This window comes from Lutra lutra, chromosome 4, assembly GCF_902655055.1.
Source record: "Lutra lutra chromosome 4, mLutLut1.2, whole genome shotgun sequence".
NCBI lineage: Eukaryota > Metazoa > Chordata > Mammalia > Carnivora > Mustelidae > Lutra > Lutra lutra.
The window spans coordinates 121,281,268-121,425,446 of record NC_062281.1 but is presented as its reverse complement, the minus strand read 5'-3'; the positions used below and the strand labels follow the sequence as shown (position 1 = coordinate 121,425,446).

The window sequence follows — 144,179 nt, the reverse complement described above, 5'->3', positions numbered from 1 at the left end:
AAAAAAAGAACAAGAGTAAGTACCAAAGGCTAGGGACCTAATCAATACAGACATTGGTAATATGTCAGATCTAGAGTTCAGAATGACAATTCTCAAGATTCTAGCTGGGCTCGAAAAAGGCATGGAAGATATTAGAAAAACCCTCTCAGGAGATACAAAAGCCCTTTCTGGAGAAATAAAAGAACTAAAATCTAACCAAGTTGAAATCAAAAAAGCTATTAATGAGGTGCAATAAAAAATGGAGGCTCTCACTGCTAGGATAAATGAGGCAGAAGAGAGAATTAACGATATAGAAGACCAAATGACAGAGAATAAAGAAGCTGAGCAAAAGAGGGACAAAGAGCTACTGGACCAGGAGGAGAGAATTCGAGAGATAAGTGACACTATAAAACGAAACAACATTAGAATAATTGGGATCCCAGAAGAAGAAGAAAGAGAGAGGGGAGCAGAAGGTAAATTTGAGAGAATTATTGGAGAGAAGTTCCCTAATATGGCAAAAGAAACAAGCATCAAAATCCAGGAGGTGCAGAGAACCCCCGTCAAAATCAATAAGAATAGGTCCACACCCCATCAACTAATAGTAAAATTACAAGTCTTAGTGACAAAGAGAAGATCCTGAAAGCAGCCCGGGAAAAGAAGTCTGTAACATACAATGGTAAAAATATTAGATTGGCAGCAGACTTATCCACAGAGACCTGGCAGGCCAGAAAGAACTGGCATGATATATTCAGAGCACTAAACGAGAAAAACATGCAGCCAAGAATACTATATCCAGCTAGGCTATCATTGAAAATAGAAGGAGAGATAAAAAGCTTCCAGGACAAACAAAAACTGAAAGAATTTGCAAACACCAAACCAGCTCTACAGGAAATATTGAAAAGGGTCCTCGAAGCAAAGAGAGAGCCTAAAAGTAGCAGATCAGAAAGGAACAGAGACAATATACAGTAACAGTCAACTTACAGGCAATACAATGGCACTAAATTCATATCTCTCAATAGTTACCCTGAATGTTAATGGGCTAAATGCCCTAATCAAAAGACACAGGGTATCAGAATGGATTAAGAAAACAAAACCCATCAATATGCTGCCTACAAGAAACTCATTTTAGACCCAAAGACACCTCCAGATTTATAGTGAGGGGGTGGAAAACAATTTACCATGCTAATGGACATCAGGAGAAAGCAGGGGTGGCAATCCTTATATCAGATCAATTAGTTTTTAAGCCAAAGACTATAATAAGAGATGAGGAAGGACACTATATCATACTCAAAGGATCTGTCCAACAAGAAGATCGAACAATTTTAAATATCTATGCCCCTAATGTGGGAGCAGCCAACTATATAAACCAATTAATAACAAAATCAAAGAAACACATCAACAATACTACAATAATAGTAGAGGACTTTAACAGTCCCCTCACTGAAATGGACAGATCATCCAAGCAAAAGATCAACAAGGAAATAAAGGCCTTAAATGACATGCTGGACCAGATGGACATCACAGATATATTCAGAACATTTCATCCCAAAGCAACAGAATACACATTCTTCTGTAGTGCACACGACACATTCTCCAGAATAGATCATATCCTCGGTCCTCAATCAGGTCTCAACCAGTATCAAAAGATTGGGATCATTCCCTGCATATTTTCAGACCACAATGCTCTGAAGCTAGAACTCAATCACAAGAGGAAATTGGGAAAGAACCCAAATACATGGAGACTAAACAGCATCCTTCTGAAGAATGAATGGGTCAACCAGGAAATTAAAGAAGAATTGAAAAAATTCATGGAAACAAATGATAATGAAAACACAACGGTTCAAAATCTGTGGGACACAGCAAAGGCAGTCCTGAGAGGAACATATATAGCAGTCCAAGCCTTTCTCAAGAAACAAGAAAGGTCTCAAGTACACAACCTAACCCTATAACTAAAGGAGCTGGAGAAAGAACAAGAAAGAAACCCTAAACCCAGCAGGAGAAGAGAAATCATAAAGATCAGAGCAGAAATCAATGAAATAGAAACCAAAAAAACAATAGAACAAATCAACGAAACTAGGAGCTGGTTCTTCGAAAGAATTAATAAGATTGATAAACCCCTGGCCAGACTTATCAAAAGGAAAAGAGAAAGACCCAAATAAATAAAATCATGAATGAAAGAGGAGAGATCACAACGAACACCAAAGAAATACAGACAATTATAAGAACATACTATGAGCAACTCTACACCAACAAATTTGACAATCTGGAAGAAATTGATGCATTCCTAGAGACATATAAACTACCACAACTAAACCAGGAAGAAATAGAAAACCTGAACGGACTCATAACCAGTAAGGAGATTGAAACAGTCATCAAAAATCTCCAAACAAACAGAAGTCCAGGGCCAGACAGTTTCCCAGGGGAATTCTACCAAACATTTAAAGAAGAACTAATTCCTATTCTCCTGAAACTATTCCAAAAAATAGAAATGGAAGGAAAATTTCCAAACTCATTTTATGAGGGCAGCATCACTTTGATCCCAAAACCAGACAAGGATCCCATCAAAAAAGAGAACTACAGACCAATATCCTTGATGAACACAGATGCTAAAATTCTCACCAAAATACTAGCCAATAGGATTCAACAGTACATTAAAAGGATTATTCACCACGACCAAGTGGGATTTATCCCAGGGCTGCAAGGTTGGTTCAACATCTGCAAATCAATCAATATGATAGAACACATCAATAAAAGAAAGAACAAGAACCATAGGATACTCTCAATAGATGCTGAAAAAGCATTTGACAAAGTACAGCATCCCTTCCTGATCAAAACTCTTCAAAGTATAGGGATAGAAAAAAAAAAATGGGGCGCCTGGGTAGCTCAGTGGGTTAAAGCCTCTGCCTTCGGCTCAGGTCATGATCTCAGGTCCTGGGATCGAGCCCCGCATCGGGCTCTCTGCTCAGCAGGGAGCCTGCTTCCCCCTCTCTCTCTGCCTGCCTCTCTGCCTACTTGTGATCTCTCTCTGTCAAATAAATAAATAAATAATCTTTAAAAAAAAAAAGTATAGGGATAGAGGGCACATACCTCAATATTATCAAAGCCATCTATGAAAAACCCACCGCAAATATCATTCTTTTTTTTTTAATTTTTATTTATTTATTGACACAGAGAGATCACAAGTAGGCAGAGAGGCAGGCATAGATAGAGGGGGAAGCGGCTCCCCACAGAGCAGAGAGCCTGATGTGGGGCTCGATTCCAGGACCCTGAGATCATGACCTGAGCCAAAGGCAGAGGCTTTAACCCACTGAGCCACCGAGGCACCCCCGCAAATATCATTCTTAATGGAACAACTGAAAGGTTTTCCGCTAAGGTCAGGAAAATGGTGAGGATGTCCATTATCACCACTGCTATTCAACATAGTACTAAAAGTCCTAGTCTCAGCAATCATACAACAAAAGGAAATTCAAGGCATCCAAATCAGCAAAGAAGAAGTCAAACTATCACTCTTTGCAGATGATATGATACTATATGTGGAAAACCCAAAAGACTCCACTCCAAAACTGCCAGAACTTGTACAGGAATTCAGTCAAGTGTCAGGATAGAAAATCAATGCACAGAAATCAGTTGCATTTCTCTACACCAACAACAAGACAGAAGAAAGAGAAATTAAGGAGTCAATCCCATTTACAATTGCACCCACAACTATAAGATACCTAGGAATAAACCTAACCAAAGAGGCTAAAAATCTATACTCAGAAAACTATAAAGTACTGATGAAAGAAATTGAGGAAGACACAAACAAATGGAAAAATGTTCCATGCTCCTGGATTGGAAGAACAAATATTGTGAAAATGTCTATGCTACCTAAAGCAATCTACACATTTAATGCAATTCCCATCCAAATGCCATCCATTTTTTTCAAAGAAATGGAACAAATAATCCTAAAATTTATATGGAACCAGAAAAGACCTCGAATAGCCAAAGGAATATTGAAAAAGAAAGCCAAAGTTGGTAGCATCACAATTCCGGACTTCAAGCTCTATTACAAAGCTGTCATCATCAAGACAGCATGGTACTGGCACAAAAACAGACACATAGATCAATGGAACAGAATAGAGAGCCCAGAAATAGACCCTCAACTCTATTGTCAACTAATCTTTGACAAAGCAGGAAAGAATGCCCAATGGAAAAGAGACAGCCTCTTCAACAAATGGTGTTGGGAAAATTGGACAGCCACATGCAGAAAAATGAAATTGGACTATTTCCTTATACCACACATGTAAATAGACTCAAAATGGATGAAGGACCTCAATGTGAGAAAGGAATCCATCAAAATTCTTGAGGAGAACACAGGCAGCAACCTCTTTGACCTCAGCCGCAGCAACATCTTCCTAGGAACATCGCCAAAGGCAAGGGAAGCAAGGGCAAAAATGAAGTATTGGGATTTCATCCAGATCAAAAGCTTTTGCACAGCAAAGGAAACCGTTAACAAAACCAAAAGACAACTGACAGAATGGGTGAAGATATTTGCAAACGACATATCAGATAAAGGGCTAGTCTCCAAAAGCTATAAAGAACTTAGCAAACTCAACACCCAAAGAACAAATAATCCAATCAAGAAATAGGCAGAAGACATGAACAGACATTTATGCAAAGAAGACATCCAGATGGCCAACAGACACATGAAAAAGTGCTCCACATCACTCGGCATCAGGGAAATACAAATCAAAAACCACAATGAGATATCACCTCACACCTGTCAGAATGGCTAAAATTAACAAGTCAGGAAATGACAGATGCTGGCGAGGATGTGGAGAAAGGGGAACCCTCCTACACTGTTGGTGGGAATGCAAGCTGGTGCAACCACTCTGGAAAACAGCATGGAGGTTCCTCAAAATGTTGAAAATAGAGCTACCCTATGACCTAGCAATTGCACTACTGGTATTTACCCTAAAGATACAAATGTAGTGATCCGAAGGGGCACGTGCACCCAAATGTTTATAGCAGCAATGTCTACAATTGCCAAACTATGGAAAGAACCTAGATGTCCATCAACAGACGAATGGATAAAGAAGATGTGGTATATATACACAATGGAATACTATGCAGCCATCAAAAGAAATGAAATCTTGCCCTTTTCGTCGATGTGGATGGAACTAGAGGGTATCATGCTTAGCGAAATAAGTCAATCGGAGAAAGACAACTATCATATGATCTCCCTGATATGAGGAAGTGGAGATGCAACATGGGGGGTTAATGGGGTAGGAGAAGAGTAAATGAAACAAGATGGGATTGGGAGGGAGACAAACCATAAGTGACTCTTAATCTCACAAAACAAACTGAGGGTTGATGGGGGGAGGGGGGTTGGGAGAGGGGGGTGGGGTTGTGGACATTGAGGAGGTTATGTGCTATGGTGAGTGCTGTGAAGTGTGTAAACCTGGTGATTCACAGACCTGTACTCCTGGGGATAAAAATATATTATATGTTTATAAAAAATAAAAAATATAAAAAACAAAGTGTCTAGTAGGAGACCTTTAGATGTTAAGACTAACTCAGTAAAGATTAACATTTGCTACACGTGAATATTAATTGGAATGCTCTTAAAAGATACTTATTTATAAGACTGGACTTGGAGCTGATCATGAGTGGTTGTTTTTTTGAATTTTTGTTTTTTAAGATTTATTTATTTTATTTGAGAGAGAGCATGCACATGAGAGAAAGCAAGTGGTGGGGGAGGGGCAGAGTGAGATAAACTCAAGCTGACTTCTGCTGAGCACAGAACCCCACCTGGGGCCCCATCTCTCCACCCTGAGATCACGACCTGAGCCAAAATCAAGAGTTGATACTCAACCAACTGAGCCACCCAGGTGCCTCAGCATCAATGTTTTTTAAAGATGCCTTCCCATGTGATTCTAATTGCAGTCAAGAATGAAAGCAACTGGAGAAGAATTTCAAAGAAAGTGTGAACTAGAAGTAGATCTGCTATCCCACATTCATAATGGATTATGCACAAATTTGACTTGGTGCCATATGAAAAAGAGAAAAATAAAAGGGAAAACACAGTCCCTGGGGAACTATAATGACAAACTAGTTATCACATATATTTGCAGCTTGGGGTTTGTTTTAAATACAGGTTTATTATTATTATTATTATTATTATTATTATTCAAATATGATGAAGCAAGATGATTGCCATTGAAAAGATAGTTGTTATTCACAGTTCCCAAGCAGACAAGCCATGCCACACATGCAAAGCCATACAGGGAAGCAGGAGGGCCAATCAGGAGGCAAAAGAAGCAAGGTAAAACATGGGGGAGAGCCTTTATTGTGAGTTTTTGCAAGAAGGAACAGGTGAGGCATGGTAAGCAGTCTTAGGATGGGCTAACTTGAATAATTTCAGTGGGTTCTGGTGTATATGAAATGTCTGTAATTGTTTGATATCTGACCTCCAGGTGATTAGGGCATGTAGATAGTGGCCCAGAGTGTAAGAGCTGATAGAGGGGACTGTTGGGTATGGACTATAGATTGGTTGGTTTGTATTTGAAAAACACACTTACAGGGGAGTTCCTTCCTATCTCTAAGAATTGGCTAGCCCTGGGATGGTTAGGCTCTCCAGTGTCAGAAAAGCTCCACGATGCCAAAGCACTAAGCACATAAGTTGGGAAAGGTAGTTCTTACAGGAGTATATATCTTGGATGGTCCAGCAACTCAAGCCAAGATCTTGGTTTAAGGTTTTTCTGGACTAATATCCAAGCAGCTGGAAGAATTAAATGCAAATTCTCCACAATGGGAGATAGGAAAATTTTTTAAGAAATTAAGTAGAAATAAAGAGAAAAGTAACCAAGCTTAAAGGAACCAATGAGCAACACACACACACACACACACACGAGACTAACAAAGTTGAAATATGGGAAATTATAATACAGATTACAATAGTTACCATGGGCTTTCCCTGCTTAAACAAACAAACAAACAAAAAACCCAAACTTTAAAATATTTGTAATAGCAAACTATATAAAGTGACATAGCATTCCAAAAGGAATGAAAATTTCTTTAAATGAAAGTGGAATAACCAAAATATATTTTTATAAGCAGATTAGAGACATCTGAGGAAAAAAATTGATGTACTGGAAGACAGTTCAGAGTAAAATATCCTGAGTGTAGCAGCAACAGCAGGAGAAGAAGGCAGGGTGGTTGGGGGAGGGGGATGCGAGGGGGAGAGGAAGAAGAGAAAGAGAAAGAAGGAAGAGAAGTGAGGAGTCAGGAAGGATAAGGCAAGAAGACATGAACTATGTTGAAGGAGGTTTCCAGAACAAAAGAGAGGCTAATACGATCTGAAATAAATATTGGCTGATATTTTCCAGAAACGTTGAAAGCTTCAAGACCAATTAATCAAACAGAATATTTTCCAAAAATCCCCACATAGACACACCACGGTGGAGTGGCATAACCACAAAGACAAAGGGAAATCTCAACATTAGTTGGTAAAATAAGATAGAACAATTAACATAAATCAAAGGATACAGAGAACTTAACATCACTATCAACCCACTAGACCTAACAGACGTCTGGAGATCACTCTTCCCAACAGCAATGGAGTGAATATACTCTCTTCTGAAATGCACATGTAACATTCTCCAAGGTAGACTGTATGCTGGGCCATAAAACAGTCCTCAGTAAAAAGGACTTAAATCATGTGATTTATATTCCCCAACCACAGTGGAATTAAACTCAAAATCAACAATAGAAATTTAGGGATCTACAAATATGTAGAAATTAAACAACATGCTCCTAAATAATGAATGTCAAGGAAGAAGTCACAAGAGAAAATAGAACATACTCTGAGATGAATTAAAGCAAAAACACATGACATACAAAATACCAAAATGGATGGATTCAGCAAAGGCAGAATTTAGAGTGAAATTTAAATCACATATTAGGCCGTAAAACAACTCTTAACAAATTGAGGAAGACTGATATCATACCAAGTATCTTCTTCAACCACAATGGTACAAAACCCCTAAAATCAGAAATGAAACAAGGATGCTCACTTTTACTGCTTCTATTTAACATAGTACTGGAAGTCCTAGCCAGAGCAATAAGGGCAGAAAAAAAGAAATAAAAGGCTTCCAAATAAGAAAGGAAGATGTGAAATTATCTCAATTTGTAGAAAACTTATATTATTTGTAAAAAAAAAAAAAGAACTAAATATTCCACAAAAATTATTAGAACAAATTCATAAATTCACTAAAGTTGTATACAACATATGAAAGTCAACATACAAAAATCAGTTGCATTTCTATACATTAACAATGAGCTATACAGAAAGGAAATTAAGAAAATAACCCTATTTTCATTAACATCAAAAAGAGTGAAACACTTAGAATTATACTTTACTAAGGAGGTGAAAGACTATATAATGAAACATACAAAATATTGATGAAAGAAATTTTAAAAGACACAAATAAATGGAAAGACATTCTGTGTCCATGGAGTGAAAGACATATTATTTGTAACATGTCCATACTACCCAAATCAATCTACAGATTAAATGCTATTCTCATCAAAATCCCCAATGCATTATTTACAGAAACAGAAAAAATAATCCTAAAATTCACATACGACCACAAAAAACCCAGAATAGACAAAGCAATCTTGAGAAGACAGAACAAAGCTGGACATATCACACTTCCTAATTTCAAAATATATTACAAAACCACAGTAATTAAAACAGTATGGTACTGGCATAAAGACAAATATAAACCAATGAAACAGAATAGACAGTTCAGAAATCAAACTAAACATACATTGTCTAATGATCTTCAGCAAGAAGAATACACAATGGAAAAGATGATCTTTTCAACAAATGGTGTTGGGAAAACTGGATATTCACATACAAAAGAATGAAACTGGATCTCTTTCTGACACCTTACTAAAAAATCAATTCAAAATGGAATAAAGACTTAAATGTAAAACCTGAAATGTAAAACCAAATAAAACTCCTTGAAGGAAACACAGGGGATATCTTCTTGACATTGGTTTTAGCAATGATTTCATTTCTCAGATAGGACACCAAAAGCACAGGCAACAAAAGCAAAAATAAACATGAAACTACATCAAACTAGAAATCTTCTACACAGAAAAAAAAAAACCCACAGGATGAAGAGGCAACCTACAGAATGGGAGAAATATTTGCAAACCACATATCTGATAAGGAGTTAATCTCCAAAATATATAAGGAAATCCAACAACTCAATAGTAAAAATGCTAATAAACCAGTTTTTTAAAATGGGCTTAAGACTCAAATGAACATTTCTCCAATGAAGACATACAAATGGCAACAAGTCTATGGAAAAAATGTTTAACATCACTAATCAGAGAAACACAAATCAGAATCACACTGAGATATCACCTCACACCTATCAGATGGCTATTACCAAAAAAAAGATAAGTCTTGACAAGGATGTAGAAAAATTAGAATTTTAGAATTTGCTGATAGTGGGAAAGCAAAATAGAGTGACTGCTCTGAAAAGCAGTGGAGAATTTTCTCAAAAAATTAAAAATAGATTATTAATTAAAAATTAATTAAAATAATTATAAAATAATTGTGAATTTATAAATTTATATAAATATGTGTATATTTATACAACTATTATATATAATATATTAAATTATAAATTTATATAAATATAAAATTAATCAAAAATACCTTATGATCCACCAATCCCATGTTTTGTTCTTATACCCAAAAGAACTGAAATCAAGATCTCAAAGACTTATCTGCACTCCCATGTTATTTTCAATAGCCAAGCTATGGAATAATAGCTTTATTGGAATGATAGCATTATTCCCAATAGCCAAGCTATGGAAGCAACCACACGGCCATCAACAGATAAATAAAGAAAATGTGATGTATTCATACAATGGAATATCATTCAGCCTTTTAAAAAAAAGAAGGATATCCTGTCATTTGCATCAACATGGATAAATCTGGAAGATGTTAGGTAAATGAAATAAGGCAGTCACAAAAGAACAAATACTTCATGGTTCCACTTGTATGAGGTATCCAAAATTGTCAGACTCACAGCAGTGAATAAAACAGTGGTTGCCGGGGGCTAGGAAAAGGGGGGAAATGAAGAGTTGTGTTCAGTGACTTTAAAGATTAAGCTTTGAAAGAGGAGTAAGTTCTAGAAAACAGCTGTACAACATAGATCCTATAGTTAATAGTAGTGTATTATGCACTTAGAATTTTGTTAAAAGAAGTGGATCTCTTGTTAAATGTTCCTGAAGAAGAAAACCACAAAATGAAAAAAGAATTTTAAAGCACAAGGAAACTTTCACAGGTGGTGGATATTTATAACCTTGATTGTGGTGACAGTTTCAAAGGGTGTATGCATGTGTCCAGACTCATCAATTGTATACATTAAATAGATACGGTTTTTGGTATATCAATTATACCTCAGTAAAGCTATTTTTATTTTTTATTTTTTTTACTTTTTTTAAGTAGGCCCCACATGGAGCTCAATGGGGACTTGAACCCACAACCCTGAGATCAAGACCTGAGCTGATATCAAGAGTTGGTCACCTAACCAAGTGATCCATCCAGGTGCCTCTCAATAAAGCTGTTAAAAAAAAAAATCATAATAGGGGGTGCATGGGTGGCTCAGTGGGTTAAAGCCTCTGCCTTCAGCCTCCATCATGATCCCAGGGTCCTGGGATCGAGCCCCACATCAGGCTCTCTGCTCAGTGGGGATCCTGCTTCCCCCTCTCTCTCTGCCTGCCTCTCTGCCTACTTGTGATCTCTGTCTGTCAAATAAATAAATAAAATCTTTAAAAAAATCATAATAATCCTGATGACAGCTACGTCAAGAGGGGAGAATTGATCATTGAAGTAATTGATCACTGAAACAGAAACTACAACTTACATAACTGTACTATGATTTACCAAATAGATAAATTATCTAAGCAAGACAAATAATCTAAGCTCAAACTCTTTTCACACTGGCTCATTCAGGCCATAGTTTTTGGAAGAGACCATAATCCTTCTGATCTAACAACTTATCAGGAGTCCCTGTGTTCTGAAGATAAAACTACAACTATATTAGCAACACACTCACTTCATGAATTCTAAGTAATCCCTACTGAGTCTATCTTGTGTTTACTTCCAAATGCCTCCCACCCTCCCTAATGCCCCACTTTGGAGATGTCCCTAATATGTTCTATGGTGTGCATTTTCCTTTGCTATAATAAGCTAGATAAATCTAACATTTCCCTTGGTGTATTTTGGTTGGTGAGTGCTTAAAATAAAAATATAAAATCAGTTAAGAAAAAATTTTGTAATATAAATTGGATTTGAAAAAACTTATTTATTTTAAAGAGAGAGGCAGAGGGAGAGGCAGAGGGAGAATCCCAAGCAGGCTCCATGCCGCCAGCAAGGAGCACAACATGCGGCTCAATCCCACAACCTCAAAATTATGACAGAGTCAGACACTTAATGACTGAGCCACCCAGGTGCCCCTGGAATTGAAAAAAATTTAAATATATATATATATATATATATATATATATATATATATATATATATATAATTTAGCCCACTAAGATCTCCTTGTTCCAATAGCATTCATAATAATGAACAAATCCAGCTCCCAGATTTTTGTTTTCAAATAATTTTTTTCATTAAAAAAAAAAAGACAAAACAACAACAACAACAACAAAACAAGCAAACAGTACTCCTTTGGTGAAATCACATATTCTCAGTGTAGGGGAAAAATACAAGTGGTGGCTAGGACATATTTCTGTGCCAGAGAGCAAAAGCACACTTAAAGATTAACAGGATCATATCAAAAAGGATAGAGAAGCTAATGTAACGAGCATCCTATTGACAAATTTGGGACAATTATAACATCAAAAAGAAATGTGACTATCAGTGATTATAATCATATTGTTTAAGCAAGTATCTAGATCTAACTTCTGGTGAAAGGAATGACGGGGAAAGAAAAACAAGGTAAACAACACCATGAGGGAATGAGCAGCCAGATTCTATGGGCTATTCAACAAGAAAACTTAACCTAGTTTCCTCCAAAAGTCAATGGTGTTAAAAAAAAAGGAATAATAAAAACATAGAATGACTCTTCTAGATAAACCATAAACATATATAAATATAAAGTTTGTTTGATCCTGCTTTAAAAATATAAATAAATAAAAGAGCTATAAATGTGTTTTGAAAAGCAGTTGGGGAAATTTAACATAGGCTATCAGGTTGTATTGGAGAACTACTAATTATTTTTAATTTTACTAAGTGTGCTAATAGTGATGGGTTTACTTTGGAGAATGTACTTATTCTCAGGAGATGCATGCTGAAACGTTCAGGGGTAAAGTACATTGATGTATGCAACTTAGTTTTATGTGGTTCATCCAAAAAAAGTGCAAAGAGAGCAAGTGGAAAAATATTAACAAAAATGTAATCTTGATGAAAAGTATATGGGTGTTCATTACACTATTCTTTCTGCTTTTCTATATGTTGAAAGTGTTTTGATTTAATGTCAGAAGGGAGAAAAGAACTGCCCAAATGAACAATGATGTTCTTATAATGCTGTTAAAAATATTTAAACACTGGGTAGTCTAAATGTTCTACAATAAGAAATTGCTTAAGTGCATTTGGTACCTAGAGTCTGTCCAGCCATAGAATGAGCTCAGTCAGTCAATAAATATTATCTCAACAAATTCTTTGCATCCTCTACTACCCAAAGCCCCAAGGACAGAGTGATAAAGTAGAAAGAGAAAGTCTCAGCTCCCAGTGAGCCTACATTCTACTAGGGGAACCCTTGAAACAAACCAACAAGTGAGCAAGATCATTTCAGATAGAAAGGACGCATGGCATGAAGGAAATGCCAGATGTCAAAGGAGGCTCCCCAGATTGAGGGGTTCAGGAAGGCCCCATGGCTGGGGCCCTATTGGAGCTGAGGCTTGAATGACAACAAGGAACTGACCGGGGGACACCTTCTTCATCTTCCTGTCCTCACAAAGGAAAGCCAAGTGCAAAGACACTAATGTGAACACAGCAGTCTCCACAACTTGGAAAGGATGGTGGAAATTATGTATCATAGTATAGAAAGGGGTCTGCAAAATGTTGTGTGAATAGAGTGATACAAAACCACTTCCGTAATAGGATACAATTTGGGGGAGATATGTATGTGTATAGGATAATGCAGCGCAAACTTTTAACAACAGACAGTCTTCAGAGGTGATTTGTATTGTCTTTCTTTCACTGTCTGCTTTTCCTAAAGCATATACAAATAAGCGTGTTATTTTATGATAATTCAAAGGAGGATGTATGCCCTACCCTAGGGGTATAGACAAAAAGCAGCAGCGGAAGTAGCCCACAGGAGCTCCGGGGTGCTCAGAACAAAGGTCAGTCTGGACACCAGGGAATGACCATTCTGACCCACCTGGTGACCGTCCACCAAGGGGCAGCCTGCCCTGTTGGAAAGGGAGGCAGCTACTGTCCACCAGTGACTTCAGACATTTTTTTTTTAAGATTTTATTTATTTATTTGACAGACAGAGATCACAAGTAGGCAGAGAGGCAGGCAGAGAGAGAGAGAGGAGGAAGCAAGCTCCCTGCAGAGCAGAGAGCCCCATGCGGGGCTCAATCCCAGGACACTGGAATCATGACCTGAGCCAAAGGCAGAGGCTTTAACCCACTGAGCCACCCAGGTGCCCCGACTTCAGACATTTTTAATGAAGAAAATGGAAACTACCAATATGCTACCTGCAACAGGAAACTGGCTGAGTCTATCAAACTAAAAGAAAGAACTAGTGTAGTTGTGATTGCCCATCAGTGTCCTGACTGCCGCCAGAGAGGGAAACAATCCCATCGGTGGGAACCAAGTGATCATCACATGGATTTCCCGAACCATTTTGCAAACCAGTTTCATTGGTTTTGAGGAGCATGCCTGCTTATCAGCAGATATCCACAAGAGGGCAGCAGAGGGTGATTTGGTTTCCGTTTTTTTTGTTTGTTTGTTTTTTGTTTTGGTTTGGTTTTGTCTTTTAAGAGCTGGAGTCCTCTATAGAGCTTGAGAGAGGAAGACAGAGGGGAGAGGGAGAGATTTTAAATAAATTTTATAAACAAGCAAATGTGTAAGAAATTTACAAACTTCGTAAGGTTTGTAAAAGTTTGTAAGAAGAGATTCAGGGCAAACAAGCCAAAGATGGTAGAAGAAAGAGGTAAAGAAATCTGATTCACCAGAACCTGCTATTATTAAAACATAAAAGGGATGGAAGGAAATCAAGAATAAAGAAAGATTAACTTTTCGGAGATGGCAGGGAATATTCGTCAGCAAACCAAATATTCCAGGTCATTGTACACAGCTAGTTTTATCTTCACACATAGTAGCATCTGAGGGGTCCAACAGGCCTATTTATCCATAAATACCTTCCCTTCAAGTACGTAAAGCTTTATGCCTTTATGTTTTTATGGTTATTTGGGATTAGAGCACCGACAAATACATACATACTTGAAAAAATATATTTTAAGCCTTTAATTTATGAAGTTTTTTTTTTTCTCTCCCTGTATCTTTTCCTTTCCTCTCTGTCTTTCAGACAAGTAGCTGGCTCTGTTTCATTGTTTTCAGAGAAGTCTGTAGCAGAGCCCAAAAAAACAATCTCCAGGTTCTATTTCACAAAACCGAAACCCATGGGAAAATTTAGACATGTGGAGGAGAGAAAATAGGAAAGAGAATTTATAGGCAGAGTATCTTGGATGAAGTAGGCAGGATAGAGGGGCTTTTCCCAGCCCAGAAAAGGATTTTCCTGGGAGCAGCAGAGGAAGCACAAGAAAAAATAGGGGGCCCTAGGGACCAGGGGAGAGCTAAGACCCTAGAAAACAATGACTGTGCCATTTTATTTATTTTCTTTAAAGATTTTATCTATTTATTTGAGAGAGTGCACAAGAGTGTGAGTGGGGGAGAGGGGCAGAGGGAGAAGTAGGCTCCCACTGAGTAGGGATGCCAGGAGCCTGAGATCATGACCTGAGCTGAAGGCAGATGCTTAACCCACTGAGCCACCCAGGCACCCCTGACTGTGCCATTTTAGACAAAGAAGATCAAGCACAGAGATGCAAAGATTCTTACGGTGGGTACAGCCTGGAAAGATCCACGTAGGTCCGTGTGAGGCCCAGGACCGCCATTCCTGGTGGAGATATGCAAGGCCAAGTTGAGTCCTTATGGTGCTGGGGGTGGGGGGTTCTCATCCACAACACAATTCCCCCAACTGGTCATGACCAGCCCTTGTCACATAACCACAGGGTGTGGTCTTACAGACCCTCACCAACTGGAGATGGGAAGAACAAATGGGGAAGGGGATAGAGAATCCCATCTTTCCCCAATCATGTGTGATTTCTGATTTTTTTTTCCCCCAGAAGTTTATTATTTAGGTATAAGCCTCCTAGACCCTTGGATTTCCACTTAAAACCCCTTTCATCCATTTCCCTGGTCACAGAAACAGAGGTGGTAGAAAAGTAGGGCAGGAACACTCAAGACAAAAACTTCCTTACGAACATCTAGTGAGAAAAAGGGTGAAGTATTATGATGCTGAAAGTAAATTTGATGTGTTTTCTGTGGGTTTCATTTTTTTTCTTTCCATACCATTCTTCTTGCTTAATGCCAATAAAGTACTGAAAATCTGTCTGGTTTGTATTAAATGTTTGAATACAAACAAGACCATTTGCTTACTACTTTCTGGACTGTTATAAGTCTTCAAAACCTGTTGTCATAGTCTAGCAGGTCCAGAAGTCTGAATATCCACTGGGGTAGAACCATCTCTTCAGACCTCTTACACATTCTAATCCCTTCTTCCTTTGAAGTGCTGTCTTCTCTTTTCTCTGCCTTTAGGACCCAGACACTTTCCCTTGGCTGATCTCTGCTCTCCATGCTGTCCTAAATAATGGCATTCTTTTGGATACAATGCTAGGTGATAGCTATCTTGTCTGATAAACTAATATGTAGCTCTTTGTAGTTTGCATTCTGGCTTCTAAGCACAGATGGGATTGACTCTAAGTTATCACACTTTTTCTTCCAGTGGACTTTCATCTGCATATCTTCTATATTGAGGAGCCTCCTAGCATAGCCAGATTATGAACTGGCTCCCCTGCATTGGTCTGTTGACACTATTCCATCATCTGACAACTATTAATTAAGCATTTACTATATGCTGGGTATTGTGTGCATATTGCGCTGCATTAGGGAATGCAAACAAATAAGCCATTGTCTTTATTTTTAAGGGTTTATAGGTAACTAGAAAGAGACAGAGTCGAGTTATTTAGCTCCACAATTAATTTTCTGGGACTTTCACCAAAAGCAAGCAGGGCGTGTCCAAAATCTGCTACGATTTTGGATCCTCTGGATCCATGGTTGAGAAATGCATTCTTGTCGGTCAGGGCATTTTTGAAATGGTTGACTGTGTCTCCAATGCACACATACACCAACACTTTTGTTAATCAATTTGCCCTGCTTAATCTGTGGGCAGCATGGAATGGCAGAGTTTTGGAAAGCATGCCCCAAATCCTGAGCTGAACTCAGAGTGACCCCTTGCTTCCTTTCTCCCATTGGCTCTTTCCAACCCCAGCTTGGCTTTGAAAAGTTCAATCCACACTTGGCAGAAACCATGGTGCTGACTAATTGTTGACCTAAGCTTTTTCTCAAGGCTTAAGTTGAATCATGTTGAGTGAAATTCAACCAAAACAGTCATCATATTCCTTACAGTTGAACTGCTATAGTAGTAAAATTATATTTCTTCCAAATTAACTAATTTCACTGGAAGGAGACTCTCCTGTGATTGGTTCCTTTTTAGAAAGGCTGACTAAAACCAAATTTTCCTTTGGGAATGCCAGATACCTTCCAGATGAAGTATTTTTTTTTTTTAAGATTTTATTCATCTATTTGACAGAGAGAGATCACAAGCAGGCAGAGAGGCAGGCAGAGAGAGAGGAGGAAGCAGGCTCCCCGCTGAGCAGAGAGCCCGATGCGGGGCTCGATCCCAGGACCCTGAGATCATGACCCAAGCCGAAGGCAGCGGCTTAACCCACTGAGCCACCCAGGCGCCCCAAGATGAAGTATTTTTATAGATAGTTGTAATTACCTAGGACAGATCCAATGGTGCCTGGAGTTCCCATGTGTTAAATGGTCTCTGAGCCAGGAAGGCCAGGATGTGCTCGGGTGGGTCACACAGCCTTCCTTGAACTCTGTGCTCAGACCGGTCCTCACTCTCCTACAGGAGGCGCCAGAAAAGGGAGAAGGGGGGAGGAGTGACAGCTTCCACACCATTCACTGACAGACTCATAATCTCATCACAAAGCTCGCCTGTTGGGGCTGGCAGAAAGGCAGAGCGATTACACTGAGTTTATAGTCACTATGGGCAACCTGGTAACAGTACGCTATTTAAATTAATGGCAAATCTAGCCAGCTGAGCGTTTGTTTTTGCTGGCATCCTTTCCTTAATTCTGAAACTGAGACTGCATAGACGAAATGTGAATTACAATTTTAGGGCTTTCAGAAGAGATCACCGCCTGCCCACCTTGCAGAGCCATCTTTAGCCAGAGACTGGGATTTCTGTTTCAGCGTAAATATCGCTGGGAGAGGCAGCCATTACACCTTATGGATCCTTTACACCTTGATCTCGATGAATTTTGGATTACTTCCTGAGACACAAATGACCAGGGCAGGGGAGATCAAGAACATGAGGGGTGTGAGAGTGAGCACCTGAACAGGAAATGGACACAGATCTATACAGAAGTCCCCAGGGCATATGTGGTTGCTACAAAACTTTCTGCCAGGCCAACTCGAGTCAGAGCATAGTATCTCCTGGCTGATACCTCTCCATGGGCACGTTTTTCAGAATATTTATTCCTAGAGATAGAAATCTGCCTTTGTGAGACAGAGAGCTTGTAGACCTGGTCATCTTTAACTTCGCCTCCAGAGTAAAATAAATGTTTAGATAACTGTAGAAAAACAACCCAAAAAAGTGTATATTTAATCTCTTGCTTCAGAATTAAGGCTTTGGACATACCAGAAAGAACTTGATAGCCCATAGGGCTCCCAGTATATAGAAACGATTGGTGGCCACAGAGTCTCCAAAATTGAGAGATCCTGTTTGCAATCATGTCTGTACGTGAAAGGATTTCATAAAGTATTCTAATGCTTTAATTTTATGATGATAACAATACACCTTTGCTGTAATTGTAGGCCAGGCAAAAACCTGTTTATATTCCAAAGATAATTCCCAGTCTCTATGCACAAAAGCACTATTTATCCCTCAATAATTTGTAGTAAATGCTAGAAATAGTTCTCTAGAACCTACAAACATTAGTGTTCATGCCTTATCCAGTGCCAAGAATCAAAGATTTCACCTGCCATTTTCATTAAATTCCAATAAAAATTATAACAGAAAGTTTAGGGGACCTCAGCAAATTTAGCATATGGAAGAATAAAAGTTTGCGAGTGCCAAAAATGTTCTTTCTGTATAGAAGAGAGGATTCTGCCTGTTAGAAATTAAGATGTACTATATATTTTTAAAACACATGGTACTCATATCAAAAACTAATGATGTACTGTATGGTGACTAACATAACATAATAATTTTTTTTTTAAAGCACATGGTACTCCTATAGGAACAAATAGACTAATGGACCTGAATATCAAGTTCAGAAATAGGTTCCTGTGCATATGGAAACTTGCCTTGTGATGGATATGTCCACATATAAGTAAAGAAAAGATGTGTGGCTTGTGAGATGGTATTAAGAAAACTAGTCATTGGATGGGAAATAACTAAGTTGGATCTCTACCTCATACCATACACAAAGTTAACCTTGAAAGGTTTAAGGAACTAAGAGTAGAAAAGAATGTGTAAAGATAATAGAAGAAAATATAGGAGAGCATCTTTGTTATCTTGGGGTGGGGAGGAAATTTTTAATAAGACCCCAAAGTCATATGCCATAAGGAGGAAAATTATTGAGTTTCTTGTCATCAAAAGAACTTATTAAAATACAAGTGATTGGGCAGAGGTAGTTATAGCATCAGTAACCAACCTATCTATATCTGAGTATTTCTAGCACATAAGTCAAAGTTAAGAAAAGGATGCGGATTTGGACAAGAAATTTGAAATATCTAACCCCAACAAAGAAATAACATTTAGAACATTCAAGGGATAGCAGTATATTAACAAATAACAACAAAAATCTAGTTAAGCCAAAAATAAAAAAGAAAGAAATGAGCAAAGATATTATGTCCATATGAATATGTATGTATGTATATGTATATAATTTATAATTATCATCTATAGATAGGAGAAACCTGAAAACCAGCAAGTGTATAAACTTATACTCAACTCCACTAGTGCTCAACGAAATTCAGAAATAAATGGTAGTGGGGCACCTGGGTGGCTCAGTCAGTTAAGTGTCTCCCTTTGGCTCAGGTTATGATCCCAGGGTCAAGGGAAACTATCAAGGAAATGGATTCTCCTGTGACCCTCCAGAGGGAACTGACACCTACATTTTAGCCCCAAAGGACCCATTTCAGACTTCTGACTTGCAGAATTATAAGAAAATAAATTCGTGTAAAATAAATTTAAAGCCACCAACTTCATGGTGATTTGTTATAGCAGCAAAAGTCAACTAATTCAGTTAGAAATATTTCAGACTCACTTTAAGATCTTTAGAGTTGTCAGCCAAGTAGTAGGTATGTTTCCAACAAGGTGTGGCAACTAGTTAATACTGGATGTGGAACCAGTAGCTTGATCTCCTGGTGCTTCAGTGCTAGGCTATTTCCACTACATCTTTCAGTTGACATGCCTAAGTGTCTGGAGTAATAGCAACATGGAACATGGAGTCAAATTAAATGCAGACCTTAAAAGTGTGTGACTTGTTTCCAAGAGAACACAAGTTTAAACATCAGGCTCAGAGACAAAATAATCTCCATGGTTTTGTTACGAAGACTAGCCCAAGATACAAAAAGAAATGTTTCTGTGCTTAAAGTCTAAACTTGGTTATACGTGAAGTCAAGCAGTTCAGGTTGGATTCAAGTGCTCCAGCAATGCTATCTGCACATATATGTAGATTCTTAATAAAAATCACTTCCACAATATAGACCAGTGGAACAGAGTAGAGAGCCCAGATATGGCCCCTCAACTCTATGGTCAAATAATCTTCGACAAAACAGGAAAAAATATACAGTGGAAAAAAGACAGTCTCTTCAAAAAATGGTGCTGGGAAAACTGGACAACTCTATGTAGAAGAATGAAACTCGACCATTCTCTTACACCGTACACAAAGATAAACTCAAAATGGATAAAAGACCTCAACGTGAGACAGGAATCCATCAGAATCCTAGAAAAGAACATAGGCAGTAACCTCTTCGATATCAGTCACAGCAACTTCTTTCAAGATATGTCTCCAAAGGCAAAGGAAACAAAAGCGAAAATGAACTTTTGGGACTTCATCAAAATCAAAAGCTTCTGCACAGCAAAGGAAGCAGTCAACAAAACAAAGAGGCAACCCACGGAATGGGAGAAGATATTTGCAAGTGACAGTACAGACAAAAGGTTGATATCCAGGATCTATAAAGAACTCCTCAAACTCAACACACACAAAACCAGACAATCATATCAAAAAATGGGCAGAAGATATGAACAGACACTTCTCCAATGAAGACATACAAATGGCTATCAGACACATGAAAAAATGTTCATCATCACTAGCCATCAGGGAGATTCGAATTAAAACCACATTGAGATACCACCTTACACCAGTTAGAATGGCCAAAATTAGCAAGACAGAAAACAACATGTGTTGGAGGGGATGTGGAGAAAGGGGAACCCTCTTACACTGTTGGTGGGAATGCAAGTTGGTGCAGCCACTTTGGAGAACAGTGTGGAGATTCCTCAAGAAATTAAAAATAGAGCTTCCCTATGGCCCTGCAATTGCACTACTGGGTATTTACCCCAAAGATACAGATGTAGTGAAAAGAAGGGCCATCTGTACCCCAATGTTTATAGCAGCAATGGCCACAGTCGCCAAACTGTGGAAAGAGCCAAGATGCCCTTCTACAGACGAATGGATAAGGAAGATGTGGTCCATATACACTATGGAGTATGATGCCTCCATCAGAAGGGATGAATACCCAACTTTTGTAGCAACATGGACAGGACTGAAAGAGATTATGCTGAGTGAAATAAGTCAAGCAGAGAGAGTCAATTATCATATGGTTTCACTTATTTGTGGAGCATAACAAATAGCATGGAGGACAAAGGGAGTTAGAGAGGAGAAGGGAGTTGAGGGAAATTAGAAGGGGAGGTGAACCTTGAGAGACTATGGACTCTGAAAAACAATCTGAGGGTTTTGAAGAGGTGGGGGGTGGGAGGTTGGGGGAACCAGGTGGTGGGTATTGGAGAGGGCACAGATTGCATGGAGCACTGGGTGTGGTGCAAAAACAATGAATACTGTTACACTGAAAATAAATTTAAAAATTTTTAAAAAATCACTTCCACAAGGTGAGAACAGGTACAAATAATACTATTATGGAGATTACTGTAATATTTTAAAAAGAAAAGAAAAAGGTGGTTGGAGTTGAAATCAGAATTAGGTTCAACTTCCAACTCTGCCATTAGCTCTGTGACTTGGGTAAATCAGTTCACCTCTCTGGGTCTCAGATTCCTTCTCCATGCAAGGACCCACACAGTCCGTTACAGCTCTTCCATGCTAGAATATTCAGTGCTTTCTCAGGAAACTGAGCCAGGCTGGGGCCAGAGAGAGGAGCCCTCATGTTCAGCCGGTTCCTCCTAAGAGCCTGGTGCTGTGCTCTGCACTTCACCTTGGGCCTGTTGGTCCATATTTACAGCTCCACACCGTCATAGTATGATACGCATTTCACAACAGAGGAAACAGAGACCCAGAGGGTTCAAGTAACATACTTAAATTCATGCAGCAATGTTAGTTAGAACCAATTGTGTCTGACCTGCAGTGTGGTAGTCCACCACACCATGCTATCTCCCATCTCCTCCCCAAAGGTATATAATGAAACTAACACTCACACATTTTTCAGGATGTAGATAGACATTTCCACACCCATCTGTTCATTCACTCCTAGCTGCAATCCTGTGACAGAACCAGGGAAGATGAGGAAACCAGCTCAGATTTGGGTTTTTTTTTTTAAGATTTTATTTATTTATTTGATAGAGAGAGATCACAAGTAGGCAGAGAGGCAGGCAGAGGAGAGGAGAAAGCAAGCTCCCTGCTGAGTAGAGAGCCAGATGCGGGGCTCGATCCCAGGACCCCAAGATCATGACCTGAGCTAAAAGCAGAGAATTAACCCACTGAGCCACCCAGGTGCCCCAGCTCAGATGTTTTGTTTGTTTGTTTGTTTTGTTTTTTTGTTTTTATTTGACACAGAGAGAGATCACAAGTAGGCAGAGAGGCAGGCAGAGAGAGAAAGGGGGAAGCAGGCTAAGCAGGCTCCCCAGTGAGCAGAGAGCCCGATGCGGGGCTCGATCCCAGGAACCTGGGATCATGACCTGAGCTGAAGGCAGAGGCTTAACCCACTGAGCCACCCAGGCACCCCAGCTCAGATGGTTTTAAGAAACCTGTCCGATGTCACAGAGCTAGGAAATGGCAGACATGGCAGGCCTTGGATTTGAGTTTCTCTTACATTTTGCTCCTTTCATGATGCCCCACTAAAGGGACTTTCAGTAAGTCACTTAATATCTCTGAACTTCAGTTCCTACTACTGTAAGATCTCAATTATAATACCTGTCCCCAAAACCATCCTGAGTATTACAGAAGTCTGAGAAAGTATTTTGCAAGCTCTTAAGAACATACAAACAACAGGAGTGTTTCAGCTTCCCCTGAGTAGTATTCATTTCTGTCATCTGGTTTAGCCCTTCTTTCTTGAAAGATTAGACAGAACAATCATGACACATCAGGAACTAAATAACTCTATAAAATATCATTCTGTAATGCCTAGCACAGGCTGCAGGCTCACTAAATATGTGTTTGCTAAGAGAAGAGCCATTAATCAGTAGCTGTCCAGAAAGACAATCCTAGCCAATGCTCAGATCATCAATAACAGCATCTAGGGTCATGGTCCATTAACTGGTATTGAAAACACAATTTCAGGGGCGCCTGGGTGGCTCAGTGGGTTAAGCCGCTGCCTTCGGCTCAGGTCATGATCTCAGGGTCCTGGGATCGAGGCCCGCATCGGGCTCTCTGCTCAGCAGGGAGCCTGCTTCCCTCTCTCTCTCTCTCTCTCTGCCGCCTCTCTGTCTACTTGTGATCTCTCTCTGTCAAATAAATAAATAAAATCTTTAAAAAAAAATTAAAAAAAAAAAAAGAAAACACAATTTCATGTCACTGCATTTCAGTGCCAAGGAAGAATCCATTCACCAAGAATGAAGTCCAGTATAACACTGAACCTGCGTGAGATGGCAAAACAAAAACCAAAGTAACAGAAAATTGTTTTCTAAGGCAGATCACACAAAGTAGTTTTTCCTACCATCTTGGTAAATGAAGATACTGTGTGGTTAGCAGACACATCATCAACCACAAAAAGCCATGTTGTCATGGCAAACCAATCCTATCTGCAAGTTCCTACAACATGATTGTACTCATCATATGGACTCACTTGAGACATATCTAGGTTTTTTGATGAGATTGACTTGGTTCTTGTAAACCATTACATTTTCTTTCAGAATAATTGTGTTAATTTTTTTGTAAGTAAATAGGCACCTTCCTTTGCTTTGTCTTATGCAATGGATGCATAGTCTATGAAAGGAGAAGAAGGTGGGCCAGAGAAAAGAAAGGATATAAAGAGGATTCTTCACAATGATAAATGTTTATTTCATGGCAAAGTTATAATATTTCCTTGATTTTATGAATAATAGAGCATCAAAATCAATCCTCAAACAAATATCAAGTTATTGAAATCACAGACTATATATTTGGCCACAAGAAATTAAGCTAGTAATAAAAAAATAAAAGGTAACTAGAAAAATATTCATGTACCTTAAGTAACCTGTAGGTCAAAAAGAAGTAACTGAGAATGAGAAATTGTTTTGGACACTTCTTTGTAATGACAAATGGTGTATACATTCTTAATCTGAGTGACAGTCTCTGGGGTTATTTTTTGCTATCTAAAATGCAGGGCATATTTCTGCTCATTTGGGAAAATACAGCATGGTATTTTCAGATTGAGTATAATTCCCTACTTTAGTGAAATAATCCTGAGAATCAGGATTGAACCTTCATTTGCTTAATGTTAATAACATCCCATAATGTCTCAAGTTATTTCTTGTTGGCTAGAAGCTAGGTGTTTATATATACACATATACATATACATATACATATATAAATATATTTTGTTTGAGGGAGGGGGCGAGAGCACGCACGTGCAGGGGGAGGAGCGAGGGGCAAAAAATCTCAAGCAGGCTTCTTGCTGGGATATGGCGGCATGGGTGCTTTGATCTCACAACTCTGAGATCATGACCTGAGCCAAAGTCGAGTCAGTCACCTGACTGAGCCACCCAGGTGACACTAGGTTTATATTTTTAAATAACAATGGAAAAAAAATAGATCAAATCATTTTATTCTAGTTTTGTATCATGTGTGTCAATCCCCGAAGTGGAGAAAGGTCTCTAATGTGATTTTCTGTATGCCTAATTACATGAGTTTATTCTCTTGGAAGGTAGTAGCCATATAAAAAAGTTCAACCACCATATTAGAGAGCCACTGGGTGGGTAGGTGGGTGCATGGAAGAATGGGCTGATGAATAGGTAAAAAGAGAGATGATAGATAGACCAATAAATAGATACATAGACCCATATATAGAGAGAGAAACCCTGGGTAATAGATTTTGAAGGAAAAATAGAAACCCAGCCAATCTCCAGCTGATCCAGCCTCCCCAGGTGAGGCACCAGACTTGCATGTAAAGCTTGTAAATGTTCCATTTTCAATTGAACCACCTCAGCCAACCCCATGTGAACAAAGAGAAGCCATCCCCACTGAGCCCTGCCCCAAATGCAGAATCATGAGAAAATGAATAGTTGCTACTGCCTGTTGTTTTAGTTACTTCTTGCTGTGTAACAAACTACCTCAAATTATAAGCAATATGTAACTGAAATACCTAGAAAATTGATTCATATTATATTTTACATTGAGCAACAGAACCAAAAGTTATGAATGTGAATGACTTGCTCCGTTTTTTAATCAAAATGAAGCTAAAAAACAAATTCTTCTTCCTTGCAGCTTAGTGGAGACTGTGAATCTTTTGTTAATATAATGCCTCTAGTGACTTATTTTTGATGTTCAAATTTGGAAATAACAGGGCCCCAGGCAAATATCCCATTTATTTCTTAAGGGAAATATAACAGATTTTGAAAGGTTAAGACAAAAATCCAGAGTATTTTGAGAGATATCATTAAGAAACTGGGATGTCCAAACAAATTATAAATAGAAAGTATTCTTTCCAAAGACTTTTTCAGTTTACTTAGTTTAAAACAGAATAAATTAAATTTAATGAAGCTGCAGAGTTTGAAAAGGGGAATAAAAGAAGTTTAAAAGATGTCAGAAATCATTTTACAATAGCTGGAGACAAAGTCAATTTTTTTTTTAATTCCTGCCAAGCTAGGAAGGATATAGATGAATGAGCTCCAGAGCTCATCCTCAAAGTAGGCACTAGTTTCAGTCCCTCCTCCACTGAAGTTCAACAAGAACTCTGTAACAAGAGCAGTATTTTCTTGGATGGGATTTCAGATCCCGGTCTGTCTTCACTGGTCATCTCATGACATTGGAGATGGCCAGAACCCAGACAAAACCAAAGGCTAGGCAAGGTTTCTGGGTATTAGGAAATACTGTGAATGACTGAAAAGCGGACTCAGAACAGCTCTCTGGAAATTCTGGAGGGAAAGGCCCTCTGTCTGGCACTTGTGTCACTACGTTTATCACCAAATTTGATGGTTGATGAAGGGGACTGAGGGCCCCATCCTATCTTAGTAAGTCACATGCATCCCTATCAATGCTGCGAGGCCAACCCAGGAGGACAGAATCGCTCACCAAGGACAGCTGAGTAGTTGCCCTTCCCTGCTGGATGCCCCAAAAGAGATGTCTCCATTGGTAGAAGGGTATTCAGGAAACCTTTCTAAATTATATTAAGTGACAAGGAAGTTTACATGCCAGAAAATCTAGTTACAGAGTAATCTAACAAACCTAAACTATATCATGAATTTAAGAAATAATCAGTGGATGGTTCAGGCTCTGAGCTAGAGTACACATATTAAGAGTAAGAACTCTCTAATAAACGAGTAAATCAAAGTAACTAATTCACAAATTGTTTAAACTTCTAGCTATAAAACTAGTTTTTCGTTAATATTCTCAATCACTGTAATCAACACAAGAAGTGTTGTTGCTGACCAAATACTCTGACACAAAACAGAGTTACAGTACATTATATTTTTCCTAAATCCTATTTATTTTATTTCTAATAGTTAAAATATCCATAGGATTCAAAATTCAAATGGGTGTAGTGTTCAAAGTCAAATTCCAGTCCTGTCTCCCCACCACCCTGTTCCCTTGCCTTGAGTGTCTTATATGTCTTCCAAAGACATTTAATGCCTTTATAGGCATATGTTTTCCCCTTCCCACATGTTTTACAACTATAAATGGCCACTTTATATTTGTATATTGTTTCGCACTGCACATCAAGATAAATTACATTTCTAAGCCTCAAAACTCCCTGAGATAGACATTCATTCTACACAAGTATAGATCCTGAGAAAACATTTAAAACACCCACTTAAAACACTTATGTGCAGAGATGGCACATAAACATAGCTCTTCCTATTCCAATCGACGTTCTCTTCATGGCACTCTCACATCCTTATTAATTCATTCATTGCTCCATTTACTTATTAATTAATTAATTAGTTAAGTAGACTCCCTGCCCAACATAGGGCTTGAACTCATGACCCTGAGATCAAGAGTCCCAAGCTCTACCAACGGAGCCAGGCCACAAATAATATATATTTGCCATTCAGCAAATATATATTAAGTTCCCATTATATGTAAAATATTATCTTTGATGTATATATTTGGGTAAGACTATTTCTTCTTCCTAAGAGCTTAAATTGTACAATGACAATAAAAGATAGAGTGTTACAGTGTAGTTTTACAGCTATACAAACTAATATGAAAGTCCTAAAGAGGAAGCAACTACTTTGCCTTGAGATATCAAAAAAGGTTTCATGGTAGAAATGGCATTTGTGTCAAGCTTTGAACTACAAGTAGAACAGAAACAACATAAACATACCCGTACAAATAAAATGAATGTTTATACAAAGTGTTCTAAGCATGACAGAGGCCTTTAGCTACATAAATAAAGAATTTTCTATAGAAGCAAAATGTGAAACCTCATTAATTTGTTCACATCATCTTCTTTTATTCAAGATCAGAATTGCATGTTTAGTTATAAAGATGTGTTACTTTAGAGGTACCTGGGTGGCTCAGTGGTTTGGGCCTCTGCCTTCAGCTCGGGTTGTGGTCTCGGGGTCCTGGGATCAAGCCCCGCATCAGGCTCTCTGCTTGCAGGGAGCCCACTTCCCCTTCTCTCTCTGCCTGCCTCTCTGCTTTCTTTGGTCTCTGTCAAATAAATAAATAAAATCTAAAATCTAAAAAAAAAAAAAAAAAAAGATGTGTTACTTTATGCAGAGTATAGCATATTGTGGACATTGAGTGAAAGAGTAAAACACACCAGACTTATCTTCCACTTCTTACAATGACAAAGGAATCAGATACACCCTTCGCCATAGAACAGCTAAAAGAAGTGGGAAAAAAAATATCCAAACGTGTGTCTCAGGGCATCAAAGCATAAAAAAGTAAAGAAAACCTAGGTGGCCAAATTCTGGAAGAAAAAACCAGGATGGTTGAACCAAGCAATTGGAGCTGCTTTTCTCCTAGGGATACCTGCCAACTCCAGCTGTGACAAGTGAGAGGCCAAGAAACTGAGCCAGGATGTAAACAAATTCACATGGTTAGCAGGAATTAGGGTTCGGGACCTGCCAAGGATTGAAGATCCTGATAACCCATTAGCTTTTTACTGGAATCTCAAAAGAACTTGTAGTACAAATGAGGTATTATCTGGAAGGCACATGCCCTTCCAGGATGGATGTTCAACTCCAAATACATGAATTGTGATTACATATCTGGGTTTTCAAACATTAGTCCTCTCTAGAAGACTGTAATAACATCATCCTAAACATCTAACAATCTCAATAATCTTATAACACAATTTTCAATGACCAATACTCAATCAAAAGTTACAAGCCATATGACGAGGCAAGTCAAAGAAACACAAAACAAGAAAAATAAGTCCACAGGTGATACAAATAACGAATTACCAGATATGTACTTTTTATGAGTTATGGTTAATATGGTTAAAAAAATTTCTTAAACTGGGGCGCCTGGGTGGCTCAGTGGGTTAAGCCGCTGCCTTCGGCTCGGGTCGTGATCTCAGAGTCCTGGGATTGAGCCCCACATCGGGCTCTCTGCTCAGCGGGGAGCTGCTTCCTCCTCTCTCTCTGCCTGCCTCTGATCTCTGTCAAATAAATAAAATCTTTAAAAAATTTTTCTTAAAATATTGAGTTTTCCAAAAACTAGAAAGTTTTTTTTTTTATGACTCTTGAAAGAGGGAGGGAATTTTGCCAGATGATACAACATGGGTGAACCCTGAAGACATCTTGCTGAATGAAATAAATGAGTCACAAAAGGACAAATATTATGAGATTTCACCTATATGAGCTAACTATAGTAGTCAAAACCAGAGACAGGAAGTGGAATGGTGGTTATCCGGGGCCACAGAAAGGCAGAATAAGAAGTCATTGTTTAGTGGGTGTGAGTTTCAGTTTGGGAACTTGTCAAAGTCCTAGAAATGGATAGTGGTGATCACAGCACAACAGTGTGAATGTACTTCATGCCAATGAACTGTATGCATGAATAATGATTAAAATGGTAAATTGTATGTTGTGTATATTTTGCCACAATAAAAAACTATTATAAGGGGGAAAAAGAATCACATGGAAATTATAGAATTAAAAAAAAATAAAATCACTGAAATTAAGAACTCAGTGGATGAATTGGGGAAAGATTAGAATGCCCTATATTACTGCTGAAGACAGATTTGTGGTAATGACAATAGATCATAAAAAAAAAAAAAGCCAGAATAGGAAGGAGGAAGCAAGATGGCAGAGGAGTAGCAGACTGAAACAGCATTAGGTCCCAGAAGTTCAGCTAAATAGTTATCAAATCATTCCAAACACCTATAATCTCAACAGGAGAGAGAAGAGAAGAAGAGCAGCAATTTTAGGAACAGAAAATCGACCACTTTCTGGAAGGTAGGACATGCAGAGAAGTGAATCCGAAATGATGGGAAGATAGACTGTGAGGGGAGGGGCCAGATCCTGGCAAGTGGTGGAGCAGCAGAGCAAAAAATCAGAACTTTTAGAAGTCCACTCCACTGAGGGACTTTGCTCCAGAGGCTAAGTGGAGGTGGAACCCTCACAGGAACAGTGTGGTCTCAGGACCTGCAGGGTCACAGAAAGACCAGGGGTGTCTGAGTATGGCAGAGCTCCCAGGTATCAAAGTGTGGAAGCTGGCTACAGAGATGGAGCTGGAGCTGAGGAGGGGCTCTCAGCTCCGGGTTACCTTAGGCTGTGATCCAAGGCAAAATTGGGCCACTGTTCTTCATGTAGGGACCAAACAAGTGGCAGATCCAGAGAGACCCCCTCCTTCCTCCTCCAGGAGGAGCAGCATGGGAGTGCACATCAGGAATCAGCTGGGTTTGGAGACTCCAGATGGCGCCATGCACCAGAGATAGAAACGCTTGGTCACAGGCCAGGTGAACACAGAGCACATCCAGAGACCAGGGAGACAGGAGAGATTGACTGCTTTTCTCTGAGGGTGCACTGAGGAGGGGGGCCTGAGCACTTGGCTCCTCTGGGCCAGAGTTTGGGAGGCTGCCATTCCTATTCCCATCCTCCAAACCTGTATGGAAAGTGTTCAGGGAACAAAAGTTCCCGGGAGTGAACCTGAGCAGATTACTTAGCCTGGCCCCTGGCAAGGGGGTGCAATTCTGCCTCAGGCAAAAACACTTGAAAATCACTGCAATAGGCCCCTCCCCCAGAAGATCAGCAAGAACATCCAGCCAAGACTAAGTACACTGATCAACGAGAACTGCAAACTCCAGAGCTAGGGGAAAGCAACACATAGAATTCATGGCATTTTCCCCCATGATCCTTTAGTCTTGCAAAGTGAAATTATTTTTATTTTATTTTTTCTTATTCTATTTTTAACTTTTCCTCTTCCTCTTTTAACATTTTTCTAATTATTTTATCCCAACAATACCTTTTAAAAAAAATCTTTTTAAAATATGACTAATATTTTATCCCTTCATTGTATTTAACTTTATTTTTTGTGTACATGTAGGGTTTTTTTTCTTTAAAATTTTGGGATACAATTCTTCTAATAGATCAAAATATACCCTAAATCTAGCATATGGTTTGTTCTAGTTTCCAGTCTGGTCACATTCTCTAGTCTTTCATGTTTGTTTGTTTTTCTTTTTTCAACCAATTTATCTTATCAATTCCTTTTTTAGAAACATTTAAAAATTTTCATCTTTACAGTCATATTCCATCCCTTCATCATGTTTACCCTTGTTTTTGTATATATGTAACTTTCTCTTTCTTTAAAATTTTGGGAGATAGGGGCACCTAGATGGCTAAGTGGTTTGAGCCTCTGACTTCAGCTCGGGTCGTGATCTCAGGGTCCTGGGATTGAGTCCCGCATCGGGCTCTCTGCTTGGCAGGGAGACTGCTTTCTCCTCTCTCTCTCTCTCTCTGCCTGCCTATCTACCTACTTGTGATCTCTCTCTGTCAAATAAATAAATAAAATCTTTAAAAAAAAATTGGGGGGAGATAGTTTCTTCTAAGAGGCCAGAATACACCCAAAATGAAGGGGTGGCTCTGTTCTATTCACCAGTCTAATATACATATAGTTTTTTTTATTTTTTATTTTTTTTATTTTTATTTTTCCCCTCTTTCTTCTCCCCGTGGTTTTGGGCCCCTTCTGATTTGGTTAGCATATATTTTTCTGGGGTCTTTGCCAACCATTTAGTATTTTATTCTCTCATTCCTATATTCATATCCAGAGAAAATGACAAGGTGGAAAAACTCACCACCAAAAAAAGAACAAGAGGCAGTACCAACAGCTAGGGATCTAATCAATACAGACATTGGCAATATGTCAGAACTGGAGTTCAGAATGATGATTATCAAGGTGCTAACTGGGCTCGAAAAATGCATGGAAGATATTAGAGAATCCCTTTCTGGAGAAATAAAATCCCTTTCTGAAGAAATAAAAGAATTAAAATCTAAACAACTTGAAATCAGAAAAGCTATTAATGAGGTGCAAAAGAAAAACATGCAGCCAAAAATACTATATCCAGCTAGGCTATCATTGAAAATAGAAGGAGAGATAAAAAGCTTCCAGGACAAACAAAAACTAAAAGAATTTGCAAACACCAAACCAGCCCTACAGGAAATATTGAAAGGGGTCTTCTAAGCAAATAGAGAGCCTAAAAGTAGTAGACCAGAAAGGAACCAGAAAGAGAAAATATACAGTAACAGTCACCTTACAGGTAATACAATGGCACTAACTTCATACCTTTCAATAGTTACCCTGAATGTAAATAGGCTAAATGCCTCAATAAAAAGACACAGGATATCAGAATGGATTTAAAAAAAAAAAAAAAAAAAAAAAACGTCAATATGCTCTCTGCAAGAAACTCGTCTTAGACCCAAAGACACCTCCAGATTTTAAGTGAGGGGGTGAAAAAATATACCATGTGAATGGACATCAAAAGAAAGCTGGAGTGGCAATCCTTATGACAGATAAATTAGATTTTAAGCCAAAGACTATAATAAGAGATGAGGAAGGACACTATATCATACTCAAAGAGTCTGTCCAACAAGAAAGATCTAACAATTTTAAATATCTATGCCCCTAACTTGGGAGCAGCCAATTATATAAGTCAATTAATAACAAAATCAAGGAAACACATCAACAATAATACAATAATAGTGGGGGAGACTTTAACACCCCACTTACTGAAATGGACAGATCATCCAAGTAAAAGATCAACAGGGAAATAAAGGCCTTAAATGACACACTGGACCAGATGGACATCACAGATATATTCAGAACATTCCATCCCAAAGCAACATAATACACATTCTTCTCAAATGCACATGGAACATTCTCCAGAATAGATCACATTCTGGGTCACAAATCAGGTCACAACTGGTGCCAAAATTGGGATCATTCCCTGCATATTTTCAGACCACAATGCTCTGAAGCTAGAACTCAATCACAAGAGGAAAGTTGGAAAGAACTCAAACATGGAGGCTAAAGAACATCCTTCTAAAGAATGAATGGGTCAACCAGGAAATCAAAGAAGAATTGAAAAAAATCATGGAAACAAATGAAAATGAAAACACACTGTTCAAAATCTTTGGGACAGGGACGCCTGGGTGGCTCAGTTGGTTAAGCAGCTGCCTTCGGCTCAGGTCATGATCCCAGCGTCCTGGGATCGAGTCCCACATTGGGCTCCTTGCTCATCAGGGAGCCTGCTTCTCCCTCTGCCTCTGCCTGCCATTCTGTCTGCCTGTGCTTGCTCTCTCTCCCTCTCTCTCTCTCTGACAAATAAATAAAATCTTTAAAAAAAAAAATCTTTGGGACATAGCAAAGGTAGTTCTGAGAGGAAAGTATATAGCCATACAAGCCTTTCTCAAGAAACAAGAAAGGTCTCAAGTACACACCCTAACCCTATACCTAAAGGAGCTGGAGAAAGAACAGCAAAAGAAGCCTAAACCCAAAAGAGCACAGAAATCATAAAGATCAGAGCAGAAATGAATGAAATAGAAACCAAAGAACAGTAGAACATATCAAGGAAACTAGGAGCTGGTTCTTTGAAAGAATTAAGATTGATATCTCCTGGCCAGACTTATCAAAAAGAAAAGAGAAAGGACTCAAAAAATAAAATCATGAATGATAGAGGAGAGATCACAGCCAACACCAAAGAAATACAAACAATTATAAGACATTTATTATGAGCAACTATATGCCAACAAATTTGAAAATCTGGAAGAAATGGATGCATTCTTAGAGACATGTAAACTATCACAAATGAACCAGGAAGAAATAGAAAACCTAAACAGACCCATAACCAGTAAGGAGATTGAAGCAGTCATCAAAAATCTCCAAACAAACAAGAGCCGAAGACCAGACAGCTTCCCAGGGGAATTCTACCAAACATTTAAAGAATAATTAATACCTAGTTTCCGGAAACTGTTCCAAAAAATAGAAATGGAAGGAAAACTGCCAAACTCATTTTATGAGGCCAGCATGACCCTGATTCCAAAACCAGACAAAGATGCCATCAAAAGAGAGAATTGCAGACCAATATCCTTGATGAACACAGATGTGAAAATTCTCACCAAAATACTAGCCAATAGGATCCAACAGTACATTAAAAGGATTATTCACCATGACCAAGTGGGATTTATTCCTGGGCTGCAAGGTTGGTTCAACAACCACAAATCAATCAGTGTGATACAATACATTAATTAAGGAAAAGAACAAGAACCATATGATACTCTCAATAGATGCTGACAAAGCATTTGACAAAGTACAGCTTCCTTTCCTGATCAAAGCTCCTCAAAATGTAGGGATAGAGGATACATTCTTCAATATCATCAAAGCCATCTATGAAAAACCCGCAGCCAATATCATTCTCAATGGAGAAAAACTGAGAGCTTTTCCGCTAAGGTCAGGAACACAGCAGGGATGTCCACTGTCACCACTGCTATTCAACATAGTACTAGAAATCCTAGCCTTGGCAATCAGACAACAAAAAGAAATAAAAGGCATCCAAATCAGCAAAGAAGTCAAACTATCGCTCTTTGCAGATGATATGATACTTTATGTGGAAAACCCAAAAGACTCCACTCCAAACCTGCTAGAACTTGTACAGGAATTCAGTAAAGTGTCAGGATATAAGGAGTTGATCCCATTTACAGTTGCACTCAAAACAATAAGATAACTAGGAATAAACGTAACCAAATAATCTGTACTCAGAAAACTATAAAGTACTCATGAAAGAAATTGAGGAAGATACAAAGAAATGAGAAACTGAGCCTTCGGCTCAGGTCATGATCCCAGGGTCCTGGGATCGAGCCCTGCATCGGGCTCTCTGCTTGGCAGGGAGCCTGCTTCCCCCCTCTCTCTCTGCTTGCCTCTCTGTCTACTTGTGATTTCTGTCTGTCAAATAAATAAAATCTTTTAAAAAAAAATGAGAAACCGTTCCATGCTCATAGATTGGAAGAAAAAATATTGTGAAAATGTCTATGCAATCCACACATTCGATGCAATCCCTATCAAAATACCATCTAGTTTTTTCAAAGAAATGCAACAAATAATCCTAAAATTTATATGGAACCAGAAAAGACCCCAAATAGCCAGAGGAATGTTGAAAAAGAAAGCCAAAGTTGGTGGCATCACAATTCCAGACTTCAAGCTCTATTACAAAACTGTCATCATCAAGATAGTATGGTACTGGCACATAAACAGACACATACATCAATGGAACAGAACAGAAAGCCCAGAAATAGACCTTCAACTCTATGGTCAAATAATCTTTGACAAAGCAGGAAAAACGTCCAATGGAAAAAAGTCTCTTCAACAAATGGTGGTGGGAAAATTGGACAGCCACATGCAGAAGAATGAAACTGGGCCATTTCCTTACACCACACCTAAAAATAGACTTAAAATGAATAAAAGACCTCAATGTGAGATAGGAATCCATCAAAATCCTTGAGGAGAACATAGGCGCACCAACTTCTTCCTAGACACATCGCCAAAGGCAAGGGAAGCAAGGGCAAAAATGAACTAGTGGAACATCATCAAGATCAAAAGCTTTTGCACAGCAAAGGAAACAGTTAACAAAACCAAAAGACAATTGACAAAATGGGAGAAGATATTTGCAAACGACATATCAGATAAAGGGCTAGTATCCAAAATCTATAAAGAACTTATCAAACTCAACACCCAAAGAACAAATAATCCAATCAAGAAATGGGCAGAGGACATGAACAGAGATTTCTGCAAAGAAGACCTCCAGATGGCCAACAGGCACATGAAAAAGTGCTCCACATCACTCGGCATCAGGGAAATACAAATCAAAACCACAATGAGATACCACCTCACATCAGTCAGAATGGCTAAAATTAACGAGTCAGGAAACGACAGACACTGGAGAGGATGCAGAGAAAGGGGAAACCTCCTATGCTGTTGGTGGGTATGCAAGCTGGTGCAGCCAATCTGGAAAACAGCATGGAGGTTCCTCAAAAAGTTGAAAATAGAGCTACCCTATGACCCAGCAATTGCACTACTGGGTATTTACCCTAAAGATACAAACGTAGTGATCCGAAGGGGCACGTGCACCAGAATGTTTATAGCAGCAATGTCCTCAATAGCCAAACTATGGAAAGAACTTAGATGTCCATCAACAGATGAATGGATAAAGAAGAGGTGGTGTGTGTATATATATATATATATACATATACGTATATGTGTGTATATATATATATATATATATATATACACACACACATTGGAGTACTATGCATCCATCAAAAGAAATGAAATCTTGCCTTTTGCAATGACATGGATGGAACTAGAGGGGTATTTATTAGGCTGAGTGAAATAAGTCAATCAGAGAAAGAGAATTATCATATGATCTCTCTGATATGAGGAATTTGAGAGGCAGGGGGAAGTGTGGGGGGTTGGGAAGGAAAAATGAAACAAGATGGGATCAGGAGGGAGACAAATCAAAAGAGACTCTTAATCTCACAAAACAAACTGAGGGTTGGTGGGGGTGGAGAAGATGGTTGGGTTATGGACATTGGAGAGGGTATGTGCTATGGTGAGTGTTGTGAATTGTGTAAGCTTGATGATTCACAGACCTGTAACCCTGGGGCAAATAATACATTATATGTTAATAAAAATAATTTAAAAAGAAAAGAAAAAAGCCAGAATAAATCACAGAGAGACAAAAGATGAAAAATATAGTAAATCATATAAGGGATAGAGAGGATACAGTGACATTTAACATGTTCTTGATTTTCAGGGGAAAAAATAACATGAGAGAATGAGGCAGAAGTAATATTTGTAGAGATAATGAATGAAAAATTCCCACTCGATACCACGAACCTGTACGCTTAAAAGTGAGTGAGATAAGGGGCACCTGGATGACTTAGCTGGTTGAGCAACTGTGTCTTGGTGTCAGCTCAGGTCCTGATTTCACGGTGGTGAGATGGAGCCCCACCTCATCTGCTTGAGATTTTTTTTCCCCCTCACCCTCCCCCCCATACTTTCTCTCTCAAATAAATACAAAAATCTTTAAAATTAAAAAAAAAAAAAAATAGGGGACCTGGGTGGCTCAGTTGTTTAAGCATCTGCCTTCGGCTCTGGTCATGATCTCCAGGTCCTGGGATCGAGCCCCATGTCAGGCTGCCTGCTCAGTGGGGAGCCTGCTTCTCCCTCTTCCTCTGCCTTTCCCCCTGCTTGTGCTCTCTCTCCCTCTCTCTTTCAAATGAACAAATAACATCTTTAAAATAATAATAATAATAAAATAAATAAATCTTTTAAAAGTGAGATGGTAAATTTTATGTTATGTATGTTTTAGCACAATTAAAAATGTAAAATTTTGAAATATTATCTCTGAGTTTACATTATATAGAAAATTAAAATCACAACAAAATGACATTTAAATAGTGAGAGACTATAAATGGAGTTCAAATGTTCTGTTCTTCTGATACATTTAAAAATATAAGAATAAAGAGTTGAAATTAAAATGATGGAAAAATGATATGTCATAGAAACTCTATCTAAAATAAAGCCAGTATAACTGTATTAATATCAGAAATTAGGCTTCAAGAGAAAAAAAATTTCTATAGATAAAGAGAGCCATTTAATGGTAGAGAAATTACAATAATTCTAAATCTGTATGTATCTAATAATAACACAGCTTCAAACGATATAAAACAAAAAATCAAATTTCAAAGAGAAATACATAATTCTGTAAGTGTAGTGGGAAATTTTACCAAGCCTCTCTCATTATTAGAACAATCAGACAAAAATATTAATAAGTCTAGAGAAGCTTTGAACAACACAATAATAATGACTCAACTGATAAGTCATTAGTATTGTGAAACCCTGCACCAAACAACTACAGATATCCTTTTTTTGAACACTTACTGGGCCATAAAACACATCACAAATTTAAAAAGTTGCAGTCATACAGAGCATATTATCTCACCCCAGTGGAATTAAGCTGGAAATCAATACTGCAAAGATAAAGTGAAAATTTGGAAATTTAAAAGTATACTTTATAAATAACCTGTAAGCCAATAATGAAAATGAAATGAAAATTACAAAATATTTTGAACAGAATAATAATGAAAACAGTCAATATGAAAACTTTTAGGATATAACCAAAGCCAAACACCTTTGCCTTAAGATGCAAATTTTAGGGATGACTAGGGGCTCAGTCCATTGAGCATCTGTCTTCAGCTCAGGCCATGATCCCAGGGTCCTGGAACCAAATCCTGCATCGGGCTCCCTGCTCAGTGGGGAGTCTGCTTCTCCCTCTGCCTTCTGCTCCCCCTGCTTATGAGGTCCCTCTTTCTCTCTCTCTTTCTCTGTCAAATAAATAAATAAACAAATAAAATTTTTTAAAAATTCATGTTATAAAGAGAAAAAGGTAAAAAAAAAAAAATCAGTGAGTTAAGCTCAATTACAAAACTCAGAAAAAGAATAGCAAATTAAATCCAAAAAAATTACAGGGGAAAAAAATATAAGAGCAACTGACAACACAGAAAAATAAGCAATTAGCAAAGAAGATAAACAATGCCTGAAACTTATTATTTGAAATGTATGAAAGTACTGATTAATCCCTGGTAAGCCTGACTAAGAAAAAGGGAGAAAGTATAAAATAAATAATATTGGTTATTTACAAGATGAAATCAGTATGGGTCAGAAAGACATGTCCCTGTCTCTGTCAAGTAAATAAATAAATCTTTTTTAAAAAGGAAAGACATTAGAAATATTGTAAGAGAATATTATGAAAAATAATATTATTCAAATAAATTTGAAAATTTAGATGTAAATAGCTTCATTTCTTCAGAAAAATATAACTTTCTAGAACTTACAAGAAAAGAAATAGTAAAACCTAAATGGTACTGTAACAATTAAAGGAACTGAATAATTAAAATACTTACCATAAGAAAATCTCTAGGCCCAAAGGATTGCAAAAAAAAAAAAAAAAAAAAATTCTACCAAATCCACTACAGGAAAATAAAAGTGTAAATCTTTCTTATTGATGATCATTGATGCAAATGTCCCAAACAAAACAAGAGCAAAATGAATATAACAATATATAAAAGGAATAATGATTCACAACTAATTTGAAATTATTCAAAGAGAGAAAAAATCTTTATTCAATTAATTTTTAAATCAATTGATATAATATTTCACATTAACAAAATCAGAAAGTCATATGATTATCTCAAAAATGCAGAAATTTCAATACTCACTCATAACTAATATAGCAAACTATAAGGAGAAGGTCTTTTAATTTCTGAAGAGTACATATAAAACAACTTCAGAAAACATCATACCTAACGATTCAATGCCATTAGTGAATCTTTCAAGAATAGAAATAATACATTGCCAGGAGGGGATCCTCCAATATAACCATTTCTATTCCATATATTTGGAGATTCTAGGCAGTAAAATAAATGAAGAAAAAGAAGAAAAATAATTGGGAATCTGTCATTATTTGCAAATGGCATAAAAACATACATAAAATTTAAAAATTATAGGTCACATACTCAAAGTCAATATTACAAAATTAACTATATTTCTATTTATACTATTTGATAGATATATAGCTGTGAAAGCTAAAAGTTAAGAAGATGTTACTTATATTGACATTAACATCATATCTAGGAATAAACTTAATTTTTTTTTATGTTCAAGATATCTACATAGAAAATTATAAAACAGAGAGAAACCAAATAATATCATATATAGTATATTTGGGAATTGAAAGCCTCAAAATTGTAAAAACAAAGCTTCACAGTGCTCTATGTGTTAATTGCAATCTCAACAAAAATCACAGCAGATTTGTATATGTATGTTAATTTTCACACAGATTCTAAGATTTAGATCAGAACATAAAGGGCCAGGGTGCCTGGCTGTTTCACTCAGATAGGCATACAACTCTTAATCTCAGAGTCATGAGTTTGAGTCTCACATTGGATGTAGAGATTACTAAAAATAAATAAATAGGGGCACCTTGGTGGCTCAGTTGGTTAAGTGTCTGCCTTCCACTCAGGTCATGATCTCAGGGTCCCAGGATTGAAACCCACATTGGGCTCCCTGCTCAAGGGGAGTTGGCTTCTCCCTCTCCCTCTGCCTGCTGCTCCTCCTGCTTGTGCTCGCTCTGTCTCTCTCTTTTTCTCTGTCAAAGAAATAATACATAGACTTTTTTATATATAAACAAGTAAATAAATAAACTTTAAAAACAAAGAATACAAAAGGCTAAGAGTAGCTGAGACACTTTGGAAGAACAGCCAGGAGGACCTGCTTTATCAGATATAGAGATGCAGATATATAACTAAGACATCTTAGTAAGGTGTTATTGAAACAAGAAGAACAAATAGAACAATGGACCAAATCAGAGTGCACAGAAAGCAGACTCACATATACGTGGACCCTTGTTTTGTTAAATAAGTAATACCACCCTGGACAAAATAACTGAAGAGGATTAAAAGGCAAAACTTTCACTTACAAAATGAATTAAGACTTGGGGATGTTGTGTACAACATAGGGAATAGAGTTAATAATATTGTAACAACTTTCTATGGTGACAGATGGTAACTATACTCCTTGTGGACACCATTTTGTAATGTATATAAACATCAATAAACTAAGTTGTACACCTGAAACTAATACAATATTATATGTCAGTTACTCTTCAATAAAACATTTTTTTGGTTTGTTTGTTTTTTTTTAGAGATTTTATTTATATTGGACAGAGAGAGATCACAAGCAGGCAGAGAGGCAGGCAGAGAGAGAGAGGGGGAAGCAGACTCGCTGCTGAGCAGAGAGCCCAATGCTGGGCTCGATCCCAGGACCCTGAGATCATTACCTGAGCTGAAGGCAGAGGCTTAACCCACTGAGCCACCCAGGCACCCCAAAAAAACATTTTTTTAAAGGTGGCATGAGGGAAAGGCTGGTGCAGGATTAATTAGATAGTGATGTGGAAAAAAAAAATGGAACATTACCTCTGCCTCACACTATAAACAAAAACCAATCCTAGATAGGTTGTAAACTTATATGTGAAAAGAAAAATAAAGGCTTTTAGAAGAAATCCTGGGAGAATATCAGGATTTCAGGATAGGGAAAAATATCTTAAGGAGGCTCCAAAGAGCAAAAACCATAAAGGAAAAGATTAATGAATTGGACCAGATTAAAATTATGAATTTAAGTTCATAAAAAGACTCTATTAAGGTAATAAAATGTGAGAGGAGATACTTTCAACCCAGAAGCTGTAAGAGTACACATCGAGAATATATGAAGAAGCCTAAGAAAACACAAACAAATCAGTGAAAAATGGTTCTCTTAAATAGATTGTTCACAAAAGAAAATATCCATTGGTCAATGAACATATGAAAAGGTTCTCAATCTCACTGATCGCCTAGGAAATGTAAAACACCCATCAGAATATCTACATTTAAAGACTGATAATATCAAGTGCCCACAAGCTAACAATGGGAAATTTGTCCCCTTCTAGTGTGGTGTAAATTAGTATAACCACCTTGAAATACCGTTACTAAAACAGTCATGTATAGTCTATGAACTTATGTAGCAGGGCCAGCTATGTAATTTGTATGTCTAATGCAAAATAAAAATATAAGCAGTTGTTCAAATTTCAGGGAAAAAAGTGCTGTTAACGTTAATAATGGGGTGCCTGGGTGACTCAGTGGGTTAAAACCTCTGCCTTTGGTTCAGGTCATGATCCCAGGGTCCTGGAATCAAGCCCCGCGTCTGGGCTCTCTGCTGGGCGGGGAACCTGCTTCCCCCTCTCTCTGTGCCTGCCTCTCTGCCTACTTGTGATCTCTCTCTCTCTGTATGTCAAATAAATAAATAAAATCTTTTTTTAAAAAAGTTAATAAAACATAAAAATGTTTCTTCCTCATCCTCTTTGGTAACTTTGTCATGATGTTGTTTATTTTCTCTTTAATGCTCTTCTAAATGAGGAAAAATTATACTTTAAAATTATTAACATGAATGATACCATTGATCTCTGTATTGTGCAATGAGAATTTTTTTGGTTTTGTTTATTAGAGGCAGGAGGGGCGGAGGGAGAAAGAGAATCCCAAGCTGGCTCCATGCTCAGCTTGGAGCCCAAGGCTGGGCTCCCATAACCCTGATACCATGACCTGAGCCAAAATCAAGAGTCAGATGCTTCACCAACTGAGCCACCCAAGCAGCCCCTGCAATGCCAGTTTTAGGCACAAATATAAGGGCATTTAACTCATACGTAATCACCAAACTTTCACAACTTATATTTTATAGCCCATTCCAGCACATGTATTTTATTCTCCAAAACAGTGGAAACTGCACAAAACTAACTGCTGTTTCTATTCATTTCTCCATATGCTTGTTCTCTACCTTTGGCCCACTGATGACTAAGGAAAGACTAACAGGAAAAGCAACTAGAGTTTGTCCCATCTTTCCTTCCCCGCCCTGTTGGCATTTGCAGAATGAAGCAGTTGGCTAATAAAGGGAAGTTGTGTTTCTCAGAAGACCCTCCTTTAAGCATTCTGATGCAAGTTTGCATTGGAAGAGCCTCGCAAGGCTGGCAGCGCCCCACTCACTCTGTAGCTGCAACAGACTTACCTTAAACTTGTTTTGAGTCATGTTGAACCCCATGAAGAGTCACTCCCCTGAATCCTGGGTTTGTGGGATTTGGGTCATATGCAAATGAAGCCACAACAAGCTGGGAATGCGCACATTGTGCCTTTCTCCTTGGCTTATTGCAACAGACTGCAATTACAAAACCCAACTTTCGAGATCAAATGATTAAGAATTTCAGGACAGTGGGGCGCCTGGGTGGCTCAGTGGGTTAAAGCCTCTGCCTTCGGCTCAGGTCATGATCCCAGGGTCCTAGGATCCAGTCCCACATCAGGCTACCTGCTCAGTGGGGAGCCTGGTTCTCTGTCTGCCTGCTGCTCCCCCTGCTTGTGCACTCTCTCTCTCTTTCTCTCTCTCTCTCTCTGACAAACAAACAAATAAAATAAAATCAAAAAAGAGCACATGCTTTGTGATTCCTTTCATACAAAGTTGTCAAACCACCAAAATCATGCTAAAAGTATATTCCTGGAAAAGAAGGAAGGAGGCATTGATTGAGAGACAAATGAAGATAATACCTTGTCTTTTGGACTGGGTGGTAATTACACAGCTAAGTTGACTTTGTGATGGTTTATTGAGCTGAATATTTATACTTTATTCATTTTTCTGAGTTAAATCATACTTAATTCTAGTTTTTCTAATTAAAAAACTGGAAATATGGAAAAATATGGGGAAATATTGAAAAAAGTATTCCTGTATTTTTATTTATTATAGTTCTTCAGTGGAACCTGTGAGGTGATAAAGATTTTTTTATTTCACAAAATATCAATAACGATATGTAACATCTGCTATGATAATCACAGAAACATTGGTAAATGAGGGCATTACAAACTTTTAAGTTTGATGTTTAAGAGATTCCTCTTTCATTACTATTACAAATCACCATCAGAGAGCTTTACTTTTCTAATGACATTATTTACTCCTGATAGCTGTAGGTTTTCCCGTATACCCCCAAATATAATGATAATGGAATGATTCATGAAAATTATTGAGATTTTTGTTAATGTTATTATTTTCTATAAGATTATGATTTTTGTCAACATACATATATAGTGATTTCTTAAATTCCTGCTTATAATTATCATGAATTGAGGAGAAAAAAGAAAGGAGAATAAACCTTGAATTCTTTTATGGGCTCCTTGTACAAAAGAACAAAAATAACAATCCAGCCGGTCAGTACATAACAACAGTGTCTTGATTCCTGTAAGTACTGAAACACATAAAGCATGCGAATTCATAATAATTAAGTTCCCACTTCTAATGAGTTGGTTCTAGGAGTCAGTAATCAGTGGGAAATAATCTTTTACTTCTGACATAATTGGAAGAAAGATCTGTGAGGAGCTGGGGAGAAATTCTGTAAGAGAAGTTCAAAACTCTGGCCACAAGAGGGCGCTGTGAAGAGCGGACTCGCTGATTCCAAGGCATTGAGATCTATGGCCATCAAGCACTCTAAGAGAAATATTAACTTCACCTTCGTCACTAGCTGCAACCATTTCAAATCCTGCACACTTTTTGCACTGAGGTAAAAATTAAGAAAAATAGGTTATCAGTGACTACTTTTCCTGTTTGTCGACACTACTTAATAAATGGACCTCTTCCTTTTTTTAGGACCTGATGTTAACTACTCAATTTAAACAGCCCACATAGATATATTAGGGAAGACTCCCTCAAGTCTCCTAGTGAGCTCCAGTTCTTACTAGAGCAGTGGATGACAGCAGAACTGTTCTAGAACTATTCCAACCTTTTATGACCATTAAACATTACCTACTTATTGAATTAACACTGCCTTGCCTGGCACCTATGTAGAAAAATAAAAAATATGAATGAAAATTACAATTGGCAAAGTTCTATAACAATTCTGTACCTCTATAAGGAGCAAACAAATATGCCATGTTTACACCATGTCTGTAATATTTAACTGCAGCTTTCAAATGACTTTTTTATATCTTCAAATTCGTGGATTTTCTCTATTAAGTCTTATTCAAGTTTAATACATTGTTCAAAGCTAACTGGAAGTTAACAAAGAGGAAGTATTTATAATGACAAGGTAAGTGATGAAAGCCCTTTGACCACATACTATTTAACCACAAATCTGAAAGAAAGAAGCCGCAAGATAAAGCCAGAAGTAGGAATTGACCATTTTCACTTCTGATGCAAGAATATGCTCAATTCATTGAAGTCAGTGCTTTACAAATTAGCCATGCATGCAAGATTTCTTTTTCCTTTATTCTTTGTCTAAGCTAGATTGTGAAATTTAATGACCGATTCCTTTAATGCCTTCATATAACTAATATTAGTTAAGTCTTTTTTAAGGGTGGGGTTAAGATATTTTATATCTTAAACTCAAATAACTGGGAAACAGAGGTTAAATCTATCTTCCTCAGTCAGCATGTGCCTGCATGGTTTTGAATGTATACCCACAAATTCGTTGACTCTCCTCCTTTCAAGAGGTAAAGCTTAATTCCCTTCCCCTTGAGTGTAGTTTAGTTTTAATGACTAATTGCCAATGATTGGGATAGAACAGATGTGATGGTATTCAGTTCTGCGATGGTATCCAGTTCTGAGATGAGAGGGTAAAAAGTCTACAGCTTCTTCATTGCAAATGTGCTGCTTCTGTCCTGGATCACTGACTCAGGGAGAAACCATGCCAAAACAGCCCTGGGGAAAGAGGCCCGTGTGAGGAGCAACAGCCAGGTGAATGAGCTTCGAAATGGAACCCCAACCAAGCCTCGGTAGCCTATAGCCCAGCTGACAGTCCACTAGGACCATATGAGACATCTTGGAACAGAACTACCAGCTAAGCTCTAGGCTTTCTTCAGAAACTGAGAGATAATCAATATTTGCTGTTTAAAGCTGTTGTGTTTGGGGGTAATTTCCTACGAAGTAGACAACTACTGTCAATCTTGGTATCTGGAAGGGGGGTGCTGCCACAACAAAAATCTTAAAATGCGGGCGTGGCTTAGGAACTGGGCAGTGGGCACCAAGAACACAGATGAAAGCCCAAAGTACCTTGAAGTAGCTATTAATGGATGCCACAGAGTCTTTAACAAGGTAGTGGGTGAGGGTTGGCAGGAAGGTGAAGTAATTGCTACTTAAACGTCTGTTTCAAACGATATTTACCCCAAAATGAGATATCAGACCATATATACATTTACAAATAAAATTATAAGAACCAGTACTTTTAAAACCCTTCACCTGGGTAGCTGAGCCAGTTAAGCATCCAATTCTTGATTTCAGCTCAGTTCATGATCTCAGGGTCCTAGGATCAAGCCTTGTGTCCAGCTCCCCACTCAGAGGAGAGTCTGTCTAAGGATTCTCCATCTCCCTCTGCCCCTTCCCCGGCTTGCTCTCTCTCTCTCTCTCTAAAATAAATAAATACATATTTTAAATAAATAAATAAATAAATACCCCTCACCTAATTGGATGATATAAAACATTTGAGAGTAGCCTGGGAATGGGGAGTCATAAAGAAATTTCACCTACTGAAAAGAATTTTGTCCTTCAAATGAGGTGAGGAAATCTTTGTGAAGTCCCTGAGAGACCTAACCCATGTCCTCTGGGCTAGGGTGGGACCCAAGTCTGAGCACTATGGTGGGACGCCAGCGAGGAGATTTGCCGCTGTTGAGTCATTAACAGAGAAGGAGAGCTCATCTTCAAATCGTTTTTAAGGGGATCTTACCTGCTCATTGACAGCTTAGGCCAGAGAGCAAGAGGTGCACACAGAGTCTGGGCTCGAGCTGGACTGCTGGAAAACTGGAAGCTAAGGAGGAGTGCCTGTCACCAGCAGAATGAGGAGACTTGCTCCCTGTACAAGTTGAGGTCAGAGGGGCCCTTCAGGTTAGCTGTCCGAGAAATTCAGCCTGGTCTCAGAGAGAAAAAGTCAGCTTTAAACATCAGCCACCCAGAAAGGGAAAATGTAGAATGAAATGCCTTTCCCTTGTCCCTCCCTGAGCTCTGCTTTATAGTGTAATGTTCAGGGGAGATCTGAGGCTGCTCCGGTGGAAGAAGTCGCCTGCCTACTCCCTCCCTGCCGAGGCTGCTAGGAAGCAGCTCGGGGTAGGAGGGGGAAGGGGAGGGGAAGAAAGACTTACCTTTCTTTCTTTCTTTTTCTTTTTTTTTTTTTCTTACTGTGTTATGTTAGTCACATACAGGACATCATTGGTTTTTGTTTTGTTTTGTTTTGTTTTGTTTTGTTTTAAAGATTTTATTTATTTATTTATTTGACAGAGAGAGTGAGAGATCACAAGTAGGCAGAGCAGCAGGCAGAGAGAGGAGGAAGCAGGCTCCCCGCTGAACAGAGAGCCTGATGCGGGGCTCGATCCCAGGACCCCGAGATCATGACCTGAGCCGAAGGTAGAGGCTTAACCCACTGAGCCACCCAGGCGCCCCCATCATTAGTTTTTGAGGTGGTGTTCCATGACTCATTGTTTGTGTATAACACCCAGTGCTCCGTGCAATCCATGCTCTCCTTAATACCCATCACCAAGCTAACCCTCCCCCCAACCCCATCCCCTCTAAGCCCCTCAGTTTGTTTCCCAGGAGTCCACAGTCTCTCATGGTTCCTCTCCCCCTCTGATTTCTCCCCCTTCATTTTTTCCTTCCCTCTCCTAATGTTCTCTGTGCTATTGCTTATGTTCCACAAATAATGAAACTATATGATAACTGACTTTCCCTGCTTGGAAGTCTTACCTTTAAATGAAAGCTAAAATTTGGACTAGACATGCTAATTCAATATACTTGTTGTACTTACTTTAATGGAAATATTATTCACGCTAAATTCTGAGAAAAAAATGTTAATGGAAAACTGCATTGCTATCATGAAAATGTATGATTGTAAATAATGGCCACAATACCTTACATTTTAAAAGCTTTTAAAAAATGTAAAAATCACCTTCAAGTCTATATTTCATTTTCTCTACAACCCTTCATGGTGTAGCAGAATAAGGTATTAATTAAGTGCCACGTCCACAAACCTACCCAGAGCTATCTAAACTCTCAGAGTTTATAAATCTAATGAAGACTAATAAAATAAATGTATAAAGGATCTGGCTTATCTTGGTTCCTCAGCTCTATATTTCTCCCCACCCAAAATGACCAGATCTGAATCCAGGTTCTCCTGGCTTCCTGGATCCCTTGGCCTGCCCCAGGACCACTCAGACCCCACATCCCAGAGCTGCACATTGCTCCCTTTGTTCTGAATCTAACTCTGGCCCTGGGCCCCACTTCCGATATCTGGGCCTTCACCGAATTCCCAGTTTGGGTATCTACCGCTTTCACTTGCAGCTGGCTTCTGCCCGTCTTCATTCCTTGCCTAGATTCCTTTTCCTTTCCAGGACTTCTTCTGAAGGTCTTGTCTGAAGGTCCAAAGCCTGTCCTAGCAATCAGCCAAGGCAGTTGAGCCTTCATAGCCCTTGACAAATCTTCCTCAAGTCTTCATTGCTGTCCCTGGCTCCATTGCCAGAACTCCCTGCTACTTCACTGTCAATTCTGTTGCCAACTATTAGCCTAGTTGAACCTGACTGTAGCCTTTGAAAAGCGTACTTAACCTGATAACCTAAACCTCTAGCTGAACATAAGCGTCAAAGCCCAGCTCGCCTGTGGGTGGGTCCATTCCACATCCTATCCCCTCATATGAACCTATTCCAGTGGAAGTAATTGACATGCTCTACCAAATCTCAATACTGATGAGTTAACATCTGTTAATATCTTAAGTTCTAGTCACCGTACAAAGTATTGTATTTTTTATTTGGTCTTACAACAATCCTATGAGGTAGGCACTATTGCCTTTTACAAATGAGGAAATTGAGGCCCATACTCAGTTAGGTAACTTGCCCAATATTAATTGCTCTTAAGTGAAAAGGCCAGACTTGACTCAACCATGTGGAAATTTCTAGGAAAAATGATAATTAAATGCATGCACATTGAACAGGGGAAAAAGGCATTCCATGGATCTAGGCCATGACACAGAAAAACTTAAACCTCATATTAAAGAAGGCTAAGTGCATTTTAGGGAAAGGAAAGACAAGTGAGAACAAATTTTCTCACACAGGTAAAAAAAAAAACTACAAAGAGAAAAAAAAAAGTTGAATCTGCTTCTAGACAACTGGACAGCATTTGTCAAGAGACATAAGAGAAAAAGAACCTCTGTCGCCAAAACCCTGGAGAGGGAAGGAAGCCCGACCTTAGCCCTGCTTGGACAACAGCTGGAAGTACTCCAAAGCGCTGTGGGAAGCCGTTGGCCTGGCATGTCGGGCACTTTAATTCTCTCTTCAGGAGGGTTTTCCACCACCTAAGGAGAAATAACGTGTAACATAGCTGAATTTGGTGCCCAACAGAACTGGGGGCCACAGCATCCAGGCTCCATCTTGGACTTTGAAAGGTCAACTGGTTTTTTTCTGAGTCTCAGTTTCCTCAGTTAGAAAATGGGAATATTAGCATCTACCATTCAAGAGTAAGATGTTGATAAGAGACACTTATGTCAATAACCACCACAGTGCTGAGCACAACACAAATGCTTGGCAAACATTTAATGATACCATGCTGACAGGTGGAGAGAGAAGGGGAAAGACCACAATGATGCCAAGAAAAAGAGTCTAAGCTGTATGCCTAGCTCCGGGCCCACAGCGGGCAAGTAATAAGTATTTGTTGAATGAACAAAGGAGTCACACAAGGAATAGATACGTCCTAGTGACTGCACCTCACCACCCAGAATACAGTTGCTTACATGAGAAAGGGCAGCATATGTGCTGGGATCTGAGGTGTCCCCCAAAGTTCTGTCATCCTCTGTGTCTCCCAGGGCTTCCAGATTCCACAGGCTCTGAGGCAGAACTCTGTCCTGCTGCCACACCAGGATGGGCCTGGATGTTCTGCTACTTTTCTTTAACGTGTAGGATTCATTCACAGTAATTCATGTCATGCCTGTTCCATTTCAGAACTTTCATACATCTCATGAGAATTTTCCCAGGCTTTTCCCTGGAGGTAGAGCAGGTAGAGCGGAAAAGGATAAACTGGTCATTTCAGAGGCTAGTTTCCTTAGTTGCCTGACTAACCCTGTGGTCCATATTCACATTGTGGTAAAAGGGGAGCAAGGAGCATTACTTGAATATGGACGTATGAAAACTCTGAAGTGGCACTGATGTGATATCCATTACTTTGAAAAAGAATCACGGGGCACCTGGGTGGTTCAGTGGGTTAAGCCTCTGCTTTTGGCTCAGGTCATGATCTCAGGGTCCTGGAATTGAGCCCTGCATGGGCTCTCTGCTCAGCAGGGAGCCTGCTTCCCCCACCCCCTGCCTGCCTTTCTGCCTACTTATGATCTCTGTCTGTCAAATAAATAAATAAAATCTTAAAAAAAAAAAAAAAAGAATTGCAAGTTAGAGAGAAGCAATAGAGGGAGTTCCAGAAATGCAGGGTGGATTAAAGGAAAGACACCATAGAATAAAATCATACAAGAGAAATACTTCATCACACAGCAGTTTTTATCACATTCCGAGAGATTAGCAGGGCTTACTCCATACCAAGAATGAGACAAACTACAACATCATAATGACCTAAAGATTTTTAATCCTGGGATCTCTTGATAAAGAAAGAACAAAGAGTTATGGACACTGATCGCATTGAAGAGTAGTTAAAACTTGTAAATGATGCCAGCTTGCCAGCTTGCACTGCAATTAATAAAATACCCAAAGCTGGCGACATGGAAAGGAGAAAACCAGATGCTGTCAGAGACCCACCCTTTGTGTGAGGGCTGAATCCCCAGAGCAAAAATAAATGCTAATGGAGAGAACTGACTGTTGTAAGAGATGACTGGAGTCATCATATGCTGGTTGGTTCAGTTCCAACTCAAACAGCAGACCAATCTGTGGTACTCTGAGATCTTTCTACAGACTGGCACCAGGCAGCAAATAGCCCATCTGTATTGCTGGGGATGGCACCAATGAGAGCAGATATCTATTTACATAAAGACAGATTTCAACAGCTAAAATGATCCTATATTTGGCATGGCCTACTCATAAAAACTGAGCATTTAATATGCCAGTAGGCTATAATTGGTCCAATGTATTGTTTTCTTCATGCATGGTAAATTTTCAGTATTTTTCAAGAGGCTAAACCCACAATTTGCAAGGGCTTAAAGCTAGCTAACTAGAAAAGTTATTTTACGTGTAGTTGGAGTGTAACAGTCTGGGTCTTTGTACTCAAAAAATACTTACTACATCCTTTCAAAATCAAGGGGGTTTTTGGTTTGTTTGGTTTTTTTTTATGGTTTATAAAATGGTTTAAAAAAAAAAAAAAGGAAGCTTGCCCTTTGGAGTCCAGTGGAACTGGATTGTAAACTTCTTTCCAGTTGTTGTTAGCTGCAATCACAGTAATATATGGGACTCTGTTCCTGATCCACAAAATAAGGATAAGAACACTCACTTCAAAAACTGTTCTCATACTGAATGGGATAAAGAGAGAACATTTAGCAAAAAACCTGAAAAAATTGAATAGTAAATAAATATTAGTTACCTCTGCTTTCTTCTTCTCTACACCCGATGTTCCAAGAAAATCAAATACAGTGCTTCTAAATTTAAAATCTATGTAGCTGTAACGGTAACAGGTATACCCCTAAGGCTAGTGTACAAACTGGATTTTTAAAAATCTTATTAAAAATAATGCTTAAATCAGAGTTTCCACCTTAAAAGAATCCTGTAAAGTATCCCTGCTTAGAATGAATACCCACCCATAATCAATCTGTTTTCTAATCCTGGGTTTTTGTCCCCTCTGTGAATACTTTGCCTAAAATGGGATCTATCCCTTTTCAGTTCTCTGTAAGGCAATAATTGCATATTTATTCATTCATCAGTGTCAGTTGACTTTGAAAAAAAAGTATTATATAATGTCTATTATGTTTCCTATCCAAAAACATACTGTCATCAGAATGATAATAATATTTTATTTATTCAAAATCGCAGGGTCTTTGTTACATCTCAGTCTTCCATGGAAAGGGACTGCCTGGGGTGTGTGTGTGTGTGTGTGTGTGTGTGTGTGTGTGTGAGATAACATAAAACATAAGCATATACTCCATCCAGGACATAGTAGATGTTTAATGACTTTGTTGATTTTAGCAAATATTAAGCTATTATCAACCACTGACACTTTTAGAATTAACTTAAAGGGACAGAATTTCAAGGGTTAGCAAGAGGAGAGATAAGACTGAGAGCATGGAGACAGTCTTATCCCCTCCATTTGCAGTTGATTTTGAAGTTATGGGCACTGAGGGGAATAGAGGGTCATCGAAGATAAAAATCCAGTGCAAATGGAATACATCTCAGAGAAAACATAGAAATACTAAAAACTGATGTGTACATTATTGTTTTAATACATTGTCATTGTCTTAAAGTGCTGTTCCATTGTTGCATCATAAAATCAAAATGATAACAAAAATAATAGTGAATTACAGATCAGTCTGATTTTGTAAGGAATTAAACATCAGTATTGGTCATCTAGCAGCAGATACCAATCATTAGTTCCATTGCTTCACATGTTCTGCTTAATCCAGCTGTGAGTTCTGAATTTTTTTCCAATGAGAAGAGATAAAGAATCATTTCCTAAGAACAATTTCATTTTAAATTCTCCTAGAAACTGCTGTAAGAAACGTTAAAAAAAAAAATTGAAATGCCATCTGCTAAGCAAATATTCTGGCGTGACAAATTTAAACAATGTGAAACCCAAGAGATTAAAAATCTGATTCAATTATACTACCAATCTTGGCTGGCATTGAAAAAGCAGACGTTAGAGGAAACTTCAGAAAGAAGTCCATTTAAATATATAACTAAATTTCTCCCAAATGTCTTTGTTATAACTTCCCCCAAAATTCATATGTCACTGAAGTCTTCATGATTTTGTTGTTGAAGTTATTAACTTGTCAGATTGCACTGGTTTCTCTGGGTCTGAAATTATAACTTCTGTTTTAGGAGAATAGGAGAGGTACGGTTTGGGGATAAAATCGCCACTTTTAAATATGTCTGTGGTGTTGGAATGGCACACCATTTGGAGTCATGAGTGCTGTTGAGAGGTTTATTTATCTGTTAATGTATTTTAAATTAACGAGACAAAAAAAAGTGATTTCTAGTTCCCCATTCCATGTTCCCTGGAATATATGGAGTTTAGTTAGGTACCTAACTTAACATTTCAGTGGAATTTCTTACTGGGTGGCAATTTCTCTTTAACCTAACCTTAAAAGTGAAGGTTTTGAAATAGTGTCTATAATCTACTTCATTAAGCATCTTCAGTGAAAAAAAGAAAGCTTTTATCACACTCTAACAATGAGTAGGTTCAGTATGCAAATCCTCCTCCACTTTGTTCTTAAGAATATCACACTGTCACTTATCAAAGAGAGACCAGGGGCATGCATACTCTATTTACAAAAATATAGCTCCTTCTGAAGAGGTTACCGCCATGTGCTATTTGAGTTGATGTTCATATAGTACCTAACTATGTAGCACTTGAACCATAATGGGGCTTAGAGGGCAGGTAGTACCATTTGAAGTCTCTCTGTTGCCAATTAACCTCAAGGAAAATATTTGCTGTGAGGGACTCTTGCTTTAGGGAAATAGCTCTACTCCTTGCTAAACCAAATAATTTAAGCATATTGAGTAGGAAACAGGTCCCTGGGCAATGCTCCCCAAATTCTCACCCCTTGGATGACATTAACTAAGAGATGGCAACATTGCTGGGCTCTGACAAGGCTGACCTCAGAAGGCTTAAGCCAAAGCCAAGGGCCTTTGTATTCCTGAATGACCACTGGGAACATTGTTAGTCCTGCCCTGGCAGTCCCATACCCTCCTCTGCTTTTTGCTTTTTTTTAATTCTTTTCTCTATTTTCTTTCTTTTATTCTCCTTTCATTTGTCTCTTCTTTACTTCTTGAACTCTTGACCTCTGTTGAACTCCACTTCTGATCTCTTTATGAGGACAGAGTATCCATCCCTAGATGCAATGGGTGTTGGTTGCTATAGGCTTGTGCCACCTCCCCCAAGAGATGCTTGGGTACTTATGTATTCCTGTGTCACAACTTCTCTAAATGCTTTGTTCTAAGAGGACTCCCTCAACAAACCACCTACAGAAATTTCCATGTTGGTCTTGCTTCTGGAATACTAGCCTAAGAAATCATTATTATTATTATTATTATTATTATTATTACAAATAGATCTTGGGCCTTCCACTAGCAACCATAGACACCTAAAGCACTCTGCTAAAGACAATGCTGATTATATTGGATCAAAGTTTCCCTTTCCTGTTTCCACTTCTGGCATGACAGTGTGCAACTCAGAGCCACTCCTCAGCAAAACTAATGAAATTATTTCTAAAGTAACTTTATGCTTAAAGTTTAAGTATGCTTAACCTCACTAGAGACTATGGACTCAAAGAAACAGATTGAGGGTTTTGGAGGGGAGGAAGGTGGGGGGTTAGGTGAACCTGGTGGTGGGTATTAAGGAGGACATATATTGCATGGAACACTGGGTGTGATGCATAAACAATGAATCTTGGAACACTGAAAAAATAAAATTTAAAAATAAACAAGTTAATAAATGAAATGCTTAACCCTAGGGGCATACCAAAAAATGGAAATGGCCCTATGGGCAAACAGCAAATGAGGAAACATTTACTCAAGAATATTTACTAAAACTCCATAAAACTGCAAGAGCCTGTGGTATTTGAACCAACATCCATAGCCTCCCTCCTTAGTTCCAGCACAGTGAGAAGGAAACTCTGCTCCAGAATAGTACAGTCAAGAATACAATGTTCTGAAGTCCCTTGGCTTACCACTGAAGGCCATTTTCCTGGGAGGGACAAGACATTAGCATTTCTCACGCCACCCCTAACTTTGCTGAGGCAAACTTCTGGGAAAGTGCAGACAAGAGGAGTGGACTCCATTCTTCCACTCACTCCCACTTAGGGGACAAAGTCTTTACCTTTGACACAGTAGAACACTGAGGTCCCAACTGCCTTTGCCTCAGCTCATAGGACAGGGAAACCAAGCCAAGGGAGACAAGCCAAGGACACCTGGGCTAGTGCCCCCACATCCACTGAGTTCAAGTTCTTTAAGCAGGGGTTTCACTTAGGGAGAAATGAGGTATTGCTCATTCCCTCAGCACCAGAGCTGTGGCTCAGAAATTTTGGCAGGGAGGAAAAACAGGCCATTGAACAGAAAGTTCAAGATCTTTCCCCAAAGGGGCCAACTTCATTTGCAACAGAATATGAAGTTCAAGCCTAAGCGTGCTTTCAAAAAAAAAAAAAAAAAACAGTAGAAGTTTTGGTGAAAGACAATTGGGAGGAGATTGATAATTCCATGAAAGATATAGACAAAACAGTGAACCAAAGAGCTGTTGGAGAAAAATAAGCAAAGAGACAGGTGGAAATGCTTTCCTGGAGTCTGAATAAACCTCAAAAACTGATGTCAGGAACTGTCCCTCCAAAGAGCCTGGATTTGATTGGATTAGTGTGAAGCAATTTACTCCCCAGAGCATCATTACAAACAATAGAGCAAGCAACCAGCAGTTAGTGGAGCTACACAGATGGATGTGGGCACATAACCAGACAGAGAACCACACCAAAACCACTGTCCTCCCATAGTGACTGTGAACATATCCAAGGATGGACCCCTGAGGAACAACATCAGAGGCTTCACTGTGTGTGTTTAGCAGGGTTGAGGGGAGAGGTGGAAAACAGACTTCACTAAAGTAATCTAACCAGTCCCTAAACAAGGAAACAAGCTAATAACAACAAGCCCCAGAGGAGGGGAGAGATGAAACCAGTACCCAAATTTGCTATAATATGTGATCTAAAATATTCTGTTTCAAAAAAAAAAAAAAAGAGAGAGAGAGACATACAAAATAAACAGGAAAGTGTGACCATCATACCAGAAGAAAGACAACAGAACTGCCTGGAAGAGTGACCACATATCAGACTTGTCAGACAGACTTCAACAAAGCCATCATAAATATGTTTAAAGAACTAAAGGAAACCAGGATTTCAGTAGTAGAGTATGATGACAATGTTACATCAATTACTGTAATTGATAAAAAGTTGATGAAGAGATAGCAGTTATGAAAAGAACCAAATGGAAATTCTGGAGTTGAAAAATGAATTAACTGAAATGTTAAGATTCACTAGACAGGCTAAATAGGAAATTTGAACTGGCAGAAGAAAGAATTGGAGAACTCAAAAATCATCAATAGAAATTACATAATCCATAGGACAGACAGAAAAAAGAATGAAGAAAAATGAACAGAGCATCAGAGAAATTTGAGACACTATTAAGTAAACCAAAACACATATAATCAGTACCAGAAGAACAGAGAGAGAATGAAAGAGAAAAAATATTTGAAAAATTAATGTCTGAAAACTTCCCACATGATGAAAATCATAAATCCACACATCCAGGGAGTTCAACAAACCATAAGAAGGATAAACTCTAAGATGACAGAGGAGTAGTGAACTGAAATGACATCAGGTCACAGGAGTTCAGCTAGATAGTTATCAAACCATTCCAAATACCTAAAAACCCAATAGGAGATCGAAGAGAAGAAGAACAGCAATTCTAAGAACAGAAAATTGACCACTTTCTGAAAGGTAGGATGTGAGGAGAAGTGAATCCAAAGCGATAGGAAGATAGACCACGGGGGGAGGGGCCAGCTCCCGGTAAGCAGTGGAGCAGCAGAGCATAAAATCCAAACTTTTAGAAGTCTGCTACACTAAGAGACATCACTCCAGAGGCTAAGCAGGGGTGGAGCCCTCGCGAGGACATCACGTTCTCAGGTCCCACGGGGTTACAGAAGAATTTGGGGTGTCTGAGTGTAGCAGAGCTCCCAGGTATCAGAGCGGGGAAGAAGACCACAGAGACAGAGCCAAGAGGTGAGCTCTCAGCTCGGGGTTACTTTAAACTGTGATCTGCAGCACAGTCAAACCACTGCTCTTCGAGCAGAGACCCCACAAGTGGCAGATCCAGGGAAACTCACCTTCCTCCTCTGGAGACAGGAATCTGCTGGGTTTGGAGACTCCAAATGGGAGCATGCGTCAGAAACAGAAACACTTAGTCATGGGCCGGGTGAGCCCAGAGTGTAGCTGGAGACCACAGAGATGGGAGTGATTGACCCCTTTTCTCTGAGTCTCACTGAGGAGCAGGGCCCTGAGCTCTCAACTCCTAAGGAGCCAGAGATTGGGAGGCCACCATTTTCATTCCCATCCTCCAAAGCTCTATGGAAAGTATTCAGGGAACAAAAACTCCTGAGAGCAAACTTGAGCAGATTTCCTAGCCTGGCCCCTGGCAAGGGTGGTGCAATTCTGCCTAGGGCAAAGACATTTGAGAGTCACTACAACTGGTCCCAGGAGATCAGCAAGAACATCCAGCCAAGACCAAGCTCACTGATCAAGGAGTACAGAAATCCAAAAGAGGGGAAAGCAAAACATGGAATTAATGGCTTTCTCCCCATGATTCTTTTGTCTTGCAAAGTTAAATAATTTTTTTTAATTTTATTTTTTTCTTCCTTTAATTTTTTTAACTTTTCCTCTCTCCTCATTTAATGGTTTTTAACTAGTTTATCCTAACAATACCTTTCTTTAAAAAAATCTTTTTAAGCCTTCATTATCATAGTCATATTTTATCCATCATTGTATTTAACCTTATTTTTTGTATACATACAGGGTTCTTTTTTTTCCTAAAAAATTTTGGGATATAATTTCTTCTAATAGATGAAAATATACCCTAAATCTGCCACATGGCTTTGTTCTACTTTCCAGCCTGAGCACATTCTCTCCCTTTTTTTGTTTGTTTGTTTGTTTGTTTGTTTTTGCTTTCTTTTTCCAATCAACTTATCGATTCCTTTTTTAGAACTTTTTTTTAATCTTTACACTCATATTCCATCCCTTCCTCATGTTTACCCTTATTTTTGTATATATATAAGTTTTTCTTGCTTTAAAATTTGGGAAGGTAGTTTCTTCTAAGAGACCAAAATACACCCAAAATCAAGTGGGTGGCTCTGTTTTATACATCAGTTATATATATATATATATATATATATATATATATATATATAATGTTTTTATTTCTTTTTACCCATTTTTATTTCTTTTTACCCATTTTTTTCTCCTGTTTGGGGTCTCTTCTGATTTGGTTAGCATACATTTTTTCTGGGGTTTTTGCCACCCTTTTAGCATTTTATTCTCTCATTCATATATTCTTATCTGGATAACATGACAAGGTGGAAAAACTCACCACACACACACAAAAGAACAACAGGCAGTACTGACAGCTAGGGAACTAATCAATAAGGACATTGATAATATGTCAGATCTAGACTTCAGAATGACGATTCTCAAGGTGCTAGATGGGCTTGAAAAAGGCATGGAGGATCATAGAGAAACCCTGTCTGGAGAAATAAAAGCCCTTTCTGGAGAGATAAAAGAACTAAAATCTAACCAAGTTGAAATCAAAAAAGCTATTAATGAGGTGCAATCAAAAATGGAGGCTCTTACTGCCCGGATAAATGAGGCAGAAGAGAGAATTAGTGATATAGAAGACCAAATGACAGAGAAAAAGAAGTTGAGCAAAATAGAGACAAACAACTACTGGACCATGAGGGGAGAATTTGAGAGATAAGTGATACCATAAGACAAAGCAATATTAGAATAATTGGGATCTCAGAAGAAGAAAATTATAGCAGGGAATTTCCCTAATATGGCAAAGAGAATAAGCGTCAAAATCCAGAAGGTGCAGAGAACCCCCATCAAAATCAATAAAAATAGGTCCACACCCCGTTATCTAGTAGTAAAACTTAGTAGTCTAAGGGACGAAGGGAAAATCCCAAAAGCAGCTCGGGTCAAGAACTCTGTAATATATAATGGTAGAAATATTAGACTGGCAGCAGATTTATCCACAGAGACCTAGCAAGCCAGAAAGAACTGGCATGATATATTCTGAGCACTAAACGAGAAAAATAGGCAGCCAAGAATATTATATCCAGCTAAGCTATCATTGAAAATAGAAGGAGAGATAAAAATCTTCCAGGAAAAACAAGAATTAAAAGAATTTTCAAACACCAAGCCAGACCGACAGGAAATATTGAAAGGGGTCCTCTAAGCAAAGAGAAAGCCTGAAAGTAGTAGACCAGAAAAGAACCAGAAAAAGACAATATACGTAATAATCACCTTACAGGCAATACAATGGCACTAACTTCATACCTTTCAATAGCTACCCTGAAGTAAATGGGCTAAATGTCCCAATCAAAAGACACAGGATATCAGAATGGATTAAAAAAAAAAAAACACATTGAGGGAGGAGTCGAGATGGTGGAGAAGTAGCAGGCTGAGATGATATCAGGTAGCAGGAGATCAGCTAGATAGTTTATCAAACCATCCTGAACACCTACAAACCTGACAGGAGATCGAAGAGAAGAAGAGCAGCAATTCTAGAAACAGAAAATTGACCACTTTCTGAAAGGTAGGACCTGCGGAGAATAAATCCAAAGTGATGGGAAGATAGACCACGGTGGGGAGGGGCTCCTGGCAAGCGGTGGAGCAACAGAACACAAAATCAGAACTTTTAAAAGTCTGCTCTGTGGAGGGACATCGCTCCAGATGCTAAGCCGGGAAGAAGCCCACGTGGGGACAGCATGGTCTCAGGTCCCGTGGAGTCACAGAAGGACTGGGGGTGTCTGAGTGTCACAGAACTCACAGGTATTAGAGCAGGAAAGCCAGCTACAGAGACGGAGCCAAGGAGTGAGCTCTCAACTCAGAGTTACCTTAAACCATGACCCGTGGGACAGTCAGGCCACTGCTCTGTGAGCAGGGACCCCACAAGATCCAGGGAGACCCCCCCTGGAAGAGCGCAGGGATCTACTGGATTTGCAGACTCCAGGCAGGGCTGTGTGCCAGAGACAGAGATGCTTGGTCACAGGCTGGGTGAGCTCAAGCGCAGCTGGAGGCCAGGGAGATGGGAGTGATTGAGCACTTTTCTCCGAGGGCTCACTGAGGAGTGGGACCCCGAGCTCTCATCTCCTCCAGGTTGGAGATGGGGAGGCTGCCATTTTCATTCCATCCTCCAGAACTCTACAGAAAGCATTCAGGGAACAAAAACTACCTAAAGCGAACCCAAGCGGAATATGTAGCCCAGCCCCTGGTAAGGGCTGTGCAATTCCGCCTGGGGCAAAGACACTTGAGAATCACTACAACAGGCCCCTCCGCCAGAAGATCAGCAAGAAATCCAGCCAAGACCAAGTTCACTTACCAAGGAGAACAGCGGAATTCCAGAGGAGGAGAAAGCAAAGCATGGAATTCATGGCTTTCTCCCCATGATTCTTTAGTCTTGCAAAGTTAATTAATTTTTTTAATTTTATTTTTTTCTTAAGCTAAAATTTTTTAACTTTTACTCTTTCCACTTTTAACGTTTTTTAACTAGTTTATCTTAACAATACTTTTCATGAAAAAAATCTTTTTTGAAACTTCATTATTATAGTCATATTTTATCCTTCGTTGTATCTAACTTGATTTTTTGTATTCACATAGGGTTTTTTCTTCTAAAATAATTTGGGATACAACTTCTTGTAATAGATCAAAATATCCCATAAATGTAGCACAGGTCTTGGTTCTAGTCTCCAGCTTGAGCAAATTCTCTACCCTTTCTTTTTCTTTATTCTTCCAACCAACATCTTACCAACTCCATTTTTAGAAATTTTTTTTAAAAATTTCATCCTTATATTCATATTCCATCCCTTCTTCATGTTAACCCTTATTTTGTATATATATATTTTTTTCCTTCATTCCTGAAAATTTGGGGGAGGTAGTTTCTTCTAAGATACCAAAATACTCCCAAAATTAAATGGTGACTCAATTTAATATATATATTTTCTTTCTTATATTTTTTTAAATTTTTTTTCTGAATTTCTTTTTAAACCCTTTCTTCCCTCCACAATTTGGGGTACCTTCTGATTTGGTTAAAGCACATTTTCCTGGGGTCTTTGCTACCCTTTTAGCATTTTATTCTCTCATTTATATATTCTTATCTGGATAAAATGACAAGGTGGAAAATCTCACCACAAAAAAAGAACAACATGCAGTACTGACAGCTAGGGAACTAATCAATAAGGACATTGATAATATGTCAGATCTAGACTTCAGAATGACGATTCTCAAGGTGCTAGATGGGCTTGAAAAAGGCATGGAGGATCATAGAGAAACCCTGTCTGGAGAAATAAAAGCCCTTTCTGGAGAGATAAAAGAACTAAAATCTAACCAAGTTGAAATCAAAAAAGCTATTAATGAGGTGCAATCAAAAATGGAGGCTCTTACTGCCCGGATAAATGAGGCAGAAGAGAGAATTAGTGATATAGAAGACCAAATGACAGAGAATAAAGAAGTTGAGCAAAATAGAGACAAACAACTACTGGACCATGAGGGGAGAATTTGAGAGATAAGAGATACCATAAGATGAAACAACATGAGAATAATTGGGATTCCACAAGAAGAAGAAAGAGAAGGGGAACAGAAGGTATATTGGAGAGAATTATTGTAGAGAATTTCCCTAATATGGCAAAGGGAACAAGCATCAAAATCCAAGAGTTGCAGAGAATCCCTCTCAAAATCAATAAGAATAGGTCCACACCCCATCATCTATTAGTAAAATTTACGTCTTAGTGACAAAGAGAAAATCCTGAAAGCAGCTCAGGACAAGAAGTCTATAACATACAGTGCTAAAAATATTAGATTGGTCCCAGACTTATCCACAGAGACCTGGCAAGCCAGAAAGAACTGACATGATATATTCAGGGCACTAAACGAGAAAAACATGCAGCCAAAAATACTATATCCAGCTAGGCTATCATTGAAAATAGAAGGAGAGATAAAAACTTCCAGGACAAACAAAAACTAAAAGAATTTGTAAACACCAAACCAGCTCCACAGGAAATATTGAAAGGAGTCCTCTAAGCAAAGAGAGAACCTAAAAGTAGTAGAACAGAAAGGAACAGAGACAATATACAGTAACAGTCACCTTACAGGCAATACAATGGCACTAATTTCATATCTCTCAATAGTTACCCTGAATATAAATGGGCTATATGCCCCAATCAAAAGACACAGGATATCAGAATGGATAAAAGAAACAACATCAATATACTGTCTACAAGAAACTCATTTTAGACCCAAAGACACCTCCAGATTTAGAGTGAGGGGGTGGAAAACAATTTACCACACTAATGGACATCAAAAGAAAGTTGGGGTGGCAGTCCTTATATCAGATCAATAGATTTTAAGCCAAAGACTATAATAAGAGATGAGGAAGGACACTATATCATAATCAAAGAGTCTGTCCACAAGAAGATCTAACAATTTTAAGTATCTATGCCCCTGACTTGGGAGCAGCCAATTATATAAGCCAATTAATAACAAAATCAAAGAAATACATCGACAATAATACAATAATAGTAGGGGACTTTAACATCCCCTCACTGAAATGGACAGATCATCCAAGTAAAAGATCAACAAGGAAATAAAGGCCTTAAATGACACACTGGGCCAGATGGACATCACAGATATATTCAGAACATTCCATCCCAAAGCAACAGAATACATAGTCTTCTCTCATGTACCTGGAACATTCTCCAGAATAGATCACATCCTGGGTCACAAATCAGGTCTCAACTGGTATCAAAAGTTTGGGATCATTCCCTGCATATTTTCAATGCTCTGAAGCTAGAACTCAATCACAAGAGGAAAGCTGGAAAGAACCTAATACCTGGAGATTAAACAGCATCCTTCTAAAGAATGTGAGTATCAACCAGGAAATTAAGGATGAATTGAAAAAATTCATGGAAACAATTGATAATGAAAACACAACTGTTCAAAATCTGTGGGACACAGCAAAGGCAGTCCTGAGAGGAAAATATATAGCAATACAAGCCTTTCTTAAGAAACAAGAAAGGTCTCAAATACACAACCTAACCCTACACCTAAAGGAACTGGAGAAAGAACAACAAAGAAAGCTTAACCCAGAAGGAGAAGAGAAATCATAAAGATCAGAGCAGAAATTAATGAAATAGAAACAAACAAACAAAAAAAAACCAGAATGACGCATGAAACTAGGAGCTGGTTCTTTGAAAGAATTAATAAGATTGATAAACCCCTGGCCAGACTTATCAAAAAGATAAAAGAAAGGGCCCAAATAAATAAAATCACGAATGAAAGAGGAGAGATCACAACACCAAAGAAATACAAACAATTTTAAGAACATATTTTGAGCAACGATATGCCAGCAAATTTGAAAATCTGGAAGAAATGGATGCATTCCTAGAGACATATAAACTACCACAACTGAACCAGGATACATAGAAAACCTGAACAGACCCATAACCAGTAAGGAGATTGAAAAAGTCATCAAAAATCTCCAAACAAACAAGAGCTGAGGACCAGATGCCTTCCCAGGGGAATTCTACCAAACATTTAAAGAATAATTAATACCTAGTCTCCTGAAACTGTTCCAAAAAATAGAAATGGAAGGAAAACTGCCAAACTCATTTTATAAGGCCAGCATTACCTTGATCCCAAAACCAGACAAGGATCCCATCAAAAAAGAGAATTACAAACCAATATCCGTGATGAACACAGATGCAAAATTCTCAAAAATACTAGTCAATAGGATCCAATAGTACATTAAAAGGTTTATTCATCATGACCAAGTGTGATTTATACCAGGGCTGCAAGGTTGGTTCAACATCCACAAATCAATCAATGTGATACAATACATTAATTAAGGAAAAAACAAGAATCATATGATACTCTCAATAGATGCTGAAAAAGCATTTGACAAAGTACAGCATCCTTTTCTGATCAAAACTCTTCAAAATGTAGGGATAGAGGGTATATACCTCAATATCATCAAAGACATCTATGAAAAACACACCATGAATATCATTCTCAATGGGAAAAATCTGAGAGCTTTTCTGCTAAGGTCAGGAGCACAGTACAGATGTCCATTATCACCACTGCTATTCAACATAGTACTAGAAGTCCTAGCCTTGGCAATCAGACAACAAAAAGAAATTAAAGGCATCCAAATTGGCAAAGAAGAAGTCAAACTATCACTCTTTGCAAATGAAATGATACTTTATGTGGAAAACCCAAAAGACTCCACTCCAAAACTGCTAGAACTCATACAGGAATTCAGGAAAGTGTCAGGATATAAAATCATTGCACAGAAATCAGTTGCATTTCTATATACCAACAACAAGACAGAAGAAAAAGAAATAAAAGAGTCAATCCCATTTACAATTGCACCCAAAACCAGAAGATACCTAGGAATAAACCTGACCAAAGAGGCAAAGAATCTGTACTCAGAAAACTATAAAGTACTCATGAAAGAAATTGAGGAAGACACAAAGAAATGGAAAAATGTTCCATGCTCATGGATCGGAAGAACAAATATTGTGAAAATGTCTATGCTATCTAAAGCAATCTACACATTTGATGCAATCCCTATCAAAATACCATCCTTTTTTTTTTTCAAAGAAATGGAACAAATAATCCTAAACGCTATAATGAACCAGAAAAGACCTCGAATCGTCAGAGGAATATTGAAAAAGAAAGCCAAAGTTGGTGGCATCACAATTCCAGACTTCAAGCTCTATTACAAAGCTGTCATCATCAAGACAGTATGGTACTGGCACAAAAACAGACACATAGATTAATGGAACAGAACAGAGAGCCCAGAAATAGACCCTTAACTCTATGGTCAACTAATCTTTGACAAAGCTGGAAAGAATCTCCAATCGAAAAGACAGCCTCTTCAACAAATGGTGTTGGGAAAATTGGACAGCCACATGCAGAAGAATGAAACTGGACCATTTCCTTACACCACACACACAAAATAGACTCAAAATGGATGAAAGACCTCAACGTGAGACAGGAATCCATCAAAATCCTAGAAGAGAACACAGGCGCACCAACTTCTTCATAGACACATTGCCAAAGGCAAGGGAAGCAAGAGCAAAAATGAACTATTGGGACTTTATAAAGATCAAAAGCTTTTGCACAGCAAAGGAAACAGTCAACAGAACCAAAAGACAACTGACAGAATGGGAGAAGATATTTGCAAATAACATATCAATCAGATAAAGGGCTAGTATCCAAAATCTATAAAGAACTTAAGAAACTCAATACCCAGCCAACATCCAATAAACAATCCAATCAAGAAATGGACACGGAGCGTGGCTGGAAAGGGGGTCTCCCCCTCGCCCATCACACAATGCATGTTTGTGGGGAACCTGGTGCTAAACCATTCGTAGACAACCTGCTTCTGGCTCAGGGTTTCATACGTAGCAGAGCAACTCCCTCGCTGCAATCTATTGAAAGTCAGCCCTCGACACAAGGGTTTGTACAAGATGAAAAAAGAAAAAATTAAGATATTTTAAAAAAAGAAAGAAATAGGCAGAAGATATGAACAGACATTTATGCAAAGAAGACATCCAGAAGGCCAACAGACACGTGAAAAAGTGCTCAACATCACTCAGCATCAGGGAAATACAAATCAAAACCACAATGAGATATCACCTCACACCAGTCAGAATGACTAAATTAAACAAGTCAGGAAACGACAGATGTTGGCGAGGATGCAGAGAAAGGGGAATGCTCCTACACTGTTGGTGGGAATACAAGCTGGTGCAGCCACTTTGAAAACCAGCATGGAGGTTCCTCAAAAACTTGAAAATAGAGCTATCTTACTAGCCAGCAATTGCACTACTGAGTATTTACCCTAAAGATACAAATGTAGGGATCCGAAGGGCACGTGCACCCGAATGTTTATAGCAGCAATGTCTGCAATAGCCAAACTATGGAAAGAACCTAGATGTCCATCAACAGATGAATGGATAAAGAAAATGGTATATATATACAATGGATTACTGTGCAACCATCAAAAGAAACAAAATCTTGCCTTTTGCAATGACATGGTTGGAACTAGAGGGTATTATGGTGAGCAAAATAAGCCAATCAGAGAAAGACAATGATCTCCCTGATATGAGGAATTTGAGAGACAACATGGGGGGTTTGGGAGGCTGGGAAGGAAAAAATGAAACAAGATGGGATAGGGAGGGAGACAAACCATAAGAGACTCTTAATCTCACAAAACAAACTGAGGGTTGGTGGGGGTTGGGGGGGTATGGAGAGGGTGGTTGGGTTATGGACATTGGGGAGGGTATGTGCTATGGTGAATGCTGTGAAGTATGTAAGCCTGACGATTCACAGAGCTGTACCCCTGGGACAAATAATACATTATATGTTAATAAAAATAATTAATAAAAAAGAAGGATAAACTCAAAGAGATCCATAAATAGAAGCATCATGGTAAAAATGCCAAAGAAACTCTTGAAAGCAGTAAGAGAAAAATGATTCCTCACTTACAAGGAAAATCAATTACTACTAACAGTCAACTTCTCATCAGAAATATTGGATGTCGGAAGGCAATGGGATAACATATTCAAAGCCTTCAAACTTAGAAAACTGTCAACCAAGAATCTTACACTAGTAAAACTATCATTCAAAAATGAAGGTGAAATAAATAAATAAAAACTGAAAGAATCTGTTGCTAGCAGATCTGCCTTAGAAGAAATACTTAAGCAAATTCAACAGACTGAAAGCAAGTAACCCCAGAAAGTAATTTAAATACACACACACACACACACACACACACACACACACACACACAATCAAGAGCACTGGTAAAGGTAATTATGTAATTATAAGAATATAAATATGTATCTCTTATCCATTCTTCTCTTAACTGATTTAAAGAGCATAAGGCAATGTGTATGTAATGGTATTGTAACATACAGAAATGTGATGTAGTGGCTCATAACAGCACAAGGAAGTGTGTGGGGACAATGCTATATTGGGCCAAGAATTGATTCTAGATGTTAACTTGAATCCACAGGAAAAAATGCGGAAAATCTAAAATGATAAATAAGATGGTTAATACAACAGAAGCTACAAGTTATGTACCTGTTCTTTCCTCTTCTCTCAGCTTCTTTAAAAGACATACAAGTAATAATAATTACAACAATGTATTATTGGGTTTATAAGATGTATAGAGGTAATACATAATAATACCACAATACCAGAGAAAAGAGATTAGAGCTATATGGGAATGATGTCTCTCCAACATCATTGGAACTGTTAATATCATTCTGAGCTGTTTTGGACAAGTTAAGATGTATGTACTAAGTCCTAAAGCAATCACTAAGGAAATAACTAAAAATATGTAGCAATAAGATCATTAAAGAAGTTAAAATGCAACACTAGGCAATATTCATGTAATGAAAAAGTAAGTAGTAAAGGAGAAATAGATGAACAAAAAAGACTTGAAGCATACAGAAAACAATACAGCAAGTGGAAGTCCAACTGTACTCATAACAAATGTAAATGGGCTAAATAATTCAATCAAAGGGCAGAATTTGTTAAACTAGGTTTAAAAATAAAACAGGATCCGACTATATAGTGTCTACAGGAGTAGTTACACATAGATTGAAAGTAAAAGGATAGAAAAAGATACACTATGTAAACAACAAGAAGAGAGCTGGAGGGACATTTTATAATGATGAAACTATCAATCCATCAGGAAGATATAACAATCATAAACATATGCATGTAACAACAAAACACCAAAGATAGGAAACCAAAGTTGAAAAAAAATGAAAAGAGAAATATAGATATAGATATAGATATAGATATAGATATAGATATAGATATAGATATATAACATTCCATATCATTTTAAGTCCTGGCCAACATTTGATATAACATGCACAATTTGGGAGTACTTGCTACAGAATTCATTCTTTAATACTTTTTATTAAAAACAATTAACATACCTGAGGGTTTGCCTAATAGAAAGTAAAAAGTTTAAATTCAAAAAAACTGAAACAACCAAATTGCCTCACTTCTTAATCAGTTATTTTGGCATCATACAAACACAACTTCAGATGATTTCTCTAGTTGAAAACAAAACAAAACAGAAATCACTAGACTGGCTTAGCTCTCCAGGAGATCTTTATATGGCAAAGTACAGGTTTTAAAAATCCACCAAAGCCTGACGCTTTGTCCTATAGTTATTGAAACTGGGTGTATTTAGAAGACGTTGATTTTGTTTAATAGCAGTTAGGTTGAGATGTAATTGACAAAAAAATTCACCTTTTTTTTTTAAGATTTTATTTATTCATTTTACAGACAGAGATCACAAGTAGGCAGAGAGGTAGGCAGAGAGAGAGAGGAGGAAGCAGGCTCCCTGGTGAGCAGAAAGCCCGACGTGGGGCTCGATCCCAGGACCCTGGGACCATGACCTGAGCCGAAGGCAGCGGCTTTAACCCACTGAGCCACCCAGGCGCCCCAAAAAATTCACCTTTTTTTTTTTTAAAGATTTTATTTATTTATTTGACAGAGAGAGAGAGATCACAAGCAGGCGGAGAGGCAGGCAGAGAGAGGGGAGGAAGCAGGCTCCCCGCAGAGCAGAGAGCCCGACGCGGGGCTCGATCCCAGGACCCTGAGATCATGACCTGAGCCCAAGGCAGAGGCTTAACCACTGAGCCACCCAGGCGCCCCAAAAATTCACCTTTTTAAGGTACACAATTCACTGTCTTTTAGGATTATGCAGACAGTTGTATAATCATCATCACTGTCTAATGTTAGAACGTTTTGTCACCCCAAATATAAACACTGTACCCATTAGTAGTCACTCTCTGCCCCTTCTCCCCCAACCCTTAACACACTATTTGTGTGTGTGTGGATTTGCCTCTTCTGGATATTTCATATAAATGGAATCATATGATATGTGGTCTTTGTGACTGGCTTCTTCCCTTAGCATCTTTCCAAGGTTCATCTACATTGTAGCATTTATCTCCACTTCATTACTTTTTATGGCCAAAAAATGTTCCATTATATTGCTATACCGCAATTTCTTAATCCATTCATCAGTTGATGGATATTTTAGCTGTTTCTACCTTTTGGTTAGTATGAATATGTTGCTGTGAACATTCACATATAGGCTTTTGTGTGGTGATATTTCATTTCTCTTGAGTATATTCCTAGGAGTAGGAATTTCTGGGTCATAGAGTTATTCCATGTTTAACATCTTTTTTTTTTAAATATTTTATTTATTTATTTGACAGAGAGAAATCACAAGTAAGCAGAGAGGCAGGCAGAGAGAGAGGAGGAAGCAGGCTCCCTGCTGAGCAGAAAGCCCGATGCGGGGCTCGAACCCAGGACCTGGGATCATGACCTGAGCCGAAGGCAGCGGCTTAACCCACTGAGCCACCCAGGCACCCCCATGTTTAACATCTTAAGAAGCTGCCAGGCTACCTTTCAAGGTGGAGACTCCATTTTACAATCTTATCAGCAATGTTGTGAGGATTCCAGTATCTCCACATCCTCGCTGAGAATTGTCTTTTTTATTTCAATCATCCTACTGAGTTCTAAGTAGTATCTCCTTGTGGTTTTGATGTGCATCTTTCTAATGACTAATGATGTAGGATATCTCTTCATATGTTTATTGTCCATTCATATCTTTTTTCTTGAGAAATGTCAACAAATATTTTGCCCATTTTAAAATTGTGTTTTTGTCTTTTTTTTATTATGGAGTTGTATTCTTATACGTTCTGGATACCAGTCCCTTATCTGATAGATGATGTATAAATATTTTCTACCATTTGTGGGTTGTCTTTTTGCTTTCTCAACATTGATATTTTAATTAATGCTGTCCTTCTCTTTTTATTTACAATGAGTGAGAAAGAATACAAAATTTGTATGAATATATAGATACAAATGCTCTGAAGGAAGGTCAGAAATAGAAGGCAAAGAAATTTTAGTGCAAATCATGTCATCTTTGATACCGTAACACTAAATATGTACTTGAAACAGTAAAATATGTCTATCTGCCATATCCTATTTCTAAAATCCAGGACTTCTGAACTCAAATCTGCCATGAAAAACCAATTAACTGAATTCCTGCACTATGAATATCTCCAGTAGAGAGCACTGATGTTTTTTGAATATTTTGTGTAAGTAGTGTTAAAACAAGAAAAGGCTTAGGAAGTAGTTAGTACCCTTTCTGATTCCCACACATCTGGGAACCTAAGACACAAGGGCATTTATTCCACATTTATTACCAGTTTATTGCGACCCACCATCTCTTGGTACCATGTTAGGCCTTGGGACACGGAGAAGAACCATATGTTTTTTACTCTCTAGGAATTTAGAGTCTAGTAAAGAAGCTTGACCTAATCTCCCAATAATCCCTTCTTCCATCAGTCAAGGAAAGCATTTACTAACTAATCACCCACTTTCTTGTCTCTAACCACACACATATATGTAGAAAAATGCATAGACTAACTGTCCTTGTTTGAAAACAATAGATTGGGAAGGGCCTTAGAGATAATCTACTCAAAACCTCTTATTTTGTGCATGGAAACTCTTAGTTCAGAGTGGTTTCCTTACCAAAGATCATGATAGGAGCTAAATTAATATGTTTCTGGAACTATTCTAACCATATTATTCATTTAATCCTTACCAAAACCCATTTTTCAAGTAGAAAACTAAGGCTAAGAGAAATTAAATAATGAAACTCCAACGGTTCATAAGGGCAAAGCCAACATTTGAACCCAAGTAGTCTTGCTCCAGAATCCGTGCTTTTGCCACTACGCTATATTTAGGTAGCTATTTCTAAAGGTAGTCATAATTTGCTGACTCATGTTTTTGCACTGTCTTGTATGTTGTCTTATATGCTAATCATCACAGTTTCTGACATCTCTAAAGCCAATCCTCTGGTCAAATATTACCAAAGAAACCTCAAGATATAATGACACTTCAAAGCTACAAGACACTCAAATTGGAAAAAAAAAATGGCCCAATGCCAATGTGGATGTAAATGTTACCAAGAAAGTAGAGATGAAGGCATTCACAGCCATGAGAAATATAATAAGTGATCTTTCAATATGTAAAAAAAAAATTTTTAGCTAACTTTGAAAAATGTTGCCATTTGTGTGCCATCCCCTTGTTTTCTCAAATTATCCTTATGTACTCCTTTGCACTTCCAAATCCCAGTCTTATAAATTTGTTGATTCTTCAGTCAAGTGACGACATGTTAAACTGTTGGAGTTGAAGTAGACAGAGCTAGGAGTTAAATCCTGAGATGACCCTGGAATATACAGAATAGAGAATATGTGCATTTCAGAAATTACAGACTTCATTTTCCTTCATTTACTCATTCATCGTTCGGCAATTATGTTTATTCCATGGTCAGTATGTACAAATCACTGTATCAGTTTCTGGGGATTCATACTCTACGTGATGGATGTAGCCTTTATCCTCCAGAGGATGTTAGGGATCTGCAATTAAGCGACTGTCATCTTTCAACCCACTGGACCTCTAAGTGATGGCTGGGCTGCAGGAGGTTTCACAGAGTGACTCAGCAAGGCTGGGGACTGCTAATAGCACTCTTAGTATAGAAGTAAGAGAATATTGTTCAGAAATGACTATAATACATTGAGTAATTTGTGTGAACTTTAGTTTACAGATAGAAATTATTTGTGTTTTGATTGTTACTTACTCAGAAGGCACAGATCCTTTTTTGTTGTGGACCCTGAAGAGCAAAATATTATATCTTCTTATTGAATTGATAAGTAGCTTAAGTAAATACAGGAATTTTGTTTGACATTCAAATTCACTCAAAGATAGAAGTGTAAAGTTTCCACCCACCTCTATACCTGTGTTCAGCCTCAGAATGCTTCCCCCTCATCTTTACTTGTAATCAAGCTGTCCATAACTCTCCCACCTACACAAGGCTTTTGTCAGCTACAAGAAGCTAGCTGTTCTACTCACTAAAACAATAGGTTCCTTTGAAACCCTGAGTTCTTTAATTCACTCATCAGGTCTCAATTTCTCTGAGTTTTTCCTACTTTAACCCACCCTCTCCTCTACCAGTGTAAGCCTTACTACTTTAGCCCCCCAGTTTTGTAATGAAAAAGAACATCTGCTTTATTATCTTACTGCCCTTTTTCATAAGGTAACTAGATTATATTAAGCTATTATAAAGCATACTTGAGTGACAGGCTCTGAGCCATGTCCGTATCCTGTGGTAGGAGATTTTTATCTGGCTACATATTTGCCTCTATTTTTTCAAGTTTTAAAACCTTTACACTTCTTGAGGGAAAGTGTCCTTTTGCTTTTATATGCTCCAAAAAGAATAGTTTGGTGGAGGCAGTAAATTGGATGCAAACAGGTCTGCAGAGATAACTCAGCAGAAGAAGAGGTAGGTGATTGCAAAGTGTGCCTGCATTTAGATATGGAGGATTCAGGAGACCAAGCCCAAAAGGATGGAGTTGTGGGAACAGACTGGAGTTTGGTTAGTCCTCATTGATGTATCACATCCAGCCTAACATTCTGTGGAGGATGAGAGACTGTGGACCTGAGGAAGTCACAGGCCACATCCATCATATGGACCGGTGTGTCCCCAGAAACCAGTACAGTATTTTGCACAACATAAATCTTGTTGGATGGTAAATGAGTGAAAAGAAGTCTGACACTTCTAAAACATGAATGAACTATAACCATCTTCTTTTCTTATAGAGTTCACGACAGATATATTACACACCTTGTAAAACAGAAACTCCTCCCTAGACTGTTAATGGCTTGACCTAGGTCTCACTGCCTAAGAGCCATCAATAGAACCCAAGACTCCAATTTCAGTGCTCTTTCTTGCATATATCTCTTCTCCAGCTCTAAAATGTTCTGAATCCGGTTCTTTTGCAGTTATTTTTCTATTCTTAATAAACCACAGAGCTATATTAGTTCCTACCCTTAAATGGTCAATTTAGGGGCAACTGGTTGGCTCAGTTAAGTGTCTGCCTCGATTTTTGGCTCATGTCATGCTTTCAGTGTTGTGAGATCAAGCCCCACTTTGGTCTACATGCTGGGTGTGGAGCCTGCTTAAGATTCTCTCCTTCCCTCTGCCCCTCCCCTCAACCTCTCTCTCTCTCTCTCTCTCAAAAAAAAAGAAAAAAAAATCAGTTTAGATGAGAATTGAAGTCCAGTATTCAACATATATTATAATTAACAGATGACCTAATATCAGGCCAAGAAATGTGCAGGCATGTATGCGTACACACACACACACACACACACACACACACACACAGCTGTTGAAGGGTAAAAAAGGGGAGAAATCAAGGCCTGTCTGGTGTTAGACTTGTGTTACCCTCAGCCAAATAAATGGAAGTGTTTACTACGTGGAACATCAGAAACCAGTCAGTGTAACACTCTTGCCCAGATTGCAGCATGGTTCATGGAACCCAGAGTGAATCCTTCAGGGGTCCCAGCAAGCACAGTCAGTCCAGTCACGAGCAGAGCTTATCCGGGTTTTTTTCAAGCACTTTTCAGACACTGCAACTCTGCTGTATTGCGAAGCTTTCAGCCTGGCTTCACTTGCAAATATTTTCTTAGAAGTCACCTCCTTTTTATGGATAGGAAAGGGACAAAAGTCAGTAACTGGCTGGCTGCTGTATGGTGGATTCCAATATGTGACCCAGATGACAGTATGTATTCTTTAAATGGGATGCATGGGAAACTTTCAAAGAAATATTTGGACAACTTCCCAGAAGACAGATCAGCTGGAGACGTCGGGCATCCTGCTGCAGGAGTTGGTGGTTTTCCTTCAGAGAAGAGGCTGGGAGGTCACCTCTACAGCACTTTTCCCATAAGTAAGGGGCAGCATACAATTCAGGTAGAGGGGACAATCAGCAAGGTGGGTGGTGAGAACACGGAGTAACCAGTCATGAATATTTCAGACTGGAACCACAATAAGGGATCAACTCACACTGAAGTGCACAGCAGCCTTGCACAATTGCGGTCTGGATTTCTAGGTCAAGCTACTTTATTCCAAACACACGTGCAATGTCTTACTCATCCCGTCCTCAGAATTCCCACCACTGAGCTCATCCTCAGGGGTTATTCTCAGAATTTTCCCCAGTCTCAGGAAAATTCATGTTAAACCTCTGAAAATAGTAGATTGAAAATGTCAGGACAACATGGTGAAGTGTTGGTGAAAAATAAATATTCTTTATCAATATCAACATGTTCAGCCACATACAGCTGAACCAGGCAAGCTTTCTGAGAATGCAAAACTGTGGATAACTTCTCATTTTTGTTCTTTTGACCCGACATCTCAGTAAAACTAAAAACTTAAACCATGATGCTGAAACAATATTTATTTATTTATTTATTTATTTATTTATTTTGCTGTGACAATATTTAAAAGTAATATCCCAGTTTGGAATCTTAAAGGTAGTCAAACTTTTTCAGACCCATGTATGATTCTCCTTCAGCCCTGCAGGGCCCACCAACACTCCTCTTTAAGGTTCTGTATGCTAACTGGATAAACCTTCCGCACCTAGAATACATATCTAAGAAAATGATTTACTATATTTATCTGGATATTTCCCACACCTCTGTCAGATCCTCAGTCTTTCTTTTATACTGTGTAGACATTCAAATGTTTAATTAATTTAAAGAAAGAGGATTTTTCATTATAACAAATAATTTTTGAATATAGAATTGGAAAAGAACTGTTAATATTGGGTAATATTCTGTCTTCCATTAATCATAAAAATTTTCTCAAGATTCAGAAAAAATGAAACTCTTATCAAGACAGCCACATGGAACATAGCTCATGCTGATGACACTCAGAGATGTGTGGTTTTTTTTTTTTTTTACTTTTTTTTTCTTCCAGATAATCAGCTCAGAGACACCCTGCCAACATTTTAGACTTCAATTAATTTGGCTGTGGAAATAATGATTAAGTTTTGTAATTTGGGGATTTTTTGTTTTGTTTTGTTTTTGTTTTTTACTAAAATGAGTTAATCAGAGAGTCCCTTAGAGAATTTCAGATATCCCTATAATCCTGTAAGGACTTACATATTCTAAGTCATATTCTAAGACTCCACAGGTCCTGTTTTCAAAGAGATTACAATGTAATGGTAAAACTGGGTACAGACATAAAAAGCTAAACAGTATTTTTCTCATTATAAGGTCTACTCTGGGATGCCAATAGTTTCCAGTTAATACTTTCTCTTTGTTATGGTCCCATACCATGTGCAAAGTATTAAAGTTCTCCAGGACTGGGATTAGAGGTTATTCATCTTTCTCACACTATAATGTAAGCAGGAGCTTATGTGAAGCATCACAGGAGGAAGAAGAAATGAGAAGCATCCATTGGATGTTTCAAAGGAGGATTCCCAGAAGCAATATCACAAATTCAAAAGCCCACATTCTCCAGAGACAATAATAAATGTTGTCATCATGGAGGGTGACTTTGTTCATGAGAACTGGAGTAAAATAAACATATTTATAAGCAACATATCTGAGATTAACTCAGAGCTAATGGAGTCTTTTTTATTTTGAATTTTTTATTTTTTATTAACATATAATGTATTATTAGCCCCAGGGGTACAGGTCTGTGAATTGTCAGGTTTACACACTTCACAGCACTCACCATAGCACATACCCTCCCCAATGTCCATAACCCAACCACCTTCACCCTCACCCCCTCCCCCCAGCAACCCTCAGTTTGTTTTGTGAGATTAAGAGTCTCTTATGGTCTGTCTCCCTCCCGATCCTATCTTGTTTTGTTTGTTCCTCCCCTACCCTCCAACACCCCCCCATGTTGCCTCTCAAATACTTCATATCAGGAAGATCATATGATAACTGTCTTTCTCTGATTAACTTATTTCGCTCAGCATAATACCCTCTAGTTCCATCCACATTGTTACAAAGGCAAGATTTCATTTCTTTTGATGGCTGCATAGTATTCCATTGTAGATACATATACCATCTCTTCTTTATCCTTTCATCTGTTGATGGACATCTAGGTTCTTTCTATAGTTTGGCTATTGTGGACATTTCTGCCAGAAACATTCAGGTGCACGTGCCCCTTTGGGTCCCTACATTTGTATCTTTAGGGTAAATACCCAGTAGTGCAATTGCTGGGTCGTAGGGTGAGCTAATGGAGTCTTAATGAACTCCATGACTTTAACTTCTTACGAATGGTACCTTGGATTACCAAGCATGGAAGTCAGTTTTTAATTCATACCATCATTGGAATTGGAATCTTAATAGTTCATGTGGTTTATACTCTTTTATTTCATAGGTGAAAGGACAGATTCCCAAGGAGGTTAAGTAACTACTCCCAGTCACACAGGTAGTGATATTGCTGTGATAAAAGATGGATTATCTGACCATGGATTTGGAAGGGAAGAGAGAATTCCTTTCCAAACATTCAAAGATACATATGGGAAATTAGGTATTTTCAATTTTTAATCTCATGACTTTATAATCAATATTGCTTATAGCACTCACTTTTTTCCTTGTTTCATATTTAATTCTCTGTATTTTTTTAAATCTTCTCCAGGTGGTAAACCATTTGAGGAGCAAACCTAGACCTAAATTGACTTATTAGATCTGTACATACACAGTGTCTTGCATATAAACTCAGTAAAAACTCTATGAATGACCAAAAGCAGAAATTATTTCAACCTTTTCTCCAAGGCTCAGGAAGAAGACCGCTGCCAACCCAGAATGGAATGGACAAAGAAAGAATAGAGCAGGGTGAGAAAGACAGCCTTCTTCTTATCCCCTTTCAAAGTAACTCAAATTGTAGTTCTAATCTGAACAGTCTTTGTAGGATACAATTTGGTCTCATATAACCCAGTCATGCCGGTTTCTTTACTCCCATTTATACAAACCCATCAGATATACCCCCCAAAGCTGTGTGTTTTACAGTATTCATTTTATTCCTTTGGGAGTTCCCTGTACAAACAATTTTTTTTAATGGGCATGTGATTGCCATAGCAACTCAGAGACATAAATGTTGCCTAATTGAATCATTGTGTTGAAGACGACAGTCTGTGCCAAAAGCCGGAGATAAATCTGGGGTGGGGAGAGAGTGGGGACTGAACTGAGGATGACAATATTAAGTGCCCGAATTCCTGGGTTTGCATTTGTGTTCACTCTGTAAGGTGCGTTGTTACTTTTCAAAGGCAGGGTCCCAACTGTAGAGTGGGTTAGTAGATGGGGCTGACCTGCAGTTTACTAGGAGTAAAACGCTGGCGAGGAGTAAATCATGGCCCCTCCACCATGTTGCCTCCCCGTCCTGAGGATAAGGACCTCTGAGACAGACGGATGATACTGGAGGCCCAGAATCCTAACTTAAGCCGCTTGGTTTGGCACCAACTATAAACTCTTCGCACAAGGACCCGGCCCTGGGGCCTTCCTAAACCCGCTGGGTAAAGAAAAGTAAGGGGACTTCTGTGTGTGAGAGGTAGGTTCCCACGTGCTGCACCTGAGCCTTCCCTCAGGGCCCAACACGCAGTATGTAAATAACAAGTTACTCAGCGGTGCCCACGTGAAGCGGGGGGGGGGGGGGGGGGGGGGGGGGGGGCAAAAATACAGTACTTCCAAAGTCTCTTGCCCCGTGCGCTGGCGGACGGCCCTAAGCCCCCGGCCCTCCCTTCTCTTGAAAACAGCCGCCGCGCTCTCCAGGCCCCCGCGAGTCGTGTAGCTGCGCCCCGCTGCCCGCCGACCCCAGGCTGTGGCGAGCGGGCCGGGGCGGCCACATGGCGCGCTCCGGGTGACGGCAGCTGCGCTTTGTTTCCAACGGCGAGGGGTGAGTCACCGGCCCCCGCGCGCCCGAAGCTGGGCACACACTCCGACCCGCGCTGCAAATTTCACAGCAGGGGCAGCTACCGAAGCAGCCGCAGCCTCTTCCTCTTCTTCCTCCTCCGCCTCGGCCACCGCCACCGCCGCCCCGCGGCCGCCGCCGCCGCCTCCGCCTCCCGCCTCCGCCCAGTCCCCTCCTCCTCCACACGCGAACTTAGTCAGCGGTTCGCGCCGCCGCGCCGCGATTGGCCGGCGGAACGCGCCGCGTCACAATGGAGCCGGTCGGAGGCGGCGAGCCCGGCAGCGCTGGGGCTTCCCGCTGAGCCCGCAGCAGCCGTCAGCCGAGAAAGTGCCGGCGCGGAGCCGCCGCCGGCGCGCCCCGAGCGGCGCGGGGCGCACGCGGCGGGGAGCGCGGGCGCCCGGGGCCGGGGTCGCGCAGGTAGGTCGGAGCGGGGCGCCCCCAGCTCCCGGAGGAGGAGCCGCGCGGACCTCGCGGGTGGAGGCGGAGGACGGGGTGAGGGGACGCAGCAGGTGGGGTTGGCCGAGCAGGTGCGGTTACCTGCCCGCGCCACACCTGCGAGCCGGGCCTGCAGGCAGGTGCCGCGGCCCCGGATGAGTGGCAGCTTCGCTGCCGCCTTGTCTCCGGGAGAGAGGGAGCGAACCCCCAGAGAGGACCTCTCCTGGGTGCTGGGGTCGTTCGGGGCAAGGAGAGTGGGCGGCAGCGACGAGGCGGTCCCCTCTCCGCCGCAGGAGGCTCCGCGCTGCACCTGAATGTGAGCCCTCGGCGCGGTGCAAGAGCAGGGTTCTGGTTTCCCAGGCTAGAGTGAGCAGACCTCTCCTGAGGGCGTCCGCCTTTGGTCGCTCTCCTTTGCCCCCTGCCCTTGCGCTGTTCTTTGACCAACTCCTTAGGTACTCATTGTTCACCTACAGTTTGATGGTGTTGGTATTCGTTTGCTTGAACGGGGGTGTGGGGCAACCCATAACCACGTAGAGAAGCCCAAGAGTTTCCTTCTAGCTTACAGAGGAGCAGGTGCTGAGAGGTCAGAAGGCAGGAGGCTCGGTTGTTGGCTCATTACTCTGTGTCCCAACTGACTTCCCAAAGTCCATAGGTTGCCTTTAGTCAGATGACATTTGTGGAAGACTTTTCTTTGTAGTCAAAAAGGCTCTCTGCAACCCCTTTTCCCTTCCTGAGAAAAGGACAAACCTAAATTTAAAAACAAAAACCTATGACTGGACTTTCTTGAATACATTTGCCTTGCCTAAAAACTGTTTTTAAAACTCCGAAAAAGATAGCAGTATGAAAATTTTAAATTGCAAATATATAGCCAATTTGAAATAGTCAATTTGTTCCCTGCTTTCTAGAAGAAAATGAAATGGCATGTGTTTTTGTCAGACTGTTCTGTCTCTTAAACCTAAGTGTAGGGTTGAAGCGCACAGAAGTCAAATGTAGTATAATTATTTAACGATTCCAGTGTCCTTAATGTGTTCAGAATGCACCTCCTGAGAACCCAAAGTACTCCTTTGAGTTGTGGGTGCCAAGGTGACTTTCTTTTGCCCCTGACTTTTCTAGTCTGAAGCTCCACTCTTGAAGAGAATATAAAATGACAGCTAATCCCCCAAGTAATTGGGCCTGTGTGCTTTAAGAATATAAGCCTTAACGTGTCTGCTATTACTTTCAGTTCAGGTAAAGAAGGAGTCAAGGTTGTCACTGGTTGTACAGTTGAATCATAGCACTTTTTCTTACACCTACTATCCCCTAAAATGTTTTTATTGTAGCAAAAAATAAAAATCTACATGTTATAAATAAATTTACTGTTCTTCAAACCTTATTCTGTTTTTCTTCAACATGTTCAGCCTGACATGTATATTTTCAGATTTGGAGTGATTTCATTTGACTGCTTGTCCAGATTTGCTTTTCTAAGACCATTCCCCATCGCTGCTTCATTCTTTGTAATCCTCAGAATGAAAGCACCAACATTGATTAAAATGAAAAGTGCCCTAATCAATACAACTTGAAGAAGATACCAGATAGACTTCATTTTTTTTTTTTAGAGCAATTTTAGGTTCATAGCAAAATTGAAAGTAAAGTGCAGAGGTTTTTCTTAAAGCTCCCTTGCCCTCCCCACCCCTGTATAGCCTGCCCCATTATCGACAACCCCTGCCAGAGTGGTACGTTCATTACAATCAGTGAGCCTACACTGACGCATTATCACCCAAAGTCCATAGTTTACATTAGGGTTCACTCTTGGTGGTGTTCAAATATACAGTAACATGTATCCACCACTGTAATAATAGACTATGATACTATATCACAGTATCACTGCTCTAAAAATCCCTGTGCCCCACCTTTTCATCCCTCCCTCTCCCACTGCCGACAACTGATCATTTTATGGTCTCCATAGTTATGACTTTTCCAGACTATCACAGTTGGAATCATATGGTCTGTAGCCTTTTCACATTGGCTTCTTTCACTTAGTATTATGCATTTGTCTCCAGGTCATTTCATGGCTTTGTAGCTCACTTCTTTTTAGCACTGAATAACATTCCATTATCACTCCCAAGTATTTTAAGACTGTGTGGGTATTTTCTTTCAGTGGCCTGAAATTTGTGATGTTTTTGTTGTTTTCTTGAGACTAAAACAGGCAAATATTTTAATATTTAAAAGATTCTTGCTTTAACCAATTTATTTGTAAACAACTGAAAAAAAATTTCAAATCCTTCTTAATGGTATCTGCGTATTTGTATGTGCTTTTCTAATTTTTTCTATTGCCCATGCAAAAAATAGCTTATTTAATCCTCGATTTACATTTGGTATCTCTCAAGTTGAATTTTCAAGTTTTATTTTTGTTTCTCCTTTCCTTCCCTCTTCTAGCATACACTGATAATATTGAATGAATGTATGCTAAAGCTGTCGTGTTACTCCAGACTTGGTGGAATGATTTGCTTTGCCTTCCACGTAGCATGTCCTTCCCTGTTCCCAGACAAGAATACTGGATGTTACACAAACAGTTCAGACCTGTGACCACTCAAAAGAAACCTGGAAGGTCCAGTTATAGCACAGAATTTTTTTTTAACCAGTTGTAAAATTCATTCTTATCTCTCTTGTGTATGTTTTCATATTCCCGTCTTTTCTTTTATTGCTATCACCTGCTTTCATTTTATTTCCCATCTGTATTTTCTACACTTCCTACATACCTTTATTGTGAGTTAGTTTTTTCCTGATGTTTAAGTAGTGTCTTTGGCAGACGTAAATTATTTTTCCTCTTCTGAATCATGAAGATTGATTTCAAAATGAGGCCTAACTCCAGTCACTGAATCTCTCTGCTAAGTTCTTATCACTGCTGTTCATTTAGAAATTGAGCAAAGGGTAATAATAAACTCCCTGTTCTGTGACTTCCTCTCATTTAGGATTCTACTCAATTGCGACAATTTAAATTCACTTCTTCAATGCTGTTGTAAACCTGTGTAAAGGAAATGAATAAAAATGAGTTGTCAGAGCTTCGTTCTTGACCTTTCCTTTTGCCTTTTTGACCTTTATGCTGTCTTTGATACGGGTCACATGATTCTGCTTGTCCCTTTGCAGACTGTGTATCTTTGAGCTTCATCTCCTGCTTCTTCAATTTCAGAGTTCCTTGTAATTCTTCTTGTCTGTCTCATCCTGTGACCATTTCCAGGGCTCCATTCTCCAGTGCTTAACTCCTCAGCCAGCAGCATCTTTCTCAGAAGCTACCAGCTGTGTTGCTTCTATTTCTCTTCTATTTCCAGCTCTGTGCAGGTGACAGAGCTCTCCTCCTGCCCAGCTCTGATGGAAACTGAATTCTTTATTGTTGAGTAGCATATTCCTTTTGATCTCTTCTCAGGTGTACAGATTTGAGAGCATATTTGAACCTTCTTTTCTTCTGTCAAATTCCTTTTCAGCCTTTTTACACTGCCCCCCCTTTCCCCCAGTCTATCACAAATTATAAACAAGGGTTCTTTAGCTTCTACCTAAGAGTGTGGACTTTGCAGAAGGGCCTGATGAACCAGTTGCTGGATTAATTAAGATTAGCTGCCAGTCACAGAGACCGCAAAAACAGTGGTTTAGACGAAGTGATGTTTATTTCTCTTTCACACTAAAAAAAAAAAAAGTTTATGAAGAGACCATCCAGGGCTGGTATAATGGTTTTACAGTCTTCTGAGACCTAGACTGGTTCCACCTTAAAGATCTACCGCACATCAGAAGAGACTCAACCTCATTGGTCCTCAATGGAGCCTCAGTCATCACGCGTGGGTTCCAAGTAGTAGAAAGGCGGAAAGAAGGAAGGTAGGGGGAAAAGGGGAAAGGCAAGAGACCATGGTCTCTTATGGAAATTTCCCAGAGGCCATCATACACTCCGTGCTCCATCTCATTGGCCAGAACTTAGCAGTGTGACCTCACCTAGCTGGAATAGACACTGGAGACTATTGTCCTTATTCCCAACAACCTTGTGCCCCACTGAAATGTGGGAGGTTCACATCCTTAGGAAGGAGGGAAGGAACATTGTGGTAGCCAAACACCACAGTTATTCTACACCCCTGTTTTCTTGACTCTTATTACCCATTTTACGAGATTCTTAGGATTGAAGGAAATATTAACATTAAAGCATCTAATACATTATCTGGCATAAAGCAAGCTTTCAGTAGATGACAGTTCATGTTTCTTCTTATTCCTTTGTCATAAATTGTCTAGTTTCCCTGCTACCATGTCATTGGCCTCCAGATCCTTTTTTTTTTAATACTTCAATATTTGCCCCAATTGGTAGTATCAGACTTACATAGTCTTGTATCTTTCCACAGGAGGATGCAATGCTTTATTTCTAAATGTCAGCATTTACTTCCTAGGTTAATGTGTGGCTTAGATTAAAAATCTAGCTCTTGTAATCGAACAGACCTGCATGTGAATCCTGGCTCTGCTGCTTATTCAGTATGCAGCCCTTGCCTCTTGTACCCTCCATTTCCTCATCTGCAAACTGGGGGCAAGAATCAGACAGGAGGATTAAAGTAGAGTGCCTACTAAACTGCCCGATGAAGTAAACGGTAACTTTGTTTAAAATTGGGAGCTAATCTGAGTGAATCTTTCCGAGAACGAACTCTTATCCCTTTAAACAAAAGGTTTTAAAATTGTTCATCTTCATACATATCCAAATAAGCATTGTTAAATTATTACACTTTTTGAGAGTCGTCTCCCAAACCAGTTTAAACCCAACTAGCAGCAGAGTCTTTCCCTGTATTTTTTGATTAAAAGCAGAACAGCTTAGCCTTAACCTCCTTCAACCTTGATTTGAATGATTTTTGTCTGATCTGCTCTCAGAAGCTGAAACATTTCCGCCAGTGAGTGTATGTCATTGTATTCTTTAAGCATCTATTTAGTAAATGGCTACTGACACTGTGCCAGGTTCTGGGGACAGAAGAAAAACAAAAATGTACATGGTCCCTGCCCCATGGAGGTTGCGGGTTACTGGGGGAGACAGGTGAATTGATTGCTGCAATTAAATGAAAAATTGCCACTAAAAAATTTGTTCAGAAGGAGAGGGGTGCCTAGGTGACTCAGTCGGTGAAGGCTCTGCTTTCAGCTCAGGTCATGATCCCAGGATCCTGGGATCACGCCCCGCATTGGGCTCCCTGATCTGAAGGGTGTCTGCTTCTCCCTCTCCCACTGCTTCCTTTCCCCCTCTACTCAAACTCTCTCTCTCAAATAAATAAAATCTTAAAAAAAAAAAAAAAGAAGTATAGGTGATATAGAAGCACAAGTAAATGTCCTATGGTCACAGGTTGAATGGTGACTTTAGGAAGAAAAAATCGGGCAGTGAGGTTAAGTAGAGATGGTATGGGAGTGTAGTTTGAAATGAGCTCAGACATGAAATGAGCCTGCCCCTCGGCATGGATTGTAATGTCACAGGTTTCCAACACCATTCCAAAGAGGGTGTTTCATAATGCTTGCAGCCGTCTTTAAAGTAAGTGCATATAATCTATAACTTCTCAGTGTGATACTCTGAAAGGAGCTACATAATTCAGAAATAATTTAATTCTTTTATAATTTATTCATGCCACATTGGCAAACTTTAAATACAGATACTTTTTTTGATACACCAAGCAGATGCATCTGAGCAAGTTCGAGCTATAGAGTAGGCTCTTTCCAGAGAGGGTCATAGGGTTGATCAGCATCACCCTTGGCAAGTGGAATTTAAAGCCATTTGGCCAAATGAGGGCCATATGAAAGACTGCTGGCAGAAGACCAGGTAGCCCATAAAGCAGCAGTGGAAAATGACTACAGGATGGAAGGCACGGGCAGTGTAGAGAGCTGGCTGGGCTGTTGTGCCTGGGTGGCCTGTGTGAGCGCCAGGAGGCAACCCCAACATCCCCTCCACGGCTCTCAGGTGTACATAGGCAAGAACCCTGCTCGGCACGTTGGCAGTGGGCTACCATTTTCCCTTGCCCGCCGGCTGAGCTACTGGGGGATCCTTTGGCGCAAATGCTGCCTTTCTGATCCCATTGAGAACCTTGGAGGGTGGGCGAGGAGGCTCTGCTTCCATGTAATGTGCCAGGGCTTGACCAAGCCTTGGGGCAGAGCCCCCTGCCATTATACTGCAGATTGTTTCTTGCTCTGAGTGGATAAATATAAAATGAATTCTGTTCATCTAAAGATTTTAAAGCTCATCCCTCTAGGCAAGACTAAATGAGTTTGTTTCTGGCCCTATTTCAGTGCCAAAATAGGCAGTCCTCACTGAGCAATGGCTTGTCTTCCAAAAGCATCTGTGAGTCATGACGCAGTTTCTCAGATGCCAGTGTTGTGCATGGAGGTTTGCAGGTTTCCCCAAGAGAGTTTATGCTATGCCACTGCTGCCCTAAGGGGCCACAAGTCTTTCACCTTCACCTTCCCAGGAATACCCTTGGAACCAGGACTGCCTCTCACTCCCCACTTGCCCCAGTATTTGGAATTCCTCCCTCAGTGGCACACCAACCTTGTTCCCACCTCAAGGACTTCTCAGTTGCTGTTCTCTGTCTGGAAATGCTCTTCCCTTATTAATTTACATAAATGCTGCTTTCTCCTCAATGAAAGATCATCTCAAATGGGACTTCAGAGATGCTTTCCCTGACCACCTCAGATGAAGTACCCATATCCCCCACACCTGCCCTATCATAGGTCTTTCAGATCTTAGTTTATTGGTTGCTTGCTGATTTGTCCTCTACTCCCCTTGCCCCCAACAGAATATAAGTTCTGTTGAACGTATGGGTCTTGTCTCCCTTGTTTACTGACTCTTGAGCTGGATATATAGTAACCTTCCCAAACTGTTGCATATGAGATTGGGCAAAAAAATTTACTCCTTTGAGCAGAGATTGCAGATAATACCTGTGCTGCCTGCCTCATAGAACAAATGAGGGACTGGAGTTAGTTTACTGAAGATATTTTGTTTCCCCAAAACTTGATAATTTGTCTTTAGAGTCCATACTTTTATAAATAACAATACTACTTACCCAATTACATAACCCATAAGAACCTAGATGCCCTTCTGGGCTTTTCCTTGCCTCATCCCCCCAACCACTCCTTGTACAGTTTGTAACCAATTTGTCCAGGGACCACGTCCTTCAGGTTTTTCCATCTGCACCCTTCCTCCACAGCCTTTTTACTCCCCAGCGTCTTTTCCAGGACAACTGCTAATGGTCTTCCAGCTCATAGTTCAGTTTGTAGTCTTCTGTACCCTCCACTGGCCCCCACCCCAAATTTGTTGTCCACACTGCAGGGAAGTAATCATTCTGAAAGGCAAATCTCTTACCATGACTGCCCAGTTCAATAATCCTTTAATGACTTGCTTTGCCACAGGATCAAATCCAAACACCTCGGTGAACCATATAATCAAATCCTCTTTTGTCTGCTTCCATAACTTTCCAGCTTCACCTCCTGCCACCCCGTCATTTCTAAATCAGTGTATGCACCATGGAAAGTGTGTATGATCACACCCCCCCTACCAGCCATCCTAGACTCTTAGCAGTAGAGGAGGAAGGCATGAGGTAGTCAGATGGCTGTACTCCTGGGTTTGTTCCTTCCCTCTCTACCTGGGATGTTGGTCTCCTCCATCAGTCACCTGCCCATCTTTCAAGGATCAGTTCAAGCATATTTACACTGAAAGACCATTGCAGACACACTCCCTCTGCCTACCACCCAGGAGAGCGCCACAGTCCCTACTCTTGCTGGCTCTGAGTTTTGCACACCTATCATAATACCTATGCCAGGGAGCACCTCTGTCACCTCCTAGATGCTCTTGTAAGGATTATTTTATTTCTCTCCTGGGTTTCCTGGGCCAGGCATCGTACTCGGAATGTACATGAATAAATGGGAAAGAATTAGGAATGAAACTATACATACTTACTATGGATTTGTTCTGTCTGGTAACATATTTTTGACTGGTATTTGACCAAAATTTGAAAGCTCTCCTTGAAGGTTAGAAATAGGAAGGGATATTGCATATATGCTATTAATAGATATCATTTAAATGGCCAAAATATTTTGTCAATAAATGGTGTTTATTGAATATTTACTGTGTTCAGAGTTATGGTTTTGCAGGGGGTGCTTCCGACAGATTCCTCACTTTTCTGAAATAGTCCTGGTTTTGTCTCTCTATTAGAAGTCAAAACTTTAGTCAACACAGGCTCTTGGCTTAGAGGTAGTTTAGAGTAGTATCTCTGATATTTTTTTTTCTAGTACCCCTTAAAGGATTTGAAAAACTGTGAGCTCTCCCCAATACACTTTAAAAGTTAATATCTAGGAGCACCTGGCTGGTTCAGTTGGTTAAGCGTCTGGCTTTGCTCAGGTCATGATCTCAGGATCCTGAGATCAGGCCCTGGGACTGGTTCCCCAGACTCAGCAGGGAGTCGGCTTCTCTCTCTCTCTCACTGCCCCTCCCCCTGCTTCTGTGCGCTCTCTCGCTCTCTCTTTCAAATAAATAAAATCTTTAAAACTAAATAAAAATGAATATCTAAAGTTTTTCTTAATCGTGATTTTAAATAGTTCTGGAAGATGACATTTCTGCTATTATAAATATTGATTTCTTTAGAAAACACTTTTTGTGATGTACCTCATGGAAACGAAATTAAACACCAAAGTAATTTCATGTCTATTATAATATCCTCTAAAAAAACATATGAACAAGCTCTTTGAGAAGTCAGGAATTTTGTATAGTACTTCCCTTATGGAACTCATTTTATCTCTCTTTTCCTATAAAACTTAAGCCCAATGTTACATTCTTATGTTTGAAAATCCTCCATTGATTACCTTTTCAAACTCTTGTGAGACACACACATTTACATATATCTTTTTTTAAAAGTTCTTGTGACAATAAGGCTCTGTTTAATAAAATCTATTTTGGATTAAATTGTGGTTTTTACTAGTACACAACTGATCAGAACAACAGGTATATTAGAATTTTGATTAATCATTTTTAGATATAGGCAAACTTTTGTGAGAAAAATCATCCCTCAAAATTCATGGGGCTTAAAAATCATTTATTTATGCATAAATAGTACTTATTGCTAGAGTAAGATAGCCTCTATTATCAAATCAAGTGTTCCTTTTTTTAATGTAGTGTTCAAGAAATCTTGCTATATAAATAAGTATATGGGGATGAAGGCAATATAACTCTACCATTTTTTTTTAGAGGGGAAGAGGGCAGAAGAGGAGGAGGAGATCTTAAGGAAGCCCCACACCCAGCACGGAGCTGGATGCAGGGCTTGATCTCACAACCCCTAAGCCAAATCAAGATCATGACCTAAGCCGAAATCAAAAATTGGATATTTGACTGACTGAGCCAGGCCCCCGACTCTATTTTTAAATTCCTGAGTTACATATCAAAAGTTAGCTAGTGTCTGATCTCAAAAATGATTTTCAGTTTTCCTATTCTATTGTATGCTATTCAGTTTTCTATTCTCTGTTGATTAGGTCTTGCTCTAGCATTTGAAGCAAAAAAATGGAAACTTTCCTCTGACTCCAAAAAGATTTGTTTCTCAGTCATGAAAATCACTTACTTTCATTGCATCTATAACCTTTATGGGTATTTCAAAATGGCCCTCTGCTTGGGGCTTGAAGATTTTTACATCCCAAGGTAGGGCACTATAAGCAGACTCCTGAAAAGTGAGGTATATGCCTTCCTTTCAGAAAGGGGGAAAAGATAAATGTGAAAGGAGAAAAGGAGATGGCTAGAAAAAATCAAGATGACATCTGGTGTTTTGAAGCAGACACTTTTAGACATGGATTAATTGATGATCTACAAATAGATTCTACCAGAGTACCCCTCTCTTAAAAAAAAATGACCCCCAAAGCTCATACACTGTTTGAAGATCATTGGTTTGGCTGCTACGGAAACTCCTCAGTCAAATTAGCTGTCAGCTCTAAGGGAAAGGGCCTCTAGTAGTCCAATTTAAAGATTTCCTTTTGAGAGGAAAGAGCATTCAATAGGGAAAGAGTGGAGATATATATAAATATATATATGTATGTGTATATATATATACACATATATGTATGTGTACATATATGTATGTATACATATATGTATGTGTATATATATATATACATATATATATGTATATATATATAATCTGATGGAAGCTAATTTGATGCCAAAATGATTTATTATACCCATTGTTAGATGAGGAAACAGAACACTGAAAGAAGAAAGTGGGTAAAGATCACCAGACACGTGACTAAAGGTGAGCTGGGTCAGTAGGTGACTAGTTTCTAAGAATAACTCTCAATCTTATGGAGGAAAAAAAAAGTGTTTTTCAGAGTTTTATCAAGAATGCTAATTTCTTCCCAGGAGGAGGTTGTGAATTAGAGCATGCAAAAGGATTGGTCCCAGGCTAGATTTGGAACATTTTTTTTTTCTTTATGGAGTAATGCATCCTGAAGAGACATGTTGAGCCTGGCTATCGTCATGCTGAGTAAGGAGGCTTTACTGGGATCCTCTGAGTTCCTGGATGCTCTGGCTCTGTAGGAAAGAACTCTGTACAGGTGTCCCCTGCTCTCTTACCTTCCCCCACATCTTAGAGCAAATATCTCCTGAAGCACTTTACAAGAACCCCTACCACATAACTTATGTTTGTACATCACTTTTAACATACTAGAGCATTTATTCTCCTGATGACTGGCAGTAGGTGGGGCAAATATTATCCACAGGATATAAACATGGAAATGGAGTTTGTGTGGGGACTTGTGGCTTCTCTAAGCAAACCCAACAAGTTAGTGGCAACTCTGATAACTGATGAAGCAGTTTTTTCTGCAGTATATTGCCTGGAACCTTTTCCCAGATGTGTTAGTTTATAAAAGGCTCTAAAAATTGGAAAACATGCCTTAAATATGAGGTAAAATACATAGGCTTGCAACATGCTTAGTAAAATGCATGGCTGTTAGCAGGCCCCCAGACTTTAAAAAAAGAAAAAGAAAAGAAAAAAGAATGTATTTGAGTTTTTGTTCTGCCGTTCTTGATTTTATGGCTTTTAAAAAGTTAATTCATTTGGGTTTTTGGTTTTTTGGGTTTTTTTTTTGAGCACTTAATATTTGCTAAGCGTCATGCCAGGCACTGGGAATAAATCCAACAGTGAAAAGAGAAAAAAAAAAAAAAAAAAAAACCTTTTTGCTTGGAACATATATCTTAGCAGGGGGAATATAGATAATAAGCAAATGCAAGATAAAATGTCATGTGCTAAATGATATGAAGAAAAATAAAGCTGTGTAAAGGGCTAGAGAGTGGTTGGTGTGAGGTTTGGATAACAAGGTCAGAGACAGCATATCCCTGGCGTGGGGACTTGAAAAGACCTGAATATTATGCTCACCTGAATCTGAGTTCAATGTATTTGCTTTATTTGATTCAAGTCCTGGTATTTTAGAGCAATGTGGAAGAGACAGAGTGTCTATTGATTTTTAACTTTATGTTATGCATATCCTTGAGGGTCTTTTCCAAAGTAATATACATCTACTCATATGCATAACATTTTAACATGCCTTGAGATCATCTTTAGATACGCTCGAGCTCATATGCCTGGTCTACTTCAGTCCTTTCTTTTTTCTAATAAGAATTAAGATTGAGGGGCGCCTGGGTGGCTCAGTGGGTTGAGCCGCTGCCTTCGGCTCGGGTCATGATCTCGGAGTCCTGGGATCGAGACTCGCGTCGGGCTCTCTGCTCGGCGGGGAGCCTGCTTCCTCTTCTCTCTCTGCCTGCCTCTCTGCCTACTTGTGATCTCTCTGTCAAATAAATAAATAAAATCTTTAAAAAAAAAAAAAAGAATTAAGATTGAGAAAGGCAAAGTAAAAATTGTCCACAGAGTCACAACTTGTTGGTGGCTGAGTCAAGATTCCGACAAAGTTTTCTGTTGCTTTTTCCACTAAAATCTGTACGTTGCTAGAGCGGTTTTTTGTTTTGTTTTGTTGTGGGGGGGGCTTGTTGTTGTTGTTGTTGTTGTTGTTGTTGTTGTTTTGAGAGGCAGAGGGGAAGCAAGAGATGCTGAGGGAGAAGAGGATCTTAAGCAGACTCCATGACCCATGAGGAGCCCGACATGGGGCTTGATCTCACAACCCTGAGATCTTGACCTGAGCCAAAATCAAGAGTCGGATGCTTAACCAACTTGAGCCATGAAGGTGCCCCAGTTGCTAGTGTTAAATTCTCTAAAACAACTGTAGTCTATAAAACATCTCCATATTTTTTTTGCAACATTTTTATTTACACAGAGTAAAACCTATGTAGTAAAAAGCCTGTGTAGTAAAACAAGTAGTTATGTGGCTAGTATGGCTCCTTTTCTTATTTCCTGACCAGTAACAATGTAAATAACAACCCAGGTATTCCAGACATCCTAGAAAGGAGGACTCAGGCTGGCAGCAGGAAAGGAAAAACAAACAAACAAAAAAAAGATCTTGGAATGGGAAGATTTCTTACAGATGAATCTTTGGCCCATTGTCACTTTAAAGAGCATAAAGGGAAAAAAAAGAAAAGACAAGAAAAAAAAAAGAGCATAAAGGCACTGATAGTGCCAGTGAAGACCTCTGCACCTACAGAGAGCAGAGGGGCTGCAAATGGAAATGGCCTTGTCCCAGTTTCAACTGGGGCAGTGACTCCCTAGGATGAAACAACAGTCACCCCCAATTACCACCTAGGGATTTCCTTTTGGGACATTTTATACAAAAACTTTGAAGATAAACTTGTCACTTTCAAAAATATAGTCATTGTATTAACTTATCTTCTCAGCCACACTTCCTTAACAGATGTCTCAACTTTTAGTACTACAAAGTAACCAAAAAAATGTTAATAGTAATCATCCATACTGTGAGATGAGTCCCTGATTTTCAAAATTACAGGCTGTTGTAGAAATTTCTATTTGCATACAAGATTTTATTTCTGGCTTTAAAACCTCAGAAACCTGGCAAGTCCACCTCCTATAAATATTGACATTTATTGAATTTTTAGGCCGCTCTCTGCTGTGGTCCACTTAAAGACAAAGCCTACTTTTTTCAGTTAGATTGCCCATTAATGTACTGACAGCTCTGATAGAAGAAACTTTAGCCTTTTCTCTCAATCAGTGAAAGGCCCTTTCCCCCATAGTCTCCATCCCCACCCCCATATTTGGGTATTTCTAGCCTACTTTTCCATCTGTGTGCCTTGTTACTATGGTGATGGGCACCATAGAAATAAAGAACAAAGCAGATATAATGAGCATCTCCTACATGGTTTACAATGCTAAAAAGGGATCTGGGGGTTTTTCAGGCATGGCTTGATCTTTATTGGTGGCAGAACTGGACCAGCCCAACTTGGGGGGAATACCTATAGTTACAAGCTGATTTAAGCTTCACTCTTCCCATTGTTCCACACTTCAGCAGACCCTCTCTACCCATGAGTCATGAACGTGAAGGAAGAGAAATGGGAGCCTGCAGAGGGAATGTAGTACAGAAGTCAACCCACTGCACAAGTATTTCTACCAAAGCATATTACATGACAGGGAATCTTGGACCAGTTTTAAGGTTTACCAGTCATTATTGCTTGATTTTGCATTGTTCGACTGAATCTTCCAATAGAGAAGATTTGCCAGTTTAGGTTTTCTTTCCTTCAAGGTACTTAGACTTTTTTCAAAATTAAATAACTATCTTGCTTACTACTAACAGCTTGTAGTGTTAGCTCCCACCCATTGAATTTGTTTAAGATAAGCGGTTAAACTACTAATGTGCGCTTATTGTATACTTGCTTTAGAATTACAATGAAATATTTTCTAGATATTGTAGAAATAAGTGTTTTCCATAAGATCTGGGAGAAGATGCCCATAGGTCTTTTTTTTTTTTTTTACATTTTTTAAAGTAATCTTTACACCTACTGTGGGGCTCAAACTTAGACCCCTGAGATTGAGGGTCACATGCTTTGCTGATTGAGCCAGCCAGGTGCCCCCCCCAAAGGTATTTTTTTATCCCTCCACATGCATGTTTATTCTTTCATATATTACATCTTCATGTATCATATTCTTGAGAGCTCCTAAAGAATCATCCAAAGAGTAAATAGAATATTCCAGTTACCCCACCTTCTGGACAATTATTTTTATTTTTTATTTATTTTTTTAGAGAGCAAGGGAGATAAAACTTTTTCTTTTTTTTTTTTTTTTTTTAGATTTTATTTGAGAGAGACAGGGAACACAGGCAAGGAAAGGAGCAGAAAGCAGAGGGAGAGGGACAAGCAGAGGGAAAGGGACAAGCAGACGCCCTGCTGAGCAGACACAGGGTTTGATATCAGGACCATGAGATGATGACCTGAGCCGAAGTCAGAGGCTTAACTGATTGAGTCACCCAGGTGCCCCAAGTGTGAGAATCTTAAGCAGGCTCCTCGTCTAGCACAGAGCCCAATATGGGGCTCAGTCTCACGATCCTGACATGACCTGAGTCAAAATCAGGAGTCGGATGCTTAACCGACTGAGCCACCCAGGCATGCCTAGAGAATTATTTTTTGGTTTATTGTACTTTTTAGGTTTTGCTTTGCTTTTATCTGTATATTTAAGGGGCATGTATAGGGTAAAATAATTTAGCACAGTGTTTTAGATATAAAGTCCCCGAGCATGACACATTTTTGGAACTAAAGGAAGCTGAAGCTTCCAGGTATCTATTGCCCTGTGTCTTGAGAGCCTAAAATACCTTCCAACTGTAACTTCTTATTTCTTTGGCCATGTGGCTCCCTTCTTTTTACCTGATGAACCTACATTTTGCCAGTTTTGTTATCTGCTGTAATGGCTTTCACACTGATGTGAAAATATACTTCGAGTCAATCCCACACTCAATGACTTCTTAAATACCTACACAGTGTACACCTTGCCACCAAAGGCAGCTTTCCCCCTTCATGGAATGAATGAAGACAAGCTGGGAGTGGGAGTTGGAACACTCAGTGCTGATTCTGGCTCAGTCTCCACCTGGGGTGGGCTTAGAGGTGCATTTTTAACCCTATAAGCAAGCATACAACCTCATCAGGAGGAGACACAAGATTTTAAGCCAAAGGTGACATCAGATTTTTGGGGAAGTAATGCCAGCAGCTAAGATAAAAGAGGTCATCTTGGGAGACCAAGTAGAGCAGTGGGGTTGGAAGAGAGGAGACTAATACAAAAGGAACTTGAGAAAGAAGTGGTAAGGTTAAATTGTCCTATGTCCTTTCATTACAAGGATCCTGTGGCAATTACTTAATACAAACTATGCTCGCCGAAGTTTTACTGGTTTGATTGTTGCTCCTAACTTTTGAATCATTTTTCATAGAAGGAATAGAATAAGTTCTCTCTTGGTTATATATTGGGTCCCCCCCCAAAGCCTCAAATTTCAGAGTACTGATGAATACACGTTGTATTAATAGAACTTTTTTTTTAAGATTCTATTTATCCTTAATAGAATTTTTAAGAAAATCATTGATTTTGCTGTAGACTGTTTCTCCCAAATTCATATGTTGAAACCTAATCCCCAAGGTGATGGTATTAAGAAGTGGGGCTTTGGGAGGTGATGAGGTCATGGGGGAGAACCCTTAGAGAATCCAGAGACTGCCTATTCCTCCTACTGTGTGAGGGGGCATGGTGGAGAAGATATTTGTCTGTGAACCAAGAAGTTCTAATCAGATACTGAATCTTCTGGCATCTTAATATTGGACTTCTCAGCCTCCAGAAGTGTGAGAACTTAGTTTCTTGATGAAGGCCACCCCCTCCCAAATCTATGGTAGTTTGTTATGGCAGCCCGAATGGATTAATACAGCTTCTAAGCATGGATATCCTGTGACTAGAAATGAGAAGAGACTTGGAGGAAGTAATATTTGTTCTGTGGCAAGAATAAGGACTCTCTGCACAGGAGAGGTCCGCTGACACCAGGTAATCACTTCACACAGGACATCTCCTCATCTTCCAGAAGGCCTGAAAACTGTGGGCACATGGGGTATATTCTGTAGCCAGAGGAGAACAGAGCCTGTCTTTGTGAGTTTACTCCTTTGTGGGCAACTGTTCTCTGAGGCGTAGGAGGGCCTACGCCGTGGGAGTTTCCATTGCTTTTGATGGTATCATCAATGTGAAGGTAGAAAGTAGGCCAGGTAGAATTATTTCTATTTCTGCAATTAAGAAGCTGGCATTCTGACAACTGTGTAGCTTGGCTAAAGTTAAGGCAGATGGTAGGCAGGATTCAAGTTCACTCTGCTCAGTCACTTTGCTCAGACTTTTGCTATGCTTATTACTGAATGAACGAGAACATGAACAACTGCACATTTCGTCTTTTGTTGGTTCCACTAGGTAAGCTACTTTTTATCCTCCTCAAAGATCTCTTGGGGGAGACAAACCATAAGTGACTCTAAATCTCACAAAACAAACTGAGGGTTGATGGGGGGAGGAGGGTTGGGAGAGGGGGGTGGCGTTATGGACATTGGGGAGGGTATGTGCTATGGTGAGTGCTGTGAAGTGTGTAAACCTGGCGATTCACAGACCTGTACCCCTGGGGATAAAAATATATGTTTAAAAAAATAATAATAGGGACACCTGGGTGGCTCAGTTGGTTAAGCCGCTGCCTTCGGCTCAGGTCATGATCTCAGCGTCCTGGGATCGAGTCCCACATCGGGCTCCTTGTTCTATGGGGAGCCTGCTTCTCCCTCTGCCTCTGCCTGCCACTCTGTCTGCCTGTGCTCGCTCTCTCTCTCTCTCTCTCTGACAAATAAATAAATAAAATCTTTAAAAAAATTAAAAAATAAAAAATAAAAAAATAAAAAAATAATAAAATTTAAATTAAAAAAAAAAAAAGATCTCTTGGAAGATTATTCCCGTTCACGCCAGTGTTACTGTTACGAGTTTGCTAGTCGTGCAGGCTTAGGTAAATCAAGTCTGCTTCCATTGCTTCATCTGCAAAGATAACCCCATGGAGTTGTTGGAAGCATTAAGTCAATTAATTGACGTAAAGCGTTGAGGAGAATATTTAACATAAGGTTACCTTGGGATGAGCACCAGCTTCCGAGATTCTTATAATAAACTGCACCTATTCAACTCCTTCAGCCTCACCTCAGCTACTTGGGGCCGAAGTATTCCCACACTGGGCTTGTTTTTGTCTTATTTACCTAGGAGGGACTTGTAGGGCAAGTTCTACCTGATTCTTTGGATAATTTATAATTTGTCATTTCAGTTTACTAGACTTAAATGGACTTTCTCCTGGTCATTTTTAAAGTACAATCAAATTGCTTAATGCTGACAAATTAGACTTGTATAATTATTGATCAAATAAGCACACTATAGACAAATTAGGAGAAATTAGACCTGCCCCAGCACCAGGTCAGAAAAGCCTCTGAGTTATTGTTTAGCCTGAAAGTTTTCCATCTTCCCATTCCCCAGAATTCAATTTTGAATTATTCAGCAGATGGACAAGTAAAAAAGAAAACCAAACCCCCCAAAACTATGGTTTCACATATTGAATGGATATTTGGAGATAGGTAGATTTTTTGACCTTGAAAAATCTTCCATGCAAATTGACCATAGTGGGTACAGTACCTAAAGTCATGCAAGTTGAGACATTATAAAATTCTTTGTGTTTGTTAGAAATCCTAGAATTCCTTTGTGGGGTTGTTGTTCATGAAGGTAACAGAAGCAACAACTGGTAGTTTCCTTATTTTAAATGGGTCTATGTGAGAGAAGGATTATTCTAATCACCTCATTTTTGGAAAACAAAGCATGGTTTGAAAAACCTCTGTGAGTGTGTGTGTTTACGGAGAGCAAGAGGTAAGGACACATAGGGGTTACCTGGTATGTGCAGAAGGAGAGGGAGGAGAGGAAGGAAATTCTTGTTCTCTAGTTTACCCTTGGATTCTTGTGTTTTTCCTCTCTAGGGAAGTCCTTAGAGAAGTTACACATGCTGAAGTCTTATAAAAAAAAACTTCTAAACAAAATGTTTCCTTTGCTAATGAGATTCTGCTTTGGTGCTTTGTTGTCAGTGTGCTGGGAATTTTGAAATATCCTCTGCGTATTTCTGTGATTTTAACCTAATAATCTCATTTGGATTTACCAGGTTTTAGCAGCTGTTATTTTCACCGACTATTGCTAAATTGTATTAATGTCCAAAGTTGAAAAATTGTTTTTTCTACCTTGGCCAAGATTATGTCGGGGTTTTGGAGTTTTTTTTTTTTTTAAGATTTTATTTATTTATTTGACAGAGAGAGAGAGCACAAGAAGGGGTAACAGGAGAGGGAGAGAGAGAAGCAAATTCCCCACTAAGCAGGGAGCCCATAGCTCTGGGCTCAATCCCAGGACCCTGGGATCATGACCTGAGTCGAAGGCAAGACACTTAACTGACTGAGCCACCCAGGTGCCCCAAGATTATTTAGAGTTTTATAAAATATCAACCTTTTCTCCAACCCTAGTAATTTTCATTTTCTTGCAAGGAAACTTATAATATATTAATATTGCAATGGATGGCAAAGCTAGGCTGAACGTCTCTCCCAGGACACTGGTGCAGCTTATAGTGTGGTACATAGAGCAGTGTTTTCTTGATAAAAACCATCTATCCTCTTTTCTACTGGGAGAAGGAGAAACCTCTATTCCATTGTAATTTAAGCAGTATTTGGTGTGATATGATAAATATTGGAAGTTTGATATTAATGATTATTTTTTTTGGCAAAGCAAACTGCAAAATTGAGAGGCCAAAGGCTTTGACAATGTCCTAGAGGAGCATAAACTTAGAATGACAACGACTTTGTTGGATAATTCTGCAGGTTTGTTTTTTTTTTTTTTTTTGAGGGAATCAGATGATGAAATTTGCCTTTCCATTTAATTATTTCATGTAACAGGATTCTTTTTAAATAGCTGACAACATATCTTGCTTCCTTTGCAATTTCTTTTTAGGGCTCCGCCAATTTGTTTTAACTGCAAGGCCATGGTTTTTCAAGTCTCAGAAGGAAAGATATGCTTTTCTATTCCTCCCAGAGTTAATTTTGTTGATTCTGAATCCCACCTGATCCCACCTGATCTCTCACATTCCCATTTTCCCTGTTAAGGACTTAATGTTCCCTCCTACATTCAAGATCTAAAGCAGTAATTTTCCTTGTTTTCAAGTCATATGACCAAACATTTCTGCATTTACAGATAATGATATGTATTAACAACATGCTCTATCAATTACAAACCGATTTTTACATGTGTAACTGCATTCAATTCTGACAGTCCTGTAAGGGAAAGAGGGAAGATGGCTGCAGTTAATTCCTATTTTATGGGTGGACTCATAAGTCACTCAGACCCAAAATAACTGACAAAACAGAAGGGTGGGGACAAGAACGCAGGCCTTTTAACTCCACCTCCAGTGTTATTTCTGCCTTGTCATACTGTGCCAACATACCCTGGTCTGTGCTATGAGACATTTCTCATAAAAGGAATTATGTCAATATACTGTATAAAACTGTGGGACCAAATTTAATGCTCTTTATTATTCTTTAGTTCTTTCCCTTCTAAGCATTTGTTATTGCTGTATATGTATGCTGAGAGAGGTTTCCTGCTTCCCAGCCTAAGAATATTGTTGTAAGCGAACAATTTAAGAGGTAAGGAACACAAAGAATAGCAACAAGAGAGATGTCCCAAGGTGATAAGTTCACTTATAAGTTCACTGAAGTGATAAGTTCAGTGGAAACAACGTAGGAGTTAGACCTGAGCTGAGCCTTGCAGGATGACATAGAATTAGGAAAGATGGGGATGGGGAGAGGAACTGTCTAAGCAGAGGTGTGGAGGAAAGAATGGCTGCAATACTGATATAATTGTGGATGAAATGATATCTCCATGGGGACTCAAAATAATCCTGGGAGTGGGTGTGACAGGAGTTGATAATTGCCGAAGCTGAGTGAAGGATACATTGGGGCTTCCTTAAACAATTTTTGATACTTTGTATGTGTTAAGAATTATGTTCCTGGGGCTGCCTGGGTGGCTCAGTGGGTTAAGCCTCTGCCTTCAGCTCAGGTCATGATCTCAGGGTCCTGGGATCGAGTCCCACATCAGGCTCTCTGCTAGGCAGGGAGCCTGCTTCCTCCTCTCTCTCTCTCTCTCTCTCTCTCTCTACTTGTGATCTCTCTCTGTCAAATAAAATCTTTAAAAAAAAAAAGAATTATATTCCTAATAAAAAGTTCAAAATACAAAAATCGTACAGAAAGTGGGTAGGCTGGCCTACCTGGAATGAAGGGTTTGTTCAAAAGCATAGTGGGGAAGGCAGTTGGGTATCAGATTTGGTAGGAGAGGGTATTTGTGATTCTACCCTGTGGAGTGTGGATGAGTACTGATCGACACTAGACTTCGTTGACTGGACTTGAATCTTAGCATGAGGTCAAGGTGGAGTTGAAGTACAGCCTGCCATCCTCATCAGGGATGGAAGGATGGCCACAACCCACTTAAATCTGGGTCTGCCCCACTACATCTCATCTGGTATATTCAGTTCTGAAAGGCACATTTAAAAGGGGCTTTTTACAAACCTGAGTTTCCATGGTGGGACCCCTCAGGGACAGAGGAGTGTCTCACATCTTGTTGAGAATCTTGCTAGCAGAACACTTCATTAACTTGAAGCTTGTCTACCTGGAAGGGACTTATTTTCCCTTCTGCCAAGTCCCTCTCCTACCCTTTTTCTCTCTCGCTCTCCCCTCCTCTCTCGTGGGCCTAATAGTGGGCAGTTAAAAGGAAATAAAACCATTACTATGATTCTCTAGTAATTGAAGGTACGTGTGTGTGGTAGTGTCTAATCTCCTGAAAACAGATTTTAACAGCAGACGGAGCTGTACACAGCGTCTCTGAACCATTTGGAAAGGCGGATGTTTTACTATAGCTTCTGAAACAAAGTTCCTTCTTCCTTCCTGTTTACAATGTTTCTCTGCCACTGAGAAGAAAAGAGGAAAGACGTCAGCCATTTGGAGAGTTGGTAATATTAAGGAATTAATCATTTGGATATGATTCAGTGGAATGCTAAGCAGACAAGAGCCCACTGCTGTATTTTCAGGAACTTTTGCAAGCCAGCTGTTAAACACAGCCATGAAACAATTGTAGAAACATAAGATATTAAAATGAACGTGACATTCAAACTCATCACTTCCTAATGATTTTACTATACTGTGCTATTATCCACGTCCCTAAGATTACTTATGTCTCCTGTATCTGCATCGCACAAGTCCCATTTCACAGTGCCTGTGCATTTCTTCTCAACCCCGCCTTTAGTGCTGTCATGTTAGTAGCTTGAAAGGGGCTGTGGTGGGAATAGTTAGGCCATTCGAAGTGGCAAAGACTGCGAATCAGGCCTCTTCTTCCCCCGTGGAGAACTGATTGTTGAATACGTAGCAGCACACTGGGTATGATTATGGTGTTCCAGTTGGATGTTTTAGAGATAACATTCTGAAAGAGGATAAACTATGATCTCTAGAATTTGTTTCAAGTAATCCAGTGAGGGTGGGTGTTTTGATTATTATATCAGAGTGGTGGGCACATTGGCCTCCTTATGCCCTTCTCTTTACATTTATGTATGTTTAACATTCTCCATAATAAAAAGTCAAAAACAACAATTAAGGAATTAAGGAATGCTACAATGAAAATAGATACGTTGCTTGTACCCAGTCAATAGTCTGGTACCCGTCGGCCCCTCAAACTTTGATGGCAACATTCCTTTGATAAAGTATTATTCTCTAATTGTAGAACCCTATTTGTAACTGATTCACATAGATCACTCAGTTTAAATGGCTGTTTCTCATGAAATAAAATCAAGAAATCATGATGTGCTATTTGCCATACCCATGAGGACAGAGGAATCCAGGAGAACCCTCCCTAGGACACTGAAAAGCTCTCTTTTCATAGTGGGGGAAAAATGCATTTGTTGGATTGCAATCCTGTTTGCAGAACCAGTGGTACAAATAGGAGAAAATGAATCAAGTTATTGCTCAGAGGGCTACTTCAGATTACATGACAGCTGTGTACCCTTCAGATTTATTTTCAGTCTAGCTGGCTTGAGTCATTGCTCAAGAAAGGAGTGCTGTCAAGTGAATTGTCTTCTGTGCAGATGACGAGAGCCTTTCTAAACATTGCCTCGCTGATACACATGATGTGTTTAGAATTGCTGGCCTATAAATTCAATTAGACCCAAGCCAGTGGCTTTAGAAGCGTAGCATAGGTTACATACTGACTGCATTTCACAAAGAGTACACAAACACAGTGTATTTCCTTGCACATACCTAGACATCCAATGGAAAATGTGTAGCAAAGCTTACATAGAATATATCTCTTTTCCCCTAAGTTTAAAGTCCTTTTCACTTCATTCTTAATAAGAACTTAGATTATGGTAATAACTTTTTCTTGTCTTTGATTGTGTAATAATTCATACTAACTCAATCCAGTTGACCAGGAAAAAAAATTACTGTGAGTGAGGGAACACAAGTGGTCACTGTGATTGTCCCATCAAATGGTGGGGAAATTACTACGTTTTATAATGGGCATAGGGAAGGACAGTAAGAACGTTGAAGAGAAACTAGTCTAGAATATCTGTGTCATTATTTTATGTGCAGTCTCTGGTCCATGTGGAAAGACAGACCTAGACTGTTCTGTAGGTTTAACCATGGCAGGGGGTGGAGGGGTGGAATCACAGTGTCAAGCAATGAAAACAACAGATGTCAAACCCAGGTAATCCGGGTCAGAATACCAAAAGGAAGCCTAGACCGAAACAGGAATCAAGATCAGGAAACCAGAAGTGAGTGCAGCATGGGTAGGACAGAAACCATGACTCATCCTCGTAAGACAGAGCTGGACAGAGGGGTCACCTGGGGTACCTGAGACATTTTCAGACCTGGCTGCAGTTTTCCCCATGTTAACTCCTTTGCATCCACAACCTGCAGTACCCCCTGTGGTCCCACCACAGCATAAGTCCTGAAAGAATTTCTTCAGAGTCTATAAATAGAAATCATGGTTCAAGATTAAGTTGAAGCTTGCAGATTGAGACATGAATGCTAAGGAAAAACACATGTTAAATTCTTCAAGTATAAGAATCACAGGACTATGATTGATTCACTCCATGATAATTTACCAAGCCCCTACTATCTGGCTAAGTGCTGACATACCTCAGTGCACCCTCCAGGTAAAAGCCCTGTGTTCTCAGAGCTTACTGCCTAGTGGGTAGATCTAGACAGTAGACTAAATGATTCTATAGTACATTAAACAGAGATAAATTAGAGAAAAGCAAAACAGGAAATATTCTCCAGAATTAGATTTCCCCAAGGATACATTTTTCAACTCTATCAAAGCTAGCAAAGATTGATAGTTACAAAGGTACAAAACACACCACATCTGGAATTCCTTCGTGTTTCTATTAACTCTGTTGATAAACTAAATACATTCACTGTTTTTACCACCAGTAAGTTTAGAGCACAAATGAAAGGTGAAGTACCATGGGAGAGGTAGCAGCTTTTTTTTTTTTTTTAAACACTGAAGTAAAATGAAATATATACACTTACATATTTTGTGAGAGAGTTGGCAGTTCATGATCAGGAAGGCAATGGAGCCCTTAACAATAAGGAGGCTTTGATTACTTGTCAGGTGTCTTTGATTACTTCCAATCTTGTTTACCTCCAGCTGGACAGACAAGTAGAAGCCATTCAAAGCAGAGGGTGGGTGCATGTGTGTGTGTATTACAAAATACAGGTGATATATGTTAGTCCAGTTGATTGCCTTCCTAGAAATTTAGTCTCATCTTTAAATGGAAATATTTAGAAAGGAATGTATAAGTGAATTTTTTATAGAAGATGGACCAGACTACCTTAAGTTTTTTATTTTAAATATTTTTTTCCAAGTTACCAAGCTTTTCAACCAGTATTAGCCAGAGTCAGCGCCAAAAATGTGCAGTGTAACAAATTCATTTATGTGTCCGCTTCTCCCTAGAGAGTACTACAAACTTAGAGTTTTAAAAACCACACTCATCAGTCTCCTCCACAAATGTTCACAATTGACCCTTGGCCAAGACTAGGGTGGTCACTTGCCCTTGAGCCCTGGGAGTCCTGAACATCTAGTCTGCCACCAAGTCCTTCTGAGCAATACCTGAGGAACCCTAGAATCCATGTCCATAAGCTGTTTAGTACCCACCTGAAGGTGCTTAAAAGTGTTTCCTTTTATCCCCTCTCCTCTTCCCATCTAGGCACATCTTAGTTCAAACCTTCTTTCTTGTTTTACCTCTTCAACTGTTGATCTGGTACTCTACCCACATTGTATATTTCCCCTTCTAATGAATCCCCCATGCTCCCACCAAAGCAGCAGATTCTAGATTTCTAAACTTAAAATTTGACACTCACCAGATCATGTCACCCCCTTGTATAAAACCCCTCATTGACTCCATGACATAGTGCCCATGTCTCTTTATGACCTGACCCTAAATGTCCTTTTGTCTCAACTTCCTCAGCTTTCCAACTGGCTTCACTCTTGAGACCAATATTCAGTCAAAACTTAGCTATGCCAGACCCGTTATAAAGATCTGAAACCTTAATTAGGTTAATAAATTATCCTTGATTTAGAACGAAAGCAAAATTCATGGGCTTGCTCATTGGTATTCCAGTGAATGTTGGAATAATAACTAGCATGTTATTATTAAAGCCTTTTATCAGCCCAGCTTGATTCCTCTTTCCTGTCCCCATCTCTCCCACCAGCCAGTATTTGTCAGGTTTTCTCTCGTAATACTACTAAATTCCTTCATCCCTGGTCATTTTCACTGACACTCCCCAGCTCAAGTATTTGCTGCTCAGTTATTGAATTTACTGCAGTAGGATCCTACCTGGTTCCTTTGCCTTCATTCTGTCTCGCTTTCTTCTCCTGCCCCTGTATCTCCTGTGCTCCCCACCCCCAGGTTAGTCTTCCTGAAACATGGCTTGCATTCTGTTTTAGAATCTCTCATGGTTCTCTTCTGTGAGTCAAGTCAAGCCATACTCTTCATTCTGGAACCTTCATCCTAAAGGTCTTCACTAAGTCACTTATTTGTGAAGTCATTTCCCTCTGACTGAACATTCTCTCCTCAGTGAGACTTGCTGTCTATTGCTCTTAACTCCAGACCTCTCTGTTCTTGTTCTTCTACAACTGAAGTTCTTTCTCATCTAGTTCCTGCCTATCCCTGCAGGTTCAGATCTAATCACTCAGGCTGCTTTCTGTAGTCCCTCAGCCATAACTTTGTTGACCTTTGTACAAGGTAGCTTTGGATGGTAGCAAGAGCACAATGGTTGGTGTCAGTTATTGGATAAAGCTCATGTTCACAAAATGTGGCTTGGGCAGCTTGTTTTTTCCTCTCTGAACTGGTATCCTTATCATAAAGTCGAGCAAACAATTTAAATGATTTATGGGGGAAAAATGCTCCATAAACTTGAAAGCATCATGCAGATGTCACCTTGTTGTTTCAACTATATACTGTTTGTAATATATTTTGATATTGTTTCATGTTGATATTGTATTTTCCTGTTGCCTAATCACTTAGTGTATATTTCCCATCTTCCTAACTTTTAAGTGTATTTTAAGGGTAGATGTAAGATGAAATACAAAAATGAAATGATTTTCATTTACCATTATTCCTTCTTGTCTTATCCATCCCACACCTTGGCAAACATTTAATAAATTTTTCCGTCAAGAGAATCCAATGAATAAAAGTGTAAAGTTTCAGGCACGATAAGAAAGAGTAGTATTTGATACAGGGAGAGACAGAAACAGGAAGAAAACAAGGTGACTGGAAAGAAAGAGCCCATCTAGGGAATTGGCCTGCCTCTTCTTTCTGACTTCTTTTGTGGGTCCATGGACAAGCTCAAGATTCAACTCCTAGGCTGTCTCTGCAAATTTTTTATACCCAAGCAGTAGATTTGCCTCACTTTCCTAAGAGTAACAGTTCTAACACAGACTAGGCTCTCAAATGTTTGTTGAGTTCACTACCCATATAATTTTCCTACTGTCACACATCCATGTGCACACACAGTATGTTTCTGTGCACATGTGTACATGCCAATGGATTTTTTTCTCCTCCCTTTTCAATTTCCTTGGCACGAGTAGTAGGAGTGTGTCTACCTCATCTGCAGGGTGCTACTGACACTCACATTTGCAATGTGTTTGTGCAGTGATGGGAGTCCCTGATCACTTGATAAAGCCATAGGTACTTCCAGAAACTATTTATTTATATTGCTAAGAAGTGTCCAAGAATACAGCATTATAAGATTAAACTTATTCAAATCATACTTAAAATTAATAAGAATAAAGAAGAATCATCACCACGTAAGAGCTCATTTTTGCAAGAGTATCTTCTAGCCCCTCTCCCACTGGTAATTTCCTGGGAACAAGAGAGAGGCTGGTAGAGTGGTGGAGTTTCTGATTCAGCTTAGTGTCCAGCTTCAAAGAAAGCTATCAACTGGCAACTCTTACTGGATTACACTCTCCTTAGACTATAAGAATAACCATTAGGTACTCATAACTCTTCCAATGCCTGTACCACCAAGTCTCAGTACTCAGTTAAAAAACCAATCAAACAGTAGAATACAGTTCCTCTTTTCAGGGAATTCCTAATTTGTGGAGGATAAGGGAATGCTAGGAGCCCCAGCAACACAATTAGGAGAAGTGGGATTTTCTCCATACCTTAGAAGCCAGGGGTGACTTGCTTTCTTCTCCTGCCCCTGTATCTCCTGTGCTCCCCACCCCAAATCATGAGGATTTGTGATTGTTTTGTTTCAGAGTAGATTTAGTGGCGTGGAAAATGCCCGCTTAAAACCGTGTTCTCTGCTCACCAGGCGGGCTGGGTGAGTGCTCACATATCAGATGACCCAGCCTGGCTGCAGGAGAAGACATCTGCATAGAATAGCGGGGAAATTGCAGAACAACAAAGACTTATGCTTTTAAATTCCTCTTATTGCTGCTTTAATTAAATTGAAGTTTCCACAGGAAGGGACTTTCAAACAAATTTTAACAGTGCCTCAGCTAATTCCAATGCATTCTTTCATTTTACTTGGCTTTCACAATGTGATCATACTTGGTTTCACTTCCTGGTGTGTCCACACAAGCCTGTTGTTGCTGGGAAATATTTAAATGAAGCATTTGTGAAAGAAGAATATGGTTTTGTCATGGATGAAAGCATTTGGGTTTGATTTTTATTTAGTTCATGTAGTAATTTTTATAGTAAGATTTCTGACGCCTGAACTGGCCAATCAGTTGCCCAAAGAAGACTTAAAAAACAACAACAACCAAAAAAACAAAGAAACCTTTGGCACTGAAGTTAATTAAGTTACCTTGTGGTAAAGTCGTCTACAAAACTGTTTGATTAGGCTGTGGTTGTGAAACAAATGAAATGTTGGCCCATAATTAGAGTAATTGTAACTTGATTTTAAGCAGAGGCTTGATTGCATAGTGAGTGACATAATGCCTAAGGACTCTTTCAGAAGGGCCCAGTATATTCTTAAGATGATGGCTTACTTATGGTGTGTTTCACATGGCTCCTAGTCTGTCTGGCACCATTTTGTGTGTGTTTTAAGATGACTTTTCTTGTGTATGACAGCATTGCATGAAGTATTCGGCTATTAATTCTAAAAGTGATGTTTTTACCCCAAAGTGTCTGATTTCACCAAAGTATTCCGGTATCATCTAATGTTAAAAACAAAACAAAAAAAAAAACAAAAGGCAACAAACAAACAAACAAACAAACAAAAAAACGACTGATCAAATCCATCTCTCTTTTGAAAACACCAGTGAAACAGGAAAAGTCTGCTCCTTCAAAATCTAATTGTGTTTTGTCCAGGTACGTCATTTGACCCACTAATCAGAAAGTTAAAATGTTTTGTTAGGTTGGCTCTATACCCAGCCTGGAGCCAGACGTGGGGCTTGAACTCCTAACTCTGAGATCAAGACCTGAACAAGATCAACTGCTCAACTGACTGAACCACCCAGGTGCCCCTGAAAGTTTAGTTGATTTAAGCATAACTGTTTTTCTACTTGAGATTTGTGTTGTGCAGTCCATTTATGTTTTATTTTATGAGGTGATCAGATATATACCCTAATATAGAACTAGGCTTCCTGTTCTTCTTGTCAAACCCCCCACAATGAATCCTTCCTGATGCTTTCAAGTTAATTTCCCCAATACACCCTAATATGCCTTTAAATGTCTTTTTCCATCATTCCCCTGCTCAGATGCCATCAAGTGTTCCCTACTGGTTATATGATCAAATCTGAATTACTTTCTGCTCTCATAAAAATATTTGGCTGTTGATTCTAAAAGTGATATTAAACTGACATAAAGTGTCTCTAAAATAGTCATTTCTCAGGTGCCTATCATGCATGAATAAGGCCTGAATTATGTCTTGAAAAGTTCTTAGCCTGACATTGGAGACTTTCTTTACTATTTAACCCTAATCTACTTATCTCCATCAGTATATGTCTCCATCAGTATATGTCTCTTCACTAACTCCTAAAATTCACCTTGGCATCCTCCTACCTTCTTTATTTGTTCCTCCATACCTCCACACCTCCACATAAAATACTTTGTGCCCTATTTTTAATTCTTGTCCCTTTGCCTCCCACCTCGATAAATCTTAGGCACCTTTCTTGGCCCACTCATAACTCCTATGCAGTAACTATTATGCCTTTGGTGTATACTGCTCTACAACGCAACTGTAATCCATTTGAGCTTTCTTGTATTCATGCTTCATTTCACTAAAGCATGAAATATCCTATCACACTTTCTGTTGGGGTCCCATCTCTGGCTATGATACAGTTGGTGGTACATAGGGTCCTCTTTATTTCTACATCCCTTCAGTTAGCAGCAGCTAAGTTGTGGCCTTCCCTGAATGGGTAAGGCTTTCCACAATAAAAACAGATGGTGTTGTCAAATATGAATGGAAAAATATTATTTCTTGTGTGTGGTAAGGGAAAGAAAAAAGGACAGGGGGAAAAAAAAAAACACACCATTAGCTTTCTTGGCACAATCTTTCTGCCTTTCAAGTTTGGTTGCTAAGAAATAACCATAGATTCATTTGCTGGGTACAAAGGAGAAACTTAGGTCACTAACCCAGAGATTATGCTTCTTAGGCAGCTGAATTTGTCACTGAGCCAGACAAAGCCCCACCCTGATTTAGAAGTCATGTGTTAAACTTCCAGATGGGGAATGTGACTTTTGTCTCCCAAGAAGCCATCAAAACTCTAAAGTTCCCAAAGGGAACATGATTTCCCTGCTTTGCTGACACCAGATGAAGCTGCAGGGCCCTGTTGAGTTCTGAAGCCCAAAGCCAAGCCAGTGTGCAGAAACAGTCCGTTACCTTTGCAGTGTAAGCATTCTACCTGATTCCTATTCATTCTTTGTAGGTTCTTGTAGAAGCCTGACCTTACTCTGTCACATCAGTATGCCCTGATGACCTGAAATTATTCTTAATACCATGGCTGAGCTGAATCTTTCTTCTTTGCTGATAGGGCTTGAATCTGCTAAATGACTCAGGGACCTTTGCATGTCAAGTGGAATTTGGAGAATTGAAGACACGATGATGTGATTGTAGGGAGTTGCTGTGATCTTTGTTCCAGGCAACAGGTCTAATTTTAATTCTCTCATTCATTCATTTAATGTTTAGTAGCAGCTTCTGACTGTAAGAACATGGCGGGGAGGGGTAGATAACAGCATGACACACGATCAGACCTCCTAGACCTTATAGTTTAGTGGGAGAGAAATAAACTTTTAATTGAACTGCATGAAGGTGTGTGATAAGCACTGTGAACATGAGAGATAGAAGACTGAAGGAGTTCATTGTGATGGGCTTGGTCAGAATGTTCAGGGAAGGCTTTCCTTAGGAAGAATGTAAGTCATTGACTCTGGAAATCTGTGGCTTAAATGACTGTCCTGGTGGGGCCTTGGAGGTGAGTTTGATCTTCTAAGTAAACTGCTTTGCACTCTTTCAAATTGCAACAATTTCGAATGACAATTAGCCCTCAGGTGTTATTGTTCTTATGCAGTGCTGTGCTACACACTGTATGTGGTACAATATTGTATCTGGTCTTTGCCCCTGGTTCCCAGCACAGTGTTAAAACCCTTGAAATTTCCCAGTAGGGCATCCTTGGTTACTCATAATGATCCCCTCTCAGCCATACCTGAGTTTTTGCTAATGAGGTGACTCTGGATGGACCCACAGAGAGCTTCAGGTTGGAGGCTAGTCACCAGAGGAACCAACATGGGATTAGAGGGTTGGAACTTTCCATCTACCACCCCCAACCCCAACCTCGGGGAAGGGGGAAGGGCTGGAGATTTTTCATTGCCATTAATCAACCATGCCTATGTAATGAAACTTCTATAAACACTCTCAATGATAGGGTTTGGGGAACTTCCCAATTGGTGCTTGGGAGGTTGACATATTCACACTGGGCATGGAATCTGAATTCCACCCTCCTTCCCCCTCTCCTACCAAGACTACCACCAAGTACCATGCCCTAGACATCTCTTCCATTTGGCTGTTCCTGAGTTGTGTCTTTTATAATAAACCTGCTGGTTTGTGTTTTCCTAAATTCTCTGAGTCATTCAAGGGAATTATCAAACATAAGGAGGGGGTTATGGGAACCCTTGGATTGCTAACCAAGTCAAACAGAAGAGCAGGTTGTCAGGGTCCTAGGACTTAGGACCAGTGTCTGAAGTGGGGTCAGTCTTGTGGGACTGAGCCCTTAAACCTGTTGGAGTCTTAGGCTGACTCGAGATAGTATCAGAACAGGACTGCGTGGGAGGGCACCCACATGGTGTCAGAAAAAAGACCTCTCACCGTGGTTACGTTAAATGTAAACCAGATATTTTTCTGCTCCAGCAGAGGAGCAAATGGAAATCAGTGATTCTGACCAGGAGCTGTGGTCGAGCTGCAAATGTGAAGCACTGCTTTAACCCCAAGATGAATGTGGACTTTTACCAGAAACACAGATGCCAGAAGAGCTTGCTCTTTCAAAACTGACCTGTTTCTCTGCTCACACTCTTGCTGGATGCTTCACTCTTCCCACACCTTCTTCAGAGGAAGAGATAAGCGATGTCAGCTGACCAGAATGTTCCAGAAGGCCTTCTCTGGGCTGGGCAGATAGACATGGCTGCACTTTGTGGGCACGGAGAGCCGGAGGTTGTGGGTGTTGTGTCATCTTTTCTTCTTTTCTTTCTTCAATGGACAGAATATAAATGGTCCATTATTAGTGCATTATTGCAAGGTTGGTTTGGAAAAGAATTTTTTACATTCGCTGTTGTCTTCTCACTGCACAGTTGTGTGTTTGGACTACATATATATGCCTGGACCCCTGGGCCTTTTGGAAAAATCCCTTTTGACTTTTGTAGTGGGTCTTAAATGTTAGGAGGTGTCAGTGACCTTGTGACTCCTGCTGCTTTGTTTCCTTGGAATCAAAGTGGTATAAATAACACTCACTTCATGGTTTGTTTTGTTTTGATTTAAGATAATATTCCAAGGCCAAAAGTATCCTCTCTTAAAATTACCAGCAAAAAAACAAAAAACAACAACAACAAAAAACTTTCTTATAAGAGATCACCCTTATATTTATATGCCATTTTAATGATTCCAAAGTACTTCTACAGTATTTATCTTACCACCAATATCAACCCTTGGGGCCTGTATGATTGTCCACATTGTAAAGGTGAAGACTCAGGCCTGGGTTGGATAAGCTGATTTGCTTAAGGGCAGATGGTGGTGGAGGCAGGCCGGGGACTCCAAGTACACGTTTCCCACACTGCAGCCACGGAAGAGCAGCCACTGCCTCTAATTCATGTCTTGTGTGCTGAATGAAGTGAGGTTTCACTTGATGAGCAACAGGACCCCAGCAGTAAGGGAATAAGAAATATAAAAATAAATAAAAATTGGGTGGTTTACACTTACCTAATGCAACTCCAGAACATTTAGAGGGTGACACATCAGCAGAACAAGAACTCTATATCCCAGAACTGACTGCCGTAGCAATGACTGCTGCTGCCCAAGGAGGAGAAAACTGTAAAAATGCCCAGTCTCTGGGAGCATAGATACCAGTAACATGTAGGTAGAAACAGAGCTAAAGGCTTTAAAAATCCCTTCTCACAGCACTAGTCCCATGACACAGGCAGTGTGAGCTGGAGTTGGGGGGAGGGAGAGCCTACCTGACTTGTTGGGTTGGATGAGTGCCCACAGTGAGCCACAGGGTGAAGTATCCTTTCTTCCTAGTCCGGCTAGTCCCAAGTGAGTGATGATCACAGAATATGTGACCCAGTCAGCCCAGCCTTTTGGAGTCAAGCCCTCACATTCTTGGGAAGGAAGTAGCAAGAACCAATAAAACGGCAGGAGAAGCTGGATAGCATTTGTTCCCATAACATTCCATTGCCAAACCTCCCCACCCCTCCCAGTGATATTATTTTTACTTTATAATAACAACAACAACAACAACAAAAAAAAAAAACCCAAATCGGGAAGGTTTGATATGTTTTAGAAAGGGCTCCCTGACTGCAGTTTGGAAAGGGGACCAAGGAGGGCAAGAGAAGAAAACGTTTCGGTTGTCTTCCGCAAAGATTCAGCAGGCTCCACCCAAGAGAGTGGTGGCAGGGCTGCAGAAGGGGCTAGTTTAAGACAAAAACAGGTAGATTTGAGAGAATAAAAGGAAAGAAGGTTTGGGGCAGGTGCCGGAGCTTTTGATGTTGCTACCAACATTCAGGGACCCAAGAAATGTGGATTGATTTGGTGTGGGTGTGGGCAGAAGTGGTAGGTTTAGTTTGGGACATGCTGAGTGTTAGGTGCTTCCACACATCTCAGTGGATAGCCAGGAAGCTGTTTGGGAGATGATTTTGAGGCTCAGAGTTAGAGAGCAGGGCTCACCATGTCTTTTTGGGGATCCCCTACGTAGAGGTGGTGGATGATCTTTTAGGGTAGGGGATTTCACTGAGGAACACCTGTGCGTGAACAGAGAAGCTACTGGCCAAGGACTGAATCCTGGTGAACCCCAGTGCCCCAGGGATGGATCTGTATTAGGCCCCTTACATGATTCCCAGTTACCTATTTACCTTCAATTAAAATCTGTGCTCTTGTTACTATGCTTGACCCAATGACCTTCTTTTCTTGCTGTGACCCACTTTTACTCTCTTTTTAGCGAGATCGATTTATTAGTTGCCAATCATAGACCATTCATTGCTCTGTCTTGGAGTTCATGTTTTCCATGGTGCTGTCAACATTTTTTAAAAATCTCTGTTCAATTCTTGCCTCTCCAGAGGAGTCTTTTCAGACTAAGTGTCCCCCAGCTCCAGCTGCAATTAATCAACTCAGAGAACAGTGGGATGTTGGAAGTGGAGGGTCTATCGATCATTTGGCTTTCCCTCCAACGTGACAAGTAAGGAAAGTCAGGTCAAATGAGGCGAGGTGACTCATTCAACGTTATACTGTCAGATTACTGGAAAGCAGGGAGTAGAAATTGAGTCTCCTGACACCTAGTCAGGGGTTCTTTCTGTTAAGCCATGCTGCCTTGTGGTTTTGATTCTTCCCTGTGCCACTGTCATGGTGACTTTCCTTCATTTGAGCATCCAGTCTCATTCCTGCATTCCCTCGTCCTCATCCAGTATAGCCCTCTAGAGAGGCAGAGCAGGGATTTCTCTTATTAAATTGGCTCTCATTTGATATGGGTCATTACTGCTACCCTCTTGTGCCTTGGATGGTCATTTCCACTCCACATATCCAGAGCCCAAGGAAGTAACAAGGCAGTCCTACAAAAATGAGTTCATAATTATGAGAGGCTCAGGAATTGATTGATTGATTGATTGATTGATTGACTGATGGGTGTTAAGTGCCCAGTAAGAATGTCTGCTATCACCAATGGAAAGGGTTATGATTGCTCTTCTTTAATTGCTTCTCAACACACACACCATCTCTCCCTCCACCCACCCCACCTACCATCTAACCCCTCTCCTCAGCCCTCCTTCACATTAGGCTATCCTTGATGCCCTCTGCTAGATTGGCCTTTTTTTTTTTTAAGATTTCATTCATTTATTCGACAGAAATCACAAGTAGGTAGAGAGCGAGAGGAGGGGAAGCAGGCTCCCTGCTGAGCAGAGAGCCAGATTCGGGTCTCGATCCCAGGACTCTGGAATCATGACCTGAGCTGAAGGCAGAGACTTTAACCCACTGAGCCACCCAGGTGCCCCTAGATTGGCCTCTTAATAAAAGATTAGTAAGAGGCTCAAATACTTTTCAAACCCATAAAAAGTTATTGGTGATTTTTGTAAACATGTGGGTGCCTCAATGGTTATTTTAGGGAGAAAAAAAAAAAAAAAGATCTCATGTGTGTGCTTACCTAGATAGTCTCTAGAAGATTTTTGAATGTGTTAGCTTCATATATGGCTATTTCTGTAGTAGAGAAGAAGATCTGTGCCTTTTCTAGACACATTAGTAGGATCATTTTCTCTCACACAGCCAAATCCTTCTAATTCAAAGTAACAAAACTGATAATCAAATAGTATTTATTATAATCTAGGAATTATGGGTAAAGTAAATTTGACACAGTAAACATATTTTTTATGTGTCAGTATGCCTTCCAGTATATCGGGGCCCACTGTACATTAAGTTTGTGTAATCCATTTATGTTCATTTTAAAGCAGTCAGAACAGCTTTTGTTTTACATGATTATAGGGTTTTTTGTGATAAAATATGCATAACATAAATTGTAGCATCTTAACCATTTTTAAGTGTACAGTTCTGTGACATCAAGTTCATGCACGCTGTTTTGCAACTGTGGATTGTAAAACATGGCCTTTGCTTGGGTGACACTGGTGATACCAGGCTTGCCTACAGTGTGAATCTTGATTGCGAAGACATGCATTGCATGAGAAGGAGGGGTATCTTATTTTTGCATCATCTTGTATTGTTTTGGCCTCACAACTCTTTATCTTCCCTCTGGGCCATATATTAAATGATTGAGGTAAGTTACATTTATATTTCACAACACTTTCTAATAACTGGAGTCCTGCGATATATTGCAAAATCTGGCATGGAAATCACTCATTTAGGTGAAGAACAGAACCCCCTGACGTCCAATCTGGTTTTTCTTTACAAGCTAATACTTTAAAGCCAGCCCTTAAAGGATTAATTTTAGATAAAGCCGTTACTCTGTTAATAAATTTTTGAGTGTTTACTTTGTATCTGCTGTTGTGCTAAGCATTTGATTTATGGTTACCTCATTTAATTCTCTCTCTCTCTCTCTTTTTTTTTTTAAGATTTTATTTATTTATTTAAGAGAGAGAGAGCAAAAGCAGGGAAGAGGGACAGAAGCAGGCTCCCCACTGAGCAAGGAACCCGATGTGGGGCTCTATCCCAGGACCCTAGGGTCATGACCTGAGCAGAAGGCAGATGCTTAACTGACTGGGCCACCCAGGTACCTCCACCTTTTTAAATTCTTAAAATAACTGCATGGTCCCTGTTTTACAGATGAAAAAAAAATGGATATTTAGCTTATCTACCATTAGGCACGTGGTAAATGACAAAGTTAGAGTTCAATCGGATCTTAGCCATTCTGCTGTGCTCCCTTCCAGGCTTCTCTAATAGTCATACAAGTTTTCTAGTAAGAACTAGGCCTAACAACATAACCAACATATTAAAAGTAACTAATATACTGAACACATGTGATACTTCTTTATTAAGTCTTTCAGAAAGAATGTCGTTTGTAGGGGCTCTGATATTAATTTGTTTTGACCACATTTTAATAGGAAAGCCAAGAAGAAAAGCCTTGTAAAATATCATTTAGACACAGATTAAGCCTCAGTTATTCCTCTTGTCATTATATTGCTGGAGGCATGTTTCTGTAAAAGGCTGTGCCTGTAGGATGCTCCCTTGCTCTGGCCATCTAGCATGTCAATCTTAATTATATAATAGAGGCAGGCAGGATGGAAGGAGCTTTTGTTGATTCTGTTTCACAAGATGGAATACTGAGTAACAAGCTGGGAAAACTATATTAATCTGATTTTCAGATTGTGTCTTTTAGTTCCCCTAAAAGATAGATTGTAGATTTTTTTAAAAGAGAGATGCACGTTCTATATAAAACTCCTTTTTATATAGTGCACTGGAGAGGCGGTGTGGCAGATGGCTCATAGAGTGGGTTGGTGTGAATTTGGGGTTCACTTTGTGAGCTTGAGCAAGTTTCTTAATTTTTCCCTCCTCAACATTCTCACCTTTAGTGCTGAGATCATAATACCTATCTCGCTAAATACACAGTAAATGTTAGCCTTCCCTTTTCCATCTCCTTCTACCTTTTTAATTCTGCACATAGTTATTACTAAGGATGCCTTGTGTGTTAGGTCCTGTCCAGTACACTATATTCTTCTAAGAGCTCTAATCGAGGAGGCAGGAAGGCATCTAACCATCTCTTTGTGATGCAGATTAATGACATTGTAACAGAACTATCAGCACTCCCTAAATGCTAAAGAAGCATGAAGTATAGAGCAACTACTTATTTGGGGGGTAGAATGGGTAGCAGCGTTCATTTTATTTTTTTAAAGATTTTATTTGACAGAGAGGAACAGCAAGAGCAGGAACACATGCAGGGGAAGTAGGGGAGGGAGAAGCAGGCTTCCCGAGGAGCAGGGAGCTTGATGCAGCGCTGGATCCCAGGACCCTGGGATCATGACCTGAGCTGAAGGCAGACGCTTAACGGCTGAGCCACCCAGGCACCCCAGCAGCATTCATTTTAAACATCTTTTGTGTTTAATGGTCATTTAATACTTGGCGAACATTAAACCTTTATATTTAGGGTCAGAAGTTAACTCAACCTAAACATTAGGCTGATTTTCAGTGCATGGCAATTTGATATTTGACACTGGGTTAAGAAAATGTTCTACTGGATATAGCATTCTTTATAATGATCGCTATCAGAAGTTATTGATTTTAGGAGACTGAGGACATCCAGGGACATGTAATATTTTCAGCTTAATCATAGCTCACAGGAACTGTGGAATTACAATACTTATAGACCCTGAGGACACAAGAAATGTCCTTTCCTTCCCCAAGCCCATGGTCTTGAGGGAAGGTAGAGAGGGAAAGGGCTCACATTGTACTATTGCATTGTACTTTTAGCTTGTACAAAAGAATTGTGAAGTCATAATTTGATAAGATATTAAGGTCATTTAGGAATGCTGTGGCATTTATCCAGTGATCCATCACTGATTCAAAATGACTCACCGCCATGAGAATGTAGCCAGTCATGCTAAATTTGACAGCAGTTCTCTGCTCAGATCTCTGCGATGTCATGTTTGGTGGCTTTGCTGAAAAGTATGAATTTTTCTCCTTCCAAAGGGTGAAAGCTTCGCCTCTGCTTCTGCATCTCTGCACTCATCATGGAGTGATGGAAATGCCCGAGGTTCTGTCCCCTCTGCTCTGCTTTCCCACCTTCCCATACCCATTGTGTGTGCCCACCAATTGTGTTATAAATCATTCAGAGTCAAGCCTTCTTCCTCTGTACCCTTGGTTCCTAACTGGGTGGTGAAACCTGATCTGGTATTATTGGTTCACTCAGTAATTACTTACCAAATATTCATGGTAGGGATAGGGGCAGGATTGAGATATGGGGGTCCAAGAGATAGGCTAATAATTTGTTACCCTGGGAAAGCTGACGATTTGATGCCACTTCAGACTGTTGTCCTTTGAATATTTTTCACAACATTTTTAAGAGGAAAAGCCAAGCTCCAGGTGAGAGGGAAGGGGGTAGCCAAAGAATCTCTCAAATCTTCCTCCTGCCAGTTCCCAGATTCTCAACAGACCAGAAGAAAAATAACAGACCCCTTCTTTTTCCTTCCAAGCAGACTCTCTACAGACCCTGAGAAAAGTTCTGGTGGATACTATTTTTATTTCATCTAGTTAAGTTTCCAGAGATGTCTTCAGCACCCCATGGATACGTCTGTATGTGGAAAATGCCCTAACATCCAGGCTTTTTTTTTTTTTTAAGATTTTATTTATTTATTTGACAGAGATCACAAGCAGGCAGAGAGAGAGGGTGGGGGGAAGCAGGGTCCCTGCTGAGCAGAGAGCCCAATGTGGGGCTCGATCCCAGGACCCTGGGATCACGACCTGAGCCTAAAGCAGAGGCTTTAACCCACTGAGCCACCCAGGTGCCCACATCCAGACTTTTAATCTAGCCCTGGGAAAAGATACTGGGATAGATCCCAGACATGTAGATAAATAAGATGCTGCCTCAGTGCTCAAGGAACTTGAGGGAATAGCTTATTCTATACTCTAACACAGTGTGAGAGAACTGTTAATGTAGTAGGAACATGGATGCAGGGCAGGAAATTCAGGCTGTGGAGGTAAAGGTGGATCTTGGAGGTGATTCATGGAGGTGATGCCAGGGCGGGACAGATGGTGAAATGAAATGTCCCTCTTTTAAGTACATCTGGTATTCCTAGTTTGAACTTTTCAAACTGATGAAAAAGGCTACTTTAATTGTATAGAAACTAAAGGCTTAAACTTATGGAATTGCTGGAGAGCAGGATGAGCAAGTGTGATACTGCAACGATTCTGGCCATATCTGACTTACAAAATGAGATCGAGTTACTAGGCAGAGATTCTTGACTTCTTGCTAAGCCTTAAAAGGGAAGATTTTGTTTAACCATCACTAAGACACAGATTCATGCCAATGGAGAACCATTCTCAGATTCCAGAGTTTTAGCTCAGTTCTTTGCTTAACTACAAAGGAGTTCGTTTTGTCAATCTCCCCTATCTCTACTGACCAGAAGGAAATGAGAGCATCCAGACTTCTCAGTTTTCAAAGCAGAAGGCATGGGGCCTCTTGTTTTTCTATCACGGTTGATTGTCCCCTATTGTTCTTTAATCCATAGTCGCTTGGAAGTAGTCCTTTGTATGTCATTTCACTGGAAACCCTTTTGAAGGGAGTTGTTCTTTGAGAAAGGGAACTTTGGGTGTTCTGTTTGTCATCTCCAGATCCTCCAGAATAGACTTTTTTTAAGATTGTCTTGGAATTGACTTTTTAAGTGAAAATCAACGTACCTTGGGTCCTGCCAATGGGGAGAGAAAAGGTTTTTGAGGGGGTAGTAGGTAATGCCAGTTTCATAACACTCATTACCATAGCAGCATAACAAACTAGAGAAGCCTGTGTCAGCAGCTGGGTCCATCAGCATTACCCTTGACAGTCGAATCCTGGGTTTTCCTGCCTCATGTGGACTATTGATTCTATTCTAACAAGCATCGTCATTTAGTATTTTCACATTTCATTTTTCCAACTTGTAGTTTCGTTTGCTGCTAGGGAGAAAGCAAGCCGATAACTTATGCTAGTTTATTTTTTTTTTCTTTTTTAAAGATTTTATTTATTTATTTGACAGACAGAGATCACAAGTTAGCAGAGAGGCAGGCAGAGAGAGAGGAGGAAGCAGGCTCCCTGCTGAGCAGAGAGCCCGATGCGGGGCTTTATCCCAGGACAGGGATCATGACCTGAGCCTAAGGCGAGGCTTAACCCACTGAGCCACCCAGGTGCCCCTATGCTATAGTTTCTAAAATTAGTTTTGAGTGATTTGGTTTTAGTCTGAATAAAGAAACTGAACTATGTTTTGTTGTTTTTTTACTTGACAACAATGGCTTCTCTGAGATGACAAGGAGGGAGCTTTCATTACAGTTATATCTTCTCAGCAAAATATTCCTCTGGTGTAGGTAAATATGAAGTAGAAAAGAAGAATGAGGGGCGCCTGGGTGGCTCAGATGGTTAAGCGTCTGCCTTCAGCTTAGGTCATGCACTCAGGGTCCTGGGATCAAGCAGGGAGCCTGCTTCTCCCTCTCCCTCTGCTGCTCCCCCTGCTCGTGCTCTCTCTCTCTCTATTTCTCTCTGCCAGATGAATAAATAAAAAATTTTTTAGAAGAAAAAAGAAGAATGACACTTGTTAGTAAAACATGCTAAAAAGCATTCAACTCAACCCAGTCAGAGAAATGCAAAATAAACAATAAGCTAATTTGGGGTGGAATTAGCCAAAGTTTTGTTTGTTTGTTTGTTTGTTTATTTAATGATGATTCTCACGTCTTGTAAGGGTACTACTCATATTGTTTATGGAAAAGAAAATTAGTATAACCTTCTTGAGAAATAATTTATTGTTATATATCAGAGACCTTAAAATATTTATTCCCTCGGACCCATCACTCCCATTTTTAGAGATCTATGCAAAGGAAATCATATGAACAGAGTACAGGGATGTTTACATTATTATTAGTAGTAAAAAGGGAAAATGTAGGACTTTATACAAAAATAATTTTGTGAACTATGACATATCTATGTGTGAACTATTATGCTTCCATCAAAACATGTTTAGAGGGGCACCTGGCTGGTTCATTCAGTGGAACGTGCGACTCTTGGTCCTGGCCTTGTGAGTTAGGTGTGGAAATGACTTAAAAATAAATCCTTTTAAAAAAGATGCTGTTTACAGAAACTGTAACAACATTGAGAAAGCCTATGATAAAAAATAAGAGGCAAAAATATTGTGCCATTGAATTTTACAATGGCTTAATTGTGTCAAATAACAGGACAGCAAGCAACAATAACAAAAAACCCCAAAGCAAAAACAGTAAACACTTGAAAAAGAAACAATCCCAAATACTCCCCCTCCCTCTTTTTATATAAGAAATGCAGATATTTTCAATGGTTTTTTATTATTTATACTTATAAATATTATATTTATTTATAAACTTTTAATATATAAAATATATAAATATATACATAATAAATATATATATTTGTATGTTCTTTATATGTTAAAAATATAAAGATATAAGCATATCTCAGGTTTAATTTATAAACTTGTAAATAATATTCATTTATATTTAATTTATAATTTATTTTGTTTAATTGTATATATTATATATATTTTATATTTTTATATTTTTATTTTTATTTTTATGTATAAATAAATTACATATAGTATATATTATAAAAATATAAATTTGTTTAATTTATAAGCTTATAAAAACATTTATAAGCTTATAAATTAAACCTGAGATATAATATTTATCTCATTCTTTTTTTTTTAGAAGAATTTTTTTTTTTATAGATTTTATTTATTTATTTGACAGACAGAGATCACAAGTAGGCAGAGAGGCAGACAGAGAGAGAGGAGGAAGCAGGCTCCCGGCTGAGCAGAGAGCCCGATGTGGGGCTCGATCCCAGGACCCTGGGATCATGACCTGAGCCGAAGGCAGAGGCTTTAACCCACTGAGCCACCCAGGCGCCCCTGTTTATCTCATTCTTAAATAAAAATTGAATGTTCATATTTTATGCCTTATAAATTGCTGTGGTGGCGACACTGAAAGTATAACATGTAACAGTGGTTTGTGTTTCTGCAGGAGGTCAGAAAGCTGACCTCTATAATAACACTCACTTTTTAAGATGTATGTCTCGTAAAGTTATTATATATCTTGGAAATCTTAGAATCACGTAAGTAGATAACTTGTCTTGCAGTGCTGCATTGAGTAAAATGTAATAATGTGTTTATGATTTCTCTTCAGGAATTTTTCAAATAGAAACTAATTGCAGAGTTTCCAGTTGACCAGCATTCATCGGGTAAGGTTAACATTTTGAATTGTGAACACATGGTAAAGATAATTATTGGTAGCTTGGGGCAAATACTGAATACTCAATATGTAAAAAGAGATTGTTATTCCTTACAGACCTTTTGATTAAAATCCTTTTGATATAGTTAAGCCAGTTAATAAACTAGAAAATTAAGTCTATATAAGTTTTGGTAAAATGTCCTCTTCCTGTCCTTTGCTGGTCTTGTACATTGCAGAGTATATGTGTATAAATGTAGGTTGATGTTATTTTTTTAAACCTTAGAGACCTGAGGAATATGTCTACGACAGACTTAGACTCCATGATTCCACGTCTGTATTTTTTTGATTTTTGCTTAAGGTAGTGCTTTTTTATGCAGGGAATTGATTTGCCATGCTTACATAAATAAACAATGGCCACCCTTTCCCATATTACAAGTCCCATATCTGTTGCTTTCTACAAACATCATTTATCTTTTATACTTGTGGAAGATTAATCTTAAATTAGCTCTGCAGCAGAACTTTTGACTTTGACATAATGAGCAATTAATTTGTATACTATATTAAGTAGCATGACTCTCTAGTATTGTGAATATGACAATTGTGAATTGTGAATATGACAAATGTCTTGAAAAGTGTGTTGCCCAGGTCTGACCATATGTAATCCAGGTGAAGCAGTGGTGAGGACATTGGGTCTGTCCTCTGAGTATTGTGAACACCCTTCTTTTATAGATGAAAGTATAGATCCTTTGACTTCTTGAGTATACTCACATATCCCTGCTGATTCATTGAGTTGACTTTGAATTTTTAAAAGCTAGTATCAAGGGTGCCTGGGTAGTGCAATCAGTGAAGTGCCCAGCTCTTGCCTTTGGCTCAGGTTGTGATCTCAGGGTTATGAGATCGAGCCCCACGTGGGCCTATACGCCCCACATTGACCTTTGTGCTCTGTGCAGAGTCTGCTTAAGTTTCTCTCTCTCTCCATCTCCCCTCCTCTCAAAAAATATCTTAAAAAAAAAAAAAAAAAAACAGCTTATATCAGGTCAGCTGCTTCTCTACTTATGGCTCTTCGGTGGCTTTTCCATTCCACCTGGACTATTTATTATCCAAACTGTATGTTGGCTGCAGACCCTCCCATTTAGTTCCTAACATCCCAGTTGAGAGGCCTCCCTTCTGATCTGCACCCATTCTAAGCTTCTTGCTCCTTCTACTTGGAATGAGCTTCCCCAATATCTGCATGGCTGGCTCTCTTCAGATCTAAAGAGGCCTTCCCTTAATGTCCAATCTAAAGGAGCCCTATATTCTTCATGGCACTTCTGAATTTATCATGTTTACATATTTGGTTGTCTCTCTTTCCTTCTTCCTCAGTAAGATCCCTGAAAGCAGGGATCTTTCTGTCTTGCACATCTATATTTCCTGAATGCTTCAACCTCCACCAGGCATGGAGTGGGTATCCTACAAACTAAAATCCTGACCTCTCTTTGAGAAGTGCTACTGTTCAGGGATGCCCCACCCATTCTCTTGGGGGTATTTTCTTTGTATAGAATCAAATGCAGTACTTACGAGGTTTACCCATCATGCCACCCATTTGGCCTGGTGACAGCTTGGCATGGTGGTGCTTCCAACTATGCATGCCTTCTCATGGGATTCTAAATCCCATGAAAGTAGAAACAAGGTCTCATATTGCCTTAGTACACCTTTGGGGTCCTAGCCTCCCTAATTGAGTGCATTTAAATATTAACTTTAGAGAAAGGGTTAAGATGAGTGGCTTAACCATATTCTTAGTATTTCTTGAGTATACTGGTTTGTCCCAGAGCTTTTAAAAAATCTCATTTTGATTTATGGTTTAAAATTGTAAAATAAAAATATTCTGGACTACATTCATAAATTCATTAAGAAGGCCTATTAGTAATTAGGCTAGGTAGCCATTATCAATTCTATCAATTCCCAGTTCTGTACAAATTAGGAAATTTGTTCAAAATTCCAGTCCCTGGAGAAGTAACTTAAACATTTCTATGCTTTAGTTTTCTTACTTGTAGAGCTACAGTCTAATCTCCATGGTTTCTTCCTGGGTTAGCTAGCCCATATGATTCTGCTCTTGTGAAAGGTAGGTCACCTATGGGAGGAGTAGGAGAAGCAAATGATGATCTCTGCTATCAGCCAGACATTCAAAAGGAAAGCATGTAGCTTCACAAGAGACTACACAAGAACTGAGTCTGTATCTACTTGATGGCTTGCTTATTGTGGGTGGTGGGAGAGGGAGTCAAGAAAACATTTTTATAAACAATGAAGATGGTACAGAAGGGTCTGAGGTTGCCTTCTGCTTACATATTCTAAGAATCATATAACCACTGGTGGCTTATGTGCCAGTGTTAATATTATAATGTGACTGCAACTTCTTTCATTTTAAATGTATTCTAGATAATTTGGTAGCTTACTGACCGCATCAAAGAACTGAGAAGTCCTTTTCCTAAAAAAGACAATTACCATCTACATTAAATAAACCATGTGTTCCCTAACTGTCAGAAACAAGGAAAAGTAAAGCAATTTTTTTAAAGTTCAGAACAACTCAGATTTAATTGGAATTTCTAGAGTTATTCCTGTGGTATTAATTGTTGTACTCAGTAACTGTCTTCTGGGGCTTCAGATGATTAATTTTCCTAATATTTAGAATATTATTTATGATTGTTTGGAAAGCCATTACCACTGTACAGCTTTGGATAAGAAACTGCTGAATGGTAGTTACACATCACTTCTCTCCTTTGGTTTCTCAGTGATATTGACCATGATGTCATACTCTTTCCTTGAAACTGATTTCCATTCCAGAAACACTGTGCTTCTTCTTTATCTCACTGAGCCTGCTTCTCGCTCCCCCTTTGCTCTTCCTGGTCTAAGAATCCTTCTTCATGTGATATATTATTCAGGGGAGAGATTCTGTTCTTCACTCAGTTCTCTCCCTCAAAGAACAAATTCATTTCTCTGGCATTATCTACTACTTAAATGTTCTTGAGTTCCTATTGTGAATTAAAGATGGTGGTAAAGACTTTGTGATTTTTCCAGCTGGAGTCTGTTTCCCTTCCCTTTAAAAATCTAGACCAACTCGGTTACCTTTTTTGAACCCTCGAACCTGGCCGAAGTGGTGCGGAGTAATTTCTAAGGCTGGACTTTAAAGAGATTTGCAGCTTCTGCTCTTGGGGGCTTGTAGCATTCCTTTGAACTTAGCCACCTTGCCATGGGAAAGCCTAACCAGCCGTGTACGTGGAGAAGTGGCAGGGCCCCTGGTCATTAGCCAAACTGAGCGGCAAGACCAGCAGACAGCCCGAATGCCAGTCCTGTGATTGGCATTTTAGACCTTCCAGCCATCCCAACATTCCAGCCAACACCATGTGAAACAGAAGATCTGTCCCATCATCCCACAGAATCATGAGAAGTGACAAATTGTTGTTTTACCCACTCAGTTTTGGGATGGTTTTTTGCATGGCAATAGAGATCTAAAGCAAAAAAAATTGGTACCCAGAAGTGAGGTCCTGCCCTAATGAAATATCTGGAATTGGCTTTGAGACCAGGGCACAGTGAAGGTCTGGAGGGAAGCAAGACAACTATTAATGATGGCTGGAAGGACAGGGAGGAAATTGCTATTGGGGGGTATAAAATGGTACCCTTGTTGCATACTGACAGAAAAATTGACAAGACTGACACCTCCAGTAACGTGGAAGATGGAAAATGAACCTAATGGATTTGTGTATCTAGCTTAGGCGATTTTCCAGCAGAAAATCAGAATATCCAACCTGGGTGGTTCAGTGGGTTAAGTGTCCCACTCTTTATCTCAGCTCAGCAATTGATCTCAGGGTCATGAGTTCAAGCCCTGTGTTGAATTAAAAAATTTATTCAAACATAAAAAAAAGGGGCGCCTGGGTGGCTCAGTGGGTTAAGCCGCTGCCTTCGGCTCAGGTCATGATCTCAGGGTCCTGGGATCGAGCCCCGCGTCGGGCTCTCTGCTTGGCAGGGAGCCTGCTTCCTCCTCTCTCTCTGCCTGCCTCTCTGCCTGCTTGTGATCTCTGTCTGTCAAATAAATAAATAAATAAATAAATAAATAATCTTTAAAAAAAAAAAAAAAACATAAAAAAAAATATTCGAAGTGCCAATTGACTTTTTTTCACCACAACCAAAGAAAGAAGAGATTGTTCTGATTTTAAGCAGACTTTGGATATAGTTCCCATCCAGAATTGTCTAGGGTTGTAGATAAAACTGTTCTTCATTCCCAGGTTTTGCACCCAGCAAAAGGTACTCAAAGTAGAGATCAGATCCAGAGCACTGCTGCCAGGAAAACGTGATCTCAAGGTACAAACAAAACCCAGGGCCTCACAGTAAGACCCTGTATTATGACTTCAAAAGATGAAAGGCCATGCCTTCTGGATCTTCTCTGATAGATAACAGGAATTCTACATTCCTTAGGAATGCTGTCCCACAGCCTCCTTGACCTAATTTAGCTGACAAGATCCTGGACTTCAAGCCTGAACTTGATGCCATAGTCAGATGAAATTTTTAGGGGCTTGGAAGGTGAGTGTTGCTTTGTATGTAGGAGGAAATGACTAGAAATCACAGGGAAAGCAGGGTGAGTTAACTCAGGCTGTGTATCTGTTACCACTCCTCCCACTGAGAAGTCACATTTCCCCTCCTCTGTCGTCTGGAATCAGGGCTGGCTGTGTGACTCCTTTGACTGATAAAAAGTGGTGGACGTGACACCATGTAGCTTTGAGGGCTGGGCCATTAAAGAACTGCAGTTTTCCCTTTTGTGCTTGGAAAGCACCATCTTCGAACCCCACCATGCTATGTCAGGACCCTCGAAGAGCCATGAGAAGTCGCACTGGAAGGCCAGCCAGCAGCCAGCTCCAACCACCAGCCTGATGAGTGAGGGCATTCTGGACCTTCTGGCCATCCTTGTGCCGGCCGATCCCATGAAGTAAAAGAACCACCCCAGAATCATGAGAAATAGAACCCTATGGTTTTTTTCAGCCATTAATATTTAGAATATGCAGAATAGTTAGCCCAAATCCTTCCCGTCTACATGTGGCTGAGCACTGGCCTCTCCCAGGGAAGGTCATAGGACCTTAGCTACACCCTGCCTAACACCTGACTGTATTACTTTCTGCTCTCTGATATGCTCCATTAATTACTGTACAAATATTTGTTGTACACCATGTGCTAGGAACTGTGGAAGATACTATATAATACCATAGACTCAAAATCTGAATCCTTTTGACTCCTGCTTCTCCATGGACCCCTTCATCTGCTGTTACTAAGTCATGTTGGATTTTCATTTACAGTGACTCTTTCATTCATTGCTTTCTTTTCAAACATGTTGCAAAATTCTCCCTCATTATTTCAGCCCACACGATTGAAATAGCCTTTCAGCTGGGCTTCCTTGTCTGATTCCTCCTCAAGTTCACCCTACAAATCTCTACAGCTCAGGGACTCCCTGTTCTCCTGCCTCACACACCTGGGTCTCGGGTCTCTGAATGGCTCATGGAGCAGGCTGGTCGCTGTTACTGGTAATCTGTGGAGAGGGATGGCACTCTAGACATCTACTGAAACTTCCAGGAAGATTTAAAAGGCTGGCACTTCCCCAGATATTTAATTGCCAATCTGTCTTGTGAGCATTCTCTTCCTGCGGAGATGTGGAGAAAACAAACAAACCAAAAAGTACTGGTCTCAGCTAGACCAGTTGAATTGTTTGATCCATCATAGGAATAGGGCCTGGATTTGAGGGTTTGGGGTTTTTTTGTTGTTTTTTTTTTTTAAAGCACTCCAGGTTGTTCTAATGGGAAGCCAAAATTGAGAACCACTGTCTTAGATTCTCAAAAAAATGGTCTCTGCACCAACAGCATCAACATTAACTAGAAGTTTTTTAGAAGTGCTCATTTTGGAGGCCTTCTTCAAACCTAATGAATCAGAAACTCTGAGGTGTATTTTTTTTTAGATTTTGTTTATTTGTCAGAGGGAGAGAGAGCACAAGCAGGGGGAGCTGCAGGCAAAGAGAGGGGGAGAAGCAGGCTCCCTGCTGAGCAGGGAACCCAATGCCAAACTCATCCCAGGACCCTTCGATCATGACCCAAGCCGAAGGCAGGTGCTTAACCAACTGAGCCACCCAGGCACCCCTAGAACTTTGTGTTTCAATAAGCTCTCCAATGATTTTTATGAATATTAATGTTAGAGAAACACTTCACTATATAAATCTTAGGTCCCTTCCAGGAAGTCTCAAAACTACAACTAAATGTGGGAAGAGCGTTTATTATTTGAAAGTTGCTCTATTGACAGGATCTGAAACAATTGGTAAAGGACATAAACTTGTTACCAAGTGTCTTGCTAGTGATCTCTTAAGTTCTTGAGAAATGCTGAATAATTATCACCACATCTCTGAAAAATGCCTCAAGGGGTTATTGGATTTAATCTGAAGAAAAGGAGCAGGTTAATCAAGGATACTGATGCACGATTTCCCAGAGAGAGAACTCGGAGAGGTGAATTGAAACTTCAGTTGGATGTATGTTAGACTCAAGAAACATCTTTTGATGAGAAGTGGTACTAAACATTTTGAAGGGATATAAGGCAATTTCTAAGTCAATTTGCTGTGAGAGCGTAGAGAATCCCTGTTTTGAATTGTTTGGTTATATCCCTGCCTGGGGTCAGAGACAGAGATCTTTGAAGTAGTGTCCAGTTCTCTGCATAGAATGACTCTAAATACCATCTGATCATCATTTGTTTATTTTTTCACTAGTTATTTTGGAAATGCTTTCAAAGTAAAATAGGGACTAGTGGGAAGTAAAGATGCCTAACTTGAGTGTTCTTGTTTCAATCCTAGAGGCTTTGGGGTGAGATTGTCAAAGAATTCATGTGCTTTGAAAAGCTTTTATGATTTTTGAATGAGGTTTAAAAGCTAAAGGAATGGGATTAGGCCACAAAATCCTTTACTCTTAACATGGTTTCTTTGAACTGATTTAGTGCATTTGTATATTAGAAATAGAGATCTGATTTAGATTGAATCCTCATTGTTTACAAAAATACGGTCTGGAAAAAATTTCCTAGAACACAGACAGTTAAATTTTGTAGTGACAAAGGCTATGCTCTAGCCTTTGAGATAAACACTTTAATTAGAAAAATTAACATCATGTAATATATAAGAATGCTTGAGTTTTTCATACATCATGAAACCTGGATGCTATGTATTTATTTATTTATATGTGAAGTCTTAGTTCAGTGGAAAACGTTTGGTAGAAAAAGTTTAGCTGGGGAAAGTTGATTCTATAGTATATTACAGTGGACATGGTAGAAAACTGTGTATTTCCATCCTTTTTTTTTTTTTTTTTTTTTCAAAAGATTAAAATGGAACCCAGTTACAGTGCAGTTGTTGGGGTGAGTTAATGTCTTTGTCTGTCCAGGCTGCTTTAACAAGCTAGCACAGACTGGGTGACTGAACTAGTAGACATTTATTTCTCACAGTGCCTGGAGGCTGGGAAGTTCAAGATCAAGATTTCAACACACGTATTTTAGGGGGACAAAATATTTAGTCTGTTGCAGTTGGGGAAAAGAGAGAAATATTCAGCTTTTTCTTTAGCCTTCGAAAGAACAGAGTGGCATAGTTAATTGGATTTAATGAGACAGCGTGGTCTGCCGTGGACAAGGTTTGAGATTTGAGTCTGGGGACCTAGGTTCTAACTGGAATTATTTCTTGACAGTTTTGTCACCTTGAGCAGGATGGCTCCTTTGGGCCTCCTGTATTTTCCATGTTTTAAAAATGTGAAGAAGAAGAATACTTCTTTAGTGGTTTATTTTCTGAAACCAATTAATACAAATGAAAGTGCTTTGAAAGTAGGAAAACAAGTATCAACCTATAAATTGTACCTTTTTATTTGCTCTCTTATTACAAGGAATTCCTCGATGGAAGTCTGAATTAGGTGATTAGGGGGAAAGCTTATAATTCTTAAAAAAGGTAAACAGGAAAAGTTATTTACAAATCACTTTCAGTTAGTATTAATATGGTAAACCTATAGTTCTCTTAATAGATTAGTTATAATAGTTTCTCATATTATTATTTAAAAATGTATATTTTAAAAGATTACTATAGTTGGAGGTTTGTGACTCTCTTCTTTCATAGAAATACTGTGTTTAAAGTAGAAATGTGCTTGCAAATTTTAAAAGAAAATGTATTGTACAAGAAGTATCGGGATGGCTGGGTAGCATTCTGGAGTTACACAATAAATTCTTTCCTGGTACATTATAGATGCAAAGCAATGGAAGAATATGTAAAATGTTTCACACCTCAAATATCTTTATCGTATCTCCTGCACATAAATGCAGTTGTGTATCATGTTGGAAGCCTTCTAAAAATGAATTGTGAATGAGAAACTCATACTCTAGTGGTACTATTTAAGTATGAATTAGTACACAGCTGGATTATCATACACACTAACTGTGCCTTCCTGCCTACAAAATAATTTGATACTGGATAGTAGTTATCAAGCAGGCTTTATTGCACATGGATTGGTAAATCCAAAGTAAATTTCAGACATGCCCAGCTTTTTGATCTTTGAAAATGACAAGGTCACAAGAGAATTACTAAAAATATCTTAAATACAATTTGTGGTTGATACACTGAGCTGTATTTCAAGTACTTAATAAACCAAAAAAGGATCATATCACTAGGGCAAATATATAAACATTCCTAGCAACTTTTCAGAGGTTCATAGGCACTAACAATATAATTCCATAGCAACTTAAAAATTTTATACGTTTTAGAATGGCTCCATATTTCAAACTGATTGATATATATGTGCAGTTTAAATTACTACAAATGATTATTTGAAATAGATGCTTAGGATGGTATTTATTAACCTACAAGATTAAAAAAAAAAGCTAACACAAAGTACAGCTACGTTTAATGATATCATAATTTCAGAGAATTTCAGCCATATTTCTGAGCTGTGTCTTCAAAAGTTATTAACTTGTGACAATTTCTAATGAAATCAGTAGGCTAAATTTGAAGAGCACTGAGCCTTCTTATTTGGAGAGATGTGTGGTTTCAAATTAGGATGCCGAAATTACGTGATTTGACAGGCTATCTGATAAATGCAAATAAGACCAACTGTGTATGAGGACTGAGTGAGAGAAATTAACATATGTAGGCTGCTTGGAAAAGCTAAATGTTCATCTAAGTGTTGTAAATATGGCATTTTAAAATATATTAACATCTAAGTCTCTGTAGAAAGTTCTCTGTAATTTAAGGGAGTTTGGGGGCTGAGTATGATCTCATATATGGGTGGGGTCCTATATATATAGCTTTGCCGAAATGTCCTCCAGTGTCAAAAGTAAACTGATCTGTGAAAATCCATTTGCCATAACATGTCTTATGATGGAGTGGGTCTCTGAAGACAGTGTCTCCATTTTTGTTTGAAATATCGCAGCTATTATATCTACGCTTTCTCATAGAATGAAGACAAACACAGAGATGGTGTGTCTAAGAAATTTCAAAAGGTGTCGGCCTCCTGATTGAAGCACAGTCAACTTATTGGACTCATCTTTTTCATCCAGTAAGTATAAATATTTAAAGTACATTATTTTGGTCAATGTTGACTTGTGTTCTTCGTTGAATAAATATTCGCTCTCTGTCAAATACCCATATCATGGTTGGGGCCATTTGTGTTTACATTCTTCTGCAATTGCAGTTGTATGTCTTAACTGAATTTAACTCTCCGGACCTTTAAGAGGACAAATACAGCCGTAAACTGTGAGCTGGCAGAGCCCTTAGAGACGATCTGGTTCGTTCTCTTTATCCATTAAAAGACTACTGTGAATCTGTGAATTTTTTTCTTACCAGATATGCTATTAGATCCAAATATTTCCTTTTATTTGTCTTCCTCTGTTCCATCTTATATGGTCTGGATTTTACTTATTTTTTTAAACAGTTGATATAGCTAAGATTGAACATTACATAAATCATTGCTGTAAGGGGCACTATTTGAATACTTTTTAATATGAAAAAATGCAAAATCTGCCTCTTGTGTTTCTGAAGGCAAAAATAATTTAATAATAGAACATATCCTTAATCGTTTATCTTATTAGTACTTTGACATCAAAACAGTGCTTATGAGAGAGAGTCCCCATAGTAGCATGTTCTAACTGGGTTTTTCTTCCCCTTCCCTTTTTAAGCTGCTGCTGTTGTTTTGTCCTCTTTTAAATACTCCGAGTTGGATGTGAACTTAAATTATAAATCAAGAGCTTGGGGGAAGAGGAGATCATGCATTAACTCACAGTTTGTTTCTAATGTAGCACTGGTATATCCCTCTAATACTAAGGGATACTTACATAAAGTGATGCTTGCTCAGAAGAATTTCCACAGAATGGTTTAAACACAGCTCTTAAGCCATAACTGATGCTCCAGACATGGGGTAGGATGTGGAAAAGAGCTTGTTCAGACCCTTTGGAAGGTGTGAAATGTGGCTGTAAGAAATAAGTAGCATAAGAACAAGTTTTCCTAATGTTGTTTGAAGAAAACATGGCTTCTGGTTTTTATTTTATTTTAGATTTATTTATTTATTTATTTATTTATTTATTTATTTATTTGACAGACATCACAAGTAGGCAGAGAGGCAGGCGGGGGAGGGAAGCAGGCTCCCCGCCGAGCAGAGACCCCAATGTGGGGCTTGATCCCAGGACCCTGAGATCATGACCTGAGCCGAAGGCAGAGGCTTAGTCCACAGAGCCACCCAGGTGTCCCAGCTTCTGGTTTTTAATGACTCGGCAGAGAGTCAAGATCCAGGAGGAGACTAGTAGTTGCTTCACAGTCTGCCCCAAATACCTTTATAGATCCAGTCTGGTGACCACCAAATGGTCTCTCATCTGAAGATGAGTGCACAGCTGGGATGGCATAAGTTTTCAAATGAAACCAGAAGATGTTTGCATCCTCTGATCAGCCCTGCCTCCCAGGTTTTGTCCCTGAGCTAAATCCTACCTGGCTAGGACAAGCCATTAGAGTTTTGGATCCTTGCTTCAGTGGCTTTTCTTTTCTTTTACTCTTCAGTTCCTGGACTCCTACAAGGGAAAGTCATGATTACACTAACAGAGCTGAAATGTTTAGCAGATGCCCAGTCATCCTATCACATCTTAAAACCATGGTGGGACGTCTTCTGGTATTACATCACCCTGATCATGCTGCTGGTGGCCGTGCTGGCCGGAGCTCTCCAGCTCACACAGAGCAGGGTTCTGTGCTGTCTTCCATGTAAGGTGGAATTTGACAATCACTGTGCCGTGCCTTGGGACCTCCTGAAAGCCAGCGCCAACACGTCCTCCTCTGATCCCGGGACCCCGCTTCCACTCCCCCTCAGAATCCAGAATGACCTCCACCGACAGCAGTACTCCTACATCGATGCCGTCTGTTACGAGAAGCAGCTACACTGGTTCGCCAAGTTCTTCCCCTACCTGGTGCTCCTGCACACACTCATCTTTGCAGCCTGCAGCAACTTCTGGCTTCACTACCCCAGTACCAGTTCCAGGCTCGAGCATTTCGTGGCCATCCTCCACAAGTGCTTCGATTCTCCGTGGACCACCCGTGCCCTGTCCGAAACGGTGGCCGAGCAGTCTGTGAGGCCCCTGACCCTCTCCAAGTCCAAGGTCCTGCTTTCGTCCTCAGGGTGTTCAGCCGACGTTGATTCCAGCAAGCAGTCATTGCCCTACCCACAGCCTGGCTTGGAGTCAGCCGGCATCGAAAGCCCCACTTCCAGCGTCCTGGACAAGAAGGAGGGCGAACAGGCCAAAGCCATCTTTGAAAAAGTGAAAAGGTTCCGCATGCATGTGGAGCAGAAGGACATCATTTACAGAGTGTATCTGAAGCAGATCATTGTGAAGGTCATTCTGTTTGTCCTCATCATAACCTACGTTCCGTATTTTCTAACCTACATTACACTTGAAATTGACTGTTCGGTCGATGTGCAAGCTTTCACGGGCTACAAGCGCTACCAGTGTGTCTACTCCTTGGCAGAAATATTTAAGGTCTTGGCTTCATTTTATGTGATTTTAGTTATACTTTATGGTCTCACCTCCTCCTACAGCTTATGGTGGATGCTGAGGAGTTCTCTGAAGCAATATTCCTTCGAGGCGTTGAGAGAAAAGAGCAACTACAGCGATATCCCTGATGTCAAGAATGACTTCGCCTTCATCCTCCATCTGGCCGATCAATATGATCCCCTCTATTCCAAACGCTTCTCCATATTCCTGTCGGAGGTCAGTGAGAACAAACTGAAACAGATCAACCTCAATAACGAATGGACGGTTGAGAAACTAAAGAGTAAGCTTGTGAAAAACTCCCAGGACAAGGTAGAACTGCATCTTTTTATGCTAAATGGTCTTCCAGACAATGTGTTTGAGCTGACAGAAATCGAAGTGCTCAGCCTGGAGCTCATCCCCGAAGTCAAGCTGCCCTCCGCCATCTCACAGCTGGTCAACCTCAAGGAGCTTCATGTGTACCATTCGTCCCTCCTGGTGGACCACCCGGCGTTGGGCTTCCTGGAGGAGAACTTAAAAATCCTCCGCCTGAAATTTACCGAAATGGGGAAGATCCCACGCTGGGTATTTCACCTGAAGAATCTTAAGGAACTTTATCTGTCGGGCTGTGTTCTTCCTGAGCAGTTGAGTACCATGCAGCTGGAAGGCTTTCAAGACTTAAAAAACCTGAGGACCCTCTACTTGAAGAGCAGCCTGTCCCGGATCCCACAAGTCATTACAGACCTCCTGCCTTCACTGCAGAAGTTGTCCCTCGATAATGAGGGAAGCAAACTGGTGGTGTTGAACAACTTGAAAAAGATGGTCAATCTGAAAAGCCTGGAGCTGATCAGCTGTGACCTGGAACGCATCCCACACTCCATTTTCAGCCTGAACAACCTGCATGAGTTAGATCTAAAAGAAAATAACCTTAAAACGGTGGAAGAGATCATTAGCTTTCAGCATCTCCAGAATCTTTCCTGCCTAAAGTTGTGGCACAATAACATTGCTTATATCCCTGCCCAGATCGGGGCGCTATCTAATCTAGAGCAGCTCTCTTTGAACCACAATAATATCGAGAATCTGCCCCTGCAGCTTTTCCTATGCACCAAACTACATTATTTAGATCTAAGCTATAACCACCTGACCTTCATTCCAGAAGAAATCCAGTATCTGAGTAATTTGCAGTACTTTGCTGTGACCAACAACAATGTAAGTAAATGCACTCTTCCCTTTATTTAGCCAGTCTTTTGAGCCTCCGCTGTTGCAGTGTATAATGTGGGTAAAGAAAATGGACCTTCAGTCCTACAAAGCATCCTCTGAGCCTGCTCCAACTATCACTTACCAGATGCATGCCCATGAGTAAATTACCAAAGCACTGAGCATCAGTTTTTGACCTAACTTACAAGTTGTCATGGAGATTTTATGAGAAAAATACATATAAGCACTGGGCATCGTTCCTGGCACATAGTAATTGCTCAACAAATGTTCCCTTTCCCCATTTTTTACAGAAACATCACAGTTGAAGTATTTTAAACTAATTAGATATAACAGAGCTTACTTTTCATTTTGGAAAGATCTTAAGTAGTTAGAAAGCTTCATAAAAGTTTTTAGCTTTCTAGATCTGTCATAGGAAAAGAACTTTTTGTTAAAAATACTGGGATCATGAATTATTCATAAATCTTTTTTGTGATGCAGTAAAAAAAGGCTTGAAATCTACATGCATGTCTAGAAAGACAATTCAAAATGAAAGGCCTGGTTCTATAATGCAACACTAGGGCTTCTTAGAAGCTTTTTCCAGCCTCCATACTTTAAAAATGAACCATAATTTGCAACAGTAAAGCCAAGTTAAGGAAAACTTGACTTCACTGAAACAAGAAAAAAAAATAAATGAGTAGTTTCCTAGGTTAAAATGTGAAGCAGGAGGGAAAAGGAAAAAAAAAAAAACCCATGCTAGCCAAAAGGGCAAGAGAGTGATGGTAATGTCCATATGAGAAGAAGGAAAAATATCTTTCCAAAATCAGGTCTGCCATAAAATGAAATTTGATCTTCCTATTGTAGAAAATGAGAGCTGTTTTCTTCTACCCCATCCACCAAAATGGAATATCTCCTAGACTTTTTATAATTCATATTTCATGCTAAATGTGACTATGAGCATGGTGTTGTCTAATAAATATATTAATTATATATTAATTAATTAATGTGACTATGAGCACGGTATGGCTAATAAATATATTAATTAATATATTAATTAATAAAAATATATTAATTATTTTCAAAAACCATAGGTTGTTGGGAAAACACCAGAAAGTTGGGGAATGATAATAAAATTCCTGCTGATTTTCAGAGCCCTAAGACTTGACTCATATGTTAAAAGGCTAGAATCCATTCTAAGATAAATGAGAAATCTTCAGATCTTAAAGGATTATCAGGCTGTAAGACTCCTTCAGGGTTGATCTAGATTAGCAGTGTTCATCAGAATTACCTGAAGGATTTGTTAAAACACCAATTGCTGGACACCACCAGAGTTTCTGATTCAGTAGGTCTGGTGTAGGATCCAAGAGTTGACAGTTCTCACAAAATTCCAGGTCAAGCTGATTCTGCTGGTGTGGTGACCATACTTTGAAAACTATAGGTCTAGACATTTATTATTAGCATTGTTTAATCATGTAGTTCATCATTGTTAACATTTTGGTTATACTTGTCCCATTGTTAAATCAATAATAAAAGATACAACTAATTATTTTGAAAGGTATCAGTTCCACCAAGTTGTTGTGTAGTTATATCACCACATGAATTTTTGAAAACTGCAGCTGATTAAATTGTCAGCGGCCCATGATTTATTTAAATGTGTAAGCAGGTCAATGTGTTTTTCTGGTTTAATATAATAAGACCTTAAATCCATTGGTACTTTTGACACCAAGTCTATTGATATGACCACGTCTAAAAGAGAAACTAGGTGTATCAGACACATTTTATCTGGAGTAAGGAAAGATACTTGGCACATGTGGAAAGTCCTGTGCTGGGCGCCTGGGTGGCTCAGTTGTTAGGTGTCTGCCTTCAGCTCAGGTCATGATCTTGAGGTCTTGGAATTGAGTCTCTCATTGGGCTCCCTGCTCTGCAGGGATTCTACCTCTCTCTCCCTCCATTTCTCCCCCCCCCCCCCCGCTCATGCGCACTCTCTCTCTCTCTCAAATAAATAAATAATCTTTTCAAAAAAATAAAGAAAGAAGGAAAGAAAAGTCCTATGCTGAAGGCAGTTATGGCCAAAATAGAATATCCTAGGCTTAGTTGTCTCAGAAGTCTAATAACCAGCAGTTGCTGAGCATCCCAGAGCCATAACAATGACCATGATACCTTTGAATGGGTGAGGAACACTCTCATCACAACTATGAAGAGACTTGTTTAATCAGGATATGGAGAAAGTAGAACTCATGCAGAAGTTACCAGCCAGAGAGATGAAAAGTTCTCCAATGGAACAGTTAACCTAAATGTAGAAAGTAGGGGAGGGAAGGAAAAAAGAATAGTCCATGGTAACGGTCTCTAAATATTTGGAAGACTTAAATAGAAATCTTCTTGCAAGTAACCATGAGTGTTAGAACCAGGACAAGTATTGGTAAGATTTCTCATATTCCCAAAAAGCTGTCCAAAAATTGAACCTTTGGGAAGGGGTAAATGATTTCTTATTAATTAAACTGTCCAGATATAGATTATCAACCACTTGGTAAGAATGAATCAGGGATTCGTGTTTCAGTTTCAGGGTTCCTTCTAACTTTGAGATTCCTAAGATTCTATGAGGTAGACCAAAATATTTTTTAAAATTAGAAAATCAGGGTGCCTGGGTGGCTCAGCTGTTAAGCATCTGCCTTTGGCTCAGGTCATGATCCCAGGATCCTGGGATCAAGACCCGCATCAGGATCCCTACTCGCTGGGAGGCCTGCTTCTCCTTCTCCTGTTCCCTCTGCTTGTGTTCCCTCTCTGGCTCTGTTTCTCTCTGTCAAATAAATAAAATCTTTAAAAAAAATAAATGAATAAAATAAAATAAAATTAGAAAATAAAACATCAAATTGGATGCATAAGTATATACTCAGAAATGTGAGTTGATTTGTCCATTTGGAATAAAAGTTGGTAAAGGTTCCTGAAACCAGAGGTTTTAAAATACTCTTCTAGAGTTGGGCAATATACCAGGTTCATGGATGGAGGCAACAAATGCTCTCTGTGGTTAAGTAGAAAAGACATTTATTGAAAGGATGTTGTGTCTCTCATATTATCACTGAAAAGGCTGCAGAATCAAGCTTGGAAAACAGTCAAGCATAAAGTTAGTCAGATAACCAAAAGGTCAAAAGCCTAGCACAAAAACAAAATGGTGAGGGTACCCTACCAGTGACCATCCCAGCACTGGCACAGTGCTGCCTCTGAGTATTGGATGCTGCTGCTACTACAGCCCTCGCTCTCCCACAAAAGTTCTTCATGGTTTCTGCTGCTTTGTGACACTAGCCCCGAAGTAAAGTCCAAGTCTGAGCACCTGATGGGCAGAGCTTATGAACTACCACATCACACTCAAGCTGTAGAGGATCTAGAAACACTGGAATCTGGTGTTGTCAGTTCCTCCAGTGGGAATTGGACTCTGCTTCCCACCAAGATGAAGTAGGGAATTCTCCAGACATTGAAGATGCTGGGCATCCCCCAAATGACAGAGAGGGCACTCTAGAGTTTCTTTTACAAGATAGTAATAGGTGTTATCACACAAAACAGTAAACATTTCTTTTTATCATATTTTTTGCTGTAGGATTCCTCAGAGCTTTTTGTAGTTGAATATGCTTTGTGCTTCTCCAGGAGGGAGGTATGATACTCAATGTTTGCCGAATATATTTGAGCAAGATGTTCTTTTTTTTTTCTTTTTTTCTTTTTTTTTTAATTTTTAAGTAATCTTTATACCCAATGTGGGGCTCGAACTTACAACCCCAAGATCAGGAGTTATATGCTCTACTGATTGAGCCAGCCGGGTGCCCAAGATGCTTTTTTTTTTAATAGTAACTCTAGTGAGGAGTGTTCCTAAGAACACTGCGGGTTGGGGAAATATAAAAGGATAAAGGTCATGGGCAGAGGCATGTCCAGATATAATAAGAGATGAGAGCATTTAGAAGGTGGGTCGGAATGGAGAATGCCTTGAAGTCTGGAGTCAAGTTCAGGTTTAAGTTCACTGGACGGTAGGTAGGGTCAGACTTGAGCTTGAAAGTGATATTTAGCATGAACCAACACCTTCAAAGGAGGCTCTGATTGTAACCCATTTAGAAGTGTTGGGAGAGTATAATCAAGAAATAAAACCCCTTGAAAAAGTTTAAATCAGTTATGATTCAGAAGTAGGAATATAAAATAAAAAGAAAAAATGAAGATTTATATTTGAAAGGAACACCACGGGCCATCAAGTCGGCAAACTGCCAGCCTGGGACCAAAACCTACCCACAGCCTGAGCTAAGAATGCTCTTTAAATTTGTAGATAACCCCAACCTAAGAATGGTTTTTAAAATTTTTTAATGGTCAGGGAAAAATTTTTTTAAAATAACATTTTGTTTCACATGAAAATTATATGAAATTCAAATCTCAGTAGCCATGAAGAAATTCCATTGTTCTCATCGTGGGCCTATATTACAAAAAAAATTATCCTCGACTGTTATTCTATTTTGAATTTCCTCATTTAAAAGTGCATGGATTTTTTTCTCTCTTGTTATGTAAGTACCTACATAATATTTTCAGTTTTACTTCTTCACGCACAAGGCCTAAAATATTTCCTATCCTATGCATTTAGAGAAAAACGTCTCCAACCTCTGCTCTCGTTACTGCCCTCATTTTACGGAGACTGAAGCTGATGCTCAGAGCCATTTGCCTGAAGTCTGAAGCTTCCTAGTGATGGATCTGGGATGGAACCCAAGAGCTCTAGCTCCCTCTCCAGCCCTCCCTCTACTGCATCTCAGATGCATCCAACAAATGCTATTACACGGGATGCAGTGGTGTGTGTGTGGATGGACGTGGGAGGTGGGAGAGGGGGAGGCAGCGTCTCTTTGCCAGTGCCAAAGCATAATTGGATTATGATGGTATTGAATGTGATGGAGAAGCATAGGAAAGGGGGAGGACTTAATAGTTGCGCTCAAATTTTAAAAACCACTCTAGTTTACACCTAGGTCTTCCAACTTCTACATTGGTGCATTTTTTTTTAATTTTATTATTTATTTGACAGACAGAGAGCACAAGTAGGCAGAGAGGCAGGCCAGGGGTGGGGGGCGGGAAGCAGGCTCCCCACTGAGCGGAGAGCCTGATGTGGGGCTCGATCCCAGGACCCTGGGATCATGACCTGAGCCGAAGGCAGAGGTTTAACCCACTGAGCCACCCAGGTGCCCCTGCATTTGTGCATTTGAATCCATTTCTTTTATTAACTCCAAGGCTTGTAGCTGGAAGTAGAAATTACTTCTGAGCATCATTTATGTGACGGAGCTTGGGTTTGACATCACTCCTTAGGAATGAAAATATTCATTTTTATTTCCTGAAACGATTGGATTTTATGGATTTAGTTAGCGTGTTCTGAGCTGATGTGTTCGACAGCCAGGAGAAAAGGGGAAATCTGATACTGAGACAGAGTCTAAAGTAAGTCGAAGCCTCTGGAAACAGGGGAGTATTTAATTATCAAATGCCAGCAATAGCTATAGGAAGGGGACCATCCTTCCTTGGATGTCCCAGGGGCTCTACTACATTTTGTTTGAGAAACGTTGTTGCCAGAGAATTCTAGGATATACAATTAGTTTCTCTCCTTTTCTCAGTTTATTTAATTGCTTGTTGCATGTATAGTTTATAGTTCATTCTGTAAAAACCATCCTGCATATGAAGTCTCTCATCTCCCTGATAGTCTGCAAACATTTCTTTTGATTTTTTAAAAGAAATCAGTAGCATGGGGGTGATTTTTTCCTTTTCGGGTCGTATATTATATGGTCTAGGAAAGAGCATGTTAAATGAATTGAAAATAAATAAATGTTATCTAAAAATTTTTTTATAAAATGTATTGGCCCAGGCAAAACGTTTTTGATATTCTTGAAAGTTTCAGGACAAACTTTTTTTTTTTTTTTTTTTAATTCATTTGCCAGAGAGGGAGTACAAACAGGGGGAGCAGCAGGGAGAAGGAGAAACAGACTCCCCACTGAACAGGGAGCCCAATGTCCTGAGCTGGAGGCAGAGGCTTAACCCACTGAGCCACCCAGTCATCCCCAGGGTAAACTATTTTTAAAGGTGTTCAATTTTTCAGAATAAAATTGCTGAAATGAAGGAAAGTTTTGCGTCTCTAACACAACTCCCCAGCCTCCTTTAACATAATTGGATTCAGGTAGGTGACGAAAGGTCTCACGCCTCAGCTGGGTGCTGACCTGAGAGAAAGTCCCTGAGATGGACACTTGGCACTAAGGAAGGAGAACTGCTAACCGCAGCCCTTGCCTCTCTTTCATGACAGCAGCACAGCTGAGGGACCCCACCGTCTCACTCCCACTGCCTTGTGAAATCCCTCGTCTGCCTTAGGGGGCTGAGAAGTTGCTAAAATCACAAATTCAGAAATTTGAAAGAAGATTGATGAGAATTGGTAGTGTTGATAGCCAGACAGGAGTGTGACGGCAATGGCTTCAGGGTATTCTCCCAGTGGAGATGAGTCCCGTTAAGCAAGGTCCTTGCTGGGCATCCAGAAGCTAACTGAACTAGGGAGATGGACGGGTCCCTGAGACAGTTTCTAATACAGCCCCTCCTTCCCAGCACCCACGACAGATTAATTTAATTCATGTAACTGTGTAGTATTTCTCACCCAGGAAACCAGGGCTTCTCAAATGGGGACACTTTTGCCGCCCCCAGATGACATTTGTCTGGCGACATTTTTCGTGATCACCACTGAGGAGGCATCTAGGACGCAGAGGCCAGGGACACTGCTAAATAGTATATAATCCACAGGGCACCCCCACAAAAGGAATTACCTCACCCAAAACGTCAACAGTGTCACAGTTGAGAAATCCTGCATTAGACCATGGTTCTTAAAGACCCATCTGTCTTGCTCAGCGCTTTATCCTCTGCACCTAACTGGGAGACTGGCACGGAGGCTCTCTGCCTGCATTTACTGAATACAGATGAGCCAAGCCTACCCTCTTTTTTCAGCTGGCTTGCCTAAGTCATCGCTTAGATGCTGATAGGCACTCTCAGGGTTGAGCTTGGACTGCACAGGCAGATTGTTTACTCTACTTGTACGTCTCTGACCCTGCTGAGCTGCAGGTGTCCGACTAGAAGATGTTGCAGTAGAAAGGGGTTCCATTTCTCCTGTCTCTTATCTCTCTGCCACATTTCTACATCAAAATCTACATATGTACGGTTTTACTTCTGCATACTTGAGAATGAAAGGGAAGGATGGATTTTTTCCTTTGCTTATTCCTAGTATTCTAGTGTGCAATGATGAGCTTTATTGAATGCCATACTCAGCAATGGGGATCATTCGATTTATTTCCAAAGATATCCAGGACTCAGTATATGTGTGGGTGATGGAGGAGAGGGAAATTTCCAATATAATGAGCATTTTTGAAGGCAGTCTGACCATTTTTTAGTTTGCATAGAGAATGTTTATCCTTTTGAGAAGATAGTTCTAGATGGCCCTGGAAATTCCAGCAGAGAGCTGGCTCAGTTCAGCTGTGTTAGCCCGTCAGAGGAGCGGGCTGAGCTCTCGAGTGCCCTTCTCATCCCTGTGTCTATCAAAGCCATGTCCTGAACCAAGGAAGGAGCCTGCACTATTTCATAGCTGCAAAGATGCCCCATCCAAAGATACATAAATATGTGGAGTGTTATAGATCAGGGTGTGTGCTGTCCAGCACTGCCTGGTGCAAACTCACCTTTCAGTGGCATGATGAGAGGGGGGGATGCTTGCTGTCAGCTCTTCTGTGGATGTCTTTTCCAATCAACTTTCACATATGGACTGTGGCTCCCTTAGAAAGTCCCATGCAACCACCCACCACATGGGGGAGCAGCTCATTTGAGCAGTCCTAGGTGTTGACCGAATTTCAGGCTATTTATCATATTTTAAATTATTTCTCCATGTTACATGATTTAATTGAAACTGCCAGAGGGCAGGAAGAAGGGTAAATACTCAGGAGTGTATATGTGGAGGGAAATGAAATGTGCATGTGTAGATGATCACGTCTTCTTGTCTGTGCTTCTGTCGACTTTTTTCTTTTAACAGACGGAAGTTTTCAATCTCTAGAAATAGCCTTGTGTCTGTACTCACAGTGTTTTTGAGGCTATTGCTCATTACATTACACAGTAATTCTTCATGAGGACTCTTGAGAACAAGTTATTTCTGATCCTCAGCCTCAAGAATAATTATGATTTTCCTAAAATACTGCTGTTGTTGTTTTTTATCTTGGGGACCGTGAGTAGGTGACTGATTAGGTTTTGTTTGGGAATTGCTTGTTAGAATGCTTAGAATCAAATCTTTTGCCCACCCACACATACAGCAGGGGTTTAAAAGTTCATGGTAGCCTCCGTGCCAACTTCAAGTCAGGACATTCTTCTTTTTTCTTTATCTTTTCCATCTCCTTCATATTTATCATCACTGTTCTATGATGAACTGTTCTATGAATTCACATTCTGCAAATGTCCAGAAATGTTTTTGGGAAAAGGTAGGGGCATAAATAAGCAAATGCATTATCAGAGACCATAGAAAACAAGTTTTACTGGCTTCTTTTTTTCCCTTTCCAGGTTGAGATGCTACCAGATGGGCTGTTTCAGTGCAAAAAGCTACAGTGTTTACTTTTGGGGAAAAATAGCCTGATGAGTTTGTCCCCTCACGTGGGTGAGCTGTCGAACCTGACTCATCTGGAGCTCATTGGTAATTACCTGGAAACACTTCCTCCTGAACTGGAAGGATGTCAGTCCCTAAAACGGAGCTGTCTGATTGTAGAGGAGAATTTGCTCAACACGCTTCCTCTCCCCGTAACAGAACGTTTGCAGACGTGCTTAGATAAATGCTGACCTAAAGAGAAAATAATGTTTAAAAATTTGCCCCAGGGCTTTAAATGAGAACTAAGATTTTCTAAGTTATAAAGATGAAAAATGGGTAATAATTACGACTAACTATAACCAAATATCTTTAAAGCAACTCAGTGTCTAACTCTAAATTAAACAGGTAAAAAGTGTTAACACTGAACTTAAGTCTTGTGAATAACTGATCTTTAACTTAATAAGATGTGAGAAGTACACTTCGAGGGTGACATGGGGGACATGAAATTGTTGAATCTCTACGTTACAGTTTTTACCTTGAAGATTAGATACTCTTTCATCTCCTTCCCCTAGTCCTCATTACTTACTTATTTGCACAATTGTTTTAACGGACTTCCTGCTTTGATATTTATCACCTAGACCATAAATTCATCAATATAGATGTCCTTGATGTATACTCAACACTGTCTTTGATTTATGTTCTGAAATATTTTTAGGCAGGGTGTACATTGTGCTTGGCCAAATTCCTTGTTGGCTTGATTTTATTTCCTGTCCAAGCTTGCTGGAGTCTTCCTTCATCTTGTTTTATCTTAACAATGGTGAATCTTAAGAAAGCCCCCAAACAAGGGTGAGCCCTGAGAAAGTGCCTGTCTTTGGAAAAAAGGACAGGGTACTGAGGACCCGTTACCCTTGGGGCATCCTGAAAATTATTCTATTAACTAAAATGTCTTCTTTTGTATCATCAAAGCCTTTCTTATTTGCTAGTCATTTTTATAGTAAATGTAAAACCTGTAACTGTTTTCTATGGTATAATCTTGGATTCAAAGTCTGTGAGAATAATTTTTGTAAGGTACAGAGAACACATGCATTTCTTTAAGAATTTACTATTAACATACTTGGTTTGGGCTGCTTACAAGTCTCCTGTTTGTGTGCACCCTGCTCCAGAATGTTTTTGTACTCTGCAACTAATTACTTTTGGATAACACAGGCCTGTGTTCATGCCCTAAAATATTTGGGGGGTTTCCTCATATGAGGATGGCCGCATCATCTACCTCTCTCTTCCCTAGTCTCTGTGCTGTTGTACGGGTACAATTCTTAGTTATTTCAAAAACTCTGATGGAGGGGAGAGGTACAGAATCGAATCTTTAAAACTGATTTCATAACACCCAGACAAATTAAGACTTCAAGCAAAATACTTCTCCATCTGCATGATCTCTAGATGTGTTTATCATGTAAAACACTCCGCCTCTATTCAGTATTTAAGAATTCTCAAAGCTCACAAAGCAGTAGATCCATTTAACTGAAATTCATCTCGTGCTTTTGTCTAACTTTCCTGGAATGCATTTTGCTCTTCCGTTTTTTTTTTTTATTAGCTTTGTGTGTAGTCTTTTATTATCATGCATATTGTAAAATGAATAAAGTCAACTGACTCATTTTTGGGAAATGTACATTTTTACCATGTTTTTCTCTAATGGGTCTGGGCATTATGATGCCCGACTCATTTTGGATGTTAACTCTGAAGTAACCCATTAACTGCACCTAGACAAAACTGGAAAACACTATGGGTAAAGTACTGTAAACACAGAATTGTGATGTGTGGGATGTCATTTCTTGCTTTGCCCCTTCCAGAAAGATAAAAGTGAGTCTTTAAATCACAGCAAAATGTCACTCCCCTCACCTGCCACACACCCCTGAACTCAAGCTCAGAAAGGAATTGCTTATGTCAAATGGAATTTGAATAAAATGAGCTATAAAATCCTAAGCACCAAAAGCTGCCTAAGACATTTATTTTTATTCTGAATGAGAAGGAACAGTGTAAAAATGTTAATTCATACCAACACTTGCCTTTAGTCAGAACATTCAAGTTCTCAGGGACCCAGGCATAACTGATGAGACTTTCTTCTAGGACTTTAGAAAACAGATTCTGACTCTATCTAGGGTTTTTGTTCTTTTCGTTTTTGTTTTTTTTTAATGTAAGTTAACGGCCATTTTAATGTTTCGCAATAAAATTGTCATGTGTACTGATTTCAATGTTGGGTAGGATTTATCTTAAATATTTGGAATATGGAATATGATGCATGGAGAGGTATTGAAATATTTGTGGCCATATAATTAGCCATACTTTCTATGAAAAATCCCACCCCCTTCCAGAAAGAAGAGTTTTCAAAAACAAATTTCAGCTTTGCTACCATTCTCACAAACTAAAACTTCTCCACGGCTAGTCACACCAGTTGTGTTCCCTGCAAAAGTCATTGACTAAATCTTCCTTACCACTACTCTCAGTTTCTAGAAGCCCATTACTTACCATCAGAATCAATACTGAATATTGTAAGCTGCTTTCCAAACACTAGGGTATGGTTACTGGTACAAACCTTGTTCTTTGATGCCACAGTTTTTAGATTTCTGTCTTGTTTCCGTCTTACACACCAATGTTTAGGTAGCTTTCAAAATAACATGGCCCTGAAGCAGTGAACACTGAGACCGCCACTTGACATATTGGAAATGTGGCATTGGAGGCCACCTTCACTGCACTGTTGGAGCAGATCTTCATTTTGCGAGTGTTCATATTCATTTAAGAGGATTTTCAATTAGGAAAATGCAGTGTATTCAATGAGGACACTTTAGTTGCCTTAGGATCTCCAAGAATGTATAGCGTGTTTTCCAAAAAATACACGTGGCTATTACTCAGAACAAAGTTGGTGGCTCATGGCAGCAATGGCATAGCTTCGTTTCACTTACACACACACACAGAATCAGATGAGCTTGGATACACACAGAGACACACACACCCTGGGCAGTTTTGAGCATGCCTGGTTAGGTATAGTGTTCCTTCCCTAACCTACCTTAGGATATGTCTTTGTGGCACATAGAGACCGTGTTTTCATTCTTCATCCTCAGTCTTCATTTTTCTCCCTGGATATCACCATATTTCACTGTCACTTAACAAATGTTTTTGTTAAACAGGGTAAGCAGAGATCCATGGGCTCCCAGTGCTGTGGCCTAGCTCATTCGTTGGTAAGCTTACTACTGCGCTGTGGTAAGCAGCAGTGAGTTCTTTGCATAATATTAATTGTTTGAGAGTGACAATATTTGTTTCTGTTCTTCATGCATTTCATGATTCAGATTTTGTATGTTTAATTAAAATATCACATAATGGTGAGTTCACAAACCATTAAAATAATCAAATAGTTAACCTGTGGGTTGACAGCTTGCTTTCCTGATATTTTCCATAAAACGCTCCTTCCATCTTTACATTCTCTTAGCATCGTCCT

The 144,179-nt window shown here is 39.5% G+C and overlaps 1 protein-coding gene and 1 long non-coding RNA gene across 5 annotated transcripts; one reads left to right on the top strand and one right to left on the bottom strand.

Moving 5' to 3' along the window:
* Positions 1 to 77,084: 77,084 nt before the first annotated feature.
* LRRC8B (leucine rich repeat containing 8 VRAC subunit B) lies at positions 77,085 to 141,369 on the top strand. 4 transcript variants are annotated; one of them, XM_047726575.1, is made up of 6 exons: positions 77,085 to 77,276; positions 118,831 to 118,885; positions 120,909 to 120,976; positions 128,353 to 128,453; positions 129,944 to 132,111; positions 140,668 to 141,369. In XM_047726575.1, exons 5-6 carry the CDS (start codon positions 129,970 to 129,972, stop codon positions 140,938 to 140,940), a joined length of 2,415 nt encoding a protein of 804 aa, XP_047582531.1. In that variant the 5' UTR covers positions 77,085 to 77,276; positions 118,831 to 118,885; positions 120,909 to 120,976; positions 128,353 to 128,453; positions 129,944 to 129,969; the 3' UTR covers positions 140,941 to 141,369. The 4 variants fall into 4 exon arrangements, with proteins under 4 accessions (XP_047582531.1, XP_047582528.1, XP_047582532.1 ...); XM_047726572.1 differs by lacking the exon at positions 120,909 to 120,976; XM_047726576.1 differs by lacking the exon at positions 120,909 to 120,976 and having other exon boundaries at positions 128,328 to 128,453.
* Positions 97,472 to 102,232, bottom strand: LOC125098123 (uncharacterized). The gene is made up of 3 exons (XR_007126725.1): positions 102,132 to 102,232; positions 100,825 to 100,942; positions 97,472 to 98,213 (listed from the first exon to the last, which is right to left on the bottom strand). It is a non-coding gene; the product is annotated as an uncharacterized LOC125098123 (long non-coding RNA).
* Positions 141,370 to 144,179: the final 2,810 nt, after the last annotated feature.

Excerpts from the sequence above, each read along its gene's own strand:
- LRRC8B (XM_047726572.1), top strand. The coding sequence starts at position 129,970 with ATGATTACACTAACAGAGCTGAAATGTTTAGCAGATGCCCAGTCATCC. Across the intron at positions 132,112-140,667 it reads TTGCTGTGACCAACAACAAT|GTTGAGATGCTACCAGATGG; the intron begins GTAAGTAAATGC and ends TTCCCTTTCCAG.